Raw genomic sequence first — 121896 nt, 5'->3', positions numbered from 1 at the left:
CTACTTCTGGTCACATCCTCAGAAGCAGTGTTCCCAGAACAAAGGAGGGGACAGTCCTGTGGGCTTCAATCTGGACCACGCCCCCACCTGGAATGTTGACTTTGGGAAAGTTAGCCAGATCAAAGTGGGAACTGAAAACCATATGTGTGGTGGGAATGGAGTTAAGCCTGGAGAAGGTTCCTTCTCCCTGTCTCTGCAGAGCTGTCTGGGAACAGACTGGGAGGGGGGAGCACATGCGGTCTGTGATTCCAGGGGCCAGAGCCAGAAGAATGGGGGGGTGGGGCTGTCAAACTGAGCTTGAAGGGAAAACAAGAATAAAACCAACAAATTTTTCCAGAGACCTACTTGGTTTCCTGGGGAGTTGCCAGCAGGTGTGCAGGCAGGGGCCAGGCAGTCAGGCCCAGGCATTGATACCAGGCAGAGAGGGTTGTCTGGGGTGGTTACGAGGTCCCTGGAGATGAGAAGCTTCCTTAGAGGCCATCTAGTCCTGCCTGAATCCACTCACCTTGCTGATGGGGAAAGTCCAGTATCTGACCCCCACTCATGCCCTAAGGCGTGACCCAAAGGTGTGACCCAAAGGTGCAAACCTGCCAGCGGCCTGGCCCTGCAGCATGAGAGGAAGCGGATTAGAGCCACGAGGGGGCCTTTAAATCTCCAGGATTAACCCACGCAGAGAGGAGCTTAGCAGGTGGCCGAGAAGTGACCATCCCGCTGGGTGTCTGTGTCTGTCCCGCAGGGCCGAGGCCAGCAGCTCTGGGGGCAGCCACCATGTCCTCCACCGTGAACAACGGGGCGACCGGCATGCCGTCCCCGCCCGACGCGGCGAACGGCTTCCCGCAGCCGGGCGCCTCGTCAGGGGCCTGGCCGCGGGCCGAGGAGGAGCTGCGCGCCACGGAGCCGGGCCTGGTGAAGCGCGCGCACCGCGAGATCCTGGACCACGAGCGCAAGCGGCGGGTAGAGCTCAAGTGCATGGAGCTTCAGGAGATGATGGAGGAGCAGGGGTGAGCAGGAAGGGGGCGGGGCAAGGATGCGGGGCGGGGCAGGGGCGGGGCCAGCCCTGGGGCTCCGGAGCCTGTAAGGTCAGAATCCGCACCATTGCAAGCCCAGCCGAATTTTCATTCCCTTATTAGTTTATTCTACAAATAAGCTGTCTTGAACTCCTGCTCTATGTCAAGCTCTGACTTGGGCTCAGATTCACAGAAGCCAAGGAAACACAGTCCATGCCTTCCAGAAACATCCAGCCCATTGCAGCAGAGAGTCATGTAAACATCAGTGACAACTCAAGGCCTCAGTTTTCCCTTCTGTAAAATGGGTGCATCGAGCTGCCTCGTCTCTGCCAAGCAGGTGCTGTTTTCAGCCAGGCGAGAACACACAGTGGGCCCCTACTGTGTGTGAGGGCTGCCTGTGGTTTCAGCAAAGGAATTCCAGCCAGCTGCCATACCTGGAAGCTTAGGTTTCACCCTATCCAGTTCAGAACCAGTCACAGGGGCACACAAGTGTGCCAGGCGCTGTGCTGGGCAGCGCTGGGCCCTAGAGCCAAATCGGAGTCACTTCCTCAGCCAACTCCACCATAAAACAGATTAGAATCATGGTTATAGGACAGGAGAGGGTCAATGCTTCAGGAGCTCAGGGGAGATTCTGAGAGAAGACATTGGAATGGGACTTGAAGGATGAGTAGGAGTTCGTCAGGCTGAGAAGGAGGGTTGTGTGTCAATCAGTAAGGATTTAGGAGCCTCCCCTGAAAATTCCGTGCAGACAGGACAGCCTTCACACGTGGAGCTGGAGGCGAAGAAACAGAGAACAAAGCCGTGCCCATCCGCGCAGCTCCAAGGAAAGCTGGCATTCCCAAGTCTCCCCTCTGCATCTGCCCTGAGAACTTGGAAACTGCTAGGCTGGCTGTTGAGGGAGTCAAAGTGGGGAGCAGGGCCTGCCCATCATGCTTGCTCTGTCAGTGAGCTGAGAAGTCAGAGATGCCCAGTGTATTAGGGCCTGGAGCCACATGGGGGCAAACAGCCTGTGTAGAGCAGCCCTTCCAAACCACACCTTTGTCTGTTCATCCAGGCCTCCTGGGCTTCCCAAGAGGCAGCCAAGACAAGGCTCACTGTCCCCATGGAGCTCAGAAGACACTGAGGCTCAGACAGAGACAGTCACCGCCACCGAAGGCCCTCAGGAAGGGGGGCCAAGGCTGCCAGGCAGGGCCGCTGGTAGGAAAAGAAGGGGACACGGGGGGGGATTTCGTGTTCACCTCCAGCTGGGGACCAGGTGGGGGTGGGAAGGGTCCCTGCAGAGAGGGATGGATGGGTGGAAGGCGGCTGAAGACAGACAGAAAGGAGGCTTCCAGCTGGCAATGAAAACAGGTTTGATGAGCTGTGGTTGCTGCGGAAGAAATGAGATCCTCAGGGGCAGGGTGGAGTAGCGGGTGGGGAGTGGAGTATCCTTCCTTAATTAAATCTGCAAATCCTGCTGAATTGGGAGACTGGAAGTGTGGAGGGAGTGTGGGCGGGTGGGCGTGGCTAGGGAATAGGACAACTGAGACAGTGGATAACAAGCCTTCTGCGCTTCGTTCTAGGAAAATACCCCTTCCCCCTCACAGAGCCCCGCCCCTTCCCCCACAGAGCCCCGCCCCCTCCCTGAGCCCTTCTGCCCTCACTAAGCCCCTTTCTCTTCACCGAACATTCCCCTTCAAAAAGCCCTCCCCTTCACAGAGCCCCAACCTTTCCGGGAACCCCTAAGGCCCCTCCCTCATGGCACCCCCTCCTTCCCCAAGCCCCTTCCCATCAGTTGAATCTTCCCCTGAACTGGGAGGCTTATTATGTGACGAGGGCAGCCTCAGGTGGAGGGGGATGGCATCTGGCCATGACCTTGGTGTCTGGTCCCCTGGCATCAAGGACTCATGCCTCTCTGGGAAGCACCCACCAGGTCTCCAGATATTCCATCAGGGGCCCTTCCCCCACCCAAGCCCTCACTCTAGGTGGTCCTTAGACTGGAGTCTCCCCCAAAGCTAGCTCTTGAGTTACCATTCCCCCCACCCCATCTCTTAGCAGCTGCCTGGCTGGTAGAGGGCACAGCCACTCTGGAACCCAACAATCTTGGCTCCCTGGCCTGTGACCTTGGGCGAGTCACAACTACTGGCCGGTTAAATAGGGAGTTGTTCTGAGTGTCCCGTGGACTAAGGCACATACAGGACTCCCACACCCCCAGCCAGTCCCCAGAAAGTGCTCCACAAACACGAAACACCCTTGCTCTGTTATAAAATCCAGTCATTAATATCCATTTCTAGAAATGCTGGTTCATTCGCATTTATTTACCAGGTTCTCAGGCATTTGACAAATATTCCCACTAGTCACAGGAACACACATTCTTTGGCCCCATTAAAAAGCAATCCCTTCCTTAATACTGATGGATGGCGGCTAATTCACTGGTGATTGATGCTGCCTTTGGACTCATCTTCCTGGGCAGCCTCTACGTGCAGCCTGCGACCACTGTGGGGTGGGGACAGAGCCCCCAGCCTTTGTGATGTGATGCTCCAGCCCTGGCCCCAAACATCCCCCCACATCCTACCCATGCCCCTTCCCGTGAGGACACGCGAGGTGGACAGAGCATGGGTCTGCCCCTAGCTGGGCTTAGAGCTTTGAGCCCTGCCCTCTCCCTGTTGTGTTTCCTCATCTGTAAAATGGGAATGGTAAAGCCACCCACCTCCCTCAGAGCAGTGGTGAAGGTCAAATTAATGACCGAGGAAGTGATTATCTAGGAAATGCTGAATGTGGGCAAAGGCAGGCAGAATAAGACATTTTCCACTCTGGAGACCTCTTTTAAAATGCACTGTCCCCTCACCCCATCCCAGCCCAACAGGGCAACCCAGAAAGTCCCCAAAGCAAAAATGAATTTGGCATGTCCTTCCTGAAGAGTGGAGTGGCAATGAGGGAGCCACACTCCCAGGGGAGCAGCTGAGCCAGGAGGCTGGGGCGCTGAGACAGGCATCCTTGCCTGCCTATCCGCTCCTCTGTCCAAGTCCAAGGCCTTCTGCATGGCCTCAAGTTGAGAGGTGCTGCCGCATCCCCAGGGTACCAGCCTCCCTCTCCCCAGCCTTTGCCTCCTGGGAGAGCAGAGGGGAGAGACCCAGGTGATTCCTGACCCGGGACCATGCTGACCTGGGAGGGGTGTAAGGTAAAAAAAGGATGACTAGACCCTCCATGCCCACCACTGACAAATAATCGTCAGTCACCTCCATTTACTGAGCACCTACTACATGCCAGGCATCGCACAAAGTGCTTTGTATGTGTCATCTCCGCTAATCCTGTGACAACTTTGAAAGGCAGGTTACTCTCCCATTTCACAGATGTAGAGGCTCAGGCTAAAAGAAGTATGTGGACTTGTCCAAGGTCACAGAGCTAGAAAGTGGGGGTGCCAGGATTCAAAAACAGGACTGCCTGCTCTCCTGCCTCTCCTCGTAATGCCTGTCCCACCTGGCCCCAGCTGAAAGGTATGAGGGGAGAGAAGACTCCAAGGTGATGGTCACACTTAAGACTGCTTTGCCCAATAACCAGATGTCACCCCTGGGTCCCAGCTTCTCCCAGCAAAAACCCTGGTGCATGGAGGGGTCCTCCAGAGTCAGTTCAATCTGCACCGCCAGCCCCTCAACAGCAGGTGCTGGAGTTAGTCACTTCGCCTTCCACTTACCAGCTCTGGGATGAGCGCTGAGTCCCTGCACATGTCCTGCTCCAGGTCATCATGAAACCCCAGGCTTTGTTCCCGCCTCCCGGTCTTCACGTGCTCCACAGAGTCCCAGGCACGCAGCTTGGACCCGGACCTGCAGCCCCTCCCATACAACTGGGGATCTGGCCCAGCCTTGCTCTTGGGCCATCTCCTCCCCAAACCCGCCAGGTCCTGGGCCCCCTGCCAATGGCCCAGCCAGCTGGCATCTCCCTCCAGGGTGGGGGGGTCTATGAGTTGGGGGCTGGGCAGTGTTGAAGAGCCTGTACTGTTTGTCTCTGTGCTGGTGACAATGACAGGCTGGTCTCCTGAGGAGAACGTGAGATGGAAGCAGTTCCTCTGAGCCTCCACTGCTCAGAAAGGGACCAAAGATGTGACTCAGGGGATGGCAGGAAGGATACCCTCCTTCAGAGCCCAGTAACCGAGGGCTCTATCCTGCCCAGCAAGCAAGGCCTAGGGACCAAGATGGACACCTTGGCGGACACCAAGGCCCAGGGCTGGTGAATCTGGGTCAGTGGTGTCAGCACAGCAGGGCCTGAACCACACACACACCTGCCCCTGCAGAATGGACGGGGAGTTGGAAGAGACAGGCTCCTCCCCCTGCCAGGCTGGACTCCATCCTCCCTGCCAGGAGGGATAAATTATGAGTTGGGGATTAACATATACACACTACTGTATATAAAATAGATAACCAAGAAGGACCTATTGTATAACACAGGGAACTCTACTCAATATTTTATAATAACCTATATGGGATAAGAATATGAAAAAGAATATGTGTATGAGATATATATCTATATATATCAGTTATATATATAATCACCAGGATATATATATAACTGAATCTGATATATATATGTATATAACTGAATCACTAACACAACATTGTAAATCATCTATACTTCAATTTAAAAAGAAGAAAAAAAGGTTAAAATGGTGAAAAAAATCCTCCCTATGGTGGACCACATGGGTGCCTGAACATATAGAGGGTGACACCCCAGCTGAGGGTCAGGGGACACGTGGTTAAGAAGTAGGTGGCACTCCTCACCTAACCCCCCAACATATTCAATCGATTCCCGAGTCCCAGCCATCGTCCCTCCCAGATGGTATTTTGTCCACTTTTCCTGCATCCTCACCCCTACTCTCTAGCTCTGACCTCACCACCTCCCCCATGAACCATGAAAATCCAACCTGCAAAGTCTTCAATGCCAGGACTTCCCTGGTGGTGCAGTGGTTAAGCATCTGCCTGCCAATGCAGGGGACACAGGTTTGATCCCTGGTCCGAGAAGATCCCATATGCCTCAGAGCAACTAAGCCCACGAACCACAACAACTGAGTCCACGTGCCGCAATGACTGAAGCCTGAGCGCTCTGGAGCCTGTGCTCCTCAACAAGAGAAGCCATTGCAATGAGAAGCCCGTGCACCACAACGAAGAGTAGCCACCCCCCCAGCAGCCCCTGCTCGCCACAACTAGAGAACGCCTGCGCGCAGCAACAAAGACCCAAACATAGCCAAAAAAAAAAAGAAGTCTTCAATGCCTCTCCATCACTGGCTACCCATTTATCAAACATTTTTGGACGCCACATGTGGCAGGCAAGGTGCCAGGTGCTGGTGACACAATGGCACTTCAGACAGACAAGGTCCCTGCCCTCAGGGAACCCCCAGGCCAGTGCAGGATGCAGAGGAATCAACAGATGATGCTTAGCACATGAACCACCTGCCAGGAACCGGGAAGCTCGGGTTGCTATGGAAACACAAACTTGGCACCTAACCCGGGGGTGGGGGTGGGGGTCCATCCTGCTGTAAACATCCCATGAGTCACATCTTTGTGTTTAGCCACGGTTATTTCCACAGAGTAAACCTGGAACTTAATTTATGAGTCAAAAGCTGTATTTTTTTTTTATAAGGCTTTTGAAAAGAATTGCCAAATTACTCTCCAAAATGGTGGGGCAATCCCAAATGCTTGTTGAAGGAGAGGAGGGAAGAAGGGAGAAAAGAGATGGGGTCCCTGAGAGGGAACAACGTACCATTTTCATGAACAGGCTGAGTGGGACGGGCTGGGCCTGCTGTGGGCACAGAGAGTGGATACTCATATGACAGAGAAGACGGGACCCCAGTTCCTATTTGGCTACCATGTTTTCTGTCCACGACAATGACCTGCAGCCCAGGAAGGGGAGAGGGTGGGAGCCTGGGACCCCAAGACTCAATCAGCAGCAGCTGCTATGTGCTGCCACAGGGCCAGGAGCTGGGTGAACACAGACCCCCGGGGGGCAGTATGGACACGGGCTGCGAGTCCCCGGCATCTGTCACAGTGGTGGTGTGAGAGAGGTGGCAACTCATCCCAGGGCGTGGGAACAAGGATGCGGAGTAGATAATTCTGTGATTTGGTCCCTAGCCTCGGGGAGGGAGAGAGAACGGAGGAGAGAAGTCGGGAGCTTCCATCCAAGGCCCAGACTTCATCCACTCCCCCATCCAAAGCTGGGAAGCAATGGATCTACCCCTGGGATCCTGGGCCGCCCACTTGGCAGCCTTGACCTTGCAGAGGCAGGGATGCACTGAGGACCTCCGCAGGCTATTGTGAGGATCCGATGTCTTTGAGGCCAGGAAAGCAGAAAAGGCCACATATATGTCAAGGCCAGGGGTCTCACTTCTCCCCTAAAATGTCTCCAGAGAGTGACTGCAGCCTGGATGTGGGAGGGAGGCCTGCCCTGGGGTAGGGGAGGGCTGGGAGAAAGGGCCCAGCCTCCACTGGTGGGTCTCCCCACCTCTGGGAACAATACTTCCTTTATCTTACGTGTTTGTTTGGATGGTAGTTTGTTTAGTTGGTTGGTTGGCTGATTTGGTGCAAAATGGGTAGGCCTTGAGCTTCCCCAGCACTGAGGATCTTGTTAGTGGCATGACCTTGGACAGGTCATTGCGAGCTGGAAAGTGCCCACGTGACTGAGGGCTGGGGGGATGGTATGGTGGGGCGGGCAGGTGGGGAGGAGACCAAAGCCAAGACAGTAGTTCACACCTTCCCTGTGCCCCACAGGTACTCAGAGGAGGAGACCCGGCAGAAGGTCAGGACTTTCCGGCAGATGCTGATGGAGAAGGAGGGAATGCTCACCAGGGACGACCGGCCTGGGGGCCACATGTGAGTGCTGCCTGCATGGGGGCAGGGCGCAGGGAGGGTGCAGGCTCAGGCGGCAGCTGGGAGCCAGAGGGACCTTACCCAGGGCTCCCTCAGGTAGTCGGGGCTGGAGGTGGGGAGAAAGAGGAGGAGGAGGAGAGGTCATGGGTCTTGTCCACTGGAAGCTCTGGCTGGCCCAGGGCACTAGGCGGGAGCCACTGGGCACCTGGGCATCTCCAAGGGCCTCTCGCTGCCGCCCTGGGTTCTATCTATGGCCCAGCGGTGGCGGAGGCCTCCCAGATCTCAGCTCAGGGAATCCTGGACTGCAAATTGGGAAGTCTGAGAAATGTTCTCACCCTAATGTTGTCAGTGGCTGACAGGCTAGTCCCACTGCCCCAGCTATTACCACTATAAAGTGGTCTCCAGAGTAAGCACAGACTCTGGAAGGTAAGAACTAATGCACCAAATGTCGTTGTTGGCTTGGCCAAAGGCTTATCAGGTAAAGAGAGGATGCATTCTGTGGAGGTCACATTTCTGCAGCTGTCATAGGACAAGAGGAGCACTGGGGTGCTGTGGGCACCCCTGGGTGGTCTTGGATGAAACAGGGAAGTTACAGGGAGGCAGACGTTGTCTCGGATTACAGGCCAACTGGCAACTACTCAAAACCATATTAAATGGAGCAGCTGCTGTAGGAGGGCGGGGACTACGAGTGTCCAGGCATGGCTGGAGGCGGGCATCTTGCTGGGGCCCTTAGTCCTTGTGCACCTTTACTGGCACAAAAATAAAATGACAGCGGCACCTTCTGAGCGATTTTCTTGTTGCCATTGTCTTGAGGGCAAACAGCATTGCAGGAGTAGATGAACCTTGATGGGCAGCAGGAAAGCCCTTCCTGCAGAAATCCTAGACTGCTGGGGGCTCCCCTCCTCATCTCACTTGACCTCACCTCTCTGGCTTGCGTAGCAGCAGAAGCAGAGTCAGGGGGACGTCCCTCGTGGTCCGGTGATTGGGGCTCCGCGCTTCCACTGCAGGGGGCGCGGGTTCCATCCCTGGTCAGGGAACTAAGATCCCGCATGCTGTGCTGCGCGGCTGAAAAGTGAAAAAAAAAAAGTGGAGTCAGGGCAGCCTTGGGTTTGTGGGGGACTCATGGGTGATCTAGGTGCTCTCTCCTCCCTGGAGGTGGGAAGAAGTCATACCACCACCACCTCCTTCTCTCCAGCCTCCCAGAACCCTCAGCAACTGCTGTGTCCCCCTCAGTGACGCCCGGCAAGTTCTCCCCCCACGCCCCGCCACCCGGAGCAGGGCGAGCCCCTCCCTCCCTTCCCTTCTCAAACCTCCTGACAACCAGATCCTCCCGCTGCTGCTCGCACCACCTCCAAAACCACCGGGTCTGGCCTTTCTGACCTGTGTCCCCTCAAGTCCCCCCAGGGCTCCTCCAGAAAATCAGCCACCTTTTCTTCTTCCACCCAGTGTGAGGGCAGGAGGCCTCCTCCGGAATCTACCTTTGCCACCTTCTCTGGGCCCTTCCAGTGACAACCGCCCCTCCAGCCCAAACTTGCCTTTCTGCCCTCCCCTAGGCTCCTTCCTCTTAATCTACTTCCTGTCCTTCCTCGACTCTGCTTTCTCCTCCAGCTTCCAGCCCACATTTCTCTTCTTTTTCCACCAAATTTCTGTAGAGCATGTGGTACACGTTGTCTCCACTTCCCTAAGCCGTGGAGGTCCGGCGTCTGCCTCCATGACTCCTGTGACCTGCTTGGGCTGTGGCTGCCCGAGTCCTACTTACCGTGGCCCGGGCTCCTCTGCAGGCCTGGCCTCTCGCTGGCATCTGCCACCACTGTGCTTCTCCAGTGGAAACCTGCTTTTCCCCCTGGCTTCCAAGACAGTTCTTTGTGAGTTTCCTCTTGCCCCCCTGGTGGCTTCTGCTCCTCCCTCACTCCTGCCAACTTTCCAAATGTTGGCTCCCCCCAAGAATCTGTCCTGTCCTCAGGTCTCGTCCCCAGGTCTGCCCTCCCTCTGCTTCCTGGGAGCTCTCATCCAGCCCTGAGCTGGAACGCTCTCCTGTTAGTGGATGACTCCCGAGTCTTTTCCAGTAGTCCCGATCTTCTCTTTCCTTGAATGAATGAATGAATGAATGATGCATTTAAGAACTGGGACACATTGGGAAGGATGTCATGGAGAGGTTGCAGGGTCCATCATCAGAAGAAATGTCCTTGAGGCTCTGTGCTATATGCCTAACCCTGCACTAGTGCTATGAGGGGGCCGGGGGTGGGGGGGAGAAAAAGACACAGCCCCTCCTCTCTGGGTGGAAACACAAACCTCCAACCTGAAACAAGGAATTACTGGCAGCTACTGCTGAGAATAAACAATGTGGCCACTTGAACAATTGAGTCTCAGGCTCTGTCCCTGTTTGGTGGGGGAGGAGAGAGAGAGAGACGGGCTAGTGTGGTCGGTAAGGAAGGGTTCCTTGGAAGAGGCCGTATCTGGAAGACTTGACAGTCAAGGAGGATTCCTCTGGAAGCAGGGGAGAATATAGACTTGGCAGCGTCCTGGGATCCCACTAGAATGGTAAAGACATTGAAGACAAGTTTGTTATCAGTTTTGTTGCTGTTGTTATTTTGTTTTGTTTTTGTTTTTGTTGTGAGTTTTGTTTACTGCTGTACCCCTGGTGCCTAGAACCATGCAGCTTGCTCAGTCTCCCCCAAAGCCTTTCCTCCTTTACACAGGGAAGGGCTGGGACCAGAAGGCATCTTCTAGCTCAGGCAGCCAAAATGTGTGACAATAGCATTGCAAACAGTGACTGCAGCAGGCTAAGGAGGCTGAGGGTGGCCTGGATTACTCCCGGGCTGGAAAGAGATGTTTGTGGTGCTGAACCCAAGGCCCGAGGCAGAGAGGGGACAGAGGGCTGCCGACAGCTTGGTCATGTGCCTTCCTGTGGACCTGGCATCCGACTGGGTCTTCAATTCTTAGATCAGAGTGCAGGCTAGTGGAGGGAGACTCTGGGCTCTGGCATCAGACACCCCACCTGTCTTAACTTCTAAATTCAATGTTAACCCCCTGGGCTCTGAATCCCAGCTCCACCACACCCCAGCTGTGTGACGTGGGCAGGTCTTTGATCTCCCTGGGCTTTCAGTTCCTCACTTATAAAATGGAGATATTAGTACCATCCCCAGGATGGTAGAGGAAATTAACTGAGACAATGACTAAGCGTGAGGATTAGCGGCCCCCTCCAGTCTACTCTCCACACTGGACACCAGAGCATCATTCTGCAGCGTTCTGGGTGTGATTCCATAGATGGCAGGAGCCAGTGGAAGGCTTTTGAGAGATGTGATGTGGTCGCGTGTGTTTGGGGACTTTCTCCTTTGGCAGATGGATCAGAAGGGGGAAACTACAAGGAGAACAGGGGGGCAGCTAGCACCCTAATCTGCGAGAGAAGTGATGGAGAGTGTGGTCTCAGAGACACTGAGAGAGGACACGCTTGTATCTGGAAACTGATTCATGTGGGGAGTCCTATTTTGCCCCGGAAAACTTCTGTGGTTCCCCACCCTCCAGGCAATCAAGTCTGGACTCCCTGGCCTGGCATTCAAGGCTCTCCACACTCTAGATCCAGCCTGGCTTCCCACTCCCAGCATCCCACAGCAGCCAGCCCTACCTGCTGGCAGCTCCCAGCCATGTCGTGCACGTTCTCACTTCCACGTCTTTGCCCGTCCTGGGCCCTCAGCCAGAAACACCCTAGTCCCTTGTGCACAGGTTCGAATACACCCCATCATTCAAGGCTGCCTCTGAAAACCACTTCATTCCTGGGATAAAAGTAAAATCTTCTTCTCTTTGGGATGCATACAATGTTTTCTTTACTTCTATGTCTGTGATCAGTTTGTTCTCTTTTTCACTCTAATAGACAACCTTTAAGAATAATTGCTTTCCTCATTATATAAGGCACGTCCCATATATGGACGTGTGATTATATTGAGCCTTGGTTTGTAGTAGCTCAGAACCATTAAAGTTTACTCTGGATACTTTGAAAAAACAAAAATTGTTTTCATAGTTATGTAATATAACAAAATGTTTGGGAGAGAGAATTTCTGGAAAACAACATTCGTATGCTACTTCCTAAAACAATGAGCCAATGACTGGTTTTTTTTTCCCTATGTGTCTCATTTTACATGTAGTGCGACCTCTCCATGCCTCATATTTTCTCTATAAGATGAGAATATCAGTGATGGTACCCACATCAGAGGCTTGCTGAGTGTTAAAAGACTGCATGAGATAAACATACGTAAAGTGCTCAGAATAGCACATGGCACCTGCCTTAGTAATTAGCATCATGTGCACATGTCATGTGTTTGCCCTGTGCTGTGAGGAGCTACAGCAGAGGCCCCAGGCCTGATTTATCCCTGTTCCTGCCACCCCTGCCACCTCCCCGCCAGCCCCGGGCATGCAAGCTGAGTGAGCGGAGAGGGCAGCCCCTTTGCCTGGAATCCTTCTCTTCCTCTCTCTGGACTCATTCATCTGTCAATTGGCCATTAGGCTCCTGGCAAATGGAAAACAGAACCAGTTAATTAGCAAAACTGCTACAGGAGGAAGAGTGTGGGACAGGCCGTCTCTTCCCAGGTCGGCGCCCTGCCTGGGGCAACCCATCCAACAGGTGTCCCGTGAGGGGCTGGGTTCAACCTTGATACACCTTTGGTCCCTCTGCAGTGGACTCCGGTCCAGCCTACTTTGCTCAGCTCTGTGGAGCTCAGTTTTTTCTCTCACTGGGGAGGAACACTTCCCCTGCCTATTCCACAGCCATGGTGAGGACAAAGTTCACATTTGTTTTTTTGTTTGTTTGATTTTATTTTATTTATTTTTTTAATTTATTTTTGGCTGTGTTGGGTCTTCATTGCTGCACGAGGGCTTTCTCTAGTTGTGGCAAGCTGGGGCCACTCTTCGTTGTGGTGCATGGGTTTTTCATTGTGATGGCCTCTCTTGTTGCAGAGCACGGGCTCTAGGCGCACAGGCTTCAGTAGTTGTGGCACATGGGCTTAGTTGCTCCGCAGTATGTGGGATCTTCCTGGACCAGGGGTCGAACCCATGTCCCCTGCATTGGCAGGCAAATTCTCAACCACTGCGCCACCAGGGAAGTCCCACGTTTGTTAACTTTGTTAACAAACATGAACTTAAAAGTAGAAAATGTTAAACAAATCTAGAATTCAGTGTGCACACCCACAACTGTGTCTACAGAGCAGGGAGGGGATGGCTGAGCTAATACCCACAGCAAGGAAGCCCGGCCAGCAAAGTCCAGGGCCGTCCTGTTTACACATGAATTCTCAAAGCCAACTGCACGGGTGAACTTACGTTCTTAATCAAAGGTCCCGAAACCACAGGAAATGTTCCTTTCCCTCTCTGGGCGTCATTTCTCATCTGTGAAATGGGGGTGTGCAATTTCTCCTAATCAGGAACTGGTTCTGAGTGGGGTTGGAACTGTGGAGAGCCATTTAAACATTAGAGAACATTCTTATTAGTGGTACTATCAGCCAGGAAGGTCAGGACAGGAGAACCCAGTGTTCTAGCCCTGGGGGAGCCTGCAAAGTAGATGTAGTGGTATCAGCTGCACAAAACCAGCAAAAGAGGCCTCAGTCTAGGTCCATTTATACCCCTGGAACTGCCAGGGCAAGTCTTACCAGAAGGTTCTGAGACCTTGTATGTCTCCCTGAGCCTGTGTCTCCTCTGTGCCTTTCTTTTCTTTTTTTTTCAAAATTATTTATTTTTAGCTGCATTGGGTCTTCATTGCTGTGCTCAGGCTTTCTCTAGTTGTGGCAAGCGGAGGCTACTCTTCGTTGAGGTGCACAGGCTTCTCATTGCAGTGGCTTCTCTTGTTGTGGAGCATGGGTTCTGGGTGCGTGGGCTTCAGTAGTTGCAGCACGTGGGCTCAGTAGCTGTGGCGCATGGGCTTAGTTGCTCCACAGCATGTGGGATCTTCCCAGACCAGGGACTGAACCCATGTCCCCTGCACTGGCAGGTGGATTCTTAACCACTGTGCCACCAGGGAAGTCCCTATGCCTGTTTTTCTTCTTTTTTCTTTTTTTTTTAAATAAATTTATTTATTTATTTTGTTGGCTGTGTTGGGTCTTCGTTGCTGCACACCGGCTGTCTGTAGTTGCGGCGAGCTGGGGCTACTCTTCCTTGTGGTGCGTGGGCTTCTCATTGTGGTGGCCTCTCCTGTTGTAGAGCACGGGCTCCAGGCGCGTGGGCTTCAGTAGTTGTGGCACATGGGCTCAATAGTTGTGGTGCACGGGCTTAGTTGCTCCGCGGCATGTGGTATCTTTCTGGGGCAGGGATCGAACCCGTGTCCCCTGCATTGGCAGGCGGATTCTTACCCACTGCGCCACCTAGGAAGTCCCTATGCCTGTTTTTCAATGCTCCCAGCGGACAAGGTCCCAAGCCAGACTCCCAGAAAAGGACTGGAAAGTGAGAGAGGTCAAATGATAAGGTCCAGGGAAGGAGGAGGGGGCACAGGGGAGGGAGCTCTGGCCCCGGGACAGAGGCAGAAAGGAAAATGTCTCTAGGGGTGCAGCCAGCAGAATGAGGAGGGCCCGGTGAGGGCCTGGACTCAGTGGCTAACCCAGCTTGGATGTCAGGAGGCAAGAAAGGATTCCTGAAGGCAGGGCCCAAACTGAGCTATTTTATTTTGTAAATAGCCTTCATCATTTTTGTGTCAGGATAAACGGAAGCTCCCTCCTCCCACCGGCTCACCCACACCATGTTTGTGGTGCCCTTAAGTTTTACTAAAGACTATGTTTTATGCGTCAGGCATTTGTGTGGCTGCGGGCTATGTGGGGGTGATGAGCCCTGGGACAGGCAAGGGACAGGCAAGGAACTGGAGGTTTCAGGGACAGGAAGTAGGAGGCCACTGGCTTCAGGGAGAAGAGCAGAGGGGTTTGAATGAAGGGATGTAGGGGGTGTCTGGCTCTGTGGGGGCAGGGGGATGACATGAGCCTTCATCACCCCAGAAAAACCTCCTGTAACACCTCAGTGACTTCTAGGCTGGCTGGTGAGGGGACGGGGGGGGGGGGGGGGGCCGCCAGGATGGTGTTTTGGATCCAAATGACATTCTTGACAGGAGGCTCTAGGCTAGCCAACCTTGTCAGATTTGGGTTACATTCTTTTTTTTCCAAATATGAAAATCAGTCTTCAAAGAGCTGCTTAGTGGGTGCTCCACTGGAGATTTGTCCCTGAAAATTCTTTCACCTTGTAGCTGTGATCTGCCTTCCTTGCTCTGTCTCTCTTTCATGTGTCAAAACCGCTTTTCTCCCTGGAACAGGAGGTGTTGGTGTGTGAGCGTCTGACAGAGATTCCTCCGTCTAGCAACGGTGACCATGTGTGCTTGGGACAAAAGTCTCAGGCCAGGCCTGTGTCAGGAGCGTCATAGAATCTTACTTAATCCTCTCCTCAAAGCTGGGATATTCTTTCCTTCATTGTACAGATAAGGACCTGGAGGCTCAGTGCACGTGGTCATGCCTGAATTCAGACCTGTCTGTATGAATCCAAAGCTCATGTCACGTCCTTAATGCTCTGACGTCCAAGCCCTGGCCTCCCTCGCTCTGGGCAGGGAAAGGATGAGCCTGGTGAAACCAGGGCTGAGCCTCCATGGGGAGGGGCACTGTCTGGGCCAACAGGGAATGAAAAATGGAAGATGGGGGAGGGGTGGCAATCACCCAGGAGCTGGGCCTTTGGAGGGTTATTTCTGGGCGTGTTCAATAAAAAAGTTGCACAGCATCCAGGACCTCAGCGAATTGTCCCAACAACCCTGTAACGTAATTAGCATTCTCATCTTGGAGAAGAGGCTCAGAGAGGGGACATGACAGGCACCGGGTCATGTAGTGACTCAGGGACAGTGCACAATGAGGGCACATCTGCAGCTTCAAAGTTCCTGCTCTTGCCTTAAGCCCAGCAGCCTTTAGGAAAAAAGCGCCACTCTTCTGAGTGCCCGCAGGGAGCAAACATCTGTGGCAGAGGATGGCTGGGGGCTCCTGAGCCGGGGGCAGGGACGAGATGCGGTGGTCCCCGCTGAGTGAAGGGAAGAGCTGGGCAAGATGCATGGGGAGCATCGCAGGCCGGCAGAGTGCTGAGGCCTGCGCCCGCTGCCGCTGAGCAGTGATTGATGACAGCCCGGCACGGCAACGGGAGAAGAGCCGCCGGAGGCTGCGGAGAGGAGGACGAGGAGAGGCTATGAATGTTTCAGAGAGGCGGCGGGGGGGCTGGAGGGAGGGAGGGGCGGGATGTGGGAGGGGCGGGGTGCACTCCCGGCAGGGGAAGGGGGCTCAGGTGTAAGGAAGGACAGATATCGGAGAGGGGGGAGCTAAGACAGGGGGAAGGGGCTCGGTGAGGGAAAAGGGGGGCTGGGGAGGGGAAGGGGGCTCAGGAATAGGACACTGGGGTTAAGGGTGCAGGGCTCAGTGAAACGGGCTCAACGAGGGAAGAAGGGGCTCAGTGAGGGGGACTGGGGCACAATGAATGGGACTGAGGGACAAAGAACCTGTCGGGAGGGGCCTCGGCGAGGGGAGGGGCCTCACTAAGGAAGGGGGGCTCCCAGAGAGTGAGAACTTAGAAGGGGGAGGGCTACGTGAGGGGGAGGGCTCCGTGCTCTTCTTTCTCTTTTGCAAGATATGGCACCGTCCTGAAGGATGGGGACAAAATAGCATGGTTGAGGCTGGGGCCCTGTAAGGGAGGCTCCCGGTCCGGCTCCCCGAGAACCGCGCCTGACCCTCTAGGGGTAGGGGCCGCAGACCCTGGTGCCGGCGCATCCCGACCTTGCCGCCCGGCCAGGCCCCGGTGGGCGGCGCGGAGAAAGGGGCCGCCGGAAGGCCCGGCCGCAGCGGCGGGTGGTGAGCGTCCCTGTCGCCGGCAGCGTGGCGGAGACCCCGCGGCTGATCGAGGGCGCCGAGCCGGGCCTGGAGTACGCGCCCTTCGACGAGGACGACGGCCCGGTGGACTGCGACTGCCCGGCCGCCTGCTACCGCGGGCACCGGGGGTACAGGTCAGCGCCCGCCGAGATGGGGGGGGAGGGGGGCCACCCATCCCTCCTCACCTCTGATCTCCCTTCTCACCCAGGACCAAGCACTGGTCCAGCAGCTCGGCGTCGCCCCCTCCCAAGAAGAAGAAGAAAAAGAAAGGCGGCCACCGGAGAAGCCGGTGAGAGCGGCCACCCGGACAGAGGGGGCGGGAGGGGCGCGGTGGGGGCCCCAGGTGCCCATCCCTTGGGCGGGCAGAGCTCCGACGACGCCGCACGGTGGGCCTCGCCCCTTGGTGAACCCCTCCGCCCTTACTGAATTCCTCCCCCTCACTGCGCTGCCTCCCCCAAGTGCCTTCCCCCTCGCTGAGCCCCTCCCCGCACTGAGTAACCACCTCCCGGCGCCCCCCCCCCACCATTGGCACTCATCCGCCCCAGAACTGGACACACTGACTCAGCCCCCCACTTCAGTCCAACCGCTCTCCATCCCCCAGCATCCTCCCTCAGGGGTCCTGCATCCACCACAGCATGAATGGCCTGGGGAGGAGGGGTTTGGCTGGTCTCATCTGTGGCTACCCCGCTCTATGTGCCTTCTCCCCTGCCCTAAGTGAGACCCTGGCCAATGTCTGGGGCCCCAACTAACCCCATCCAATTGTCTGTCTTCCTTTCTTTCTCCCCCTGCCCTCAGCAAAAAGAGAAGACTAGACTCCGAGTGCAGGTCAGTAATGAAGGCAGGTCAGGGACGGATGGGCTGGGCCTGGAGAGGATGTCCCTGGGTGGGAGAGAGCCCAAGGCCATCCCCCAGAGCCTGGAGGCCTGCTGCCTCCAGGCCTGGACCCTGGACATAGCCAACATGCTAGCTTTTCCCCACAGAAGCCAGGAATCCCATCATTGGAGCCTCTAACCTTTGGGTTTGAAACAGTCCTTGCTCATACTTCCCAGGAGGCTGGAAAGGTGACGAGGGGACAACACTGGCAGCTCCACCAACTACCCTTAGGGACCTTGTGGACCCTCGGGGCCTCGGTTCACTCTGTACAATGGCAGCTGGCTTCAAGCCCTGGAATCACCTTTCCAGCTTCAAGGCGCCCAGGGCTTCCCCAGTCATTTCCACCGTCCCCCCCATCCCAGGGCCCCAGTTCACGAGAGCCCACCCCCCAATTGTGTCCGCAGCTGCGGGAGCTCCTCACCTCTGCGCAAGAAGAAAAAGAGTGTGAAGAAACACCGCCGAGACAGGTACCTTCTCTCCCCTGGGCCTCCTCTCACTTCCTCGGGGGCTCCTCCATGACAAAGGCTGTGCAGATCCTGACCCCAGGCCACCCCAGGCAGGTTCAAGAGAACCCTTTTATGACTCTACAGGTCTGATTCTGGGTCGCGGAGGAAGAGACGGCACAGGTGAGTGGCGCCCTATGTAGGTGGGACAAGAGGCTGTGGACAGGGGCCAGTGCCCTCCTGCAGGGACCGAGGAAGCCGTGATGGGGGGGAGGTTGCCAGGGTCCTGTCCTGCTCCATCTTCCCACACCAGGGACTCCTCCCCAGAGCCAGACAGGGGACTGGAGGGTGGGGGGATGAGGAAGAAGGCCAGTTGCAACCCGTGCCTGCCCCATGAATCAGCCTTGCCTTGGGGGCCCCAAGAATTTCCAGACAACACAGTATACTAAGGAGAGCGGCCATGGAGGTGCCAGTTGGGAAGGCAGAAGCCATGAGGACCCCAAATTTGCAGGGAAAGGGCATGCCAGGCGGAAGGAGTTCCTTGAGCTAGGAAAGCTCAGTGGATAGGAGACGGGGTGAACGGGCTGTGCCTACAGGTGGAGTTTCTGGGGGGCAGGTGCCAGCCCCCAACAAGCCTGACTACCTCCACTATGAAGCCTCCACTCGGGTGGGGCTGGGAGCCAGTGGGGGGCTCTGAGCAAGACAGTGACTTGTTCAGGGTGGATTGCCAAGGGCAGAGGAGGTGTAAGGCCTGAACGCGGGCAGAGGCAGGGGTGTGAAAGGAGTCGAAAACTCAGCATGGAGAAAAGGAAGATGTGGGGCAGTCTCATCCCCACTGTTGGCATTGAGACAGACCCCCTCCCAGCAGCCGTGAGGAGGGGCAAAGTCCCCTGTCCCATTCCCCAGTGGGAATTTGCCCACGGCCACTTGCAAGGTGGGGGAGGAGCCTAAACAAACACCTCCACCTGGCCCTCCAATTTCCCCAATTTCCCATCTCCCCGCTTGTACCCCTCTCCAGTCTTTCTGAGCCAGTGTGGGCCCCTACCGCCCCCCAGTGGTCACCATCCGCTTGCACCGATCCTCTGTCCCGCTCCCATCAGTCCTGGGAAGGACCTAGAGGTGAGCTAGGGACCGACAGCTCCAGATGGGGAGCCTGAGGCCCAAAGCAGGCAGCGTGGGTTCTAGAAGCCAAACCTCTGGGCTCCTGGGCCTGCCCTCCACCCCCTCTGCTCTTGTGTGAAACACATTCTGGTATTTCTCAGCATCATTTCATTTTTGGTCAGAAGGAGGCATCTGTTCAGGACTAGGGATTGAGCAGGAATCTGGTGGCATCAGGGTGAGGCTGAGATATCTACAGGAGTGAGACCTTAGAAGGCTGACTGGAAGCTTCTCAGTGCATTTGTCAAAGGCAGAAGGAGCTGGGCTGTGGGGCTGGATGAGATGGGATGGGGATCCAGAAGGGTAACCCCAAAGCAGGAAGATCAATGCCCGAGGGAAAGCATTTCTTTCCTAAACCCTGGGTGAGCTGCTCCAGGGCCAGGCCACAGTCTGAGGGGACAGAGAGGCAGGAGGCCTGGACTCTGCCCTAGAGAATCCCATCTGAGAGAGTCTGGGGCACAGGGGACACAAATGAGGTGTGGAGGGGCCACCCCCACCATGGCGACTCATCAGAGGAGTCTATCCCAAGACCAGTGTCAGAAGGTAAGGGCAAGTCATCCCTCCTGCTGGGGCCATGGCCACATCTCCTGTGGCACTCCCAGAGGGAGCAGCAGTTGGGGCCCAGGCAGGAGGTGACCCAGGCCAGGAGTACAGGACAAGGAGGGAATAAGGCCTGGCAGAGTAAAAGGGACCAAAGCAGTGGGGTGAGGTGGGCAAGTCCACACCAGCCAGGGAGTCTCAGGTGCAAGAGAGGAACACAGATCCACACCGGACACAGCCCAGCTCCAGGGCTCCAAGGCCCTGCCCTCCCCCGGCCAGCTCAGGGCTCAGGCTGTGCTGTCAGGGTGGCCTCTGCTTTCTGTAGATCTCGAAGCCCCAAGAGCAAAAGAAAAGAAAAGAACAAAGAGAGGAAGAGGTGAGTATCCTCCCCCACTCTCCAGCCCCTCAACCCACTCCCCTTCCCCCCCACTCCCACCCCCACCAGAAAATCTGGCCTTCTAGAATCACAGAATCAGGCGCTTGCAGATAGCTCATTTTGCCCCTGCAGCCCAGATGGAAAATTTCAGACCCAGAGAGGAAGCCAAGAGCCCCTGGGAGTCAGTGGCAGAGCTGGAACTGGAACCCAAACCTGTGGCCTCCCAGGCCAGGGTCCTTTCAAGTTCAGTCCTTGTGACTCCCCTGCATCCCCGCCCCCCATGCCAGTCACAAGAACACCAGCTGAGGGGTGAGTTAGGTCTTGGGGGGCTGGGACTGTCTAGAGAAAAGGATGCCTTTTTCGTAATTCTGACAAACGACCCACATGGATGAGCTCTGTGCCCGGCATGGGCAGGGTTTGGGTTATTTTTGTAGGAGACTATTTTTGTAGGAGACTGTTGAGAAGGGGGACTATGGGGGGGGGGGGCGGGAGACTATGGAGGCAGCAAGGGACGCGGGGAGAGGGGGTGGGAGATGGCAGAGGCTTCCATGAGGCCTTCACAGGGATCCCCCCCGGGAGGTGGGGCAGAACTTGAGCACAGCCCGGTTTCTCTCCCAGGCCACATGCGGAGTCCCCAGGCCGGAGGTCCCGTCGCCGCAGCAGCGGCAGCTCCCACAGTCCCTCACTGTCCTCCCGTTACAGTGATTCCAGGCCACCCAGCAGGTAGGTCTCGGGCTGCTGGGAGCGCCCAGGTGTCCTTAAGCTCCCTTTCTGTTGGAGGCAGGGGACCTACAGTTTAAACACCGTCCCACCCCCCCAGGGCTGGGGAGCAGGGCTGGTGGAGAGACAGCAACTCATCAGTGGGTAGAAATTTACCAGGGCTGCTCTGCTGTCCAAGCCAAAGGGCGCCCCAGACTCTGAATTGGAAACCGAGGCAGTGTGAGGACTGGGGCCTTGCTCTCTCCATGAAAGGGTTTCCCGGCGCCGTGAGAGGGCGCGTGTGGGAGGAGGGCTGCCCTTCCTGCGGGGCAGCGGCCGCTTGCAGACGGGGCGTCCCACGCCGGCTCCCCCCTATAGGCAGAGCCCCAAGCACCGAGACGACGGGCGCAAGACGGGCAGCCAGCGGTCCAGCGGGAGCCGGTCACCTTCCCCGTCCGGCGGCAGCGGATGGGGGTCGCCCCAGCAGAACGGCGGAAGCAGGCAGCGGAGCGGAGCGCACGGGGGCCGCCCGGGCTCGGCGCACAGCCCGCTCGATGTACGTACGCTTGGCTTTGCAGAGGGTTCCCGCGCCGCGCGGGCTGCGCCGAGCTGGGTCGGGGCGGAGCTGGGCGCAGCTGGGTGGGGCCAGGTCGCCGCCGGGGGCGCGCACCGGGGGCGGGGCCGGCCGCTCCCCCCGCCCCGGGCACCTCCCCGCACCTGAGCGGCCAGGAATGCTCGGTGGTTCGCCCAGCTGGCCCTAGTGTCAGGGTGAGGGGGGCCTGCACCCTTGACCTTGGCAAACTGAAGGCCAGAGAAGGTTGACCACAGGGGCACTCAGCCAGTTGGGTAAAGAGCTGGAAAGGAACCAAGGCCTTCTGCCTCCCTTCTCCCTGGCATACTGGGGTGGGAGGGGGCGTGGACATTGGTAGGGGTCGCAGTCGGAAAGCGATTCAGAGTCAGGACCTCCCCCGGGCATCACTTGGGCCCTGAGCCTCCCTCTCCCCACCAAGTCCTTTCCGCCTCTGGAAAGCCCTCCATCCCTCAAGCCCCTCACAGCGCCTCTCTCCCTCTCAGATCCCTCCTTCATCTCAGTCCCCTCTCTGCCACAGAGCTGCAATTCTAAAGTCCCTGCTCCCAGGAGAACCTGTCTTTTCCTGGGCGCTGCCCACACTTGGACAGGTGTCTCAAACCTGCGGGCTCCACTTCCCTTGGCCCATCCTTCTTAAGGCACCTCCCAGCTCACTCACTGCTCCCACAGAGATACCGTCCCCACCCACCCTCTAGGAGGAGCACAGACTCCTGGAGACCCACAGGCAGGTGTGGTGATGGCAGGAGCCTTTCCCCAGAGGGAAGGGCTGGGCCAGGAGCGGGGAGGCTCTCCCAGGCCCTGGGGGAGGCCCACATGTCCTTTTGTCTGTCAATCTTAGAGTCCAGGGTAGAGTCCCCTCAGGGAGACCCGGCTGCAGTGCTGGCAGGGGCGCTGGAAGGGCACAGGGGACTTGGGGTGGGGAGGCCTGCAGGTCTTCCCCCCCCCCCCCCCCCCCCCGCAGACCTCCAGGCTGCCCCAGGAGCCTCAGCAGGGAGTGGGGGGGGCTGCCCCTCCCCAGACCTCAGGTCTCAGCAGCAAACATGTACGTGTTGGTCAGTTTCATTTTGATTTTTGGCTGTTTCCTTTCACTCCCTTTCTTTTCTCAAACACCCTTACTCCCACAGCCTCAGTGAGGAAAGTCAGGGGCAGCTGACAAAAGGCTCTGAGTCTCAGGATCAATTTTTGTTTAAGGACATTACCTGTCTTGAGACTGCCCCACCTGGACAGGGTGCCAGGCTCCTGAGCTCCAAGGGGCCTCTTTGGGCCACATGGGGAGGATCATGCCCATGTCCCTGGACCTGTCTTGGGGGTGGGAGAGGGCTCACAGACATAGTTGAGGGCAGCCAGGGCAGGGACTGGTGCCACAGGCCACAGAGACGATGCCCAACCTGGGCAAACCTAGAAGAGAGCGTCCCCACCCCCAATCCCATGGGCACAAAGCTGGAACAGCTCAGAGCCCCAAACACCTTCTCGTGGGAATGTCACATCCTCTGAGAGGCACAGAAATGCAGGTTCTCTCAATCAGGGCCTTCCCTCCCCACCCCCCAACCCCCAGGTCCAAGTAATACCCTCCAAGGGCCCAGGGCCTGCGCAAACAAAATGGCCACAGCAACTCAGTGTACCCCAGGAGAGAGCAGCCAGGGAAGGTGGCCTAGCTTCCTGCCTCAGCAGCAGTCTTGTCTCCCTCCCAAAAATGGGACCAAATTCGGCATCGCCCTGGGTTTTCTAGAAGACAGCACTTTGTTACTCTTCCTACAAAGCACGCTCCCCAAATCCTCTCCCTACCCTTTGGGCCCTAAGAAGTCTGGGACTTCAGAACATCCCAGGCCTCTCACCCGCACCTGTTCCCGCCTTGGCCTGCAAATCCTTTCAGAGGAGTGAAATGAGACTAGTTCTTACTCCAGGGAGGTGAGATGGGGGCTGGGGTCACAGACTTGTACATTAACCAAAAATGTCTTTGGGAAAAAATACTGGAGGTTGGGGTGGTATTCTTGGACGCTATCTTTAAAAAAAGAAAAAGAGAGAGAGAAACAAATGGGAAAAGAAAAAGCTCACCGTTTTTTAACCCCATCTATGTTTTTGTTTGTTTTTTTTAGCCTCCCATTTGAAACGTGGTAATACTGTGATTCCATTTCTTGTTTAGCCGGCAAGGGAAGAGGGTGGGGAAGTTTGTGTAACTTTTCCTGCTATTTTGTTTTTGTTTATTTCTCTTTTTTTTTCCTTTTTTTTTCCTTTTGTAACGTACAGAAATGCAAAGTATCTCATTGTTTTTTTCTATCTTCTATGTTGTTCTAGAATTTTGCTTTTGTGTGTGTTACTGTGGGAACTTCTAATGCAGAGATGGTTTTTGAATCTCAAGTGAACATTAGTCATGTACATGTCTCTCTATATTTTTTTTTCCTTTGTAATCAGAATTTAAAAGGGAAGATAACTCTTAAAAAAAATGACTCCCACACCAATAGCTCCTGCCAAATCTGGGGCAGCAGCCAGCCCTCTCCTCAACCCCAGGGCATGAGCTGGGACTGCTTCAGCTTTTCAATTAATGAAAGTGGTGCAGAAGATCCTTGTCTCAGTCTGTGAGGAACCCTGGAGAGAAGCTGGGAGTCCCAGGGAAGAGGAGAGACTTGTCCCAGGTCACCCAGGTTGCTTCCCAGAGCCCTGAGCTTCTTCAGTTCCATCAAGAATACGATGGCTGCTCAGCCTCTTCCTGCCAGGCCTCAGATCCTTAGGAGGCCCCAGAGGAGGGAGCTGAAGGTACCTGATAGAGTTTAACTCAGGGGAGGGCTTCAAAGCCAGATACTCCCAGGGAAGAGAAAGAGTCCTTCCTGGTTTTGAGACTGAGGTCAACAGGGTGCTAGCTCCCAATACATCTCTTATTTGTCTGACCCCAGGCCAGGGCTGAGCCCCAAAGGCATTTCTGAGTTCTCCTGCTTACTGCTCTCTGCAGCTCAGAGAGGTCAAGTGACCAGCTCAAGGTCACACAGCTTTTTAGAGGTAGATCCCAAGATGTGGGAGGGTTGTCAATGGAAGACACACTCTGTGACCCCTGAGCAAGGGGAGGAGGACGTGGGAGGTGGCTGCTGGTTGTCTCAGCTCCTGTGTTCCCCCCAGGGAGCCCTCCAGATGTCAAGGGCATGCTCCCAACTCTCTCAGCTCCCCAGCATGACACAAGCCCGATTCTACATGATTGCTGCCTCAGAGACCCAGGGAGCCCTACGCCTTCACAGTTCACACACATATGGGGAAATAGTGAGGCAAAGGGAATGGCTCAAACTCACACAATGTGGGACAGAAGAGTAAGAGGACCTCACGGGACAAGTCCTTCCATCCCATCTCGTCAGCCTTCCTCCACCCCCTAGAACACAGACTGGTGCTAGATTTGCCCTCTCAACATATAGGCCAGAAAGGGTGTGCAGGGTTTGCAGCCTTAGAAGTAGGGCCACCTGCTTGGCCACACCTGCCGCTGGCATCCGAAGTGTCGAAGGAAGCCTCATTGTTTGGTGAGGATGGCAGAGGAGGTCCCTGAGCTAGGCCCCCAGGCTCTCTCTGGCCTCTGCCTCAGGTTCAAATCTCATCACCTAATGGGGAGCCTAGAGTGACCCCAAGAAAAGGTGCCTGTGGCTCTCCCTGACCTGCCTCATCCCAGTCTCCCCCCCACCCCACCCCCCACCACCAAAGAGCAGCAACCACAGCTGGAGTGGAGCAGTCAGGATAGGAAGGGACATCCTGGCATTTCTTCCAGGATGAAGCCAGAAGACAGGAGGGAGAAATTTTACTAAAATGATGCTGAAGCCAAGGGGAAAGGGGAGTTGACTTGAGGCGGAGCCAATCCTCCAAACTGAATCTCTGGTTGCCTTCCCTTTTAAATGCATGACTCCCTTTCACACCATCTGTCCACTCTGGTTGGCCTTGTTTAAACAGTGTTTCTCTCTTCTGTCTGGGTCCACCTTCCCCTCTGTCTTCCTGCCTCTCTCTTGGTTTCCTTCTGCCTTTGTCTCTCTGTCTGTCTCTCTCCCTGTGTCTCTCTGTCTCTTCCTGGCCATCTCTCTCCCCTGACTTGGGCCTCTCTCCCCCTGCTGCCAGCCCCTCCTTCACCTATGCTGTGGTTCTGTTTCCATCAGCTGCTTCCTGCATGCCCTCTGGAGGTTTTCTGTTGTTTAAAGAGTTAAGGAAAGATAGGCTCTTGGAGCCTGTGGGTTAAAAAAAAAAAAAGCAAACAGACATGGCTGGGCAGGCGCCCCCTCCCATCCCTGGGCCTAGACGGAAAGCCACAGGTGGCTCTGCCCGGTGCCGATTCAGAGGGGGAGCGCAGCTTAGAGGCACCGTCTTCCCCCATTCTGCATTCCCAATGCGGAGACCTTCTTTTCTTTTTTATTATTGCATTCCCGTCCCTGACCACTGAGAAGGTAGGTATCCCGGCTCCGCTGTGCGCCGCTCCCATCTCCAGATAAGCCCCGCCACTCTGCTTGGTTTGAATGTGGTTTTCTTTCTCTCTCAATCTCTCAATCTCGCTCTGGTTGGTGTTCTCCCCCTCCCTTTTTCTTTCTTTATTTTACTGACTACTCATTTGTAACTTGCATTTTCTCCAAATGAGCTACAAAGCTGTGTTTCCTGGTTTGTCGTTTAGTTTTCTTGACTTTTCCCGACAACTTTTCTGGTTCATTCTTCCCTACTTTCCCACCTTCCCCACCTTCCCCTTCTCCTTCTTCTTCCTCTCCATCCCCACCCCCATCCCCCAAGCCTCCCTCACACCCTCTCTTTCTCATTTTGTTGTCCGAATGCATTTCTGTGTGGTTTAGCCTTCCGAGTTTGTGTTCCTTTCCTGAACTGTATGCTGCGGTCAAGCCAATTTGATTTCTGTTGTCTGAAGTAGCTGCTAAGCCCCTCCCCCTTCACCCCTGCCAGTCCCCGGGGCCACCTTGGGCAATAAGCAATGGTGGAAGGGCCTGTGCTAGGCCTCTTGGCCTCCAGATCCTGGAAGAAGTTCTGGCTGAGGTCAGGCCTGAGGAAGGAGCTCTGTCTCACCCTCCGGGGCCTGCTGGGCTCCCATGGTCCTGCCTTGGTGGCAGGTGGAACTATAGGTGGAAGCTACAGACTCCAGGGCAACAGCTGGCGCCAGGACTGAACCTCACCACTCCATCTTTGGGGCGTAATGGTACTTGAACTTCAGGGGCGATGTGAGCTAGCCAAGCACAGGTACCGGATGTAGATGACCTACTTAGCAAAGTCTCTGTGGGGCAATTTGAGAGATGGAGGGGACCTTCAGTTCACCCACCTCCTGCCTGAACCACAACCTAACCCAGACAGGGGCTCCCTCAGTCCCCCAGCATCCTTCCATCTTCCAAATTGGAGTTAAATGTGGTCCCTCAGTGCAGGTGATCCAGAAGGGAGAGTCGGTAGGGGCCAGGGCCCCTCAAGATGTTGGGGGAGACCCAACATCTTGAGACTCGTGACTCCCGGCCAGTGCTCATGCAGCCACACTGAGGGTACAATCCAGGAGTAGGGCCTCAGGGAACCCACCTCCACATAGTTGCCCTTTAAATGGTTTCCTGTCCCACTTGGGAGCCCCTGCAGAAGTTTGACATCCCAACCCTTGCGAGGCCTCACAGGCCTCTATCTTCAGCTTTAAAACGAGGAAGCCCGGCTATTCATCCTCTCCTCCCCCGCCCCCGTGCTGGCCCAGGGGCAGGTCCTGGCAAGCTCACCCACCAGAGCATCCCTCACCCCTGGGTGGTGCTGAAGGGCAGACATGGAGATTGTTTAGGGAGGGAGACAGCGCTGCTGGTCTGATAGAGGAGACTCTGACCCAGCCTGATGGGAGAGTGGAGGCCTCACCTTCAAGAGGCACCTGATGTGACCAGGGCCCCCAAAATGGGATTTTCAGATGCTGAGTTAGAGGGAGTAGTTGTTCCAGTTGCTCACTCGTTCCTGTCTTTGAGGATACCAGGATTGGGCAAGCACCCTGTCCCTCGCTGCTCTTGTCTTTCCCCTCAAAAATGTCTTACATAAGCAAAAGATGTCAGGTAGCAGGTGGTACCAGGGAGCAGAGGGGCTCCTGCAAGCAGGGCTCAGAGGCAAGCGAGGTCCTTCATTCACTCACTCATTCATTCATTTGTGCACACACTAGGCCAGCACATGCTGGTCCTCCTCCGTGCTGGGCCCCAGCTAGGCGTCCGTGCCAGGGGAGAGGCAGGCACACCCAGGTTCACGGCCCGCACCTGCCAGGCTGGAGGACCGGTGAGGATCACTCAGAACGATGAGCAGGAAGAGCTGAACTGTGGATGGGGAGCTCCTGCTGGTCACAGTAGCCCCAGCCCTGGCACAGTCTATACTGAGGGATGGAACAAGGTCTGTGGGATCATAGAGGAGAGCACCCAACTCAGGGTGAGGATCAGGAGAGGCTTCCTGGAGGTGGTGACCTTGAGCTAGGGTAGAGGGGTGATCGGCATTGGCCAGGCTGGTGGGAGGGTGGGAGGGGGGGAAAGAGATGAGAGGGACATAAGAGCAGGCTTCTGGAGATGTCTGGAGGTCCTTGGCCACCACAGTCCCATCCAGCTATGAAGTTTCATGGTGTCTGGGCTTGGATCTCCCTCAACTGGGAAGAATGAGACCCAAGCTGGGGATGAGGCTCACCCTCTGGCAGGATCATAGTGTCTCTCTCTCCAGGGCCTTAGGAGGGATGACTGGATAAGGGTGAGACTGACTCTAGAAGTCTCCCCAGGGAGGTGCTATCTGCCACCCTTCCCAGCATAGCCTTCCTTCTGTCCTCCTCCATCCTGGCACTTGGGAAATACCTCATGGGGCCCCAGGCCTTCCTGCCCTGCTCTGACCCTATTCATCTGTTAGGGGACCGTGAGTCAGTTGTCCTCTGAAAAGAACCTCTCAATCCCTGTACAGGGCCCCCTAAGCAAAGACCCAGTTATCCCCCAGTTTACCAGTGGGGAAACTGAGGTTCCTAGAGTCGGTCACTTCCTTAAGATTTCACAGCAAACTCATAGCAGAGCTAATCCTAGGGTGTTCCACTTTGCCAGCTACCATCATCTTGGGCTCTAGCAGCCATTTGGCATGAAAGAGATGAGAGGGAAGTAGGGAAGAGCTTGGACTTCGAAACATGCTAGGCGGGAAGCATCCAGATCAGCACAGGGGGTCTGGCCCAGGGGCTTGGACCTCAGTGGTTAGGATCCTAGAGACTTCTTTCTCATTTGCCTCCTGTGGAGGGAAAAGGATGCTGGATGACAGAACCTAGTTCTGGGGGCTTGGGCACTGTGAGGCACTGGCCACCTGCTGGGGTGGAGGGGGTATGTGTTAGGGGAGATGACGGTCTCGGGTGATGTCTGCTAAGAATGGATTGCCATTTCAGAGGGTCCATGACCGAACAGCCCAGCCTCCATCTCCCCTAGCAGAGGTGAGCTGGTGATCAGGAAGGTCGGAGTGCTTGAGGGGCATTTGGTACCTGGAGATATCTACTCTGCCTGCCTATGCTTGCCCCTCCCTAAACAGAAGGCCCTCCCAGGTCTTCATGGCCCCTTTGGCTCTGGACAGCTGCTCTCCCTGCTATGGCTGGTGTTCATTGGCTGCTGCGGCCGCCACCAATCACGAGCTGGCTGTGCCCTGCCCCGGAGGGGACTGCCTTCTTGGTCTATGAATTCAAGCTTGAACAGAGAGGTCTTGACACCACCCCACCTCCTGCAGGAAGCCCCCAGGGCCATGCCAAGGAAGCCTCTCTCCTCCCAGTCCCTGGCAGCAAGGTGCCCTGAGGCGTGGCAGCTGGTTTTGCTCTCTCCTCCAAAGAGGCTGTCGGAAGAGCTTGACCCAGACCCTGCCTCTTTCCTAGTGCCCCCTGGTTTGGCCCTGGCCCTTGTAAGGGTGTTTCTTCCTTCCTCAGCAAACCACACTGAGGTCCCACTAGATGCCAAGTTCTGTGAGAAAAACTGAGGCTACAAAGCTGAAACCAAAACCAAATCGGCCCTGGAGGTGCTCAAAGTCAAGTTGGTGCTGTGATTGGGGGTGAGGAGGGATGGGGGAGGACTTACAGACAGACAAGTGCAATCAACTGTTCCTGGATGGAAGCCCAAGGGCAGGAGGAAGGGTCAGTTCTGTGGAGGGAGGGGGTTGGAGAGGGTGGTCAGGGAATCCTGGAATATCTGCTGTGGAAGGGATGTCAGGAAGCAAAACCTGACCCTCTCATTTTGTGGATGGGGAAACTAAGGCCCAGAATGGGGAAATGACTTAGCCAGTGTCACTCAGTGAGGTAGTGGCAGGCTCTCAGACCCCTGGTTCCCAGCCAGGGCCCTTTTGATGGTACCAGGTGCCCTTTCTGGTTTTCTGTAGCCCGATGCTTGTGTCCTGACTCCACTTTTGGAAAAACATTCGACATCTCTATCCAGCAGTCACCCAAGAGGTGCCTACTCAGGCCTGAGGTGCCTGGCGCTGCCAGTCCTTCCTCCAGAGGTGGCGTGGCCTCTTCTCGGCCTAGAATGGGGTGGTTGCGTTTCTCTCTCTCTCTCTCTATCTCTCTTGCGTTTTTGTGAATCTAATGATGAACTTACGCTACCACACTTTTCCCTTCTCTTACACATCTTACCTACTAAAGGAGGAAGTGCCACTTTATTGGTAAGTGGACGTTAACCAAGAGGGACTTAAAAAATCAGAATTTAAAAAAAAAAAAGAAAAGAAAAAGAAAAAGAAAGAAAAAGAAAAGAGAGAAACAGAAAGACAGTCGGGTGCTACTGACAGCTCCAGAGATCTCTGCAGGGCCGGAAAACAAAGAAAGAAAAAATGTTAACAGAAAAATGTCAGTTCCCCAGGAGTTCAGACATTGTTTTTGATTTTGGTATCTAATGACATTTGTGGATTTTGTTTTTTATTTCTGTTTTTCCTCCCTTTCTTCGGTTCAGTTTTGAGTTCAGTTGTCCCGCCCCGCCCCCAACCCCATATGTGTGCCGTGTGCCCCCTCCATCCCCTCACCCACCCCCATGCGCTGGGCGGCCTGGCCTGGTGGGCCGGCCCTGGCCGGGCCTCCCGGTGCCCGCCCTCTCTCTTCTCTCTGCCGGGATCCTCCGTCCCGTCGAGGGGGAGCCATGCCAGCCCCGGTGCCCGTCCTGGATCCCCCTCCCTGTCAGCCCCCCCCGCCCCCCACCGCTCCGTCCCTCTTGTGTTTTGCATGCCGAGAACCTTGCATGAGCTGCACTGTTGAGGCCAGAAGGTGGACACTCAGGAGAGGCAGAGGCAGGGCAGGCGCGGGGAACCGTGTGTGCGATGCTCCGGGACTGGCAGCCCCCGGCCTGGGCCCGGTGAAAGCCCCCTCTCCTCTCTCCCCCCACCCCACCCGCCCGTCTCTCCCCCTCGGCCTCTCGCTCCTTCTCTGGATCTGCCCTCTCTCTCCGCGTCTCCTCTTTTCCTCCGTCTCCGCTCCTTCTGCTTCTCCAACCTCCCCCGTCTCTTCCCTCTGGCTCTGCCTCTGCCTCTCCCCCTCTGGATTCCCCGTCTCCTCTGTCTCTCCGCCTCTGCCCGCCTCTGTCGCCCGCTCCGTCCCCTCTCCACCCCGTCCGTGCCCTCTCTGCCTCTCTCCCTGTCAGAAGCCCAGCTCGCCCTCGCCCAGGGCCCGCGACCAGGCGGAGGCCGGCGCAGCCACGCCGCCCGCGCGGGGGAAGGAGAGCCCGAGCCCGCGCTCGGCGCCGTCGTCGCAGGGCAGAGGAGGCCGCGCGGCTGGCGGGGCGGCCAGGCGGCGGCGGCGGCGGCGGCGACGACGGCGGCGGCGGCGCTCGCGGTCCTCGGCGTCCGCGCCCCGCCGCAGGGGCCGCCGGCGCGCCCGGCCCGCGCCGCCCCGGGGCTCGTCGCGCTCGCTCAGCAGGGCCCGCTCCAGCAGCGACTCGGGCGGCGGCGCCCCCGGCCCCGGGCCCGAGCCCGGCTCCGAACGAGGCCACGGCGGGCACGGCAGACGGTGAGCGGGCTCTGCCCCTGGGACCCGCGCGGGGCGCCCCTCCCTCCCCCTCTCCCCGCGCTTGTCGTTCTCCACGCGCGGAGCTCCCCCCACCCCGCGGAACACCCTCCTCCGACGGAGCGCAGCCCTCCCCCGCGGAACACCCTCCCCCCACCGACCGCCTCCCCGGCCTGGTCGTACTTCCTCCGCACGCAGTGAGCGCGCCATCGCCGACCCCTCTCCCCGCAGCAGAGCTCTCCCCCCGCCCCGCCCGCTCAGATCCAGATCCTCCTCCCTCACTTGCCCCCCACCCCAACGACCGCTCTCCCCCGACAGCACGGAACAGCCTCTTCCTCTCTGATTCCTCTCCCCCCTCCCCAGCCCCCTCCCCTCCTCCGGGAGCCTCTCCCCGACCCCCAGCACGACCACCTCCTCCTCATCACTAACCCCTTGGCCCCCCTTCCCCCTCGCGAGCCCTTTCCCCTCCACGGGGCCCACTCATCTCTCCCTAAGTGAGCCCCTCCCTGTCACCCGGGCGCCCGCTCCTCCCCCTCCTCCGCAGCCCGGGGCCCACCTTCTCCCAGCTGAGCCCCCCCTGTCGCCGTGCCCCTCCTGCAGGGCCAAGGAGCGGCCCCCGCGCGCCCGGCCCGCCAGCCCCTCCCCGTCCCCGGGCGCGCACGGCAGGCACGGCGGCCCGGAGGGGAAGAGCTCGTCGCGCAGCCCGGGCCCGCACACGCGCTCGTGGAGCTCCAGCCGCTCGCCCTCCAAATCCCGCTCGCGCTCGGCGGAGAAGAGGGCCCGCAGCCCCAGCCGCTCGCCGTCGCCCAAGAAAACCCTGGGCCGGTAAGTGCGGGCCCAGGGGTGGCGGCGGCGGGGCCGGCTGGGCCGGGCCGGGCCGCGTAGCTCACCTCGGCTCGGGCCCCGCAGGGACAAGGACGGCGAGGGCCGCGCGAGGCACGCCGAGGCCGAGGCCGCCCGCGCCCGGCGCCGCTCCCGCAGCTACTCGCCCATCCGCAAGCGGCGCCGGGACTCGCCCAGCTTCATGGAGCCGCGGCGCATCACCAGGTACCCAGGGGCCGGGGCCGGGCCGCGGGGACCTCGGGGGTCCTCGGCCAACTGAACCTGGTGCAGGGAGGGGCGGGCGCCGAAGGAGAGGAGGTAGGGCGAGAGGGCTGTAGGGGAAGAGGGCTCGCAGACTAGGACTGAGGTGCTGGGGAGGGGTTGGGGCCCGAGAGACAGAGGGGCGGGAGGCCTCCAGAAGGGAAGCATCCTGAAGGCCATGGACGGGAGGGGCCGGTACTTGGGTCTGGGTACAGCAGCAGGCAAGGAGTTCAGCTCTGGAAGATTCCAACCATCCCTCTTGGAGCCCCTCCCACTTCTTCCCTCCCCACATTCATCTCCTGGCAATGATGTCTCCTTTTCTCCTTCATCTCAAGGTCCAGCCTGCTGAGTGGCCTGTGGCCAGCCTGGGGGCCGGGTGGACCCCCTCTCCACAGGCTGCAGGGGAGATGCCCATGTGAGCTGACTGGCTCTGTTCAGCTGTCTGTCTGCCTCTCCTTTTCTCACTAACCTCTCTGCTCACTTCCCAGCCCCCTGGGGAATTTGGAGGAGGGGGCACCAGCAGTCTGGTCTCTGGGGCAGCTGTGAGAGGAACCGGTCCCTCCCACTTTGCCCACACAGTCTGCCAGGACTGGAGGGTCTGGGCCTGGGTCTCCAGGTGAGATGATGGTCTGCATTTGTGGAAATCATCCTGCAGCCCTAGATCCCTGACATGGGGTAGAGGGCCACGGGCAAAATTCTGCGCCCCGCTCTGCGCTGGCCTTGCCAGGCAGCCTGGGGAGATCGGCGTGCCTCTCTGGGCCTCAGTTTTCACATCAGAGCTAGAGGCCAGGCTGCCAGGCTTGGGACGCCACCCCCCCCCCAGATACCCCCATACACAGGGGGTCCTAGGACAGCCAGACCTCCACACCTTCCACCTGGCACCAACTTCAGCACCCCCTCCCAGGCTGCCTCCTCCTCCCCCAACTAACGTACACCTGTTTTCTTCCTCAGAATTAACCCCACGCAAGGGGGCATTGTCCCCCCTTAACTCTCTTTTCTTTTCTCCGGGTCACAGTCTCCTGGCTTCAAACTAACTCCGGGCCAGCGGGAGGTAGCTGTGTAAGGAGTGGGGGCTGGCGGGCCTGGGCCAGGGCCTCGGGCGTGGACAGCAGAGGCCAGGGGGCTCCTCCTGTTCCCTCCGAGTGATCTAAAAGCCAAACTCCTCGATTCTGTGGGGGACAAAGAAGCAGGACTGGGCCATGTTCCCAAACCCTCCCATGCCCAGAAGTCACTGCTTAGCTTGGCTGATGTTGTCCATATTTAAAAATTTCATTATTCAACAAATATTTATTGAGCATCTACTCTGGTTAAGCAGAGACTTGGTCCCCTTTCCTTGCAGACAAGTGAGGAAAAACAAAGTGATCAACACGAAATTGGCAAGTACCCACTGCCTGTCCTCCAGCCTTGCTGGGGCAGGGGTAGAGGCGGGGAGAATTCCAAGGTCAAGGCTCAGAGGAAATGGAGGCAGGGAAGCCCTGGCCACTGCTGGGGAGGGGCTCAGGGCCTGAGAGAGGGCCCAGGATTGGCAGAGCTCAGGGCCCTGGATGGCCTGTAATTGGCTTTTCCCTCCCGGCAGTGCCCGAAAGCGTCCCATCCCCTACTACCGGCCCAGCCCCTCATCCTCCTCCAGCTGCCTGAGCAGCGACTACTCAAGCCGGAGCCCCAGCCGCAGCCCCAGCCCCGGCCACAGCCACGGAAGCTACAGCAGCCGCAGTCGGACCCGCAGCCGCACGCGCAGCCCCTCCCGGACCCCCAGTCCCAGCTACCACAGCCGGAGCAGCTCAGAGAGCGGGGGCTTCTGAGCCCAGCAGACCCAGCTTCGTGCCCCCTGGCACAGGGAGAGGCAAGGGCTCAGGCCCCAGGAGCCACAGGGGGCCTGCACCCCACTACTACAAAGAGGTCCCGGGTCCAGGGAAGACCTTGAGGGTGGGTGCCTTGAAGACAAAGAGGAGCTGGATTCTGCTGCTTCTAGAGGGTCCCCACCCCCACCTCCTGCTCACCCATCGTGTCCAGGGAACAAAGCCGTTTCGAACACAGGGATCACCCTGCCCTGCTTCCTGCTTGGTGCCAGCTCACTAGGCTGGGGACCTCAGCTCAGTGGACCCAGAGACACCTGTGAAGGTGCCAGACCTGGGAGCCTCCCCTGCCACTCCGTAGGACCCTCAGCTCCTCTCTACCACGGGGCGGACACGGAGATGGGACAGCAAGCAGGAGCTAAGTTAGACAGAAGGAAGAATGGCCTAACCCTTGGTGCACCACCATCCAGGCTGGGGAACCACTTCCTTCTGAGCCAGCTGCAGGAGGACCCTGGCTGAAGGCTGGAGGCTGGCCCCACAGCCTCCCCAAACCCCTCCCCTGGCCCAGGAGTGCCCAGACTGGGTGGGCCCCTGAGGACCTCACCCTTAGTCCCACCTCTCCAGGCCAGGCTCTCCCCTCCAGCCCTCACCCCATGCCCTGGGCCAAAGCCACGCCAGCCAGGGCTTCTGCATGACAAGAGGTGGGGTGTACAGACCACAGCTGCATCTGACCCTCAGATCAAAAGGGGTTCGGGTCAGGAGGTGGAAGAGAGAAGGGGTAGATGGAGGAGGAGCCTGCGAGGGGGAAAGCAGTGCAGTCGGATGACTGAGCAGGCCCCGGAGTCCCGGTGTGCCCAGTGGCTGGGACCTGGGCTAGATGACAGCAGGCATAGGATAATGTGCCCTTTGGGACCTGCCCAAGGGAGCAGGGAGCCAAAGGGAGTACTTCCTCCTCCTCTCCTCCCAGAGAGGGGTGCTACAGCCCTTCGAAGAAAGGGTGGAATCTAGACTGAGGGCCTTGTCCTGGGGCATGGATGGGGAAGCCGTGGCCCCCAGCCCTCTTCTGCTGCTCCCAGCCCCCTCCTCCTGGGGCCCTCAGGGATCTCACGAAGTCTTCCTTGGCCCAACAGGGCAGATGCCCTGGGCTCCAGTGGGGGGAGGGGTCTGGGGTCTGGTCCGGGTTCCCCCTCTCTCAATTTCCCCCTCCTTCTCCGCAGTGCGGATAAAAATTGGACTCTAATAAAACACTTGGTGCCCGGATGGCAGGTAGTGAGACCAGGCCTCTGTGGATTTGGGTACCTGGGGAGTGTGGGAAAGGCAGGGGGTCCTGGGGTCCTGTCCTCTGAGAAATGAGAGGGACTTAGACTCCTCGGGACCCAGGAGAAGAGCTGGCACCAAGGAACCAGGGCCCCGCATGTCTACCTCACACCTCCATGCACGAGTCTGCAGAGCCTGCAGCTCGGTGGGGAGAAAAACAGGGACCCTAAAAGACCTTCTTCCTAGCCCGGAGGACCTGTGGGCTTGGAATCTCCCCATCCTCCCAGCCCCCACACACCCAGCCTCGCTTCAGCAGTGAATGGGGGATGGGACGGGCCCACATGCAGGAGCCTCCTTACAGGTGGAGGGTGCAGAACAGCTGGGACACAGCACAGAGCAACACTGGCTGTGAATCTGGGCTCCACGCGGGGCTGGGAGGAGGCCGAAAGGGGATATTGTCCTGAGAGTGCTGGGCACAGGCAGAGGGCCTGCCATAGAGGGAGTCACCCATAAGTGGCCACTTGAAGAAAATACCGTGTGTCCAGCCCTGGATAGGTGCTAGGATGGGGACTGGAAAGGGAGAGCTGGTGTGGCTTTTTTTTTTAAATACCTATTCACATTGTATTTCTTTTATATAGATCTAAACAAATATACACATTCCCCTCTTCCTCTTCCTCCTTATCTTCCTTCTTCCCCTTTTCTCTTCGAGTGGTAGATTTTAACCTTGCTTTGAATCAGCTGCTCTTTGGGAATCTGATGAACGTTGGACCTTTTCCTCAAAAGAATGTGCACACGCCCACCTGCAGGCAACTTCACATCTCACAGACACTCTGTAATTCTTCAGGGCCCCACAGGTCAAGAACCCCGGCCCACCTCTACTGAGAGGTCAGCGGGCGTGGCCACGGCTCTAGTCTGCGTGAGCCGTGACACAAGAGATATCCTTGGTCTGATCTGGGCTGCAGAGCGGGGGGCTGTGTTCCGAAGCCTAGGGCTGTGTCAGCACATAACCGCTCTCTAGTTTCTTCTCCCTCAGACTGGAAGGGGCACCTGAGGAGGCCTTTGGCCAGTGACTCTGTTTCTGATCTGAGGAAGCTGGTCAAAGAAGCATCAGTGATCTCTTTAACACTTTACACACGTTCAGCAAAACTAGGCCTCAGACTGGGACTTCCCTGGCAGTCCAGTAAAGACTCCGCGCTTCCGACGCAGGGGGCACAGGTTCAATCCCTGGTAGAGGAACTAAAATCCCGCATGCTAGGCAGTGCGGCCAAAAAAAAAAAAAAAAAAAAAAAACACTAGGCCTCAGGTAAGGGTTAGGGCTACAGGGAAAGCAGATTTGGCCCTGCTCTGGAGATGCCCCCTGTTGGAGGGGGTAGAGGCATGAAACACACCCAAAGGCAGGCATGAAAGTTCAGCCTGTCTCACATGAGCCCAAAGCTGCCCCTTCCCCGTCCCCCTTCTATTACCTCACTGCCAGCCTGACCGCCTTTCTCATCTGCATCCCACAACCAGGCTGCAACCAGGCGACCAGGCAGTGCCACTTCCTTTTCTGCCCCACCCCAGCTCCTGGCCCCTCACCACAACCCCACCCAGGCCCGCCTCTTTACTAGCTGGGCTGCCTGGATCTTGCCCCCTCCAGTCCATGCCACCATATCTAAAATGCAAATCTGACCATTCATTCCCCCACTCTTTCCATACATGCTTACTGAACACCTACTATGTGCCACGCCCACTTCCTGGCTCTGAGTACACAGTCCTGAATTAAGGCCTTTCGAATGGCTCCACCTGGAACTGCCATCCTCTTGCCCACCACCCTCCAACCTCCGCTCCCCTCACTGTCCTTGACTCCAGCAGACCCTCCTCCCTGGGCACCCCTCAGCCCCCGTGCATGCCCTCTCCACCTCCGCAGGTTCCCCAGAGCTCATGGTTCCAGGCCCAGCTCAGCTGCCTCCTACTCCAAGGAGCCTTCCTGATCCCCAGCTGCAGTGGCCACTCCTGCCTCTGGGTACCTCCAGCCCTGGGTCTGTTCCTGCCTTTAGGGCATCAAGCTCTTGATCCAGTTTATTTGTTGGCATGTCTTTCTCTCCCTAAATCTGTGAGCTTCTGGAGCCCAGGCCATGCCTTCTTATCTCTGCATCCCTTAAATAGGCACCCTTGAGATGTTTGTTGAATGAGTAAAGGAGCCAACGAAGGAACTACAGGGTGTGGGGTTCCAGCAACTGTCGGGGAGGGTGGAGACCAAAGGCATAGTGGCAATAGGAAGACCCTAGAGGGCGACAGAGAGAGAGGAAAAAAACTGCTGGTTGGCTGTGCACCAGAAGGGATATAAAATTGGCCTGCTGGAAGTGGAGAGATCCCTGGGGGAGGGTCCATATCAGCCTGAAACTCAAAGCTCCTGTCCTCAGCACCTCCCTGGCTACTTGGTGCCCGTTTTGCTGAAAAGGACAGGGAGGGTACCAGGCCCCTGATCCTCCTACAAACGGAGGGTCCAGCCTGAACTCTTCTGCTCTTACCTTGGGTAAAGGGAAAAACACTGGAAGGCAGGCAGGAAAACAGGAAACTCCACTTCCATCTGGTAGCAAGGAGGGGGAGATGGGAGAAGAGGTGGGGGACCCTTAGCAAGATGTGGCATTTGGGGTGTAGTAGTCCTCTCCCCACCTCTCTCTCTGCATTTGGGGCCTCAGGGACCCCTCCATCCTTCCCCTCCCAACACACACAGCAGCCAGGAGACTGGATGAGGCTTTCCTGTGTCCTGGCAAATTCGCCCCTTTTTATTAATCCATTTCCTACAGCCCCAGACCCCAGGTAGCAAGTCACAAGTGCACGTGCCCAATTTGGGAGTCCCAGCTGACTGCCCCCCTTCCCCTGCCTCTCTGAGATGCTCCTGGAAGCCCCCTGGCCTCCCCCCACCCTACCAGCCTCTCTCAGCTGAGGGCGTATTCAGCAAACTGGCCTTATCACCAGGCACCAGCCCTTTCTTTGCCAAGACCCCCTCCACCTGAGAAAGGCTCTCAGGACACCCAGCACATGAGGGTGCTCCAGCCACAGGGCCTCCCACCTGCACAACCACCACAGGGGATGCCACATCTCCATGTCCTCCCTCACCCTCTGCATCCACTCACCATATACATATCCCTGGGGTGTCGGGGGTGGGGTGGGGTGGGGGAGAAGCTGGGGGACGGGCGAGAGTGGAGGAGAAACTGTTGATTCACCAGTGCTGGAAGGAGTCTTCGAGAACATCCAGTCCAATGGTCTCATTGTACAGATGAAGAAAATGAGTCACGGAAGCCGGCCACTGGCCAAGGTCACAGCGTCAGAGACGTGTCCATCCCCAGACTCCCAAGCTAGACAGATTCTTTCTGCTGGACCGCGGGGCGGGGGGTGTAGGAGGAGAGATCCCCAGCCCTCCCACCTGGCCCCTCCTTGGCCCCCCTTCAGTGGTGATGGAGGTGAGGTGACCCCAAGGCCAGCCAGAGGCCAAAGGCCTGGGAGATGGGTTTTTGGAAATGGATTCCAGGAGGGGCAGTATCTAGATACTTCCAGAAAGACCCAGTACCCCCCACCCCCATGCGCTCTAATTACGGCTGCCCACATTCTTAGTTCCCAGCAGGCCCGGCAACTGGCAATTCATCAGCTGTCAGGCCTCTCTAGGGAGCTCGGGCAGCTGCCTGAACACTCTCGCGCTTTCTCTAAGGCTGAGCCAGGGAGGGAGGGGCTGGCACAGTCACAGTTGGCAAAGGCCTACCAAGGGAGTGGCTAGTGTGGCCAAGTCCTTGGGCGCAGGGCCAGGCCAGGAGGCTAGGAGGCTGGTCTCAGGGCTGCAGCAGAGTACCCCAGACTTTGGGGCTAGGGATGAGGGGAGGGCCCCTCTGATTAAGAAATCCCTGCAGTGTCCCCCTGCTCCCCAACCCCTTGGCTTCTGGGAACTCCCTGGGGGTGGAGTCGTCCTCTTAATCCCAGAAAAACTACCCCTGGCAGCTCAGTACCCTGGAGGAAGCGTGCATGGTCAGGGCTGGAAGTGAACCCAGAGAGGTTGACCCAAGCCTCCCTGTCCCACAGGTAACTCTGGGCTGTACAGCTCGCCCTGGCCTGCAAGCCACAGCCGCAGCCCTCCCTGGACTGCCTGGGCAGTCTCCCCTGCCAGAGAGAGAGGCAGGAGGCCCGGGTGCCAATCCCTCCACCCTTAACCAGCTTTGTGACCTTGGGGCAGTTGTGACTCTCAGTTTTCTCATCTCCAAGGTGGGACTCACAAGATACTTGAACGTGCTATTAAGGCACACAAAGCCAGGTAATTCTCATTAATCTAAGTCTCAGTATCCAAAATTAAAGGCCCTCTTTCCTTAATAACAATGAACACTTCTGAGCACCAGGCACTTCACAGGAGTTACCACGTTATAAATTCACCACGGCCCCGCAAGATGGGTGTGTTATTAGCCACGTCTTGCAGGTGGGGATGTGCCGGCTCAGAGAGGTCACCAGGCCAGTGAACAGCAGCAGATTCAAACCCAGCCTTGTCTGACCCCTAAACCCAGCTTATCTCCTACCCCCACCCCCTCTTACCACCTCCCAGAGCCACCCAGGTCGCCTCCCTTGTGATTGGCAGCTCTGATCTAAGAGTCCCTTGAGAAGTGCCCCATTGAAGATGGATGTAGGGGATTCCCTGGTGGTCCAGTGGTTAGGATTCCACACTTTCAATGCTGAGGGCCCAATTCAATCCCTAGTCAGGGAACTAAGATCCCACAAGCCCCATGGCGTGATGGAAAAAAAAAAAAAAGATGGATGTGAAATCTCGGTTCTGCTGCCCCCACCTCCATGGGCTGAGTGCTGGGGGTGGTGCCCTGGGTTGCACAACTTCCCCTGGCCAGGGCCGTAGGGATGGATCCGCCCCACCCTGGTTTCAGGCAAAATGAAGGGAGCTATGAAGGGAGCTTCTGTCTACAAGGTGCTGGCGGCCAGGCAGGCAGCCCCCACCCAGAGTGTGGTTGGGCCACACTTGAAAGCACCTATGATTATAGGTGACAGCTCCCACTAGGGTGTGGCACCTGGGCTCTAGTCTGGGCCAAGGTGGGCAGGCAGGGGCGGATGAGGGCCCTCCCTGGCTCCCAACCTCACCCTGACTTTAAGAGCTGGGGAGGGGTGGGGCTGGGAGTGCCAGAGAGCCAAGGCCTGGGGCTTTCTGAGGCAGGACCCTTGAGTGGCGGCGAGTAGCTCCCGATGGAGACCCTCTGGGCTCCTGACACAATCCAACAAGGGGGCTGGGGCAGAGGAGAGGCATCCTGTCTGTCTCCTCTTCTCCACCCATGAGAGCTCCAGGTGCTTAGACGCCCTTCCAGAGGTGACCTCAGATTTGCGGCCCAACCCCAGCTCTTTCCTAATGGGGAGCAAGTGGGTGAAAAAGAAAAACATCTAGAAGTGCTCCCTCGAAGAGGAAACTGAGGCTCAAAGAGGGCATGAGACTTGTGGCTAGCCTAGCTCATCCAGGCAAGTGGACGGGAGTCCAGCCCCTCAGGTGTCCTGGGCAGGGCAGGGCCAAGTCCAGTCCCCGCGTGGAACTGGCAGGAATACAGCCTCAGCCCAGCGCCGGGAGAGGGGCAGCAAGCAGAGTGGGTCTCAGAGGAGAGGAAGTAGGGGACCCCAAGGTGGGGGCCCCACGAGGGTAAGAGCCCTGAGCACTAGAGAGGGAAGAGCCTTACTCTGCTCGTGTCTTACAGGAGACCGTGGGCCAGTCACCTGAAAAGGAGGGGTAACAGGACATACGTCAGGAGAAGGAAGGCTGGACTGGGGTGATGCCGATGAAGGCAGGAGAGACGGAGGACATTAGGATTATGGCAGGACCCTGGGACAGCATCCTCTCCCCGAGGTGGGAGTGGGGGCGTGGATCCCCCAGGTGGTCAGACAGGAGACAGGTGCGGGCCTCAGGCTCCAAGCAAGTCTGAAGGGCTGCCTTGGAGCCTCCTCTCCATGTGTGCTGTGGGAATATTAAACAAAAGGCGCTCTGAGATCATAATCTGCAAAGAGGAAAAGGAGGGGTCTTGGACCAGATCTCACAATAAATCAGCGGCAAAGCCCAGATGAGATTCAAGGTTGCTGCACTTCAAGTGCCCGGTCCAGGGCTCCTCAAGAAAAATAGCTCTAATGGGGAGATTTGACAATAACCTTTCCCCTGACCTCCCTCAGCAACGGGCCTCAGGATTTCTGACCTGGGCCCGCCCCACAGGGAGTCAGGGGGAGACCAGCGAAACCTACACATGCCACTGCCTCTGCAACAGGGAGACATATACGCTCTTCTTCTTCCCCCATATTTCAACTCCAGGAATCAAATAATATCAAATAATTCATTACCATGTGCCAGGCCCTGGACTAAAATGTTTACTTGCATTAAGTGGCTGAATCCTCACACCAACTCAGTGATGGAAGCATCATCATCATCTTCATCCCCATTTTCCTGATGGGGAAACTGAGGCACAAAGACTCTCTTGCACAAGTTCATCCAGTGAGCAGCAGGACCTGTGGAGCCCTATACAAGAATCACAATTTGGAGTTAATTCATGGCCTAGCAACTCAGATCTGGAGTTAGCTCGACACCCCTCGCCCCAAACCTTTGTTTCCTAACTTAGCCTATGTTTCCTGACTTAGGATAGCTGATAATACAACCCCATATTAGGGAAGGTATTCAACATATAGGGTCCTGGCCTATCACCTAACCATACCCTTTGCCTTATGGCGCACTGACCAATTGATTAATGCCATTTTCCTAGCAGGAATTTTCTTTGTCTTAGGGTTAGAAAAGTTGGCTGCGAGCCCACTAAGGGGTCAGCTCTCCCTGGTCTCCCAGGAAGTCGTCCTGCTGTCTTTACACTGTCCCTTCTCTCTAATAAACTCTATCTTCCTCACATTCTGCCTTGTGTCTGGAAATTCTTTTGCAACCTGTGCTCAGACCTTGACAGGACCTGGATGTGAACTCCGGTGGTCTAGCTCCTGAGTCCACACTCGTAACCACGCTCCTTCTTAAGACATTAATTCACAGACACCCTACAGCACAAATTCCGGCTCTGCCAATTCCTAGCTGTGTGGCCTGAGACAAGCAGCCCGACTTCTCTCTGGGCTCTGTCCTCCTGGACTGTCCACAGATCACCGCCCAGCGCATTAGCTCCCAGGCCTGTGAGAGTCCGGCAGTGGGCACTGCATCAGCGACAGGACTGCAGTCATTTGTTTTCTCCAACAAGAGAAAGTTCCAGATGTGGGCAGGGCCGTCCTCGCCCCGCCCCGCGCCCCGGTATGCAGTGGGGGGAATGCAGGGGGAGGGGCGGCCCCCGGCCTGTCATTGCCATTAATAGAGACCTGAAACACAGCTTGCTAAAAATACCCGGCTGGAGGCCCATAAAAGCGCTGCTGGGTCCGGCGCCCGACACTTCTCCCACTTCTCCCAGCCTCAGCCAGACGCGCCCAGACCAGCCAGCATGGCCGAGCGCCGAGTGCCCTTCTCGCTCCTGCGAGGCCCCAGCTGGGACCCTTTCCGCGACTGGTACCCGGCCCACAGCCGCCTCTTCGACCAGGCCTTCGGGATGCCCCGGCTGCCCGAGGAGTGGTCGCAGTGGCTGAGCCACAGCGGATGGCCCGGCTACGTGCGCCCGCTGCCCGCCGCCGCGATCGAGGGCCCCGCCTACAGCCGCGCGCTCAGCCGGCAGCTCAGCAGCGGCGTCTCGGAGATCCAGCAGACACCCGACCGCTGGCGCGTGTCCCTGGACGTCAACCACTTCGCCCCCGAGGAGCTGACGGTCAAGACCAAGGACGGCGTGGTGGAGATCACTGGTGAGCCCCCCGGGGACTGGGGACGCCAACCCCGGCCTCTCGCGTCCTGGGGAGGAGCCCTGGCCCGCGACCTGGGTTGAAACGTGGGCGGGGGGGGGGGGCTGGAAAGTGAAAACTTAGAGGAGGACGGGGGGTGGGGGGCTGGGGGCAGAGCCCGGCCTCCTCGCCCTGCCCCAGGCCTTTATTCACTTCTCTGGAGTTGCGGGGTGCTGGGATCTTATAGCCCCAAAAAGTCTCCACTAAGGGAAGAAACGCCCCCTTCCAGCAGTGACCCCCCCTCAGCCCCAGCCCCAGCCCCATCCCCCAAGGGACCAGGTCTCCCCGCACCCACCGGCCTACCCACCCCCGCCTCCAGTTGGTATGAAAAGGGCGTCGCCCCATCCCCCCCCCCCCGCCGCGTCGCCGTCCCTGCCTCTTGCCGGGTCCGCGGAGGGGGCGTGTGCGCGTGCCCGGTGCTGCGGCCCCACTCCCCACCCCCAAAGCCCCTGAACCGAACTTTCCAGAAGCTTCTGAGGTCCGGGGACCGTCTGGGACACCCAGATCCCTTAGTCAATCTTGCCTGCCATGAGTCCTGGCCACCAGGTGGGGCGCGTTTGGATGTGAGCCAGCTGGAGAGGCCGCCCCTCCCCGCCTCCTCTGACCGCCTTCCCCCTCCACTCCCCTCCCTCTCAGGCAAGCACGAAGAGCGGCAGGACGAGCACGGCTACATTTCCCGATGCTTCACTCGAAAATACACGTGAGTCCTGGCTCCAGGTCTGGGGGGCGGGAGGGGGGTGCAGGGACGCACTGGTTCTTAACGCTTGTCCTCCCTTTCTGCGTGTCCAGGCTGCCCCCGGGTGTGGACCCCACCCTGGTCTCCTCCTCCCTGTCCCCTGAGGGCACGCTCACCGTGGAGGCCCCGTTGCCCAAGCCAGCCACCCAGTCGGCAGAGATCACCATCCCTGTCACCTTCGAGGCTCGTGCCCAGCTTGGGGGCCCAGAAGCTGGGAAGCCGGAACAGCCTGGAAACAAGTAAAGGCCTAAGCCCAGCTGTCCACCCCACGGTAGCCATCACTGACCAGCCCCACCCGCCAAACTTCTATGCTCTTTTGATACATTTGCCTTCTATTTTTCTCAAATAAAGTTTGAAGCAACTGCCGGCTGCTGCCTCAGACGCTGGTGTGTTTGTGGAGGTGTAGGGGTTGGTACTGGTTCACATGCTCATCAGGTTTGCAGAGGGCCCGCAGTATGCCATGCACCTCGCCGGGCCCTGTGGGTACAGTGGTGTCCATCACAGGGCACAGCCCTGCCCTCCAGTCCCTTGTTTATGAAGAGAAGCAGTGATTGTTTTCAGCAACTAAAACCCCCAGGGCTAGGGGTGGGGCAGGGGAAACCTGGAGAGGCGCTCAGGAACACCTGGGGGGGGGGCAGGTGAGGGGTATCAGGGCAAGGTCTTGGGAGGGGAGTTTCCTGACCTCATCAAAACTTCATTATCCTCGTGGAGAGGGGCAGGGCCAGGTAGACGCTGTGGGAGGTGTGGCCACCCCAGGTGGCTTTCTGAGACTGGCCTTCCCCCCAACCCGGGCAGGCAGCACGGGGCCTGGGCCCTCAGGCTCAAGGGTACCCTGCGGAGCGTGAGAGGTGTGGCCTAGGTTTTGGTGGAAGAGAGGCAGAGAGGTGCCAGGGGAAGCAGTGGCTGCAGGAGGGCCTGCCTTGACCAGCCCCCCCCCCCCCCCCCCGGCAGGAACAGCCACACCTACTTCAGCCCTCTTCTTTGTCTGCCTTATCCTATCCACCACCCTCTCCTCCACCCAAGGAAGTTTTGGGGAGACCTAGGGCAGGGAGAGAGCAGATGCAGGCTTGGGAGCCCAGTCTGAAGTGCTCAAGATCTTGAGACCCCACACTGTCTCTATCAACAAGGTCCCATACGGGGATATGTGTATAAAAACAGATGATTGAATTTGGTGTACCCCCCCAAAAATAAAAAAATAAAAATAAAAACAAGGTCCCAGAGCCGGGTGCTGTGGCCAGGGTCCCTGAGAGGAGCACCACCCGCAGGAAAGGGCCTGGGGCATCCACACACACCCGCATCCCACCCCCCACCCCCATGCTGCCCAGCTGCTCAGTTTCTACTCCCTGGTGTGGGCTCCCTGTTGGGGCACTACAGTGTGGAGCAGGCGTAAAGCCAAAGCAGGGCCCCGCCAAACCTGGAGGGAGGCCAACAGAGAAATAAACACCTAGAACAAAGATGGTGCTGGCCCAGCTGGCAGCATGGGTCTGGGCCTGCCGGCTAGGGCGCTGCCCAGGCCACTCACCCTCCCACTGCTCGCTTCCTGAGCTCCCATCTCCTAAATCTTCCGCCCTCCTCCCTGACCGCACACCCCCACGTCTCAGGTGTCTCCTGGACGCCTCCACATTCCCGTGGCCACAACCCAAGAGTCAGCCGTCTGGTTCTCACCCTCACTCTACCGGCCAGCGCCCTTGTGGCTGGCAACAGGTTGGCCCTGACCTCCATGGGTGTGGCTGGGTGCTCCTATCTGGTCAGAGAGAGTGATAGCAAGGCTGCCAGGCAGCCAGCTCCTCCACCAGTGCCCTAGAAGTGCGGGAGAGCTAGTGCCAAGCCTTTGACAAGGTAATCCTCACATCAGCCCTGAGAAGAGGTGCAGTTACACCTGCTTGACAGCTGTGCAGCGAGCCTCAAAGAAGTGAAGAGACTTGCCCAGGTTCGCACAGCTAGACCTGGAGGGGACGGAGGGCCATCTGTGTGGCCACAAGTTGGGGAGACTGATTAGCTCAAACACAAGGCTGGCGTGGGGGAGGGGACCTCCACAGCTTGAAGTGCTGCTGAATGAGGCTCTGTGGGGCCTTAAGAGAAGGGCAGGGATGCAGCTGAGCCTGGGGGCCAGGGCTACTCAAGGGTGCGAGGCTGCAAAATGGCCCGGACAGAGCTGCCAGGTCTCAGGCCCAGAGTCCAGGGCCATGGGGTCAGCGCCTGGGTGCTGTGGGTGTTATAGGAATGGACTATAGGTCTGGGGGCTCAAGCCATGATCTGGGACACAGCTGGGGCACGAGGGAGGTAGGAGGTGAAGAATTCAGTCCCTGCAAAGGAAACAGGCCACAGTCTCCGCGGGAAACCAAAGCAGGAGGTGAGGAAGTTGAGGTAGATGCCCTGTAGGTGGCCTGGGCCACACTGTGGAGGGCCAGGCGGAGGCAGGATGGGAGTCTGAGGCTGGGCTCGCCCTATGCCCAGAGCTCAGCTCAGAAGATGTGGGATCTGGGTGACACCTCTGGGCAGAGTGGTAGATGGGGCAGCCTGGCTCAAGTCACAGGGTCTCCACTGGGAGAGGCTGGCTCTAGGTATTGAGAGACCTGGTGAGTCCCTGCCCTACTGCTGTTCCCTGCCTCTCCAGGCCTTTCCCTGATTTTCAGTGGGTCCCTCTCTAAAGGCCTCTGATGACCTTCAGGTCTGCAGACTCAGACACTGGCCTTGGTTCAACGAATACTAGTATCTGGGCCCCTCTGTTCAGCCGAAGGGTGTCTGAAGGGCAACGCGTCTACTCCAGGCAGATGACAAAGGCTCCCCCAAGGATCTCAAATCCCTGTGGCTGCACTCACCTCTCACCAGTTCCAGCTCCCCTAGGGATCCGTGGAGTGTACAAGCCACTCTCGGTTCCAGGCTGATCCCTAGGTCTCTCCTTTCTCTCTCCCTCCCAGTTGTGAAATCTGCCCTCCCCGTTGGCACCTTCTCTGGGCCCAGCACCCAGCCTGTCAGTCCGTCAAGTCTCTGCTGGAGCTCAAGGGGGTGAGAGGAGGACACACAGCCCAGTGACGAGCAGTATTATGCCGTTAGAGAGGGGCCAGGACAGCCTGCGGGGTCTCAGTGGAGTGGGAAAGAGGAATTTCCAGAAGTGACCCTTGTGTGACAGGCAAGGGGGAACTGTGTGGGCGAGGAAGGAAGGCGGGCGAGGTCCGGCTGGAGGAGGGGCTGCAAGCGGGAGGGCGAGGGAGGGAGGTGAGTGGGGCCCATCTTGGAGGGCATCGAAGGCCAAGCCAAGTGCAGGCTAATCAAAGGATTTAAGCATCCCTGCTTTATCTATTTTTTATAATCTAACATTCTTCTTTATTTTTGGCTGTGTCAGGTCTTAGCTGCAGCACATGGGATCTTTGTTGCAGGTTCTCTAGTTGCAGCATGCAGGCTTCTGTCTAGTTGTGGCGTGCGGGTTTTCTCTCTTTAGTTGTGGGTTCCAGAGCACGTGGGGTCTGAGTCTGCGGCATGCAGACTCTCTAGTTGAGGCGTGCGAGCTCAGTAGCTGCAGCACTTGGGCTTAGTTCCCTGTGACATGTGGGATCTTAGTTCCCCAACCAGGGATCGAAGGCACATCCCCTGAATTGGAAGGCAGGTTCTTTACCACTGGACCACCAGGGAAGTCCCTAAGCATCCCTGCTTTAGAAACAGGGTTCCAGATCTTAGAGGAGAATGGTTGGGAGGGGCCAGCCAAGAGCCAGGGGCAATGTGCTGCTGGGATGTAGTGGGCTTGGGTCCTGCCAGGGGGAGGGGGAGAGGGGGCCACGTGCCAGGATGTGGCAGCAGTAGGATCTGCGGTGTGGGGTGACGGACCAGATGTGGGTGTCCTGGGGGGCAGGGGAAGAAGGGGAGCGCTAAAGGTCTGAACTCCCTGCCTGAGGCTTGCTGACCTCACAGTCTCTGTAAGGTCAAGCAGCCCCGAGACCTTGGCTGCCGGGTGAGTGAATTGTTTCCAGCTGCCCTCATCTTCCCTCTGCTACTGTCTCAAACCTGGGTTTGCCAGGGACAGACTGCTCCGTGGAGAGGGTGGGGAATAAAAGCTGCCCGGAGAATGGCTGCAGAGGACACCAGGGCTGGGTCCAAAGGGCATGGCCAGAACACCTTTGTGATGGGGGAGGGGTAACAAATGAAGAAAGGAAAGGAGGGTGGGGTTGCACTGGAGCCCCCGCCTAGGGTCGGCCAGGAGGTTGACAGAGCCCAGGGCAGGGCAGAGATCAGACTGGAGGGGGTCCTATCTGCTGGCCTTACCCTGGACCCCCTGCACCTCTACTGCACCCAACCCCCACATGCACACAGTGGCACCCAGAGGTTTGGGACAGCCCTGCAGCCAGGGCTTGGCTCTGAGTTCAGACTTGCACAGCAGCGACTGGGCTGCCAGCTCAGGACCAAAGCAGCGACAGAGGATGCAGCATGGGTGAGGGCAGCTGGGCGAGCCTGGGCTGGTCTTAGCCAGAGTCTGGCCCTGGGCCCTGTCGCTCAGACCCTGATGAAATGGGGGCTAAGCCTTGCCCTCATGCTGCTCTCCTAGGGAAGTGGCCCCTGGGAATGCGCACCCCACCCCACCCCAAAGTGTGCACTGTGTGTCCATCTCCCACGGCCCCTGTGTTCCAGCCCTGCAGAGCACAGGAGACTGTGGGCGGGAATCACTCCATCCCTGGCAAAGATCCTCTCAGGCAAGCACTCTGGGTCCTCCCCTCCCTCCTCCTCCATCTGCCCAGGTGACTTTGACGTCACTGTACGCATCTAACTCTGCCTCCTAAGGACGAACCATATTCTCATGGGCCTCTTATGAGACAGCTCTGCCAACAGCTCATTGTGCTGGGAGAGCTGGAAGCATGAAAAATACCAGGCATCCCAGGCTTGGCGAAGAAGGGACAGTTCCAGATCAATAACAGAATCTCTGGATGGCCTCGGGTAGGAGTGTGGAGGTGGAAGAGCCTCACTGGCCAGTAGGCCACCTCCATCTCTTCTGAGGGGCAGACTGAGGGCAACGGAAAGTCAAGTGCTCAGACAGGGCTCCCAACTCCCAGCCCAGAGAGAAAAGGTCATGTCTAGGGACCCTGGGAAAAACTGACGGCCCTAGGAGAGGTCCCTGCAGTTTAATAGCCCCTCCCACCCTTCCTTCCAGCCTTGCATGCCTACCAGCCTGGGACACCTCCCCCCGCCCAGTCTAAGTGGCAATGTTGGGTCAAGATGCAGCACTGGTGGTCCACGGGCTGCCTCAGTAGAGGGAAATCTACATCCCCCCTCCCCCGCCCCACCTCACCTCAGGGCTGAACAGGGAAGAGCCTGCCAGGAAGGTTTAGGTAAAGAATGGGTAGAGATAGCAGGAGCAGCTCTGTGTGGGAAAAAGCCCTGGGCTGAGGCCAGCTCTGGGTTTGGGCCAGCTCTGTCCCTGTTGGAGGCATGGCCTGGGGTCCAGCTCTGCTCTGGGCTCAGTTTCCATTCTGAGGGTTCTGGGTGGCCCCTGAGGCCTATCCTGCCTTGATTGTTGGTGTTGTCAGCTCTGTGCAGACGGGGAATCAAGGGGGAATGACCGTGATTGGCAGCTACCCAGGGTCCTCTAACAATGGTAGGAAGGCCAAAGTCCCAGGATGCCCAAGGGTATAAGGACGGCGTTCTACAGGACCAATGAGGACCTGGCATGAGGAAGGCCTTCAGTCTTGGCCTTGACCCCAGGACAGGTGTGGACAACCCTTTTCTTCCCACGTCATTCCTCCCTCATCAAGAAGGGTTCATGAAAGTCCTTTTGAAAGTCCCTTAGGGATGGCTGTTTTCAGGCTGGGGAGAGAACGGGACAGGGGTGGGACAGGGGATTGAGAACTTAGATGAATGGATGACCAGAGCAGCCCTGAGCCCTCTCCTCCCCAACCCTCCTCCCCTCCCCGAGCCTCTTCTGAGCTTCCATCTTCCTTGCTGGGTCTCCGTGTCCCTCTCTGATCTGGCATCTCCCTTACTTCACCCCACCCCCTCACAGCACCCCTCCCAACACCAAGCCCCTTCTCCCACATGGAAAGCCCTCCTTTCTGGGAGTTCTATCTTCTCTGAAGACCCACATCCATCACTGCACCTTCTCACTTCACCAAGCCCCCTCCCTTTTTGGAGCGCCCTCCCCCAGCTCTCTCTGGGCCCTGGTGGCTGAGCTATTCTTGCACAATCCCCTCGGTAGCCCTGTTGAAGATCTCAAAAAAAAAACCATTCTCTAGGTGTGACCAGCCTGAAAGCCTTGAGCCCTGGGAGTGGTCCCACGGGCCAATCCCTCAACAGGTGTCCTGGAGCCCCAAGGCTCTGGGTGGGAGGAAAGTGGTTCTGGAGGAGTAACCTATCTCTACCAAGCCGCAGCAGGCCCTGCCAGCTCGGGCCTCACTCTCTCACTGACTCCAGAAAGGATGTCTTAGCCCTATCTGTGAGGAGAAAGGAGCTGGGCCAAGGCAGGCTCTGGGACGCCCCCTGCAGGACACCCTGGGGTTCAGCCTCCCCATCCTCCCTCCCCCCAGGCCCAGATAGGATAGTAAGTGACTGCCCCCTGGTGCTCTCCCGGAGACACCCAGATACCTGACACTACCCACTCCAGAAACTTTGGGAATCTCTGCCCAGGTTCTGGGTCTTGCCAGGCCCAGAGCAGAAATGGAGGCAGAAACCGAAGTCTTGGAAAACACTGACACCCCCTAGCCCTGCACCTACCATACCTTTGGTCATGTTCTCTGCTCTGGGCCTATGTGGCTGAAAGCCCTCAAGCCTCCTGAAAGTTCCCTCCTGGAGGACTCAGCTCACTTTCTCAGTCTGCCTTTGCTGGGTCTCGTAGCCAAGGCCTGGCGCCCCAGAGCCAAGGGAGGCCTACCCCACCCTCTGTGCCTTTGCTGCCTAGGTGTTCTGTTACTAATTACACTAGCGTGTACTGGGCACCTGCTAGCTACCAATCACGCCTTAGCTTATTAAATCTTCATGGCAACCCCGTGCCACTGAGAGGCAGCAGAGGATTACAGCTGCGCTAGTGGCCACGAGTCAAACTACCTGGGGTTCAAATCCCCACTGGGGCACTTACTAGCTGTGGGACCACGGGCAAGTTAGTAAGTCCATTCCTCCCTCTGCAAAATGAATCAATACATGTGACGCCTTTATTTATTTATTTTTTGAGTAAGAAGGAAACATAGGCATTAATCATGGGACGATAACTGTAATCTTAAGACATTAATATGCAGATCACCCTTATTACAGAGTGAAATCACTGATGATCTTTGTAAGTCAAAGGTTGAGGGAGGAATTCCCTAGTGGTCCAGTGGTTTAGGACTCCACACTTCCACTGCAGGGGGCACAGCTTCGATCCCTGGTCGGGGAACTAAGATCCTGCATGCCCTGCTGAGCAGCCACAATTAAAAAAAAAAAAAAAAAAGTTGAGGGAAATATGAGGAAATGGTAACTGTCCTTTCAGTTTTGTTACAAAATGGAAGGAAATGGGACTTGAACTTTAGAACAGACTGTTAGGGAACTGCGCTTCCACTGCAGGGGGCATGGGTTCAATTCCTGGTTGGGGAACTAAGAGCCCTTTAGCCACGCAGCATCCCCCCCTCCCCTCACCACCCCCCCCCAAAAAAAAAAGACCGTTGAAAATTTGAAGGAAGGAAGCAAGAAAGGAAAGAAAATGGAGTTAGGGTAGATGTGACCAGTATTAAGGAGAAGAAAAGTGTTAAAAAGCGAACTTCAGGGACTTCCCTGGTGGCACAGTGGTTAAGAATCTGCCTGCCAATGCAGGGGATACAGGTTCCATCCCTGGTCCAGAAGATCCCACAAGCCACGGAGTAACTGAGCCCATGCGCCACAGCTGCTGAGCCTGCGCTCTAGAGCCAGTGAGCCACAACTTCTGAAGCCCCCGTGCCTAGAGCGCATGCTCCACAAGAGAAGCCACTGCACTGAGAAGCCAGCACAACACAAGGAAGGGTAGCCCCCGCCCCCCTCGCTCACCACAACTAGAGAAAGCCCACGCACAGCAACAAAGACCCAACACAGTCAAAAAATTATAATAAAATAAAGTAAAATGGTTTAAAAAAATTCAGCTGAGTAAATCTGAAGCTCTAGTTGGTTTTCGTCAATTATTCATGAATTGGGCAGCCTCCCGTCTAGGAAGGAGCTCCCACAAGTGAAGCCCTGGAGCAGTGTCTGGGGCACCCAGGAAGTACCCAGTCATTGCTAGGCATTTTTATGAGATAGTCTATAAGAGTCCCATTTTACAGGTATGGAAACTGACCTCCGAAGGACTAAGGAACTTGAGAAGTTAAGCCTTACAACTAGGACAGGATGGAATGAGAACTTAACTCCTAAGCTCTTACGTTTCTACCACTGAGAGACAGAGACGCTGCTGAGTGGCAGAAATCTCACCTTTCTAAACAGTCAGTAACCACACCAAAGTTGACCTTCAATTCCTAAATCCAGGTTTGTGCCTTGAGCAACCCATCTCCCCATCCTGGCCTCAGATCATACAGCTCTATGTTGGGAAATGAGAAGGGCAGAGATCGGGGTTTCTGCGCTTCCTATCATTTCTGACATCTGATTCTGGGGGAGAGCCCTGGCCGGCCACCACTCAACTCACAGAGGCCTCTATCCAGGGAGTGGGGGGTAAGGAGGGCGTTCAGCGGGAAGGGAAGATGGGGTGACACGAGGGCAAGGCAGCGCGCGAGGTTGCAGGGGGGCTGGGGCCTGGCCGTGGAGGGCCTTGAGTGTCGGCGGCAGAGTCTGGCCTCAGTGTCCTCTGGACCGTGGCGCCCATGTGTGAGGTGATGGAGCCTGACAGACCCCAGTCGCCACCCCCCTCTGAGCCCCTCCAACTGCTGTGTGGCCGGGCGAGCTGCAGAGAGCCCCGGCTTCTTCTGCAACATGGGAATAACGTAGTCCTCCAGGGGCTGGTTCCAGAAAAAGCTATACAGAGGTAAGAAAGCCTGGCGAACCCGCACTGGGCTTGAGAGGTTGCGCCTGCTGTTCCGACGGGGACCCTGAGGGGCAAGCACGCGGTCAAGAGCCCCGCAGGAGCCTGAGCTCCGCCCTCCCAAACCAGCTCCTTCCACCGACCGCGGCAACAGACAAGGCCCACAGATGTCGCTAACGCCCTATAAGGCGTAGCAGTACCCTACAGAGCCCAGGCCAGGTTACTCCGGGTGACAAAGGCCCAAGCAGACAGCAGAGAACGAGGAGAGAGGGGAAGGTGGAGAACAGGGGAAGGGCGGGGCGGGGGGCAAGGTTATGAAGGCCCGCGGTGGGAGGGGGGCCGCAGGGGAGCGAACGGGGCCGCGCAGCCGCCGGGCTGATCCCGGCTCGGAGCCCTAGCAACAGGCCGACCATTGGAGGAGCGGGGTAGGCTGGCTGTGATTGGCTCTCGCCGCTGCCCGCGATTGGAAGGCGGCCGCGTCCCCGCCCTGCTCACATCCGGGTGTCTGGCCTGGGCTGGCACCTTCGCGATTCCGGGTGGTTGGATCCCCTTGGCCTGCAGGGCAGCGCCGGAGATGTGGCTGGCAGACGCTGAGAGCCACCAGGGTGGACGCGCGCGCGCGGGCGCGCGCAAACCGAGGCGCCGGGCACACGCAGACAGCGAGATGGTGTTCCTGGGGCCCACGTGTTTGCGGATAGGTGACCGGAGAGAAGCCCGAGGATGGAGCTCCCGGAGGAGTTGGAGCTGGGGGCGGGCCGAGCTTGACGGCCCTGCTGCGGTCCCGGGGTCTGGCCCCAACCCGGGTAACGCGAAGGCTTGCAGGAAGCCGAACCCGGTCGACACCCCGGGGCCCGGGGCGGGCGGGCCAGCCGCAGAGCCGGGCGGCGCCCAGCGGAGGGCAGCAGAGGACGGCGCCTCTGAGGACGCCCCCTAGTTGGGGCCCCGCCCGATCCCGGGTGGATGCTGAACCCTCCCAGCTCCAGGGCCCTGCAGACCATTTGGTAACCCAAGTAATGGGGCAGGGGCGGCCAGACCAGTCACTGGTGCATTCTTGGGTGCTGAAGCCCTGAGGGATGGACCAAGGCTGTTTTATTATCTAGGTTCGTTTTGGTCCTGTCTCTACTGGGCTAAATAAATTTTAAATCCTTGACATTTAGGATATTAGGGGAGTATCGCTCCTTTCACTTTTACCCAGCAGTGTAAGGAAGGGTCTGATCTTGGGGATCTGGACAGCATTAGTCCATCGTGGTGGGGCTAACCAGGTAACACCAAGACGGTGTTAAAACAAGTCTAGATTCATTCTCCCAAGGTAGACCCAATATGAAGGCAGCCTCTCAGACGTGATTGGGGGTTCCTGAAAACTCTGGGAACGTGGTGGGCTGCAGTATTTCACCACCTCCGCCAGGCATAGGGGCAGATCAGCTGCAGACCACCAGGACTCACCAGGCCAGGTGATTAAATGTGTGAGATGGCTTGCTGAGTCAAAGCACATACTGAGTGGACACCTAGTAGGAGAGGATTGTGAGGAGGCAAAACACCCTAACCTAAAAGACTCTAGTCAGAAAACAAGACGGTTCCCTTGGGTACAACTGGTACAGGCAGACAGCTTTGTCCTCCTGGGCTCAGGTCATAGGCCCTGGTGCTGACTGCAGCTTAAGACCACCTGATTCTGGGGGAAGAGCCCTGGGCCGGCCACCATTCAATTCAAATTGAGTTCCACTGAACCAATGAAAAGGCTGGATGGAGGAACAAAGGAAAATGTTTATGCAAGACCAAAAAAGTGCCCCCAAAGGGATGAGAATAAATCAAATGACACAGGAGGAAACAAATGAGACAAACCCAGGACGTGGGACTTTCTATAAGACCACCAAGTAGCCTGGTCTCTGGAAAAACCAATGTTTAAAAAAAAAAAGGTGGAAGGAGTAGAGGCTAAAGAAACCTAATAATGAAATCCAATTAATCGATTTCATTAGGTCAGAGGAGAGGGGGTTAGAAAGTGCTAGCAAAGGCATTCTGGGTGCAATTTGGGGAGGTCCGAATATGGGCTATTAGGGAATTATTGTGATTTCCTTAGGTGTGATGACAATGTGGTTGTCGTAAGAGAATGTCTGTTTTTAGGAGAAATATGAACACAGTGAGATGTCATTACTTTCAGGGTTCCACAAGACAAAGAGAAATATAAAATGTCACAAAGCAATGTGGATATTTCGTTATCCCTGTTTCATTCTTTTCAACTTTTGTGTTTGAAATTTTTCAGAATAAAAGGTTGGGGGTAAAATGCTCCGATACCACCTAGCTATCCTTTAAACAGGGTTAAATCTAACGCAGGAGGCAATTACTGGGACACCAGGTTCAAATATTCTCCAGCGGTCCAGTGGTTAGGACTCCACACTTTCACTGCCAAAGTCCCGGGTTCAATCCTTGGTTGGGGAACTAAGATCCCCAAAGCTGCACAGCACAGCCGAAGGAAAAACAAAAAAACAAGGCAAAACCTTATATGACCCACAGGTCACTTAATGCTCAAAAGCAGCAAAAATCCTTCCGTCTCAAACTGAGCCAGATTAGCAAGCAGAGGAGAGTGAAATGGATGGCTGGGAAACAGCCTGGGAGACTTACTGTTACCGGATGTCACCAAACTACTGTCCAGATAGTAAATATTTTGAGTTTCACAGGCAACATACTGTCTCTTTGCACTTTTTTTTTTCCCCTTTACAACCCTTTAAAAATATAAAGCCAGGTATGGATTAAGTATTAAGATTAAATACCAAAAATCCTATGAGATAATACTGAGGACTCAGTCAGTGTGACCCAGCCACTCTTGACCCAACTCTTCACCGACCACACGTATCTGGTTAATTAGAGGTAGGGCTTGTGGCCATTCAGATCCAACCACATTTACCCATCCCCAAATCGGAAAGTTCAGTCGAGCAGGCTAATTAATTAGTAAGCTGGTACATGACATTTTAATGTTGATTAGGCTGGAGACCACTTGATGTCAGCTCCCAGAAATACGGACGTATTACCTGGCTTGATTCTCCAAGTTTGCTTCAGGAACTGTGCACAGGAGGAGGTAGCTGCCATTCTTAGCTACTCAAATCAGTGAGTCAACGTGCAGGTTCCGCTGACCAGCACAGGGGCCAATGCATGTGGTCATCACATATAGAGTGGAGGGAAACTGCACTTACTCCACCAGGCAACTTATTTGCTATGCTAAATAGTTCCCTGCCACTAAGTCCTATTTGATGTCCCCTCCACTCCACCTGCAATATTCTGGGAATGGAGAACCCTGCTCTGTGGATGCCCAAACCCAAGTGGATCATTCACTCCTTTACAATCCTCCTCCTGCTCATCACCTTTATTTAATCCCTTCCACTATCAGTTATTTTAAGTTCTAGAGTGCACTGAAGAAGAGGACCTCTATCATTGGTGCCTAACCCAGGGTATCATTCAGTTCCTGAATTAGGAGAGCTTTCTTAACTTCAACTCTTTTTCCAACTATTTATCACTGTGATACAAGATCCCCACGCCCCCTCCCCAAATACTTTGCATATTTAATATATCACAAGAGATTGTAGAAGCAGCTATGAGAGTCCAGGTGACTTCTAAGAGATCTGAGAAATTGTAAAATACGCCACTCCCCTATTTTTTGTTTTGGGAAACAGTTACTTTTCATGAAACTGTTATGTATCTTAATATGTCATAGGTTTCCATTACTTTTAAACAAATGAGTATTTTCAGTTTCTATTTTTTGATACATACCTAAGAGTTATGTGCAGGGGTCCTGAGATGAAAAAGTTAAGAAACACTCATTAAGGAGCTGTTAAAACTGGGTAGAAATGCAGAAACAGACCAGGCAAATTCCACTCTTATTCCTCTGTCAACTTCCAAGCACTCAGAGTGAGACATTACACCAAAGGAACAAAGGTGTACACCTTCCAGGAGCTGCCTTTCTTTCTGAAGAGTCTTGGTGAGCCTGTGCTGACCCTGCCCACACCTCTACTCTCCTGCTGGCAAGAGGTGTGTGAATCGCCTCTACCCTAGTGACTCCCACACTACGAGCTCTTGCTGTCAGCGCACTGGCTGTTGGCTGCTGCTCAGTTTAATCTCCTCGTTGAGCGGAAGCAGCCCAGGATTAGGAGGTGAAGCTCAGGAGGGTTGAAGAAGGGGGCTCCAACATGGGTCCTCAGTGAGCTGTGGGACCTTAGGCACATCGGTCACCTCTGAGTCCACACCTGTCTTGGCAGTGGCATTCTCAGGGCGCTTCTGAGGGACAATGAGCCATAAATAGGTGAATTCATTCAGTAACATGGCAAAAGCCTAGTCACACATAGCGTTATTCCTAAAATGTGAATTAAAATTTCTCACAAAGTTGAAAAGCCGTCCTCTCCTGCAAGAACCAATGCAGCCCCCTCCCTGCCTTGCTGGAGCACACCCAAGCTGGTGAAGGAGGAAGAGCCTTTGCCCTGGCGTCCCTTCCTTGTAGATAAACCCCTTCTCACAGCTGGTCAGGGCAGAACACCCCACACATTCAGGGACGTGATTCGAGCTGTGGGCACATCCTGACAGCTGCCACCAGCAACAGCAGGCTGCTGACCACCTCAGAAAGACTAAAAACCCAAGACGATGTGTTTATGAACATTTTAAAGGGCAAAAACCCACCTCATCTAAAACAATGAGATCTCCAACGGGCACCTGAGAAATACCAAACCAGGCACGTGACCCAGTCTTCGTTTAGACCTATATCCCCCACCCCCAGGGCTCAGAAGTTTAGTTATGTGCCTGAGAAGCAAAAGGAGCCATGATTCAAACCTAAGGTTCATTTCAGAAGAGAAACAATGGAGACCCGAAAGGTGCGATCATTTTTTAAAGTCAGTAAACCCGGGTCTGAGTCCCAGATATAGGCACTTTCCAATATACATCATTTTGCCCCTTCACCCCCCAAATCCAACCTCATTCTTTGAGTGGAGGAGAAAACCCATGTCCAATCAAACCTTCAAAGCAAAGGAAAATTTCAACCCATTAAATAAAACTAAGTAGCACTGACATCAGATCTGTAAGTTTATTTGCTCAATGTACGACAGCTACATAATGACTCACATTCATGATATTCCATCACTGAGGAAAACTGCTAAGAATGGTCCGTGTGTGAAATAATTCCTTAGAGAAACACGGAGTTGGAAAAATAATCACTGATTAGACCTTAAAAATAGTTCACTGCATAACATGACAAAAAAGCACAAAGGCTCATTCAGAGAACATATTCACTGTTCTCCTACACTGTAATAGTTATAATTTCACCATGACAAACACCAGACATTAAGATTAAGCTAACACTGGTGTTTCTTTTGCTCCCCCCCCCTTAAAAACAAAATATATAACTGCATGTCACTATAGCAACATCCAAAACAGATCAATTTGTTACGATCACTATTTGGTAGAGCAAACTTTACCCCCAAAAGGAAAAATTAAATTAAAAAAACTTTAAAAAATTTGAAGACTTAATTTTTTTTGTCATAGGAATACATAACACCTACAGTATAAGTTAATAAACTTCAAGCTACTGTATAGAAATACAACACTAGCATGCACAACATTGTATCAATAGAGTAATGGAGGAGTAATCATTTCACTGGAGAGGCAGTATCATAGGCAAGTGCATTTCTTTAAAAATAAAGAAAAGAAAAGAAACCATTCAAGCTGCTTAAATATCAAGTCTCCCATTCCCTCTTCATTTTTTAGCCCTCAGATATGGTTTTATCTTGCATTATTCTAAAAAGCAGCCAGAGCCAAAGCTGAAATTTAAAAGAAAAATAGGTTTTGTAATTCCAGTAAATCATTTCCAAATGCTACAAGGAAGGACACAACACTGCTCACTGGACATGAAGATAAGTTAAGGAAAGCCCCACCTGCCCCCACCAAATCTGTTCCCACCCACGGCATCTACCTTAGGCCCCTGTTAGGTCACAGAAGCTTTGAAACTCTCTTCTGTTCTCCTGGTAGGTTTGGTTAGTTGGGACTTCCACTCTAGCGTATGGAGGGGGCCTTCTAAGGAAAGTCATGCTGGGTAAACTGTGCCACGTTACAGGGCATCGTCACATGCTTCTATCTTCACTGTCACCTGGATCCTGGTCAACATGTGCATTTCACAACTGGAAACTCCATTTTGGTTTTAGCAAAAGCAACTGTCAGGTTTTCCTCAGTTATTACTCATTCCTCTCCCTGCCTAAAAAAACAAAGAAAACAAGTCTGGTGTCGTTACCTATCTCGGCAGTTCACGCTGTTACTGATCTCATAAAAAAGGCTGAATGCACATGCAACAGGTCGTGTTTTCAGAAAGACTTAACCAAAGTGAGAACGAAGGACCTAAGGCTAACTAAAACAAACTTGTGGAAACAGCATCATAGTTTCCTTCAATTCTAAAACGTGCACAGATGGCACAAATCAATGTCCAACTTCTGTGCTTTCATTAAAAAGAGAAAAAAAATACATAGAAAAGGTTTTGGTCAAATAGGAGTTAAGTATTTATTATCTCATAATGATTTTGGTTTATTTCCCTACAATGAGTATTTGCAGAAGGAGTGTTTTCAGGGAGGAAAAACTGACACACTTACAAGGCTCCCAAAACTGGACAGAATGTTTATGAATCGAGCTCTTCCTTTAGGATTCTTCTACCAGTAAGCTCCCAGCACCTGCACTATCACACTGCACCATGAACTTTCTCAAAACGACCGCCAGCTTCTACAACCCAGCAGAGTGCGTGCCGTGGGCGCAAGGTGCAGTGGAGACTCCAGTGAGGAGCGAAACGGCAGTGCAGTCCCTGAGGAAGCAGCTGTGGCAGCGGGAAAAAAAAATCAGGATTTCTCTGGAAATATCAGCACAATAAATGACATACAGACCTGAATTTTCTCTATTTTTGTGGTGTTTAACATTTCTATTAAAGTGATTAATCATTTTTGTGGTGGATTTAAGAAGAAAGAAGATCAAAAATCCCACAGCCACCTGCCAAGCACCTATTAACCAAAACCTAAAGTAGCTTTGATTCTCCTCAAGCAAGCCTTTGGCCTAGGAGACAGAGAACAGCAAAACCAACCTGGATAAGGCTGAATAAGGATGTAAAAGCCAAAATAAAGAAAAACACACAATCAATGGCTTGATGTTACATATGGCTGTAATGTAGAAATACTGTAAACTGCAATTTAGTGTTAATACTGTCAACTAATCAGAAACTTCTGAAAACTGGCAAGGCCTAAACCATAAGGATAAATATACCTTATGTTCTAAATCTATCAGCTTGGGATTTTAACTACTCCATGTCTGGGAGAGTACACCCTGAAAAACAAAATGCACAGCGAAAACAGATGAGTGAGGAAGTACCCCAAACTTAAAAGACAAGAGCATATGTACATAAAAATCCTTACTGGAACCACAGAACTTACTGAATGAGGGCCATTCCGTTTAAGTTTTCTTTTCATCTTAAAACCCTATTTTCTAGCAATAAGTTAAATTAAAGACAGCTCCACTTGCATTAATCTACAGAACAGTCCATATGCCAGTGTGAGGCTGCTATTCCAATACCAGCACAGCTAGCCTGACTTTCCACTAGTGGTATTTTGGCAAAAATGTCAAAGAGGCGATCAAAGACAGGACAGGTCGTGGGTTTCTCCCTAGGAAGGTCATCCCTCCCTTTCCCTCCCCCACCCGACCCCCAACTCATGGGAAAAAAATAAAGACTGCAGTAGTAGCATCAGCGTGCGCTGCCAGTCCACCTGGGGGCCTTAATTGTTGCCTTCTCCGCCGTCGTCATCTTGCTGATCGCTTGTCCAGAGCGTGAGGTTGTCGCGGAGGAGCTGCATGATGAGCGTGGAGTCCTTGTAGGAGTCCTCGTTGAGAGTGTCGAGCTCGGCGATGGCGTCATCAAAAGCGGTCTTGGCCAAGTGGCAGGCTTGCTCCGGGGCGTTCTGGATCTCGTAGTAGAAAACCGAGTAGTTAAGGGCCAGGCCTAATCTAATGGGGTGAGTGGGCTGCATGTGCTCCTTGCTGATCTCATGGGCTTCGCTGTAGGCCTTCTCAGATGACTCCACGACGGTCGCCCTCTTCTCTCCAGTGGCGACTTCGGCCAGGTAGCGGTAATAGTCCCCTTTCATCTTCAGGTAAAACACTTTGCTCTCATACTGGGTCTCACTGCAATTCTTGATCAGGTAGTTATCCAGCAGGCTCAGCACATCCTGACATACGGCCTCCAACTCCTTCTCTATTTTTTCACGGTAAGCACGGACCATCTCTATCTTCTTCTCATTACCATCTGCAGATGTCTTCTGCTCAATGCTACTAATGACCCTCCAGGAAGAACGGCGTGCCCCAACTACATTCTTGTAGGCCACGGAGAGAAGGTTTCTTTCTTCATTGGACAGTGGCTCATTCAGCTCTGTCACCTATTAAGGAGGAAAGAATAAAGAGTTGTTATGGTACAGATGATGTCAGCTGAGTTAATCATATCTTTATGCCACTAAAACACAAAGAGATCTATCAGTTGATTAAAGTCATCAACAAACAGAGAAGTTGGGCTGTGTGGGTACATAGAAGAGGGATGGAGAGGGAATGCAGCTGGCTCAATGGTGCCTGAACCCCTGCTTCCTCCCTAGAGGACACATAGGCTTATCACACAGCTGTTCCAGGAAAGACTGATCACGTCTCAGATGTAAAGTCAAATTTTGATCTAAATTACAAAAGGGCAACAGTTCTCTCATGCAACGTTACATACATACCAATCCTAGGGATTTTAAGTATAGATGGCTTATACCACCTCATCGGTTTTCTAAAGAAAACAGAATGACACTTTCTTCCTAACCTTGCCCTGTCGACCTGTCAGTCCCATCCCTTTTGGGTGAGAATCTCTTGCCTACCGGTTGAAAAGATATTCAGTCAACTTCAAGTTGACTTTTGAGAAACAAAGAAACTTTTCTTATCTTACTGTTAAAATAAACACAAGTTAGTGTTTAAATCCAATTAGCAGAAAGATGGAGAGGTGAGCAAAGCACTTCTGAGCTGAGGTGGCCAATAGGAACTAATGCTTCTCTCAATTGTGCGTTTCTAAAGGGTCTTCATCATCCCAAATACTAAGAGCCTTGAGGACACTAAAGCAACAGCACACTAGTGCGTATTTTTATGACTACCAAACAACTGCATATAATAAAGAAATTAAATCAAGTGACTAAAACTATTTAATTTATATTATGTGATTTCTGTGATATCAGAGCCATACACCTCTAAGTGTCTGACAACCATATGCAATAGAAAATTTTACAAGAAAGATTGAGCTCTTACTTTTTTCCTATTCTGAGGTCACATTTTTATTTGTCTGGTTAACTATCCTATCTAAACTGGTACATACTAAGTCAATGTCAATATCAGAAACCCCCAGATCATTAGCTCTTTTCTAGGACTTACAACAGACTAGATGCTTCCCTCGCCTCATCCTCTCACGTACCTACGCTCCAGTGGTAACGTGTTAATTGCAAACACCTTTATACTTCTGCCCTGTATTCTTCTGCCTCTGCTTAGAATACTTAGATGACTGTCAAGAACCTAGTTATACTCATGTCTTCTATGAAATCTTGCCTAGCTCTACTCCTCCCACCCCACTTAAACTGGCTACTCTCTGTTCCCTGTGTAGGTCAGCCACAGCATCCCTGTAACATTACATTACTCACAGATGGGAAAGGTACTGGGATATGATCCAGAGAGATATGCTAAAGTATCTGGGGGAAGAAGGGCTGAGATTCCAAGAGACTTATCTGACTATGAATCATTTACATTTGGTATGTATTCCTCTTTCATAAAGGAAGAGGTTGGGGTGGGAGAGGACTATACTTAAGGAAACTGGCTGTGTAATTAAAATAGTTCCTCTCAGATACAATCAAATCAGAATGTACACCATACTTGAGTTTTTCTTATGCTGACCTTTTACTAGGCATTACTGATTCTCCACTCTAATGCTAGACAGCAACAGTAGCTCTACCAGAGGTGGCCTAGGGGAGACAGATGCAGAGTAGGGGGACAAGGCTTTGGTACTACTGGACTTCAGAGCAGAAAGAAACTAGCACAGAGGTGCTTTCTACTCTGAGCGCCCCCCACCCCCACCCCATACCCCTTTCCCTGAGCAGGTGGCTTATCACCTCACACCGAATTCTCCATATATTCTGGACTCGGGAGAAACTATTCCCAGCCCTCAGCCACTGTCACTCCTGTCAATTTCTGATGTACATGCAAATAACCTAGAAGACTGGGGCTTTCCAGTCCCACCATTTACTAAGTGACCTTGGGGACAAGCCATTTCATCTATCTGGGTCTTGGTCTGCATTATCTCTAAGACAGATTTCTGCCTCTTTCATAAGATTATAAGGGGTGTATCAGATGAATGACAAAGTGCTCCCAACACAGTAAAGTGCTACAGAGATGTGAGGAATTACTTTTTTTTTGGCCAAGGTGTGTGCCTTTGGGATCTTAGTTCCCTGAGCAGGGACTGAACCTGCGCCCTCAGCAGTGAAAGCTCAGAGTCCGAATCACTGGACCACCAGGGAATTCCCTTGAGCAATTACTTTTTAAAAAAAAATTATTATTTTATTTATTTTTGGCTGCATTGGGTCTTCATTGCTGCATGCGGGCTTTCTCTAGTTGCGGCGAATGGGGGTTACTCTTCACTGTGGTGCAAGGGCTTCTCACTGCAGTGGCTTCCCTTGTTGCATAGCACAGGCATGCAGGCTTCAGTAGTTGCTGCACACACGCTCAGTAGTTGTGGCACACAGGCTTAGCTGCTCTGTGGCATGTGGGATCTTTCCGGCCCAGGGATTGAACCTGCATCCTCTGCATTGGCAGTGGGTTCTTAACCACTGCACCACTAGGGAAGTCCCAAGCAATTACTTTTGAGAACACCTTGAATAATGTAACGTCCCTTCACGTTAATTCCCGCCATAGGAGCCCTCTACATTTCTTACATCATCTAGCTTATCTTCCTGTATCAAGTATCTCTTCTCCATTTCTTGCTTTTCTCTCTAATCCTTAGCTACCTTACATCACTTCCTTTCCATAAACTTTAGTATTATACAGGCTGCAATAACTCCCCAGACTGGCTTTCAAATAGGCTGAGGCCTCTGTAGGCCTGAGGCCTGCATACCACAGGACACCAGCCCATACTCACTGAAGACTAGCCACTGCCTCTAGTGTAACCTGGTAACCGCAAGAAGCCTAGGTGCCTAAAGCCATTGAGATCCGGTTCTGGCCTTTCCCCTAAATCATGCCGTCTTTATTTCCCCTAAATCATGCTGTCCTTATTTCAAGAGCCAGCAACTATTTGAAGTTCAAATCACCTCACCAGTACTCTATACCATTAGGTCTCCTCCTGCTGCCAAAGTTGGGCTAAAGAGCACAAACGCTGCCATTTGCGCTGATGTAAAGTTTGTCCAGTTGCCTCATACAAACTGGAACATGGAGATTATGAAATGCCAACATCACCTTTAGATACAGTAACTCAACCACATTTGGAACATACCCAGATGTTCTCTGCCACTGTCAAACTAAGTTAGAGGGGAAAACCATTAACTCTTAAAAAAAAATAGTCTGCTCAAAGGAACTAAAATTTCTCTAAAACCTTAAATCAGAATGTTTCTAAAAATCCTTAAGATCAAAATGACTTGTATGAGAGATAATCTGTGATTTTTACATTAAAATAAAAGAGACCCAACCATACTAGTTTCAAAAGTCAAAAGATAATTTTTTTAAAAGGCCAGAAAAATTATCTGAGTGTCCAAAAAGGTGTAACCAAGACAGAATGACTATTCAGTGTGGGAAGATGTGAGATATGTATCATTTTGGGAAGGAAGGTAATGTTTTTCAAAACAGACACTGAACTGTTTCTAAGTATGCAACACTTGTATATGTGGTCCCCAAAATTTACTATCACGGCTATAGGAAAATGTGGACCGTTTGCAAAATTTCTAGCTTTATGGTCTGCTTAAAAATAAAATTAAGGTTTCTCTTCTCAATTCCTATGATACTAGCTCAAGTTCAAATTTCTTTTAGTGAGCCAGAGAGAGAGCTATTAGCAAAAAGGTTAGCAAAATCTGTTATTCTCACCAACAGTTTAAGAAATAGAACTCCCTAAATCCCTGCTGCTAAGGCACCAGATATTAATTAGTATCAATTGTCCTCCCCTAAGAGTTCATGAGGTGAGAAATCTTCTCTACCTAAGATTAGCAACCCTTTAGATTCTTGAAAAGCTATTTAGATGACTTTCTGACCCTATGGTCTTGGAGCACCAAGTCATTCACAACTCTTCAACTTACCTACCAAGAACCCTAAACTGTAATGAATACAATTTCAAATGTTTAAACTCTGTAAATAAAACTTGAATTAAGCTTACTTTACTTAAAATGTATTTCTATCAAGCAGAATCTTGCACAGAAGTTGCAAAGTAACTTATGATGGTGAAGAAGACATGTTGATTTAAAGAAAACTGAAAATCTCCACAAAGAACAAACTTCCATTCTGTTCACAACCAAAAAATAGGAGGGATGAAGGATTAAAAAAAGGACTCTTAAGGCAGTGAAACTATTCTGTAAGATACTCTAATGGTGGACACATGCCATTACACACTTGCAAACATGCACACAATGTACAACACCAAGGCTAAACCCCAATGTAAACTATGGGTTTGAACAGTAATGATGAGTCAGTGCAGGCCCACTGACCGTGTAACAAGTGTACTACTCTGGGATGTTGCAGTGGGGGAGGCTGTGTGTGGGGGGGAGGGGCAGGGGGCATATGGGACCTCTGTGCTTTCCTCTGGGAACCTAAAACTGCTCTAAAAGTCTATTTTTTAAAAAAGTTAGCAGACACCAGTATAACATTTGGCCCCATCAAACATTTTTGGTCGTTTGGAGTGCTACTGCCTAAAAGGGCCAAGTGGCCGTGAAAAGGGTAAATGCAGTGACTGCTACATATGAACACCCTACACCAAAAAGGAAAACATGGCAAGGTGCACAAAACAAGCGCTGGTGTCCATGTAATGGACAGTTATCTACATACTGTGCAGGCAGCAGAATAACCTGCAAGTAAATGTGACACTGTTCTGCTTGCATGTCATGAATCATGTATTCTAGAGATGACCTGCTAAATGCCAAATTAAAATTTCTGAAAATAATCTGAAGTCACGTCTTGCATACCTGGGCAAAATGTCTTAAACTTGAAGTACAGTCTGTGCAAAAAGAGTTAACACAACAGGCTTGACACTGCTATCTTTAGAAAGGCCTGCTTGCAAAGTTCACCCTTGGCTAGCATCTGAGAACTAGGATTTTGGAAGGGTTCCCACCATCCCCGCCTAAGAATTGCTCACTGTCCCTAAAATGTCTGTCCAAACAATGTGGTTTATGCTAAAACACCTGTTTTCCTTCTAGGAGTCTTGAATTTGGTATGTGCTAGGCAGAAAGTGCCTCTGAGAGCATCCCTCAATAAGACCCCTTGGGCACTGAGTCTCTAATGAGATTCCCAGTAGACATTTCACACATGCCGGTCTGTGTGAGTCCCCTGGGAGACTCGTGCCCAGTTTACTCTGATCTTTGCCCCAAGTACCTTTTCCCTCTGCTGACTGAGTTCTGCATCCTTTCAGTGTAATAAATCACAGCCAAGAGTACAACTATATGTTGAGCCCTGGCAAATCACTGAACATGGGGCTAGTCTTGGGGACCCTCAACACATTCATTCTCGGAAACTTGATAACACATCACATAGGGTCTGATGAGGAGAAAAATAAAGGCCACAGCTTATCAGATAACCCAGCAAGCATTCACTGAGCTTCTAGCATGTGTCACATTACACCACACTTGTGCCAAAGACAGAAAATTTGTGAGACATCCTCAAGGTGCTAGTTCATGAAGAGGAAACACAAAATTATTCACATTAGATTACCAGTCACAGAGGTATTCTCAAGGTAGCAAAATTCTGCCTGGAAAGCTCATTAGCTGGGCTTTTAAAAGCCAGCAACAATAACCCTGGATAAAAACTGTGCTGAAGGGAAACACTCCAGGAAGAGAAACATCCTAGAATAATCATGAAACTTCCATGGCATATTCATGGCCAACCTCAAGGTCTCAGCACTGAGAAGAGAGCGTCCTGAGAACCTGGGCTTTTCTGACAGCCACGAAATCCTATGTTCTTTTCACAACTACCCTAAAAAGGTGAACATTATACTTTACAGGTGTGATACAGAGAAATGAATAGACTTTTTTCCAAAAATCACACCGCTAGCACACAGCAGAGCAGGGTCACAAAGTCAGGTCCTGTTTTCAAATCCTGTGCTCTTTCTCCCATCCTGAGTCTCTGATGATGTAAACATTGCAACGTATGACAGAGAAAGAGCTAGTTTCTCCAAAGGAGGCAATACCTTGTTTAATTGCGCTTCATAGATACTGTAGTTTTTACAGACTAAAGGTGGCAACCCTGTGTTGTCAGACTCATGGCTAGCAATTTTTAGCAATAAAGTACTTTTTAATTAAGATATGTACTTAAACAAGGACTTAACGTATAGAACATATAACTATACTCAGTATCTTGTAATAACCTATAATGGAAAGGAATCTGAATAAATGTATATGTAGAACTGAAGCACTCTGCTGTACACTTGAAACTAACACAACACTGTAAATTAACTATACTCCAATAAAAAGAAGAGGTACTTTAAGACCTGCTTTTGCAGGGAATTCCCTGGCAGTCCAGTGGTCAGAACACCACGCTTTCACTGCCAAGGGTCCAGGTTCATCCCTGGTCGAGGAACTAAGATCCCACAAGCAGCACAGCACTTGGCCAAAACAAACAAACCAAAAAACAACAAAAAACCCCACCCTCCTAAGAGGAATTCAAGACCAATCAGTAACAGAAAAGTGATCAAAAGGAATGGACAATGCGGGGCATGCGCCAAGGAAGATATAAGGAGAGTACCCAAACTCATTTATTTTATGAATGTTAATTTTTCTCCAATCAGACTGGCAAAACAAACTTTGATGACTCACTGTGAAGGCTGACTGTGGATCAACAGGCACCCTCATCCATTGCTGGAAATCATAAATTAGTACAAACTTTATGGGGTGCAATTGGGAACAACTATCAAAATTACAAATACTAAAACACCTTCTCACTCTGCCTTTCCATTTATAGAAACTGATTCACTGCATCATCTGTAGCAGCTCAAGTCTGGAAGCACCTGAACGGTCCTTGATGGAAGTCTGGCTAGATTATGATACACCCCATACAATGGAATTCCAGGTAGCCATTAAAAAAGTACTTGTATATTCTCACTGTATTTCTAGAAGGGTCTGAATACAGAGTGGCTGGGAGGCAGTCAAGGTTGAGGAGAGGTTGGGACATCCCTGGTGGCGCAGTGGTTAAGAATCCGCCTGCCAATCCCCTGCAGGGAACTCGGATTAAATCCCGGGAAGATCCCACATGCCCAGGAGCAACTAAGCCCATGCGCCACAACTACTGAGCCTGTGCTCTAAAGCCTGCGAGCCACAACTGAGCCCAGGTGCTGCAACTACTGAAGCCCGAGCACCTAGAGCCTGGGCTCCACAACAAGAGAAGCCACCACACTGAGAGCCTGTGCACCGCAAGGAAGAGGAGTCCCTGCTCTCCACAATTAGAGAAAGCTGACGCACAGCAAGGAAAACTCACGGCAACCAAAAAATAGATAAAATAACCTTTAAAAAAATAATAAAATAAGGAGAGGAACCATATTTGTTTAAAGAAAAAAGGTTAAGAAGGTTGAATTCTGACCTGTTACCAGTAATACCTATTCAAACAAACCCTCTCCATAATTTACCCAGATAATCACATCCACAATTGAAGTTTAAAGTCAATTTTGAAAACTGAGTTTTCAAAAAAAGCTCAAAGCCAGCAGTTTCACAGACAAATTTACTGATGTAAAAAACCTCAAACCCACATCTACTATTTTATATTACCACCTCACTTCTACCAAGAGTACCTTTAAAAAAAACTTAGTTGCATATTTTGAATTTAAGGAATACTTCCAGTGTTTCATTCTCAAATATCAACTCTTCGTTTATAAGATACTTCTACCGTGTTAAGAAGTATTCATCTATTCCATATTTTTCTAAATAACTTCTGTAGTATCAGAAATGAGTTCTTCACCAAAATTATAATTCCTCTTTGGCCCTCCAGATAACTCTTTATGATTCAGTATTATTTCCATTTTAAAGTTTAGAAAAGGCTCAGAGCCAAAGAATGGAACCCAAATCTCATGGCTCAAAAATCCCATATGCTTCCCATTATATGACTGGTTCTTAACCCATCACCAATGACCACACAGTACACAACTCCCATCATATGACATGTCCCAAGCAGGCAAATCTATAAAAACAGAGAATAGATTAGTGGTTGCTTACGACTCTTTTTTTGGGGGGGGGGGGGGGGGCGCGGGGGCAGTGACTGCTTGCTGATGAATACAGGGTTTCTTTTGGGGAGATGACAATGTTCTGGAATTGAGATAGAAGTGATGGTCACACAACTCTGAATGTAACTAAAAACCAGTGAACTGTACACTTCAAATGGGTGAACTGTACGGTATGTGAACCGTACCTCAATAAAGCTGTACAGGTAAAACTGCTCCCTACGCCACAGTCTATACAGCACTTTCACACGTCATCAGTAAATATTAGCTTATTTGTTTGACAAGTTCAGAATTTCAAATACTTCATGCTTCATAACATGGGCTCTTACAAAGAAAACTTACTACAAGAGAGCATGAACTTCCACCTCATTTAATCCTCCTCTTGTGCCTTTAAATAAACTATATAGTTTGACCTAGGTTAATATTTCTCAATATCCTCTCCAAATATAAGAATGAGAGCATTATTTATCTTTATTGCTCAGAGTTAAGCAAATTTGAAAAGGGTTAAGAATTTTACATTCTCTACCGTGGGTATTTTTCATTATGAAGCATTCAATTCTGCCACTATGGGGAAAAAAGTCAGGAGAGAAATATAGTAAAATAACAATCTCTCAAATTAGAGACAATCCACACACAAACACATAACCAAACCAGTGCTCCCTCTCTCTTACAGATCCTGCTGGGTGAAGTTCTTCCAACCCTCTACGACACCTGTGAATTCAGCCTAAATCCACCTTCAGAGAGTAACTTCAGAAGTACTTGACTTCTGGGACTTCCCTAGTGGTGCAGTGGTTAAGAATCCGCCTGCCAATGCAGGCGACACAAGTTCCAGCCCTGGTCTGGGAAGATCCCATACGCCCCAGAGCAACTAAGCCCACGGGCCTAGAGCCTGTGCTCCACAAGACAAGCCGCTGCTACGAGAAGGCTGCGCACCGCAACGGAAAGTAGCCCCTGCTCACCTCAACTTGAGAAAGCCCGCACAGCAACAAAGACCCAACACAGCCAATAAACAAACAAACAAATAAAAACTTCAAAAAAAAAAAAAAAAAAAAAAGTACTTGACTTCAAGCTAAAGCTAAATTTATCTCCCCTAAAACTGCCAGTCGCTAGCCTTAAGAATTTGATTTCTTGGGGCCAGAATCACTTCTTCAGACAGACAGTCCTCATACCCCTAGGTTTTCTCTACCCAACTGTTTCTGTGATCTGGATACAACTCGCCTCACCATCCTGACTCTTTTCCCCCCAAATCTGCTTGTTTGTCAGTGCCCTTCAGTCTGCTATTCAGACAACACTTCACACTTCAGCAGGACTATTTTCTGAATTCAGCACAAATGAATTAACATTTATAACTGCTAGTTTTACCACAGCTCTGTTTTCTTGGGGGGAGGGGAGCAGGTAAACAAGCTGATGTATTTGAAAGTGCTATATAACCTATGGTACAGTGCATTTTAAAACCAGCTTTTTTTAGATATTATTTACTAGGCAGAGGCCAGGCATGCTGGTGAACATCCTACAATGCACAGGTCAGCCCCATACAAGAGCAAGCAATAATTTGGTACAAATGTCAATGGTGCCGAGGTAGAAAAACCCCACTCCAAGTCCCAGGTCTCACAATACCCAGACCCAGGTCTCACAGCCTTCCTCATACTACGCACCCCTCTGCTCTCATGCTTTTCCAACCACCTAAAACACACTTCCAGAACTCATGAAGAAAAATTCTCTGTGTCATCTTTTAAGCCCTAATTCAACGACTACAGTTACTTTCTGAAGCCTGAAAACTTCTCAGGCAGAACTGCTGCTTACTGTCTGTTATTAGTAACTTTCACCCTGAGCTTTTTACACTGCTTATTTCTAATGCCTTGCAGTATAACTGTATACCTTTCTCTTCCCCCAAAAGACTAAAGTCCTTAAGGGCAGGTAGCACACTTCACTCAGCAATGAATCACCATAGTACCTAAACAGTCACTTCTGAATGTTTAAGTGACATGAATTTACACAGGATGCATCCAGCCCCGACTGTTTGTATAAATGGCCCTAATAACTCCTTCCAACCCTCTGTATATCTCCTTCCTTTTAAATGATTTTGCAGCTCCTTCTGTCAAGAACTGGAATATATTTCTCCAATTCTATAATCTGAAACTTGACCACGCGACTTGCTTTGGCTAGTGAGCATTAGCAAGTATGAGGCAAGCAAAGGCCTGAAAAGTGCCTGTGAATCAGGGCTCGCTGCTAGGAACCCTCCCCAGCCAAAGAAGCCTGGGTTAGCCTGGAGATGAGAGACTAGGTGAAGAGGCCTTGGCCTCTTCGTATTCATCCAGCCCCATGGAAGGAAGTCTAGACCTGAACTACCTGGCCAGTCCACAGAACTGTGATAAATAAGAAGTACTTGTTTTGGTAGTTTGATACAAACACAAACTTAATATTAAGATGGCTATTGTTAAGTGCCACCTGCACCAAATGTAATGAACAGTTGAATTTCAGAGTCAAGGTACAGTACTTGAAGCAAAAACAAGGCCACTGCATTAGCCCAGATGCCACCCATTGCTCCAGTATGATCTCACTTCTCAACAATGGGGACAAATGCCAATGCTCTGCAGCTCGCCATTTAACCTCACAAATCAGGAAGTAGATATACTATGCTCTAACACTCCCTTGGCTAGCAGTCAAATAACCCTATCCTAAACATTAGTTAAATTAGTCACACAGGTTCTTTCACAAGCCCATACTAACTCCCTTACAATCATCACCTCTTTCACGCCTTTTCTCTGCTTCTAAATTTTCTCCTGGAATCAATGTCACGGTTCACTTTCTTTGGGATTGTTTACCTGTGTCCAGGCCTCTGGCCCCACTTCCTTATCCAAGGCTATCCCCTCAAATTAATTATAAACAACAGTGATCTCATTAATTTTGACAACTTATCTGCAAACCACACCTTTGACCTCATTCACCATTCATTTTAAAAATCTTTATTTTATATTATAATATAGTTAAACTGGGCTGGTCAAAAAGTTCGTTCAGGTTTTACCGTAACATCTTAAGGAATAAGGAACGTTTCGGCCAACCCAAGACAATGTTGCATTAGTTTCCGGTGTATAGCAAAGTGATTCAGTTATACGTATACATACGTCCATTCTTTGCACATTCTTTTCCCATATAAGTCATTACAGAATATTGAGTTCCCTATGCTATACAGTAGGTCCTTATTGATTATTTTATATATTTGTGTAGATGTTAATCCCAACCTCCTAATTTATCCACCCAACCTCCCCTTTCACTTTTAACATCAAGCTCCTGGAAGTCCCCTGGCAGTCCAGTGGGTAAGACTCCGCACTTTCACTGCCATGTGCCCAGGTTCAATCTCTGGTCAGGGAACTAAGATCCTGCAGGCCACGCAGCACAGCCAAAACAAATAAATTTTCAAAAATAAAGCAAAAAGAAACATGCAAAATTAAAAAATAAAAATTGAAAAAAAAAAAAAAAAAAAAGGAGTTTCCAGGTGGCCTCGTGGTTAGGACTCAGTGCTTTCACTGCCATGGCCTGGGTTCAATCTCTGGTGAGGGAACTGAGATCCTGCAAGCTGTGTGGTGCAGCCAAAAAAATAAATAAAGAATAAAATTAAAAGTTAAAATAAAACTCCTATCCATCTTTCAATATTACCACTCCTCACTCCCACCTACTGGGCTTGCTCTTGAACCCTCTTTTTCTCAGCCCCTCCCTTTAGGTTTTATTTCCTCCTTGTAAATAAGGTACATCAACAGCCATCAAATTCCATTATTTTTGTACTCATATCAACTTTCCTATGCCTTGTCCTTCCGCTACACCATCTCTCAAACACCCAAATGCTCAAATCAATACAACCACCCAGCCTGCTTTCTACCCTTATACCCAAAATCCAGGAGAGGGGAGGGAGAGACCGACAGAAAAAAACTAGATCGTAGTCACTACAAATTAGGCTTTTTAAACTCAGCCAGGCCTATACTCACTGCCTGGCAACCCTTGCTCACTACTGCCTCTTCAAAGGAAAGTGACAAGGCCTTTATCTAACAGACAACTGTCCCTACCATTGCCTCCTCCCTGAATGCAAACAAGATGCTTCTTCCCTCTCAAGATATTCCCATGAGTCATTCTCTTTCCTGTACTTTCCTATTAACATGTAAGTCCAAGCTGAGGTCTAAAACAAATAAATGAAATAATGCATTTTAATCACATCTCTTATTTCCTCCAAAATCAAGTTTCTGAAAATTAGTCTACACTTATCATTTCTTCACCTTTCATTCACTCCTCACCCCGTTACCACTGTCAACTGTCCTCCCACCTTACATATTCCATGTTCTCTTACGTCATCTTAAATCTTTATTTGTAAGGAATCTAACACTGTGGACCAATCCCCCTTTCTTGACACTCGTCCCTTTGTTAGCTTTCTTTCTTGGTTTCCTATCACCACCTACTTAAGTCTTTTCTTCCTCATTCCAGTCACTACTGAAGTGTGATTCCCCAGGGTTCATTTTGACTTTGACTCTCAATTTTGCCTATATGACCTTCTTATGCTTGGTTTTCACTATCGCGGATTCATAGGAGAACTCCCAGTAGAACATCAATTCTATAAGGGCAGGGGATATTATATCCATCAGGTCTGAGACTAAAGCCTGGTCATCAGTGGTTCCTAAATAAATATTTGTTTACTTAATGAATGAATAGCAAGTAACACTGATCACTTAACCTGTGCCAGGTGCTATTCCAAAGACTTTTCACGAATTAACTTGTAGCCATGATGTCTCTATTTACCACCACTTAACTGTTTCCTCAAACACAGCAGTGCCAGCAACTGACTTCATCTTCTCCATCATTTCTCCTTCCTCCTCCTATCTCCAGCCATCAAATTCTCTCTCTCAAATCTCCCCTCACTGTCCATGTCCTGGTCCTCATCCCTTCTGAGACCCTGCAATACTAATCAGTCTTGTCCCTCTGCCCCACTGTCCTCCTATTCAATTCTCACTCTGCTGCCAAGGCTCTCTCCAAACCAAAAACCGGACAATGATCCTCTCCTGCCTAAAATCCTCGATGACTCTCCACTGCCTAATGAAAAAAACCCGAACTCCACAAGGCCCTTCATGGACAGGCCCCTATTTACCTCTCTGGGCTCATTTCCTAATGTTCTGTCAGGGCAACCAAAAATGACAGAATGAATCATGCAACAGTCTCTGCTCCCTGTACATTCTGAAACTAAACAATGCTAATCCCTCTGCCTGGACACTCCTTCCTGCAGCCTAACCACACCCCCCCCAACTGCTCTCCTATCATTTCTCTAGGAAATCTCTCCTGATGCTCAGGGTGACCTCAATGTCCTCTGATTCCATAGCACTTTCTGTGTGTGGAATATTCCCACAGACGTTCAGTAATCCCCCTCACAACCCTATCTTCCCTGTGTGATTTCTGGATCAGTACCATTCACTTCTTCCACTGCCTAGAACACCTACAAAACATTCAAGTTAACATTCTTTTCAACCTCTGATCTTCACTTAAATCCCCTCAAAATGTTTGCACATTCCAGTTTGTGAATTCCACATATTATTTTTGATGTACAAAAAAGTCACTGCTTCCTCCCATTTCTTTCAAGTGAGGTATACTCTTCCATTCAGTTCGAGTGGCATCCTTTCACTTCCTGGCAATACCTGTAAGACTCCAATGGCAAAACCATGGTACTTACCTCCTTATGCTAAAAACTGCAAGTTCTCCTTTGTTAAATGATATTTAAAACACACCACAATCATGGAACCAAATATTTTCTGAAAGAATCCAGATTACACTCATACTGAGTAAATTTATCTTACGGCTGTCCTAAAGAAGACTGTTCTGTATTAAAAACTTAGACTACATAACAACCCTCTCAAAGACAACTAAATGGAAAAATATTCAATATACAGCAGTTTCAAGGAATTTCAAACCTTCTGTAAACAATGGAACATTGACCAAAATTAATGAAAACAGATCACTGAGACAACAGCTAAAGGATTACCAGTATCCATGTATACACTTTACCTATGACTTTTTTTCAAAAACTAAAAAATCTTTTAAAAGAGGCTGAGATTTAGGAAAAACAAAAAATCTTTTAAGTCATGCCTCAAGCAAATTACTTAAACCTTTCCACCTGTAAAATGGGACCATCACTATGAAACTGCTGTGAAATTAAATGGGAAAATTATAGAAAGATGCTTCCCAAGTGACAGTAAATGTCCAACTATATCGCAATACTTTTATCTAAGAGTAACTTAAAATCGTCTGTCTTCCCAAAAAGATTAGTCAGTGCAGAAATCTATGGAACAGATGTGAAAAAAGTCATACCAAAAGGTACACTAGATTTTCCACTGTGGTCCAGATGCTTAGTTTAACTCATCAACATTTCAGGGTAATGCTATGCCCTAACAGCTCAGTAAATTATAGTATTGATGTGATTTTCACAACAGATATAAACACTTGCTAAAAAGCTAGTCTTGATCATCCTTTATTAAAAAATATGTGTATATACAGCAGCCAGATTATGAGAAAAACATAATCAAAATGCAAGAGTACCATAAATCCCAAATAAGAACTAGTTACAACTCAGCGTTTTTGAGAATCTATATGCTATAGTTCTAAATAAGTGATGTCAATAGAAAAATATTTTATGCAAGTTTTGAAGTTTAATTCATTACTAGAGCTGCTTGAAGCTTACCGTACTGTTTTCTCTTCCTTAATAAACGGTTCCAAAGATCTAGCCTTTTTCTGAAGGACCTTCAAATGGTAAAAAAATAAAACGGCAGTATACTCACCTAAATTATTGATATTAAGCCGGTCAACTCCATACTTCTGATAATGGATTCAAACCCAGGTGTCTGGGCCCTGACAGCTAGTATATGTACTTACTACCTACCTACCTACCTATTCATACATACAACCAGTGGTATGCTGACTTTAAAGCAAAAATGATTTTTTAAAAACGCTTGGCAAACAACAAAACTGAACAAAAGCAAAACTTTTTGAGGACCAAACTGTCCTCAAAAAAAAAAAATCAACTGGGTTTTTTAGCACTTCTGTCGAATTGGTGATAAATACCAGAACTGACAGAAAGATATCAGCCTTCATTGTCCCTTTCCCAAAAAAGGCTGTAAAAAAAAGAACAATCCTGTAATGACAGAACCCTTCTCTAAACCTACACAGCATCATCTTTCCTCTCCCCACTCATGACCTCCAGCCTTTCCTTCTCATGAGCAAAGGCTGATGGGAAGCAGCTTGGATGTCAACCCAAGAGAAACACTCCTCTTTAAATCAAGGAAAAAATTAAATTCTCTTCCATCTGGATTAAATGCTTCAAGCAAGAAATTATGCTTCGAGGTCACCAAATCTTAATGTAAGGAGATCTTGCTGGTAATTGGAACATCTGTGGGAAATAAGGGGTAATTTTAGGTCAATAAAAAGCCATCTTGCAAGATGGTAAATACCAAGGGGACCAGAAGAGTACTAAGCATACAGATAGAACACTGGCCAATATGCTGACAAATGGTGAAACTGGTTATACGGGGTTATATCATGCTACTATCTTTATTTTGCATATACTTGAAAGTTGCCATATTATTATTATTATTTTTTAATTGTTTAAAAAGGCATTCATTCCAACCACAAGAAAGCAGCAAAACGGAGGCTTGCCACAAATAAGTTAGCAGTTAAGCTTTCCCCTGTTTCAACCTCATTTTTTCTTTTTGGAGCAGAAAGTGCAATAGGATATCCTTGAACTTTGAATCATGTGTATGTAACATCTACCCAAACAATTACATCTTCCAAAACTTGAGATAAATACCAGTACTAGTGATGGTTTCAAGTTCCTTAAACATTCTTAGCTATTCTTTCAACAATTCCACTTTTGGGTCTCTGTCCTAATATACAATGTGTTGAAAGCTTTAGCCACAACGATATTCATGGCAATCTTATTTATAAATTTGAAAACGGCCTAAATGCTAAATAAAAAATAATTAAATTATGACACACCCACAGGATTTTTCAGCCACTGCAAATACTAATAACAGAAGAAAATATCCTTGAAATATCAAGGGGAAAAGACAAGGTACAAAACCCTGTAGAAAAAGCCATGATAGAGGCACCCCTGCACGAGGGGGATTATTATGCTGATACCCGTCATTCCCCCCCCAAATCTTCTAGCGGCCTAAAGGCCAAACATTTTTGTTATCAGTCGTCAGTCCCACTGATGGCAGCCTTTCAAAAACCAGATTCCCTTAGAAAACAGCATCCCAAAGTTGAAGATATTCTAGAATTTTTCTTCCCTATTCACTTGTCCCCACCAGCTTTCCTTGTCTCAGAATGCTATTCTGCTGTTCTTATCCTATCTTAATTCTCCTTATCCTTGTGGATTGGGTCATTTTCAATATACTAGAAAAAAACCTAGTGTCTAAACTTTAAAGTCTCTTATCTTTATTACACAGATGTAGTTAGAAAGACCAGGTGAGTCATGTGTGAAGAGTGGAGTATGATTTGGAAATAACATCTATCCAGCAGCCTAGCCATGCCAGGCAGGCCCACGTGTGAGAACGTCCTGGTGAGAGTATGGGATTGTCGTCTGCACGGCAACTATCCATGCTGGGCCTCTGCTGCAAAGACATGCTCATTCACTATTTCATGTTAGACCCATACAAAAGGAGCATTGTGTTGAACTGAATGGTGCTGAAGTGAAACAATTCAGTCAAAAAAATTTTATTCTACATCCTTAAAGTACTGGCACCACAGGCAACTTTGTTTCCTAGATTTTGGTTATTTGAATATGGTAGCTTAAGTGTCATAACTCCTTTCAGAAAGCTGAAGTTTTAAATGATCTCTCTCTTCAAAACAAACCTGCATTTTTCAAAGCCTTCCTCTTGTTACCTCTTAGCCTTCTCTCACTTCTCACACCACCACAGCTGCTCTTCACACTCGAGTGTGGGGGAGGGCAGATGAGGGATTCCTCTCGCGCTACCATCATTACATGTTCAGCTGCCCACTGCTGTCACTGTCATATTCCCAGCTCTGGCACCCCTGTTCTGGTAACAGAATTATTAAGAGGGAAAAGCTGACACTACACCTGGGTCCTACTCACCAAGTCCGGCTTTACACCTCTCCAAAAATATCACCCCGAAGATTAAAAGGATAAGACCAATGAGTTTATTTGGAATTTTCTGAAATGTCATATTAAAAATCTATATGTAAGAACACTCATTTCTAACCACTTATTCACAACTCAGCTAACACTATGCACACCACAGTAAGTATTCAACTTAGGTAAAGAAAAATCTACCTCTGTGGGACATACTTACACGTGATATATTGGCAAAAATTTGGTTTAGACTTCACCAATTCTTTTAAAAGGAAAACCAAAAAAAACAAAAAAACAGAAAAAAACTCATGCAAAGTGTTAAAATATTTACCAATTTTTATTGTTTCTGCAAAATCATGGAACCAAACCAACTTAACCATTTATCTTAAAATTAAAGCTTCCTTTTGGGAATTTGTGTTGATCACTTTTCATATAGCTATTTTTTGACTCAAATTCATAAATTAGTAAAATCAAAATTTCAAGGATCTCTGCAACCTAATGTAAGATAATATGGTTTGGTACTAAACCAAAATGATAGGTAATACCTAAAATGGAATTTGGAGAAGACAACAGAAAAATGATTATGAGAGGAAAGGCCATAAGGCAGCTCATGTTGGTAGCCTTTATAATCTAGAAAAACAACAGATATACGTTCCCCATAATTATAGTCTCATATATCTGGTCAAGCTCTAACAAACAGAGCTTAGAAAATAAGACAAAAGACAATGGTTTATACGTGACTTTTTTCCCTTTGACTATTAAGCATAAAGTGGTCTTTGCTTCTTTTCTTCCACATCTCATGGAATCTAGAAGGAATACAGAAATAATCAGATGCCCTGCCAGATAAAAGTGTTAGGGCTGGTGATATGGAAGGCAAGAAGTTGTTCCTGGCAGCCTCAGAAACACCAAAACAATGTATTTAACATCTTATTTACGGGAAGCCCATGCTTGAATAGCTCACCACTATCAGCACTGCAGGAATCGCTGCCACACAGCAGGGCAAGCGTGTGTAACAAAGTCAGTCTTGGGGTGGAAAATGAGTGATAATAAGAACACCAGCAAAATTCCTATAATCTCCAAACAGTTAATAGTTTGCTCCGATTTCATGTAAATTGTTCTTATTAATTTGGGTGAGCATCATATAGTTTTTTAAGCTCTGTAACTTTTTAAATGGAAATACAAATCTAACCAAAATAAGTCCCTTTTTCAATTTACGCTGAAAGGGTTCAGATGTTAGAAAACAAAGACAAAGGGATACTAATTACCACTGGCTGTGAACACTTCATTGACACATTCCTTAAACAGTAATCATGTGCTGAAATCCAGCCAGCTATAGCCAGACCATCATCACTTTTTGAAAATATCATTTTCCTTTTCTTTTCTAGAGGTGATGGCTGCACATCATTGTGAATGTACTGAATGCTACTGAACTGCACACCTGAAAATGGTTAGTTTATGTTCTGTGACTTTTACCTCAACAAAAACAAAATCATTTCCTTCACTCTTTTTAATAATTTAGAGTTTGGTTTAATAAATAAATAAGGCTTCCTCCAAGTACTAGGAGATGAAATCCTCCCCAGGATCTGCAGTTAATCTAAAAAACTGTAATCAGGATGCACATTCAGCAATATCTTTTGTCTCAATATAATTCAAAAGATACACATGAAATCGTTTAAATAGTTAGAAAAGGCACTTCATAATTATTTCAGTTATTAGGAAGATTAACATAAAATGCAAAGTGTTATCTGTATTCTTTCAGCCCTAAAGAGGAGAACAATTGAAACCACATGACTTCGATTATAATAATGGCTGGCAGAACTCCACCTCGGAATAGTCTACAGAGGTGTCATTACTCCATTAGTGATAATGGCTATTGATCTAGCCTCCTGGAGGAGCTAGTTAAAAAAAAACAGAATATTTAACACAGTAAAAAAAATTTTAAGTATATTGATTCCACTAGGAAGACTTTTTTATGTAAGATAGCCTTTTGCCACTAATGCCCCCAACACACCTGAGTTAAACTGCTTAACCCAGTAACTTCAACAAAATTAGTAGCCCAGAACCTTTTCTGCGCACCCCCACCCCTCCACAAGTACCAGTAGCCTACTTAGAATATTAACTTCTCAAGAGTTAAGTCAAAGAACAAGTACTGTCTAACAAGTAGGAAACATCTAGGTGTTCGCTCTTTTTAGATACAAGCCTATACGTTTGTCTTAAAAGACTAAACTTCCTTCTTTCCTCCTTTTCAAAATACTCCATATTATTTCTATCCTGGTCACCTGCCTGCAATTATCACAGGTCCTGTTTATTACTAGGGTAACTTCATTAGATGCAAATAAACTTAATCACTCTAGCATCTGGATGATTTCAGCCTTAGAAGAGAACTCACTTCAGTGGAAGAACTCTTTCTTTGTATCTTCCTGTATTTTCCAAATTCTGTGATGAGATGGCTTTTATAAACAAAGTAAGAAACAAAGTTTTATAAAAAGTTACCTTTTTAAAGCACCTACTACATTATTTAATCCTCACAACTTTTTCAAGTGGGTGTTGACCCATTTTACAGATGAGGAAAATGAAGGTCAGAGGAAAGTCTAATTCCTAAAAATCACAGTAAACAGATTTGGGAAAGGTCTGTTTTATTTTATAAATTGTTCTTTCCTCCATGCTCAGTTAAGCAGCAGAAGCACAAACATAGCAAAAGAAAACTTCTCCAAATCCCAAGCTAAGGCGTCCTGTAATGGATTCTCCTTCCCTAACATTTACTGAAAATACCCCATTAGGAAGCCATAATTTTTTAAAGGTTTTTATTAAAACCTGCTAATTTAATAACTGGCAATAAACCCACGTATACTGCTTACCCCCTGCACTATAAGCATAAAACAAATACTTGTTTAAAATCTCTAACTTTATTCCTTCATTGCCCAATTTTAATAGAGACAAATGTTTAAAAACAATTGTACCTTATAAACTTTTGAGAAAACTAGAAATAGGAAGGTGAACAGGCATATCTAGAGGTCCCTGATTTGCATGTCTAAGGATAAATGAAATTCTTATTTTGGGGACCAATTCGTATCTGGTAGAAGATAAAGTGCTCAATTCCACCTGGCTATCTGCTAATTTCTGCATTACCTTGGACAAATGCCATTTGCATACTCCCTACCAGCCCTTAGGTGCATTGCAGCCTCTGTGTCATTGTGTGTGACATCACTGGGTTGCTATGGATGTAGGTGCGAGGTCACCCGCTTCCCTGTGAAACTAGAAATATGGAAAAATTAGAAGACTTTAAATAAGCTAAAGATATTGATACCTACTAAAGTGCAACATATCATTTGGGCTTTAAACACAGCAACTGGGGCAATACATTAATACATCAGTATTCCTAATTCCAGAACCAATTCTCTTCCTTCATGGGATAAAAAAATCTTTTTTGTTAACGCAGGTGGCTTAAAATACACAGGCATCAGCATTGTCGTCTTCTGTAAACCAGTACAGTTATTCAAGAATTAATCTGTAATACCTACACTGCTTCATTACAAAGGTTTAACAAGCAAGGTACACTCCTGCATCCGCTGCACCCTGGAGATGCATTTTAAAGCCTTTGTTACATAAGGCAGGAAGTTAGATATTAAAATAGTGGGAGACCGAAATCATTAGATAACCCTACATGTTTCATTTAATAACACTCAATACTTCCCCTCTCCTCTAATATCAAACTGGTGACCACCCATTAGATAAATGTAGTGTTACTAACAAAATGGTGCAATACAGGCAGGAATCTGCAAAATGCGACAGCTGGAGATCAGTATTCTCTTTTCATCAGCATTGAGGATGCACTAGCCTTTTTTTTTTTTTTTTAAGCTTCAGATGTATCTTACAAAACAAATCTAAAAAACAAAAAAAGACTTTTTCTCTTTTAAAATAACTCCTCCCAGCCTCCACCCAGTCTAGGCTCTCTGCAATATGACAAATGCAGAATCTTCTGGAATGACTTGATACTGCCTCCCACCACCGCTTTGTTTGCAATATCAGATCAGAGAGAATATTTTTTCAACTTATAGGAATTTCAACAGATGTGTGCCTGTATTTAAAAAAGAAACAGCATTATGTCACAAATTGAACCAGTCAGCTAAATCCACAACCTTTATTTTAAAGACAATACCTACCCTTTTCAATACGAAAACAGTAGGAAAAAAATGGAGATGACATATTGAGAACAATCAATGAAAACGCTAGCGAGAAGAACGGTCCCCCTTCCTAAGCAAGAAGGCTTGCTTTGGGGAATGGAGAAAGGGGAGCCTTTTGTTAAGAAAAACGTGAGCAAGGAGGTTTCGATTTTGCACCACTGAGCCCAGGTTTTCGGGAAAGTCTACATTTTTCCCGACGAGCTTCTAAAGGATCTGTCTGGAGAGGCAGTGGGAAGATCTTGGGGGGGGGGGGGGAGTATTAGAAAACCAGGAGACCTGCTGAGTGAATGGGAAAGGCGCCGCCCAGACACCAGGGAGAAAAGAGGAACCGCATCCATGCGGTCCCCCGCCCCCACACGCCCAGGCTGGGAGGAGGGGAAGTGGGGCACAAAGGATGCGCACGGCCTCCGTTCAGGTCCCCAGCAGACGCGGAGGCGCGGCGGCCAGAGACCCCTGCTCCGGAGCCCAGCCCCACAAGACCCCGCCCCAGCCCCGGCGCGTGGGGAGGGCTGAGGCGGCAGCTCCGCGAGCCCTGGGGGAAGCTCGGGGAGAGACCGCGTCACACCCAGTCCTCGCCGCTCTTGGGACCCTCCCTCGCCCCCTCAGGGGCGGCCAGCCTGCAGTAGCGGCGGGCGGCTAGTCCCCAGGTGGATCCCGCGAAAGCCCGCGTCTGCGAAGGGGCTGGGGCGAGGCGGGGGGAGGGGAGGAGAAACTCACGTTCTTCATGGCCGCGGCCATGTCGTCGTACCGCTCCGCCTGCTCCGCCAGTCGGGCTTTCTGCACCAGTTGCTCGCGGTCCACCATCTTCACGGGCTGGGTCGGGTCGGGCCGGGCGAGGAGACCGGGGCGGCCTGAAGGGCTCGGAGGGCGGCTGCGACGCGGCTGGAGCCCGTGTGCCGGAGGGACCGACCCACGAAGCGAGCGGCTGAGGCGACGGCGCGGAGGCTGCGGCTCGAGCTGCGATCGCGGGACCGGGCGCGAGGCGGCTGCGGCGGCTGTGCGTGCCGCGGGCGGACAACCCCCTGCGGCCCCGCCCACTCCGCGTGACGCAGACGGCCCCGCCCACCGGTCCGCGCACCCCGCCCCGGCCCCTCCCCAGCCCTTCCGCTTCTCGGGTTTCCTCTTCCCAGCTCAGCTCGTCGCCGCCTTCTGAGTGGTCCCTTCTTCCTCGCTGCCCCTCATCAAGGCCCGTTCGTCGCTTCACCCGGGTTGCCGCGCCCTAGCTTTTCCAGAAGACCCCTACCCCTCGTCCTGCAGACCCCCGCCCTGCCAGGCCTCCGGCGCCTGGGCTCCTGGGAGTTGTAGTTCATCCTCGGGTGGGGTGATATGTTGGGGAGATCAAGGACAAAGGGGCGGTCAAGACTACATCTCCCAGTGGTCATAGCGCGCAGATGGAGGATGGGGGGGCTCTAATTCCGCGGCCGCTGGGGACCCCTGGCGGGGATGTAGGCTGCCAGAGTCCAAGCGAGTGCTGATTCACGGCCCCGCCCCATATTCTCCGGGAAATTACTGGGGGAGGGGGCCAGGGCCTCGGCCCTGGACCGTGTTTCCGAGATGAAATAGCAGGCCGTGGGGGGATTGGGGAGATGGGGCGCGTCCACTATTGATGCAAACTGTCTAGGTGATACCCACCTCAGGGATGGTTGAACCAAAGGGCCAAACCTTGGGGGACTGTCACCCTCCCCCACAAGGTTCCAGCTCCCCATCCCCACCTTGAGGTTCTTGGACCTGACAGGTGGAATTCTGGTTGATATACAGAAAGGATGCAGCTGTTTGCAGGCTGACCCCTGGGGCGCCCCTTCTTCCTCTCCAGGGTGGAGCGTTAAAGATTCAATTCAGTTACCGGAGCCAATGGGTGCTCACCACTGAGTTGTGTCTGGGGGTTGACCAGCCCTTCTCTCCCCGCCTAGGATATACACGCTGAGGTCAGGCTGACTAATTCTTGCTCATATGCTTCCCTTTTTGACATTCCATATAGTTCACACACCCCATAGTTTTGACTGCACATTTTATTTATTTCATTTATTCCACACACTTATCTATTGAGCACCTATGTTCCAAGCACTGTTCTAAGCAATGGGGTACAGCAATGAACAAAACAAAACAAAACCCCTACCCAAGAAAATAGGCAAGATAAAGATAATGTGTAGAGTATGTTAGAAAATTATAACCAAAAAAAAAAAAAATAGTGGACATGAAGTGTTGTTGTACGAGAACCGAGAATGAGGGAGTTTCTGTGAAGGAACATTCCAGGCTCTATGCTAGGCACTGGAGGAGAAGGGCATGGAACCCTGCCCTCAAGGAATTCAGAATGTGTTAAGTGCTGTTGTTTTGTTTTGTTTTTTAATTCTTTCACACTAGATAGGAAAAGGTGGTGGTGGTGGTGGTGTTGTTTGGCCTCTCCTGGTGGCTTTCCAACCAGGGATTGAACCGTGCCCTGGGCAGTGAGGGCACAGAGTCCTACCCATTGGACTGCCAGGGAATTCCCAGGAAGAGGTTCTGAAAAGCTGGCAACATTTCCAACCCAGGGTTTGATTTTTTAATTAATTAATTAATTAATTAAATGAAAAAAAATTAATTTAATTAAATGAAAAACAAAAAATTTTGTTGCACACCATACACATGCAGGACGAGTGAAATGAAGAAATGAATGAAAGCATGCATGCACTTAGGCAGAGTGCTCTGGCAGGAGTGCAAGTCTAGAAATAGCTCTCTTCTCCCCTCCTCCAGCATGCGATTTGGTCCCTCTTCTCCTACTACACCACCCAAGAAAATGCAATCCTGCTGGTGAATAAACCCTCCCACTTCCTTCTGTCTCTTACATGAGTGTCCGCCAAGTCCTTCCTCTTCCTTTCACTTCCTCCCTGCAGGCCAGGCCTCAACCATTCTGGCCTGGGTATCCCAGGTCCGTGGAAGGAACCCTTACAGCCAGCCTTGGTTGTCCACATGTGGATTAAGTGTGTCAATGATTCAGGCTCCAGAAGCTAAATCTCCGGAACTTCCTGGCACACTTCAGGGTGCCTCTCTGACCTCTGCACCTCAGTTCTTTCCCCGACCAGTCCAATGTGAAATTTAAAAAAAAGTAAAATAAAATAAAAAATAAAAAAAGTTCCAGGCCAAATCTGTTTGGGGAAAAATTAAAGCAGATGCAAAGAAAAGGATGTTCTAAAGCCAAGCAGGAATAACATCTGCAGTCTCCACATCAAGGCCTCCCTCCGATGGTGCAGGGGAGAGCTGGCCCTGCCCTCCTTTCCCTTTTGATTCTTTTTAAGACTCTATGCTTAAAGCTGCAGCTGCCCAGCGGCCCCCGGCTGTTTAGAGGGCTGCTTCAGAGGCATGGCAACAGGACATACAGCAAATAGCTTAATATTCTGGCTTCCTCCTGCACACCGTGTTACTGCTGAGAGAAACCTGGAGCAGGGAGGTGGAGGACTAGGATTCTGGCTTCTGCCTGCCCCCAGCTCTGTATGCAAGGCCCGTGTCCTCTCTGGGTCTTAATTTGCCAACCTTTGAAGTGAAAAATTAAACTCAATGAGCGCTAAGTGCTCTGCCCAGCTGTGACCAGTCATAGTTTAGATTCAGCCTGTTCCTCTTCTGAAATGGAAGGCTATTGGCATTCTTTAGCAGTGGAAACAGGGAATCTGTACCTGCAGACCTGGGAGATGGTTCAGTCCCAGAATTGAGCAGCTCAGAGTCATCTCTTTTTTAAACTTGGAAGCTGAGACACAGAGATCTCATCTATCTGTCCAGCCAAAGTTCACACACCATTGACCCATAGGGCCCGAATTCAAACCCAGGCAGATCTTCTCGACTCCAAGTGGTAAGGGCACCCTTTCCTGTCCTGGCTATGAGAATCTACCCCTTGGCATCTGCTCAGAAAAGGAGGGGCCTTACGTTTTGGTGACTGGCCTGACACAGGGGCACTTGGCAGGCACCCTGTGTGGCTAACCCTTTGCCCCACCTCCAGGGCTAGAGGATATGACCTTTAGATGCATCCTCTCTGGGCTGAGTTGGCGGACAAACAGGCCAGCCAGAGACGTTAGTGTCCTGCTGTTTCTGTGCAGTCATAAATCACTGCAGCCCCATCCCCTGGCTCCTGGCTTCCTCTTGTGGCTAGAAATCTCCCTGATTGGTGCGGAGGCAGCAGCAGCAGCAGCATCTTCTGAAGCAGACCGGCAATGCTCCCCACCCTGTCCTCTGGGAACACTTCCCAGTCACTGCCCTAACAGGCTGGTCTGCAGTAGGGGCAGAGCACATGGCATGACAGATTCAGAGGCAAAGGACAACAGGGAGATTTCAGTGGGCTGCCTCTCCTCCTGAGGATACTGGAGCAGTGGAGGAAGCCTGTGCTGGGAGGCAGGACCCACAGGTTGAAGCCTTGACTTTGCTATTGATCTTGCTGGGTGACCTTAAACAAGTCGCTTTACCTCTCTGGGCTTCAGACTATACATTTGCAAAATAACAGAATTGGATGGATGCTTCTTAAGGTCTTCCAGCCTGTAGCAATAGCCTGTCAACTGCCCTACCTTACTGTCTTCCCAGCCTCTGCAGTACAAGATCTGAAAGATCTTTCCATATGTGCATCCCATCGTCTTCCCTTGCCTTGGCTCTGCCATGCATGCTATTCCCACTGCATATGGGCCAAAGTCCCTGCTCCTTAGCCTGGAGTTCAAGGGCTTTTCCAGAGGCTCCTGCCTACCTCTCTAGCTGCATCTCACAAAGGACACTTGACTGACATTTCCTGACCATGCAGTGCCCTCTTCCGAGGCTGGGCCTTTTCAAAAGCTGTTCCTTTTGCTGGGAATTCCTTCTACTCCTACCCCCCATTCAATCCTACCTCTTCATCTTTTAGACTCAGACACTGTGTGTTGAACTGGCCACACCCCCTTGGTGCTCTGGCACGCTCCCAGCATCGGTTCTGCACTTGTATGTGTGTAACTCTGTCTTCCCCTGTGGTCTTACAAATGGATTCCTGAAAGACAGATCCTTCTGAGTCACCTCTTTGCTCCAAACCTGGCATAGGGCAGGTGCTCAGAGAAGTTTTGTTCAATGAAAAAGACTCTGCTTCAAGAATGAATTGCCTGGGACTTCCCTGGTGGTCCAGTGAGTAAGACTCCGAGCTCCCAATGCAGAGGGCCCAGGTTTGATCCCTGGTCAGGGAACTAGATCCTGCATGCATGCCACAACTAACAGTTCTCATGCCACAACTAAGAAGTCCACATGCTGCAACTAAAGATCCCACATGCCACAATGAAGATCCCATGTGCTGCAACTGAGACCTGGTGTAGCCTAAATAAATAAATAAATATTTTTTTAAAAAAAGAAGAAGAAAAACGAATGAATCGCCTGGTGATGGTCTTACCTTTTGAGGAGGACTTGAAAGGTTTTGCCCCAAAACAAATGGCCATGGTTAAGTTGTGGACAAAATTCAGGAAGGCAGAACTGTAAACAATCCCAGGAACAAATGGAGCCACAGCCAGAAAGGATGGTCTTGAAGAAGAGCCAGACAGAGGATTTCAAAGAAGGCCTGTTGACGTGGGGCTGACAACCCGCAGAAATTCTCTGTTTCTAGTGTCTGACCACTCCTCTCCAAGCCAGCTTCCCTAAATCTAGGGCCTCTCAGATCCCCTAAAACTGACTGGGCTGGAAAGAGGGAAAGATTGAAAAGTCTCAAACATCTTTACATTTTAAGTTTTGCTTTCCCCTAAAAAGAGCCCACTTCAAAACTTACCACACCAAGGGAATGTCCCTCACCATAAAAATTAGGCCATTGTCCCAAACAAGGAGATAAACTGTCCCCACTTTCAAGAGATGGACATGCCAGGGCAGAGAAGCCTGAATGGAAGCTCCTCCTGAAACTCAGCTGTGTGAACTTGGACCAGGTGCTTCACCAATATGAACCTCAGGTTCCCTACTGAATCTGAAAAAGAACTCTCCACCATGCCCTCTGAATTGGACTATGAAATAAATGTGTTCATGACTTGGTCTGAAGTGAGGATTTTGATGCTTGACTCCAACAAAGGACAAAGGACTCATGGGAGAGCCACAGTGATGGGGATGGTGGCAGCCTGCCTACCATAGGGAATGAGGCAGGTGCTTTTTGTTTTTAGAAGACTCCCAGCTGCAGAGAGCCCATCAGTTTCAGTTCCTTTCTAGGAGGCAATTTCTCCATCAGCTGGAGCTGTCCAGTGATGGCATGAGCTGAGTCTGGATAGGGTGAGACAGGAGTCAGGGGTGAAGGATCAGCAGATAAGCAGGGCCAGAAGACTGGCCACTCAGAGGTGACGCTAATCAGTGGTTCTCAACCTGGCTGTTCATCACAGTTGCCCAGTATCTGAGAGGAACTCGTCTAGAATCCAGAGTCCTAGGTCCAACAGACTGGATCAGAATCTCTAACAGTAGGGCCTGGGAACCTGTGTGTTTGTAAAGCTCTCTGGGGGATTCTTTCAGCATCAGCGGTCTGCCAGAGTAACCTCAAAAGACCCTGAAAACCCTGAAGAAGGTTAGGCTGGGTTGGTCAAAGAGGAAGTAGAGTGGCCATGAGGCCTTCTGAGAGCTGGCTGGAAGAGGTAGGGAACTGGCATTTTCTTGTGTTGGCCATTCTGCCGAGTCAGCCCAGCACTGATGCTTCCAGAGTGCAAATCCCACTTGATCATGTAATAGGAACGCTGGTGCTGACACAGCAGGCAGACGGGAGCCCAGGCTGTACCAGGGGACAGGAGGCAGGCACAGACACTCAGCACCAACTCCTTGCTCTGAGCCTGGGGACAGATAGGGGCAAAAGGCACTTCCTCCACACCAAACCTTGAGCGACTTGAGATGACTCAGGAGCATGGGGCCTGCACTGTCTTCTAGGTTTCAGAGCCAGCCAGATTTCCTCCTTGTCTTCTTGGAGTTGGAGCTGGTAAACCGGAGGGGACAGCAGAAGGACCCTTGTTCATCCAATAGCGAAATCCCTTATGTAGCACCCACGTCCTGAGTGTCAGCCCTTGCGAGCACACCTCCGGCCACAGGCAGTCTGCTATTTCCTGAAGTCCCCCTTTCTCTGTTGGACAGCACTCAGGTTCCCAGATCTTTTTTCCCATTGTTCCTCATTCTAACTTCTGGTGTTACCAGAAAAAGGAGAACCCTTCTTCTCCCCAGAAACTTTTACACTTAAGGCCAGGACATGTGAAGCCCTTTTGTCTCCACGTTGGACAAGTTTCCCCAGGAACAGAGAGTGTATTTTAGCACGTTCTTGTTTTTCCTCCATCTATAATGCCTGGTGCATGATGGGAATGGAGAGATGGCCAAAGAGTTGGGTGGCCAGAACACGTGGCACTGAGCTCCTGACCCCCTGACTTGAGAAGCGTGTGCCCAGAGGGTTATACAAGGCCTAAGAGCACTTCATGACAAGTGGAGGTTGGGCCTCCAACCTCAGGACAGCCACCCCAACCTAGGCTGAGCCAGATGCCTACATCAGAGGCTGCTTCGAGGTCTATAATCAGTGCTCTGTGATCCTCCCCATAAGTCCTTACCTCGTTTCTAACACTCAGATGGCAAGGAAAGGCCAATAAGTGAGAAAAAAACAGGAGAGCATATGCATCTGTCCCCATGGCCCCATATACAGGCGAGAAGCCACACTATATGTGAGGACTCCAAGGCACAGAGAGGTTAAGTAACCTGTCTAGGTCACACAGCTAGTAAATGGAGTGGCTGGGTCATGAAGGAGGTTCATGTCTCTCTTGTTCCTCATCGGAGGGAATTTCTTCTTTGTTGGCCTCTTTTCAGAACCAGTGAAGGCAGGCCTGACTCCCTATACACAGCTGGGTTTACCGTCTAACCTCTCCCGTGGGAGGATGCAGATAAAGCTGGGTAGGAGAAGGAGCCTGAGAGAGGAAGCGAATGACCTGTTCAGTCATGGGAATGGGAAGGAGCATGTCCTCCAGTGGGGTGAGTCAAAGCCAAGGCCCTCCTGGAGAAGTTGGAGGGACAGCAGTTTCCAGGTGTACTGCCCAAGGCTGGGGCTGTCCACACTGGATTCAGGGGGCTGGGGCAGCAAACAGAACACTGGAGACCTGGCCGCACCAATGATGCGCTCAATAACCTTAAACAAGTCACTTCACTTCTCTGGATCTGTCTCTCCTTTGCCAAATGAGGAACCAAGGACCCATCGGCTCAGAACAAGCCACTTGGGTTAATACTAAAACCTGTACATGTTCTGGCCTTCGCCAAAATGATCTGAACTCCAGTTAGCCTGTGCAAATCAGAAACGCTCAGTGAAACCATGGGGATTTCCTGGGTTCTGGGAGTGGGGAGGGGAGAATAAATAAAACTAGTCCTGAGAAGCCCTAAGGCTGGGAATCTCAAAATGGACCAGATTCTGCCCTTTGGATTCTTCAGCCAGGAAAGATTTCAAGCAAGGGAGAGATGGAGTCAGATTTGCATTTTGTTAAGGTCCTTTTTTTTTTTTCCCCACCACCCCACACAGCTTGTGGGATTTTAGCTCCCCGACCAGGGATTGCACCTGGACCCTCAGCAGTGAGAGCGCAGAGTTCTAACCACTGGCCTGCCAGGGAACTCCTAGATTTGCATTTTAGAATGGCCGCTCTGGCAGCTGGAGTAGAGGGTGGATTGGATGGGGAGACCAGAGGAAGGGAGAGCATTTGGGGGGGGCGGTTTCTATAATAGCCCCTGTGCGAGGTGGTAGGGGTGGGGTTAGGGCAGCAGTGGTGGCTGTGGGAGGAGGGAGATGCCCAGCATGACTCCTAGAAAAGGGGGTGGACAGGACAGTCCCATCCTCCTAGATAGAGCAGGGTTACGGGAAAGATGATGGCTTCAGTTTGGGAGGTGAAATGCTCAGGTTGGGTCTAGACAGAAATTTGAGTTTGCAGTGGGTAGTGGACCCGTGGGTCTTTAAAGAGTATAAATGAGCAGGGGGTGAGGAATGGGGGGAGCCGGTAAAGGCAGGCTCAGCAGGAGACCTGGGGGGATCACCAGGAAAACCAGGAGTCCATGTGACTCAGGGAGCACAGGAATGTGACCATCCATTCCTCACAGTGCTCCACGGTGCCAAGTGCCTCCAGAAAACTGTAAGGACAGAAACGCAGGCCTTTCCATGAGTTAGGGCACCTCTGTCAACCTCGGCAAACTACAGTGGTTCAGGATGGCAGAGGGTAGAGAGGCAGAGAATAAAGATTTGGAAACGACTATTTTCTTTTTTTTTATTTAGTTTTTATTTTACCTTAGAGTATAGTTGATTTACAATGTTGTATTAGGGAAATGACTATTTTCCTCAGTAATTTAATTGTCAGATGAAGGAGGGAGAAGCTGATATTGCTGGTGGCTCAGGGCAGGAGGGTTTCCTTTGTCTGCAAGAGGCTGGGGATTGTTTAAATGCTCAGGGGAAAGAAAGGCTGGAAGGATGGGGGCAGGGTGGAAGGAACAGGTGGATATATTGACATGGAGGAGGTCAGCAGCCCTGGAGGAGGCGTCAGCCGGGATGGAAGGCGGGTGGGGTGCACTTCTGAGTGGAGAGCAGGGAGGTTCCTGGGAACCTTCTTCTCTGAGAAGGAGAAGCTGAAGTCATCTGCTGAGTCATGGGAGGAGGAGGGGAGGAGGCTGGTGAACAGGCTGAAGGTTTGAGGGATCCTCTGGGGAGGGTGGGGGAGTGAGCTGGGAAGAGGACCAGCTGGGCCTGGAGGCCTGGAGCAAAGGGCCCCCATCTGCCTGGCTCTGTGGTTTTCTCCAGCAGCCCTCAGCAGTGTGGGTCAGGAGCGGAGAAGGTCGAGGTCAGACCACCCAAGGCAGGCAGTGCTCAGCTGTGGCCAAGGGACGGGGGGCCAGGGGACTCAATATATCAAAGGAGGACTGGCCAAGGACTGGCCAAGGACTGGGCAAGGTGGGGAAAATAAAGGCAGGAGGGGGTCAGAGGCCGGAGGGCTCAGGGACAAGGAAGAACAGGTAGAGGGGAGCAGTGAATTGGGGGTGCCAGAGGCTCAGGAGAGTGGGAAGCCCCCCAAGAACAGCAGAAAATCCTGGGGAGTAGACAGTGGCTGGGGCTGAGGCCCAGGTTTGAGCTGGTTCCCTTCAGAGGCTCTGGTGGAAGATGCTTTGTCCTGCGGATGCTGGAAGCCCCCAGAATGAGGCAGGGCCTGGGGAAGGAGGACGATGACAACCAGGGACCAGAGGGCTCAGAAAGGCCACCCAAGACCAGGCTGTGGGGCACAGGGATGGTTCACAGAGCTGTGATCTCTGAGCCCCAAGGAAGGGGTTTGCCCAAGGCATTTGGAAGAAGCAGCGCGGCAGGCAGGGCAGCTAGAGGTTGAAACTCCACACCTTTCCATTCTGCCTGGCACAGGGCCCTGCCCCCCTCACATCTTGCTCCCATAACTCTGATCTCTGGGCCAGCACTTCAACCTCGGAAAGGTGGGGACGACTTGGGCCTCCTGAGCTTCACAACCAGGGAAGGGGAAGCCAAGGGCTTGAACAAAGAGGAGCGTGACAATGGTATTCCCCTGCTTTGTACTTTTTTATCCACTGAGTCATGCAGGTGGCTGAGGAGAGGCACCAGGCAGAGTAGGGGCAGCCGTGATTCCTTAGGTGCTGAGTGCCCTGGGGTTACTCCTGGGACAGGGAAGGGCCAGGGAGGAGGCCCTGAGGCAGGCAGGGATAAAAAAAAAAAAGCAGAGAAAAGAGAAATAACAGAGAAATAAAGACAGAGAGAGAGAGACAAGGATCCAACAGAGGGAAGGTGCTGAGCTCGTTGGCCAGGTGCCCACGGCTCATCCCAGAAGCTGCTGGGCTGGACCCGATCAGTGCAAGACGGATAGCTGCTCTGGGAGGGCAGAGGCCACCAGGCCAGGCAGCCAGAGCATCCCTTCCATCTGCACCACCTGCTGCAGGAAGCCCAGCCAGGTGACCCTGTGTTGCAGACTGAGGAATGCCCCTGAGGGCTTCCTCAAGGGCAGCAGGAGGTTGGAGAAGGGGGCTGCTTTGGAGACAGGGCTGCCTCCCCTGCCGCACCCCCCCCCCCCCCCCCCCCCCCCGCCGCCCTACTTCTGACTAGCTGTGACGACTGGCAGCCACTGAGCTCCCTGTAGTCTTCATTCCCATCTGTAAAATGGAAACAACCACCCAGTCCTCAGTGATTGTGACATCTTCACCTATCCCACAGAGGACCTGAGTAACCTGGGGTATTAAGGGTGTCCTTTAGGTCCAACAAGAACTTGGAAACAACAGATACCTTCTGTTCCTGGCACCCTTTGGGGAGAGTTCCAAAAATCTGGCCAAGTAGTTTGGGGAGTCAGGAGAGTACATTGTGACTTCAGTTCCCATGGCAGCATCATTGATAAAGATCCCACCAATTAAAGGCTCCTACCCACCTCCCCTCACCCCAAACTCCAGCACTTATGCTGGGTGCCAAGCCCCACTAACACAGGAAGGAAAGGATATGTTTCACTGCTCTGCCCCACCTGCCCAAGAGCTCTGCCCCAGATGGCAGTCCTCCACAACTAGGCTGGAAGAGACCCACCTGCAAACTGGCCTCATCCTGCCTCTCCACCATGTACTTGCCCCTCCATTGATTCAAATGTTGAGTGATTATTAGGTACATAGTATCTGGCAGGTGAGACAAGTAATGACGTGATGAGAGGGTGAGCCCAGGGTGCTGGGAGAGGACATAGAGGGGGCCCTAGTCCCACCTATCCAAATCCATGACCTCCAACTCCGGCTTAAGTGCTTCCTCTTCCAGAAGGCTTCCCAGAACTTCTACTAGGAGTGCCTTCTTCTGCTTCTGAGCCCACAACATTTCTTCAAAGCCCCACACCCTGGGGTCTTACACAAGGGCTAGGAATGTATCTGTACTCTATCCCTGCAGATTGTCTCCTCTTTGGGGGCACAGCCCAGATCCCATTCGTCTTTGCATTCTATGGAACCCAGCATGGTTGCAGGCGATCAGAGTTCAATGGATACATGTCAGTTGTATGTTTTTGATTTGTGTCTTTAAGCCTTAGTCTCTTCCCTTGTTAAGTGGGGATAATAATTTTCACTTCCCAGCGAGGCCAGATGGATCAAATGAGATATTGCATGTGAAGTCCCTTGGCAAGCAGGAGGCCGTACAGCTCTGCGCAGTCGTGGGTTGTTGCTAATAATATAGCAATCTCAGGGCTGGAGCTGGACGCGGAGAGGGAGGGAGCAGGCGCCCCTCTGTCTGCAGCTTCTCCTCCTGCCTGACAGTGGTGGAGAGGCTCTCTGAGCCCAAAACAACCCAAATGTGGGCAGCCAGACTGCAGTGGGAAGAGAAGCCAGTGGGAGCCCGATACCCAGGTTCCAAGTTTGCCTCTAGCTCAGGGTGGTGACCTTGGGCAGGTCAGTCCCTTCCCTGAGCATCAGTTTCTCCATCTGCCAAGTAGGAACTGAAATTTCTGGCTGGCTGTCAGCAGAGATGAGGCAAGGCTCTGGTGAGAGTTGGAATGCATAGGAAACCTACATCAATGTCCAAATACTGTACAGCTGTGGGGTCCCAGTGAGGTCTGCACCAACCCCTCGCAGACATCACCCCTTCCCTTCCACCCTGACTGGGTCAGTCGGCAGCCTCTCTCCCTGGGAAACTGGGCATGATTTCTGGCCAGAGCAGTGCTCAAATATTTGTTGAATAAGAGAATAAATGAACAAATAAATAAAGGGGGCTCTACAGAGGAAGTGCCACCCTAAGGCTCCTGAAGCATTATAGCCCCCCTTGGACAGGTCAGCAATTCATCCTCTGCTCATGTATCACTTCTACCAGAGCCCAAACCATCATCTCTCCCCTGCATTAATGCTGCTGGTTTTCCTGCTTCCATCTTATTCCCCTACTAATCTACCCCTTCTCCACAGGATGCCCAGAGTGATCTTTTCAAAATTCAAATCTTATTATGTCTCTCCTCTGCTTAAAACCCTCCAGTTAGCTTTCTAGCACCCTCAGGATAATCTCTCTAATCTTCAATGAGCCTACAAAAGCTCTCCTCCCATCTCAATCCACCGTCTCCCTTGAACCTCTGTTCCAGCAGTCTGCTTCTCCTTCCATTCATCCAAGAAGGCCAGTCTCCCTTTCCTTTGGTTAAAAGCTATTTTCTTCCAAAAGCTTTCCCTCGCCCCTCCCCCACTCAGTTACAAGCCCCTGCAAACTGCCCCTGACTTAGCACTCTGTTCTTCCCCCATCCAACTCTCACCAAGCTTTGATGCAACCATCGGTCTGACTCCTGCCTAGACTGTAAACTCTACAAGAGCAGAGACCTGGTTGGCCCTGTGATGGGCCGCTGGCCCCAGCCTGACACAAGGAAGGGCTCAAATATTTGCTGAGTAGCTGAGTGAGGTGAAGAGGAAGAAAACGGCTAGCAGTCTTTGAAAGTAAAATAAGCTCAAGCTAACCAAGACACCTCAAGGGCAGAGGCCAGGGAGGTGGGTGGAGAGAGGCGCAAGGTCAGCGGGGGAGACAGGGAATTTGAATAGCAAACTGCTGAGATCCAGCGACCACCCTCCCCGCCTGTCGGCGTCTCAAAGGCCCTCAGGGCCAACTCTGGAGACCACGCGGGCCACATCCTCAGTGTGACCCTGCACACCCAGGTTTTTGTCGGGGTGCCTCTAAGGGCCGGGGGCGGTTTAAACTCCAAGTCTAGGGCGCATGTCTGCAAGTGCCTGCGCCCGCCCCTTTCAAATGCCAATTTTAACGAAAACTGGCCGTATAATTTCAACAGGCATCTGTAGGTTAATCTTCCCCATAAACAAGAATAAAGATCCCAGCCCGTCCCGATTGACGGTGGGTGTGGTGTCAAACTCTCTTTGTAAAATGAGAATGGCCGCACAGACTACAAAAGGTCGCCTTCACCCCTGGCTCTTGGGGACTCTTCCATATCCTTTCTTCCCGACCCCGCGAAGGTAGCGCCAGCCGTCGGCGTAGCGTCCCTCTACCCCCGCCCTCCAGTGGCGGAGCCCAAGATGCTGCCCAACGCCCCGAGGGGAGCGCCCGGAAGGGGCAGATTCTAGGATAGGAGGGGCTGTCTCCCTTGCCTTCGGCTCCGCCCCACCCACGCCGCAGCTTGCTGTGATTGGCTGTGTCAGTCCAAGGCTCTCCAATCAGGAGGCTACCGCGGCGACAGAGGCGGGGCTTCAGTTCCCACGCAGGGAGGGCTACTACTCGCTCTCTGTGCGCGTGCTCGCTGGGCGCGCCCTGCCCGGCCCCTCGGGCATGACTCAGCAGGAAGACGCGACCCTACTGGGCACGAAGGCGGAGCGGAGCCACCCCATCTAGGTCCACGCCACTGAGCGGGTGGGGCTGGGAAGAAGATTTTGGGGCGGAGGTGGAAGTCCCTAGACTTGGTCCCTGATCTTTTTTTTTGTTACCTAGAAAAACTCGTGATCCTTCTCTGGCCTGAGTTTCCGCTCTGTACAGCAGAGTTAAAGATAAGCAGGTCCAGGGGTAGTCACGAGACAAGATGGTACTAGTTAGTAGGAAGAGCGTGGGACTTTTTGGAGTTTGACAGCTCAGGGTGGGAATCCCACCCCGTAATTAGCTAGCCGTGTGATCCTGGCCAATCCCTAAATCCTCTTGTGTAAAATCAGAGAAAGATTTTACCTCTGTCTTTCAGGTTGTGACAATGAAATGAGACAATGTATACAAATGGGGAGAAGAAACAAAACCGCTTCGTTTCATAGGTGGCTGCAGAATTCCAATTGGGGGAACCAGCTTTGATTAGCAAAACGAAAAGAGCAAGTTTGGAAAGCTAGTCCTGGAGGCTAGGCAGCAGACAAGATAGACAGTTCTGCATAAGAAATGAGCAGGAATCCAAATGAAAAATGGGCAAAGGACTTGACAGACATTTTTGCAAAGAAGATATACATATAGCCAATAAGAGCAAACGGAAAAAGACCCTTAACATAACTAGTCATTAGGGAAATACAAACCCAAACCAGGACCTAACACTTCACAGCCAGTAGGATGGCTAGGATTTGTTTTTAAGGGGGTAGGAGATAACAAAAGTTAGCAGAGATGTGGACAATTGGAATCCCTGTGCAATGCAAGTGGGAATGTAAAATGACTTCATCAGGGTGGAAAACAGTTTGGTGGTCCCTCAAAATGTTAAACATAGAATCACCATATTGTAACAGGGAAGAGCCAAATCCAACTACATGTTGGATCTATTTCGTTTACTTGAACTTTTGCTTCCCATTGCTTTTGTTCACTAAAGGATACTGCCTATACCTAACGGCCTGCTTCGGGGACCCCTGCCCCTCTGCCTGAATGTTAAGCCAAAGTGCCTTTGTTCAGGGAAACATCTGGACCCTGTCCACCTGTGGATGGCTGGAAGAAAGAAGACATTAACACATCCCCTCTCAGAGGCTGGCTTCCAGGGGACGTTTGCAAAACTTATGGCCTTTTTACTTTACTTCCTCATCTCCTCCCCCTCTCTGTGCTATAAAAGAAACTGGCATCCCGACCCTGATAAGATGGTTATTTAGAGACACTAGGCAGCCATCTTCTCAGTCTGCTGGCTTTCTGAATAAAGTATTCCTTGCCTTAACACCTTGTCTCCGATTTATTGGCCTATCGGGCGGCAAGCAGAGCGAGCTTGGACTTGGTAACAATATGATCCAGCAATTCCACTCCTGTGTATATACCCAAGAGAATTGGAAACAGGTTCCCAAACAGATTCTTGTACAGGAATGTTCATAGCAGCATTATTTACAATAGCCAAAAGGTAAAAATAGCCCATGTGTCCATCAACAGATGAATGGATAAACACAATTTGATAAGTCCAAACAAAGGAATATTATTGCACCATAAAAAGGATGTACTGATACAGCTACAATGCAAATGAACCTTGAAAACACTATGCCAAGTGAGAGAAGCCAGTCACGAATGGCTACGTGTTGCCTGATGCTATGTCCACAAAATATCTAGAATCCATAGAGACAGAAAGTAAATTAGCAGTTGCCAGGGGCCCCAGGGTGGGGAAAATGGGGAGTAACTGCTAATGGGTATGAGGTTTTTTTGGTGGGGTGATGAAATGTTCTGGAATTAGTGGTGATGATTGCACAACCCTGCAAATAGCTAACAACCACTGAATTGTACACTTTAAAAGGGAGAATTTTATGGTATGTGCATTATATTGTAATAAAGCTGTTATTTAAGAAAAAGCAATGAGCGTAAATGTGGGAGTCAGAGGCCTTGCAAACTCAGAAGAAGGTGGTAGGAGATGGGGTGGGGGAGTTGTCTCAGCATTCAGGGTAGGCCATTAGGGCTAGAGTAGAGAAAATCAGTAAAAATTATGTGGGAATGTGTACGTGTGTGCACTGGGGGTAACTGCAGCAGTGTGTGTGTAGGTGAATATACAACGGATTTTTAAAAACAGGGTATCTAATTATCAGCTGTTTCTTAAATGCTTGCTCCAAAGCATCAGCCAAGTGTGCACCAAGCACAGTCTGGAATTGGTGGAACTTTGGGAGTGAAGGGCTTAGTCAGTGAGCAGGTAAAAGGAGAGTTACAAAGGAGGCAAAAGCAGAGGGGAGATTCGGAAATCAGCAGAAGTCAAGGGTACTTAGCAGAATCTAAGCTCCCTAAGAATTCCTGAGGTTTTTGGTAGGGATCATGGGTATCCTACTTTAATGGGTCCTTTTAATTAAATCTTAGAGGCATGGTGCACTCAGTTGAAAGATGTGGGAAGTGTTTGAGAGGCTGACATCTGGGCCACCTGCATTCTTCATTTTCCAGTGGGTTCTCATTGCCCTGCGAATACAGCTCTCCCTGTGGCCTACAAAGCCCTGAGTGGTCTGGCCCTTACCAGCTTTCCTGACTCACCTCTTAGCACGTTTCTCTTAGCTCTAATCACAATGCCCTTCTTGCTGGTCCTTCTGCCAGGCCAGGCTAGATCCCCAGTAAAGGACATGGAATGGCCCACCTCAAACCTTTTCATGGTCCACAAAAGGCTCATGACTGGTTCCCCCTCACCACTCAGGCCCAGCTCGCGTCTCACCTCCTCAGAGGCCTTCCCTGACCACCCAGTGCCTCCAATCACTCCCTGCTTGATGTTCTTTGTAGCGCAACTCACTAGCTCAAACTCTCTTGGCTATTGATTTGTTCAGTGGCTTACCATGGGTCTTCTCTTGAAGGTAATCTCTGGGCCATGCCGACAGTAACTGGCCTAGATCACTTTCTGCTCTGCAGCCCCAGAGTCTAGCACGATGCTCAGACTAGCACACAGGTGCTCCAGAAATATCTGCTCATGTCCTCCGTTCACTGGACAAATATTATTTGAGCACCTACCGTGTATAAGGTCCTGTGCACAAAATCAGTCACAACAGACCCAACCCCGGCCCTCCCAGACCCCCTGGGCTGGTGGAGGACACAGCCAAGTCAGCACTCTGCTGAGATGCAGGGGTGAGTGCTATCACTGGGGAGTATAGGGTGTGATGGGGGCTCCTAGTCCAGACCGTGGGTGGGGGAGGGGTATTCATGAAGGCCTTCTGGAGAAAATGAAAGCCGAGACATGAGGCTAAATAAGAGTTGACTAAGGGGAAGGAGGGGAGAGGGTGACGTGATTCCAGGCAGAGAGAACAGCATGTGCAGAGGCCTGGTGGGAAGAAAGCCCAGACATCAGAGGAATTGAAAGTAGTTCAGCCTGGCAAGATCCTGGCAGCAAGTGGGAAGGGATGATGTCGAAAACATGAGCAGAGCCAGGCTGTGGAAGACCTTGTAGACTGAGCTAAGGAGTTGAGGAAAGCACTGGGGAGCCATGGAAGGGGTATGAGCAGGGGAGGGGCACCATCAGATCTGTCGACATTCCTTACTGTTCTCCTGGTGTGGGGAATAGACTGGAGATAGCGAGACAGTGAAGAGGCCATGAAAGAAATGTAAGAGAAGAAATGGTAAGAGGGACTTCCCTGGTGGTCCAGTGGTTAAGACTCCACGCTCTCAATGCAAGGGGCCCAGGTACCATCCCTGGTCAGAGAACTAGATCCCACATGCATGCTGCAACTAAGGAGCCCACCTGCTGCCACTAAGACCTGGTGCAACCAAATAAATAAATAAAATGGTAAAATAAATAAATAAATAAATAAATAATAAGAGAAACAGATTCCAGCAGTGTTTGGGAGGTAGAATCAGTAGGTTTGAGTGACTGATTAGTTTTTCAGGGGTGGGGATTGTTTGGGATAATACCCAGATTTCTAATTTAAGCTAGTGCTTCGTAGAGCTACTTACTAAACAGGGAAACCCAGGTTTACGTGTAGGTGACAAAGTTCTGAGTGGCACAGTTTGAGTTTCAGAAGAGCACAGGGCACTCAAGTCAATATTTGGATTATTCTGTGAGTTTCTCAAGGGCAAAAGCCCTGACTTATTTATCTGGGTGCTTCCAAACCCAGTAGGCCTTGGCCTACAAAACACCAAAGTGTACACAAAACCATAGAAAACAGCGAGCAGAACAGCCTTGACAACTGGCTGGAAAACAAGCTTCAGGTAGACCCCACAGGACAGAGAAAAATTTAGGCGCCTGAGTGTCTCACTCGGGATGAGCTAGGTTATGCTGCTCTGATAAACCAGCCCCAAACTCACTAGTTTACAACAACAAAGATTTCTTTCTCACTGTCTCACTGTACCTGTCCATCTTTTTTTTTTTTTCCAATATTTATTTATTTGGTTGCATTGGGTCTTAATTGCTACAGGCAGGCTCCTTAGTTACAGTTCGCCAGCTCCTTAGTTACGGCTCACCGGCTCCTTAGTTGTGGCATGCAAAGTCTTAGTTGCAGCATGCATGTGGGATCTAGTTCCCTTACCAGGGAGGGAACCCAGGCCCCCTGCATTGGGAGTGCGGAGTTTTATCCACTGCGCCACCAGGGAAGTCCCTACCTGTCCAACTTGAGTCAATGGAAGCTTTTCTCCAGGTGGCCCTGACTCAGGGACCCAGATTGATGCAGCTTCCACCACCTGGAATGTCACTGATCACCTTGAAGGAAGGGAACTTGGCAGATTGTGCTTGGGTCCTTGAAGGCTTCTGCTTGGGGGGATATTTCCACTCACATTTCATTGACCAAAGCGTGTCAAAGTGCCATGCCTCACTTCAAGAGCACAGGGAAGTACAAAGCTACCACATGCCAGGAAGGGGAAGAACTGGACATGTGGGTGCCCAGTATCAGTGGGCATTGAGAAACTTAGCTTCTAGTCCTGGGTCTCCCGTGCAAACCTGGATAAGTCATTTCTCCTCTCTGAGCCTCAGTTTTCCCTGTCTGTAAAAAGGGATGCTAATGCTTCCCTTTAGCTGAGCACTGATGGAAGCACTTAGTTTAGATGAGGAAGGGGAGTCCAGGGGTGAGAAGCTGTGATACATCTCAAGACAACAAAGAGGCACACTTGAACATGGGTGTGGCTGGACTGGCAATGACCACAGGCTAAGCAGAATCTGAGTATGCTGCACTCAGGTCTAGGGGCTGTGGGTGGCTGTAGCATCCCTGTTCCTCTGCCCCTTTTCCTGAATTCTTAAGCATTTTCATTCCTCTCACTCCTCCAGCCCTCATCCCTCCAATGACACAGTGGGTTGCAGAGAGCTCCCTGACAAATGGAGACAAAACCAATACTGCCAAGAGCTGATGGAGTTTGGAGCTTAAGTGCCTGCTTCGCTCCTTGGCTGGCAGCCAGGACTTGGGTTTGGAGCCTGTGGGAGGCAGAATAATGCCCCCTGCCCCCAAAGATGTCCATGCCCTAATCCCTGGAGCTGGTATAAATGCTACTTTATGTGGCTAAAAAGATTTTGCAGCCATGGTTAAATTAAAGACCTTGAGATGGGGAGATTATCCTGGATTATCCAGGTGGGCCTAATATAATCACAAAGTGCCTTTGAGGATGGAAGAGGGAGGTGGAAGAGTCAGAAAAAGAGATGCAATGATGGAAGCTGGGGTCAGAGTGATGCAATTGCTGGGTGGAAGGAAGTCATGAGCAGGTATGGACTACAGGCAGCCTGTAGAAGCTGGAAAAGGTAAGGAAACAGATTCTCCCCTGGATCCTACGGAAAGAGTATTGCTCTGCCAACACCTTGAATTTAGCTCAGGGAAACCCATTTCAGACTTGTGACCTTGTGAATTGTAAGATAATAAATTTATGTTGTGTTAAGCCACTAAATTTATGGTAATCTGTTACGGCTGTAATAGGAAACTCATACAGAGCCTGCAGGCTGATGTGGAGGGCGGGTTTTGACATCAGACAATTGCTACTGGTAAGTCACCCACCGTGGGGCTGAGAGAGGCTCTGGCAGGATCCCCTGCCTCCCTCTGGCCCTGGGGTTCCAGGTGAGGTACCCCAAGATCGGCCCCGGGGGAAGTCCCAATGCTACTTTACTCTCCTCCATCATCCTTTCTGCCTCCTCTCCAATTTTTTCTCTTCCAGTGACTCCACCACCTTGCTGTGTGACCTTGAGCAGACCCCTTCCTTCTGCAGACCTAGGATTCTGTGTACATAAAAGGGAAGTGGGGATGGGCTAGGGGACCCTCTAGGGGCCTTCCTGGCCTTACACAGTGAGTCAGCATTCCCAGGATGTGATGGGCCTGCGGAAAGCTCTCTGATGATGCTCTTGAACCGCCCTCCATCCCCAAGCAGGTTTCCTCCAGAGTCCTAACCAGAGTCTTCCCTGATGCCACAAACACTGCACTTATGCCCAGACACTGACTTTGGTTAAAAGACAGGGGGGACAATGCTTTATTGACTTGGCACCTATGAATGGGTGGCTACAGGCCCCCAGGATTTTCTGCTTCTGCAAAGTGGAGGCTCTGTGGTGGGGGCAGCATAAATCAGAGTTGCTGGTTCCAGCTGCAGGGAGGGGCCACTGTCCCTGCTTTGGCCCCTCCAGTCCCCTTGTCCAGCCAAGCACCATCTGAGTCCGGGCCCTCAAGGAGCAGGCCAGGGCAATGACCCCGGTCCTTCTGCAGCCCCAGGCAGTCTAAGGTAAGAACTGTAGGCCTCTCTTGCCTTCCTTCTTCTTGGGGATCCCAAGATGGGTGAGGGGAGCCCCTGAACCTCCTGGACCAGGGTCCAGGAAGGCTGGGTCAGGGGTGCTGTAGCAGGAGCCCCACCAAAGAGGAAACTTAGGAGTTATTCCCTTCCCACCATTTTCTGTTTTAGTGGAGCAGAAAATGGAAACTTTCATTAAACTGGGCCCACAATACATGATGACAGATGAGGTCACACACTAAGTTGATGGGACAGAGCCAGGCTGCCCGAGGCAGGACCACACCATCTGGGCAGGCTCTCTCCCAGGCCAAGGGAGGGAAGGGGCAGAGTGAAGGAGGACTTCCTGGAGGAAGAGGGGCAGGCCACAGTAGACTCCCAGAAGAGGTGGTCTGCAGAGTGGGCTCAGTCATGACGGCCGGCACAGGACACTGGCATCCTCGCTGTGGTCACAGTTGTGGGCATCCCAGCGGATGTGAGAGCAGAGCAGCAGGGCACTCTCATCCCCACGGCACTTGACATTGTCCAGGAGTATAGGGCCTCGGCCTGGGCCAAAGTGGGCTTCACCAGGGGCTGCCAGGGCCTGGCCACAGCCCAGTTGGCCACACAGGACTCTGGCTGCCCGCAGGTCCCAAGCATCATCACAAACAGTGCCCCATCGCTGCCCTAGGAAGAGCTCTACACGGCCCTCGCATCGGTGGGCTCCGTTGGCCAAACGTAGGTGCCCTGTACGGGGACAAGGTCTGGGGCTGAAAGGGGCTGACCTGGGCCAGGCCACTCCCAAGCTAGGCCAGGGAAGGGGTAGTTATAGGAGGCAAAGAGCCGTGGTTTGGGACACAGCACTGCCCTGGGAGCCACTAGACAAAGGCAGACAAATGAGATTAAAATAAGATGGGCATCAGTCCAGACTGCATCTCAAAGGCTGTGTACAAGCCTTTGTGGGGCACACTGTACACGCCCGGAGCTTCATGTCTGCTCTCTCCTTAGCTCTCTGTTCACAATCTCAATACCTCAGCCCCAGGGCTGCTCTCTGTCAACTGTGATTGTGTCCCCCGAAGGTCATCATCTCCCCTCCTCCCTGGGGCTTCTCAGGCTAATGCCTGAATTCTTTCATTGCTCTCCTCAGGACAGGAGCCCCATCCCCTTATTTTGGTCCCAACTCTAGAAATCTCTAGATTGCTCTGGCTTAAAACCCACCTCCCTGTTTCTGGACATCATGCCAGAAAGTCTCATGCCTATTAATGAGGCTTGAGACTAGCACAAAAGGACGAAGATTCCAGGAACTGGTGCAAATCTGCTGTGTAACCCTGGGCTGTGACTTCCCTCCAAATCTGGTCCTTCCTATCCCGATGCCTCCACTTCACTCTTAGGGACTGTACACCTACCGTCCCTAGGCCGAGGAGTGGGTACCCGGGTGGTCTCAGCACCATCCTGCTGGACTAGCTCCTCTGGGCCTGGCTCAGCAAGGACAAAGAAACAGGTGGCTGTCACATTGGGAACAAGTCCCTTGAGGCCAGGTCACCCCTTACCCTCCAAGGGAAGCCTGATCTAGGGTCAGAAAGGGCTTCGTAGGTCCCCGCTCCTTGGAACAGTAACGAGGGCTGCGTTTCTTTCACCTTGAGGCCCAAAGCAGAACCCTTTGTGGCCAAGACTACCAGGGCACCAAACAAAGGCGAAAATATCAATTTCCACATCAATCAATAAAGAGACGCATTTTCAAATGTGTCAGACTCTGCAAACACCCCTTTGCCATTGACTCCTCCCAAGGGTCAAACGCTTGCTCCCCGAAAGCTGATCAACTCTTCCCGCTAACTAGAGCTTTTCGAGTTCTTGACGCAGCAGAGTAAAAGAACCTCGGCCACGCCCTTTACAGGCTCCTCCACACTTTCCCCCCCGGACTTCGGCCTCTCTGTTCGGACCCCGCCCCTACTGCCGCAGAGGTCGTTCCCTTCCCGGCCCCGCCCGTGTTGCGCAGCCGCAGAGCGCGTCGATGGTGGGCCCCGCCTCTCTCTGCGGAGCGCGAGTCCTCTCCCGCCACGCTCACGCCGCAGTGCCGAGGTGAGCTCTCACGCGCGGCCCCGCCCATTTCCCAACAGGCCCCGCCCCTCCCGCGCCGCAGAGCGTGCCTACGCGAGGCCCCGCCCATTCCTCAGAGCCCGCCTCGTCCTACCCGCGCCGCAGTACGCGCCTGTGCGTGGTCCCGCCCACTCTTCAGATGGCGTCCTGCCCCGCCAGTGCCGCGGAGCGCACGTGGTCCTGTCGCGGCCTCACCTGAGCAGAGCGCTCCTGCATCCTCATGGTGGCCGCAGTTGTGCTGGCCCCAGCCCAGGTGGAAGCAGTCGCTCAGGCGGGCTTCCGTGCCGGCGCAACCCACGTTGTCCAGCAGCACGGGGCCGCGGCCGTAGCCGAAGTGGCCGAGGCCCGTGGCGCCCAGCGCCGGCCCGCAGCCCGCCTCGCGGCAGGCCACTCGCGCGTCCGCGAAGTCCCAGTCATCGTCGCACACGGTACCCCAGCGCCCGGCGTACAGCACCTCCACGCGGCCGCGGCACGAGCCCGGACCGCCCACCAGCCGCAGCCGCCCGCCTGCGGGGCACACAGGCCCGAGGCCAGAGGGGCTGGGCTGGCGCCGCTGGCTCCAGGCAGAGCCCCGGCCCCACCCTCTCCCACCCCCTGCGAAACCTAGGCCCTGCCACTTACTTTTGTTCCCCGCCGCCCAGGCCGCTGTGGTGAGCAGTGCCGGCTCCCTGGAAGGCAGGGCACCAACTCCTGTAGCTGCAGAGACAGGGTATCTAGAGCATTTGAAGGGGACAAAGAGGCCTTCTGGCCTGCAGCAGGGCACAGGGCGCGTCTACTGAGATGCCCCAACTCTTACCACACCTGCCCCCCACTCAGCCTCAATCCTAGAGTCATCATGTTGTATGGTGTGGTGGGGTCCTCAGGAAGCTTGAAGGGAATGAGCCAAATCCTACTTCCAGGCATTATCCTAATTTCAGTCCCAATGATGGTTCCAGCCCTAATTCCAAATGTACTCTATCCTTCATTCAACTTCTCAATTCTCACAAGGCCTCTCAATTTCCAACTTCAGCACCAACCCAAATTTTATTTCAGAACTTTGAAGAAGTACATCCTCCCACCCTGCTGAACTTTCCAGAACTCTGGATTTCTCCTTGCTCCATCTGCTCATCTGTTCTCTCACCCACCTCTTTACCATCTGGCCAAAAGCCCTGGCCTGCTAGCCCAGGCTCCATCCCTGTGGATCCAGAACAGTCTTCCCAATTCCCAGCCCTACCCACCTTGCCCTACCATTCCACCCCGGAGGGCTGGGCTCCTTACCCTCTGGCTCTGTATTCCAGGCCCAGTCTGCTCTTGTCCCCAACGGTGGCAGTGCTGTGAGAGTTGGGTGGCCCAGGACTAGAGTAGGAGAGAAGGGAGTAGCATCAGAGGCCAAGGTGCTGGTATCTGGTCAGACTTGGGCTGTTGGAGAGGATAGGAGGGGCCCCCCGGAGAAGACAACAGATTTTACTTTCAGAGCTGGGAGCTCAGCCCCAACTGGGGTCCAAGGAAGTCTGCTCCACTTTGCTAGTTCTTGTAATTTATTTGTGCTGCCTATGTGTACATTTCAGTTTATACAGGGCTTGCACAGACTTGCTATCATTTCTCTCCAGTGTTCTCAGAAGCCCAGTGTGTGTCCAAGATGGGGAGATATAAAGAAAAACTTGCCAGGGACCTCCCTGGTGGTCTAGTAGTTAAGAATCTGCCTTCCAGTGCAGGGGACACAGGTTCCATCCCTGGCCAGGGAACTAAGATCCCACATGCCATGGGACAACTAAGCCCCTGCGCTGCAACTCTGGAGCCCACGTGTAGTAACTAGAGAGCCTGCCGTGCTAGGAAGAAAGATCCCGCATGCCACAGCTAAGACCCGACCCAGCCAAATAAATAAATATTTAAAAAAAAGAGAGAGAGAAGGCCTTGCCCACCAGGGAGGGCCATGCACAGTCCTGAGGGGCTTGCAGAGCAAAACCTACTACCCCCATTTACAGATAATCCCCATATACCGATAAAATACGACTGGAAAGGGCAAGGGGCATGTCCAAGATCATGCAGCAAGGTTAGCTGAGGTTTTGCCAGGGCTCACTCTGCCTCATTGGGCCTCAGCTTTCCCATCTGTAAATCAGGAATGATGGCCACCTGGTTTGTTGTGAGGCATGGACAAGCACTTTATATCTGGTAGAGTGGAGTCCATTTGTGAAGTGCCATTAATAGACCTATTATTCCTATTCTTTCAGGAAAACCTCTCAATGTGGGAGGGGGATCAGGCGAGGGAAATACTATTATAAGAGAATCAGGATTATAGAGGACTAGGGAATTCTGGGGACATAACTGGGTTTCAGTGAGAGAATTCTGGAGTATCTCTGGAGCGATTCTAGAGTACTATTACTTTACTCTGAAGTAGTCCATAAAGAGTACTTAGTGCTAGAAAATCCCGGAGGCATTTTTGGAGTACTGTTAGACAACTCTGGAGTACTGGTGGGGTAATACTGCCGTATTACATAGCTGTGGAGTCTACCGGGATTTTCTGAGGCACTTCTAGAGCAGTACTGAGAAATTAAAGCTAACTTGGGGGCCTTCTTGAAAGAGCTCAGGGATACGTCAAGACAATCAACTTTCCGGTCCCTTCCCAGGCCCCACTCCACCTCCTCCTGCTTCAGGACTCCGCCCCGCCCCGCCCCGCCCCCCAAGACCTCACCTGCGCAGAGCGCGCCGGCGTCCTCGTGGTGGCCGCAGTTGTGCACGCCCCAGCCCAGGCTCAGACAGGCTGCTAGACGTGGCTCGCCTCCTTCACAGTGCACGTTGTCCAGCAGGATGTGTCCCGTGCCGAAGCCGAAGAAGGCGTTGGTGGTGGCTGCCAGGGCCGCCCCGCAGCCCAGCTGGCGGCAGACCACGGTGGCGTCCGGCAGCCCCCAGTCATCATCACACACGGTGCCCCACAGGCCACCGTGCAGGATCTCCACTCGGCCCTGACACGGGCCCGCGCCGCCCACCAGGCGCACGCTGCCCTCACCTGGTGATTGGGTGGGGGGACAAGGAGCATCTCCCACAGGGCTTTGCTGCCCGTTCCAACCCAACGTTCTTCCTTACTGCCCCAGGCCCTCCGCATACCCACAGTGCATGGTGTCCCAGGACCTAACACCCAGGAGGAGCTGCTCACCCACTTACCCCCAAGGCACTGTCTCCTCCCAGTCTAGATTGGGGGTGCTTTTTGGGATCTGAAGGCAGAACCCTATGACTGTCATTTCCTGCCTAAAAGCAACCCTCCCTGCCCTTGCCCACGCTCTCCTAACCATCTAGGATGTGCTGATTCCTCATTTATAATACTGCAGTGGAAGCAGTATTATTACTTCTCATCTTTCCAGGTACAACAACTCTTCCTTCAGGGAGCCCTCCCTGATCTCTGACTAATGGGATCCTCTTCCTCCTCTGGACTTCTTTGCCTTTTTATCTGTCTTTCTAAGGGAACTTTTCATTTTCTTGTTCTCCATCATTATCAGCATTCCTGTGTATATCTGACTCTCCCATTAGATTAAGCTTCAGCCCCCACCTCTCTTATTTTCTCCAATTTGAGCTGGCTATTTTTAGCATCCCACTAGAATGAATCTTCTTTCCCTATCCAGACGGTGAGTGGCTTGAGGTGGTGCAGGGGCAGGGTGGGGTGAGAGAATGACCAAACTCACCCATCAGTAATCCCTCTCTTCCCACTGCCGAGATTAGGGTGATTCCCTAGGCAGTGGGAGATTACTCCCTGGATCCTTCTCCTAAGACCCAGATGGTCTCCCAGGTTGCCTTTACTTACCTTTTCCATCCTGGGGAGTTGTAGGGGGTGCTCTACTGGTTAACACTTTCCTTGTTGGGGGCTGCGTGGGCAAGAATTCTGGGAAAGAAGCAGGGTGGAAGGGAGGAGGATATGGATTTTTCTCTTCTACATCCTCACAAACACAGATATGTGAGCAGCAGGGCATGGACCCCTAAGGTACCTGCCCTTAGGGCCTCTGGCCACACAAAGGGTCAAAACTGGGAACTCTGGGATATGAGAGGAGAAAGGGCCTGAGTCCTGAAAGCAGTAGCTTTAGAAGAGTTTGCTTTAGAGGATTTCGTTGAGTTCTCAGTTCTTTTAGTTCTTAAAGCAGCATCACAACCCTTGAGAACTTGTTAACAATGCAAATTCTCAGCTCCACCCCAGACCTGCAGAATCAGAAACTCTGTGACGGGGCCACCATCTGTGTTTTAATAAGCTCGCCAGCTGATTTTCTTGAAAACCAGAACTACTGCTCTCAAGGTCAAAGCCTCTCAGAGATTTGTTGCAGCTCTGCACCAAAGTGGGCCTTACCACCAGTGTTGACCCCAATTGTCTGGTTTTAAAAATGGGAAGGGGGCTCTGCTGAGATAATCAAGGCCCTCTGTGGAAGCAGTAGTGCTGGTTTTCAGCAGAGGTCATGCAATAGGCCAGAGCACCCCCAGGGCCCAGGCTCCTGACAGCCAAGCTGGGGCCCTTCCCCAGCGCTCTGCACTGCAGCTGCTGGTTTCTTCACTGGAACGGTCTTACCACTGGGAAGTCCCTTCATGTATCTAGCCTACAGCCCTGCTGCCTGCCAGTCTGTCTGCCCTTCCAGATCACAGACTGCGCTGCTCACCATCACACAGGACAGCCACGTCCTCGTAGTGGAAGCAGTTGTGGACACCCCAGCCTCGGCTGCCGCACTCGCTCAGCGCAGATTCCTGGCCGCGGCACTCCACGTTGTCCAGCAGGATGGGGCCTTGGCCCTGGCCAAAGGCGAGGGGCCGCGGCACGGGCAGCGCCAGGCCGCAGCCCAGCTGACGACACACCACATTGGCGTCCACCACATCCCAGTCGTCATCGCAGACGCTGCCCCAGGAGCCGCCGTGCAGGACCTCCAGGCGTCCCTGGCAGCGGCTCGGGCCCCCCACCAGCCTCAGCTCTGTGGAGAGGGTTAAGCTGGCACGGGGGGGTCACTGCGCCCAACCTAGAGGATGCCCCCACTTTGCGCCAAAGCTGTGGGAGCCTTGGGATCAGTCCCTCCTGGGACTTATTTCCCCCTTTCTGGAAAAGGGGGAGACAAGAGCAGTCTCTTTGGGGGCCTCTAGAGTAATGGAGGGCTGGTTAGTCATTATTCCTTGAGGTCTTCTGTCTGAGTATCTGAGTACCTCGGGAGTGGGGGGAGGGTGGCGGGAGAGGGGGAGGGGCACCTACCTGGAAAGGGCAGTGAGGTGGGCTGTAGGGCACTGGCTGGAACAGAGTAAGGAAGAGCATTGGCCCCTCAGCCCTCTCCCTTGGCTGCCTGGCCCCGGAAACACAGCCTTCCCTCCTCCGGCCATGGTCCTCACCGTCATTCCCCTCCCTTTCCCTACCCCTGCTTTTCCAAAGCCCCTGACTGCCCCAGTTGGTTTCCTCTGAGCCTTGTACTAGTGAGCCATTTTACAGATGAGGAAACTGAGTCAGTTTCTTCATCCCTCGCCCATTGGCTCCAGAGAGGTCTGCCTGAGACACAGATCAGTTATCCCACTCCATTGCTGAATTCCTCAAAGACTCCCTTTTCCTGCAGGAGTCCCAGACCCCAAGCTTTCTCTACAAAGTCTCTCTAGGATCTTCTGACCAGCTTCTCCTTAATTCTTAATCTCCTGTCAGTCTTGTCTCAGGTCTTTAACCCTGCAATCTCCTCTGCCAGCCCTGCTCGTTACAGCCCTGCAGACCAAGCCCTCTCCTGTGGGAAGCCCGCCTGGAGCTCTCAGCTAGAAGTGCTCTCTTTTTCCTCTGCATCCCTGGGTACCATATACCTACCCTTTTCCAGGCCTTCTGCCCCATGATGTGGCCATGTCTATCTCATCTTGGGCTCCCCCAGAGCCTGTTACTTCCCAGATGCTCAGTAGCTCTGCCTTAAGTTTATAAATTAACTTTGGGATTCATCCTGATTTCCCCCCAAAGATTTACCTATGTAAGTCCTTCTGCTTCAGCTCTCATGTATGTGTACGTCAGGTACTGTGCTCATTGCTCTATGTGGCCTGGCTCACTTACTCATTAGAATAACTTAGGAGGCAGCTTGGATTTTGCAGAAGGGCAAACTTTAGGTTTAGTGAGGTTGGTAACTTGCTCAAGGCCACACAGCAAATAAAAGGTAAAGCTGTGATTCTAACCCAGGCAGCCACACTCTTCTTCACCATACAATTCTGAGCACATGGCCTGTGAGGGAAACTGGCCTACAGTTTCCTAGCAAAACTGGGAAACTGAATACCTCATAATAGCCCCTCATTTGTGCAGAGTTCTCAGACACATCCACATACCTTACCTCATAGAATCCTTACAACCTCTGAGGCATGTGCTAGTGTACCCACTTTACAGATGAAGAAACAGAGTCAGTTTCTTCTTTCCTAAGTTAGGATGGTCCCTAGGTTGTTTGATTCCACCTGTTCCACCAGCTGGCTTTCCAATAGCCATTGATGAGCCCACGCCCTTTTCCTCCATCCCTATTTCCAATATCCTAACTGCACATACTTTGTGTACACTGAGCCCTCACCTTCAGCACTGAGCCTTCCACTCCCCTCAGCTCAAACCTTAGCTTTCATCAAACCTGCACAAGTGTCAGAGCTGGAAAGAATGGTGGAAACACCTCATCTACAGGCCATCTCCTCCCATAATTTTACAACTGGGAAAACTCAGAGCCAGAAAAGGGAAGGGGGGGAGCACTCACCCAGCGGCAAGAGGAGGAGGAAGGACAGGGCAGGGGGGAGGGAGGGAGGGGCAGCACTCTTGTCTCCGGGCCTCCAGCCCCTGCTCTTCTCATCAGGCTGGGGACCAATTTGCATCTCTGCTTCCTTGTGAGTCCAGCCAGTGGATGGCCTTTCCAATGGTCCCATCAAGGGGTGGTGGAGAAGTCACAGCTGGAACATCTGGAATTAAAGGTTCCATGTCACTTCTTCCAGCTGGAAGGGCCCAGGGAGAGCTTCGGCGGGGTTGGTGGGGAGGGAAGTGATATTTCCACTTGGGTTTGGTGTTCTGAGTGGAGGCAGCAGCTGGAGGATGAGAAGGACGGAAACACAGATGGAAACTCCTCATGAGGAGTCACATCTGGTTGAAGCAAAAGATGTATGAAAGCAAGGGGTGGGAGATGAGGTTGGAGGGTTGTCTGATCCCAAACCGAGACAGATCTGCATGGCTGTGCCAAGGGCTCAGGGTTTTTCCTTTTGGGGTGGGAAGTCCTTGGAGATTATTTTTTTTAATTTTGGATTGAGGTTTACAAACCAAAAAGCACATAAATCATAAGTGTAGAGCTCACTAAACATTCACACCAGGGGCTTCCTAGGTGGCGCAGTGGTTAAGAATCCGCCTGCCAATGCAGAGGTCACGGGTTCAATCCCAGCTCCAGGAAGATCCCACATGCCACGGAGCAACTAAGCCCGTGTGCCAAAAAAAAAAAACATTCACACCATGTAACCAGCATCCTGGCGTGTGGACGATGATTGGATGGTTGCGGGGCTGGTTTAGAAGACGGTTCTGTTTGAGATATACTGAGACCCAGGTGCCTGGCGACTTGGGTGCCTCTGTCAGCAGGAACAAACCCCTCTGGCTTTGCCTCCATCCTGGCATACAAACAGTCTGGTAGGAAAGAGGATGAAAACCTACCTGGATGTGGACACAGGGTTTTCAATACTCCATTCATGGTGCCCAGTAGAGCCCCCAGTGGAATAATCAGCTTTTGTCCTCCTGAGGACAGCTGGGAGATGGGAGTCAAGAGCTGCGAGGAGGGGGGAGCCGTGGTCCAGTCTTTCCTGAGGGGAATCCATAGTGTCCTGGGTCTGCCTCTGCTCCCAAGCCTTGGGCCACCCACTTCTCAGGCTGTTGGGACACTGGCCCCCCAGGTCAGGGAAGCCCCCGCTCTGTGAGTATGGGGACGCACAGCTTCCAAGAAGCCTGGCTGGGAATCCTGAAGTCACCCCACTCTATCCCCTGCCACCCTGGCCCAGGAGTGAGGGAGGAGGACCCCTGATCCTGACCCCCACTGACCTCAAGTCCCAGCCGACCCAAGAGCTCTTGGTTGGCTTTATCTCCAGCTCCGAGCTTGGCCCCCAAGCCTGCTGCTGCCTTCCAATCTGGGACTCTCAGTCAAAATGAGGCTTAACCATTCCCTGCCCTTGTGGATTGTGGCTCCCTCCCTACCCTGCAGCAGTGCACCTGTTGCCCTGAACTGTCTCTTTACAGTGCGGGCAAGCAGCATACACAGTGGTTACAAGCATTGGTTCCACCATCTGCTAGCTGTGTGAGCTCATCTCGCTGAGCCTCACTGTCCTCATCTGTAAAATGGGGCGAGTAATACCCTTACCTCTTACAGTTCTTCCTAGGATACATGAGCTAAAGTTTGCAAAAAGTTGAGCCCGAAGCCTGGCCTGCCGTAAGTGCGGTAGCTGTTATAGCTGTTATTATGATGACTGTCTCCCCGTTTAGGCTGCAACCCTCGAGAGCAGGGATCAGGGCTTATCCAACGGTAGCACCTGCCACAGGGTGGGTACTAAGGAAACGTTGAATGACTGAACGAAGGGTAGGGCTGCAGAATCACAGCACTGAAGCAGTCAGAAGGGGCACGGGAAATCATTAAGGACAACTCCACCTCTGACCAGTGGAAAACTTGTCACACACATTCACTCACACACGCCAGCAAAAGTGAAGAATTCATACCTGGGGGAAGGTTCTAGGCTCTTCCGGTTCCTTCTTCTATAGTCAATTCGAGGTCACATCACTTTTTCTGCCTCCGGAAGTTTTGGACGGAGGAGGATTCCCCAAATGCAAATCAACACAGACCTTTCTTCTTTTCTTTCCAAAGCTGGGAGGTGAGCAGAGGCAAAGTCCCCATCCATGGAGCTGGCTGGTGGCCCAGCCTGACCCTACCCAACCTTAGGGGCAGAGGGAGACAAAGGGAGAGTGAAGGTGGCTTGCAGGGTCTGGAGCGCCCCGAGAAGGGGCACCAGGCAGAGGAGGAGCTCTGGGGTTTGTAGGGGTAGACTTGGACGCTCAGGGCCAGGCAGCCCCTCCTCCTCCTTCCATGACTCCAGGGTTCAGGTTTCAGAAGGGCCTGGATAGCTCTCCACCCCTTTGCAGGGCAGCCAAAAGCATCCCGGTCTCTCCTGGACAACCCTGATTCAACCCTTAGTTCTGTTGCCTGGCGCTTCCCCCCCTTTTTTTAAATTTATTTATTTTATTTATTTATATTTATTGGCTGTATTGGGTCTTCATTACTGCACGTGGGCTTTCTGTAGTTGTGGAGAGTGGGGGCCACTCTTCCTTGCGATATGCGGGCTTCTCATTGCCATGGCTTCTCTTGTTGCGGAGCACGGGCTCTAGGTGCGCGGGCTTCAGTAGTTGCAGCGCGTGGGCTCATTAGTTGTGGCTGGCGGGCTCTAGAGCGCAGGTTCAGTAGTTGTCGCGCGCAGGCTTAGTTGCTCCGCGGCATGTGGTATCTTCGCAGATCAGGGCTCAAACCTGTGTCGCCTAGTGTCCCCTGCATTAGCAGGCAGATTCGTGACCACTGCACCACCAGGGAAGCCCCTGGGACTCCCCTTGATCATGTCGCAACCCACGTTCCACCTGGGGGTTTGGAAACGTGGTAGCAGGAGCCAGAGTGCATGGGGTGAGTTTCCCATCAGTAGGCCAGGCCTCTGATTTTGCTGCTGATTTTTTGCTTTATTGTGGTTCCTCTTGAGTTCTGGTACCTTTGGGACTTTGGGGCTTTTGTAGTTATGTGTGACAGGTGGTTTACTCTGTAGTTTATAGCTTCAGTCAAATGCTGTGCCAGAATTCTACACCTTCCAGCTGGAACCACAAACTCTCAGAGCTGGAGGGGTCCTTAGAGCCCCTGCACGGTGATTCTCAAACTTAGGTGTGCCTTCACATCACCCCTGGGCGCACTTAAAGATATAAACAGTTTCCTGCCCCCACCACTTTTACCCAGAGATTCCAATCCAGCAGTTGAGGGATGGTGTCCCCCCAAAAATGTATTTTTGAAAATCTACTGAGGATCGTACAAGTTTGGGGACCAGAGGTCTAACCCAAGCTGTTTATCATGCAGGTGGGAAAACTGAGGCCAAGAGAGGAAAACTGAGACACAGCCTTTACAGCCTCAAAGGACTTAATTTCCTGACACTGGAGCCTGATCTTGTTTCCCACTTCTAAGAAAAAGAAAATTCTCTGATGGGAGGTCTGCCATCACCTCGCTCCCAAACCTACAATCCCTCGCATGTCCACACTCAGCCCTCCTCTCCTCCCGCCTCTGTCCTCCTCCCCAGGCCTGAGGAGCTGCTCCCCCGCAGTCCAAACCCCATCTCTTTCTGCCTTTTTGGGGACCTCCCTCTCTCCATCTGTCCGTCTTCTCTCTTCCATGTTCAGCAGCTCCTTCCCAACTGGATTCTTCCCATGGGGCTTCTAAGCAAACTCTGATCTCTGTCATTTAAACTAAACAACAAAAACTCCTCAGGGTAGAAATGCCAGGCCCTAGAATCCCTACCATGCTTTTTTTTTTTTTTTTTAGCCACTTACAGCACGTGGGATCTTAGTTCCCTGACCAGGGATCAAACCCATGCCCCCTGCAGTGGAAGCATGGATTCTTAACAGCTGGGCCACCAGGGAAGTCCCTCCCTACAGTGCTTTGTCACTGGCTGGGGATGCCCGGGAAGAGTGTGCCCTTGGATTAAAGGCTGCAGTAGATCCAGAAGGTGCTACAAATGGAGGCTGTCAGCTGACTGCATTCCTCACAGCTCATCAGCTCCTCTCTTGGAGGGAGATCTGAACAGAGCATCTGCATGGCTGCCGCTGGTCTCCACACCTCCCTCCAGCTGCTGTCCCACCCCTCTCCTCCCCATCACAGCCAAACTTCCCCAAAGAGCTGTCTGCTCACCCTTACCTTTATCTTCATTCCTTTCACTCATTACTCAGATGGTTCCAATCTGCTTTTGGTCCTTAATGTACCACTGAGGCAACTGTTCCATAGGTCAACAGTGACCTTGCACATCATGAGATTCAAGGGACAATTTTCATTCCTTGTTTTAGTTATAACACTAGGTCTGAAACTGTATTCATCAGTTTTTGCTGTGATAGCGTGCATAACAAACAACCCCCCCAACTGAAATGTCTTACAACAAACATTTACTTTTCTCCCATGGTTCTGCAGGTTGGCTGTGATGACTCCATTTCAGGCAGTGGGTCAGGTTCAGGTCTGCTCTGTGTGTCCCTCATTCCAGGACCCAAGCTAAAGGATCAGTGGTTACCTGGAGCATGCTCTTCCTGGGGACAAAGGCAGAAACCCCAAAGACCAAGCAAACACATTTAAAGCTTCTGCTGGGTCATGACACACATCCCATCTGCTCATGTTTCATTGTCTACATTAAGTCATATGGCCATAAGCCTGTTATCTATCAATGAGGCAGGGGAACAATGCCTCTCCCAAAAATGGGGAGAAGGAGAGAGTAAACATATGCTGAACAGTAGTATAACCTATCAGAAAGTAACAGAGGCTTAAACAACACCCAAATTTATTTTTCTCTTTCACCTATAAGTGCTGGCAGGAGATCTAGAGCTCAGGACTGTGAAGGATCCAGATTCTTCTGTCTTCTTCCTCTGCCACCCTCAACACAGGGCTTCCTTCTCATGGTTCAAGATGGCTGCTCCATCCTCTGCCATCATGCTTTTATTTCAGCCAATGTATCAGTCAGCTCAGGCCACTGTAGCCACAGACTGTGTGGCTCAAACAACAGAAATTTATTTTCTCACAATTCTGGAGGCTGGAAAGTCCAAGATCAAGGTTCCAGCAAGGTTTGGTTCCTGGTGAGATATCTCTTTCTGGCTTGCAGACAGCTGCCTTCTCACTGTGTCCTCACACGGGTCTCAACTCTCTGATATCTCTTCTTATAAGGACACTAATCCTATCAGATGAGGGCCCCACTCTTATGACCTCATTTAATCTTAATTAACTCCTAAAGGCCCTATTTCCATATATAGTCACATTGAGGGGGTTTGAGCTCCAACATGAATTTTTGGAGGGACAAATTCAGTCCACGATAGCCAATGAAAAGAGAAAGGACACACAGAAGGCATACTCCTTCCCTTAAGGAGCACAACCACATCCCTTCTGCTCTCTCATGGCTAAAACATCTTCTCATGGGCATAGCCTAGCTAAGGATTCTATTACTGTGTAAGAAGGGAGAGAAAATGCTGAGGAACAATGACAGTTACTGCCATAGTCCTTGCTTTACTTGATGTCTCAGAAATGTTTTTTTTTTTAATTGAAGTATTGTTGATTTACAATGTTGTGTTAGTTTCAGGTGTACAACAAAGTGATTCAAATATATATATGAGTATATATATATTTTCAGATTCTTTCCCCGTGTAGGTTGTTACAAAATATTGAGTATACTTCCCTCAAAAGTGTTTGATACTCTGTTAAAATGTTTTTGGCTGCAAGTAACGGAAACTGCAAATCAAAGTCACTCAAAAAGAGGCGTTTTTATCTCACTTAATAAGAAGTGCAGAGGTAAGGCCATTTCAGGACTAGTTAAATCAGTGGAGTGCCATCATCAGGGACCCAGGTCTACCCTGCCAGCATCAGCAAGTTAGCTCTTCCCTTTGTCTGGTTTCCCTCATGACTCCAGATGGTGGCCTCAATTCCCATGCATATGACAATGTGCAGGGCCAGAAAAGAGGAAACATTCCCGCCTTGTGTCCTGTTTTAAAAGCTAAGATGACTTGCCCAGAAAACCCCTAAGAGAAATCCCCTCACGTCTCATTGGCTAGATCCAGTAACTTGCCCATTGATTGGCAAGTGGATGAGAGCCAATAGCCTCAGTCCTAGCTTTTTTCTCCATCCATACTCCCTCCCTAGGAGACTTGGAATAAGCTCCAGGTATACAGTTTGTTGGTTTTGAGTATATTCACAGAGTTGTACATCCGTCACCATTATCTAATTCCAGAACATATTCACCACCCCCAATGAAACCCTGTACCATTACCGGTCAATCCCTTTTCCCCCTCCCTCCAGCCCTTGGCAACCACTAATCTACTTTTTGTCCCTACGGATTTGCCCATTCTGGACATTTCCTATAAGTGGAATCCTACAATATGTGGCCCTTTATGTCCTGCTCCTTTCACTTAGAATAGTTTTCAAAGTTCACTTTATTCCTTTTTATAGCTCAGTAATATTCCATTGTATGGATATACTACCTATATGAATAGATATATTCCTATCTAGAATATGTAACGAACTCTCAAAACTCAACATTAAAAAAACCCAACATTCCAATTAGACGATGGGCAAGCCTCGAAGAGACATTTCACCAGAAGGGATATACGGATGGCAACAAGCACATGAAAAGATGTCCGAAATTACTAGCCATCAGGGAGATGCAAGTTAAGCCCAGGACGCGCTATCACCACACACCTATCAGAACGGCTAAAACAAAAATAGTGACAGTACCTAAGGCTAGCAGGGATGTGGAGAAACTGGACCCCTCATACATTGCTGGTGGGAATATAAAATGGTCCAGCCACTCTGGAAAATAGCTTAGCAGTTTCTTTAAAAGCTAAACAGGGAATTCCCTCCACACTTTCACTGCTGGGGCCCGGATTTGATCCCTGGTAAGGGAAATAAGATCCTGCAAGCCCTGCGGGCACAGCAAAACAACAACAACCCCCAACAAAACACCGGCTTCCTAGGTGGCGCAGTGGTTAGGAATCCGCCTGCCAATGCAGGGGACGTGGGTTTGATCCCTGCTCCAGGAAGACCCCACATGCCGCAGAGCAACTAAACCCATGCACCACAACCTGTGCTTTAGAGCCCGTGAGCCACAACTATTGAGCCCATGCGCTGCAACTACTGAAGCCCACGCGCCTAGAGCCGATGCTCTGCAACAAGAGAAGCCACAGCAGTGAGGAGCCCGTGCACCACAATGAAGAGTAGCCCCCGCTCACCGCAGCTAAAGAAAGCCTGCACACAGCGAAAAAGACTCAACACAGCCAATAAAATAAATAAATAAATAAATAAATACATTTATATATTAAAAAAACCCAACAAAACAAAACCCTAAACATACACTTACCATACAACCCAGCAATTATATTCCCAGGCATTTATTTCAGAGAAATGAAAACCTATGTCTGCACAAAAACCTACACAAGAATGTTCACAGCAGCTTTATTTGTAATAGCTTGAAATTGGAAACAATCAAAATGTCTTACACTAGGTAAAGGACTAAACAAACCATAGTACGGCCATGCCGTGGAAACTTCTCTGCAATAAAAAGGAGCAAACTATCGATACATGCAACAATGTCAGTGAATTTCAAGGGCATTATACTATGTGGAAAAAAGCTAATCTCAAAAGATCACACACTCTATGATTCCATTTATATAACATCCTTGAAATGACAAAATTATAGAGCTGGAAAACAGATTAGTGAAGGCCAGAGTTTAGGGATTGTGGAGGGGAGAAGGGCAGGTGTGAAGGAATAGCTCGAGAGGATCTTTGTGATGATAGAAGCGTTCTGTATCTTGATTGCCCCGATGGCTAAAGACATCTACATATGTGATAAAATGACAGAACTATATTTGTTACCGTTTAAATGTCACATTCATGGCTTTGATATTGTACTAACAGTTAGGTAAGATGTAATTATCAGGGGAAACTGAGTGAAGGGTACACAGGACCTCCCTACACATTTCTTTGCAACTTCCTGTGAATCTATCATTAGTATTTCAAAATTAAACATTTTTTAAGTCTTAGCTGACCTACAAGAACAAAGACTAATATTGCAAAATAAAAGCAGAAGAAAAATTTAGCTCTTCTCGCAATCATCACCTTGAGGTGTGAAAGTGGATTCTGACAGGTGGTTTCCCTAGTGTGAGAAACTGCAGGTGCCCAGGGGGTGATTCACTGCTTTATCTTTTCCAAGATCCTTTGGAAGCATTCAGGCTTGGCTGGATAGGAGGAAAATCTGGTGTGACTCCTTTTAGGTTAGTTATGAAAAGACATCCTAATGCACTTCTTCTTTTTTTTCGGCCGTACTGTGCGGCTTTCAGGATCTTAGTTCCCTGGGCCCATGGCAGTGAAAGCACAGAATCTTAACCACTGGACCGCCAGGGAATTCCCCTAGCGCATTTCTAACAGTCCCACCTAGTCACAGGAAATCTGTTGCATTAAATCTGACAAGTGCCAACATCACCTTTCTTTCTTGGTGTGTGTGGTTTTGTTTTTCTTTTTCCTTTCTTTTATTTTTTAAAAATTTTTATTGGAGTATAGTAGATTTACGATGTTGTGTTAGTTTCAGGTGTACAGCAAAGTGAATCAGTTATACATATACATATATCCACTCTTTTTTAGGTTCTTTTCCCCATAGGCCATCACAGAGTATTGGATAGAGTTCCCTGTGCTATACAGTAGGTCCTTATTAGTTCTCTATTTCATATATAGTAGCATGTAATATAGTAGTGTGTCTATGTCAATCCCAATCTTCCAATTTATCCCTCTCCTCCACCCCCTAGGAACCATGAGTTTGTTTTCTACATCTGTGACTCTACTTCTGTTTTATAAATAAGTTCATTTGTACACTTTTTAGATTCCACATATAAGCAACATCCTATGGTATTTGTCTTTCTCTGTCTGACTTACTTCACTCAGTATGACAATCTCTAGGTCCATCCATGTTGCTGCAAATGGCATTATTTCATTCTTTTCTTATGGCTGAGTAGTATTCCATTGTGTATATACACCACATCTTTTTTTTTAAGATTATTTATTTATTTATTTATTTTGGCTGCGTTGGGTCTTTGTTCCTGTGCGCAGGCTTTCTTTAGTTGCAGGAAGTGAGGGCTACTCTTCATTGTGGTGCATGGGCTTCTCATTGCGGTGGCTTCCCTTGTTGTGGAGCACGGGCTCTAGGCATGAGGGCTTCGGTAGTTGCAGCACGCAGGCTCAGTAGTTGTGGTACATGGGCTTAGTTGCTCCACAGTATGTGGGATCTTCCTGGACCAGGGATCGAACATGTGTCCCCTGCATTGGCAGGAGAGTTCTGCGCCACCAGGGAAACCCCCACCACATCCTCTTTATTGATTCCTCTGCTGATGGACATTTAGGCTGCTTTTGGTGTGATTATCTAGACAAGACAGCTGAAG

The 121896-nt window shown here is 51.6% G+C and overlaps 4 protein-coding genes across 4 annotated transcripts; 2 read left to right on the top strand and 2 right to left on the bottom strand.

Annotated features, from left to right (window-relative positions):
- The first annotated feature begins 768 nt into the window (after positions 1-768).
- Positions 769-34331, top strand: SRRM3 (serine/arginine repetitive matrix 3). The gene is made up of 14 exons (XM_057748593.1): positions 769-1001; positions 7745-7846; positions 16707-16835; positions 16910-16990; positions 17497-17526; positions 17979-18041; positions 18165-18200; positions 20041-20091; positions 20710-20814; positions 21169-21346; positions 30958-31322; positions 31920-32144; positions 32229-32366; positions 33979-34331. Exons 1-14 carry the CDS (start codon positions 769-771, stop codon positions 34202-34204), a joined length of 1962 nt encoding a protein of 653 aa, XP_057604576.1. The 3' UTR covers positions 34205-34331.
- Positions 34332-42774: 8443 nt separating this feature from the next.
- Positions 42775-44402, top strand: HSPB1 (heat shock protein family B (small) member 1). The gene is made up of 3 exons (XM_057748594.1): positions 42775-43264; positions 43937-44000; positions 44090-44402. Exons 1-3 carry the CDS (start codon positions 42913-42915, stop codon positions 44277-44279), a joined length of 606 nt encoding a protein of 201 aa, XP_057604577.1. The 5' UTR covers positions 42775-42912; the 3' UTR covers positions 44280-44402.
- A 13611-nt stretch (positions 44403-58013) lies between these two features.
- Positions 58014-83744, bottom strand: YWHAG (tyrosine 3-monooxygenase/tryptophan 5-monooxygenase activation protein gamma). Its single transcript, XM_057749706.1, has 2 exons — positions 83444-83744; positions 58014-61400 (listed from the first exon to the last, which is right to left on the bottom strand). The coding sequence occupies exons 1-2, from the start codon at positions 83528-83530 to the stop codon at positions 60744-60746; spliced, it is 744 nt and encodes a 247-aa protein (XP_057605689.1). The 5' UTR covers positions 83531-83744; the 3' UTR covers positions 58014-60743.
- A 20220-nt stretch (positions 83745-103964) lies between these two features.
- SSC4D (scavenger receptor cysteine rich family member with 4 domains) lies at positions 103965-112604 on the bottom strand. The gene is made up of 10 exons (XM_057695391.1): positions 112439-112604; positions 110944-110979; positions 110366-110671; positions 109528-109605; positions 108424-108738; positions 107010-107087; positions 106374-106448; positions 105948-106259; positions 105062-105130; positions 103965-104402 (listed from the first exon to the last, which is right to left on the bottom strand). The coding sequence occupies exons 1-10, from the start codon at positions 112602-112604 to the stop codon at positions 104086-104088; spliced, it is 1752 nt and encodes a 583-aa protein (XP_057551374.1). The 3' UTR covers positions 103965-104085.
- Positions 112605-121896: the final 9292 nt, after the last annotated feature.

The sequence above is a fragment of the Hippopotamus amphibius genome, chromosome 9, assembly GCF_030028045.1.
Source record: "Hippopotamus amphibius kiboko isolate mHipAmp2 chromosome 9, mHipAmp2.hap2, whole genome shotgun sequence".
In the NCBI taxonomy this organism is placed as follows: Eukaryota; Metazoa; Chordata; class Mammalia; order Artiodactyla; family Hippopotamidae; genus Hippopotamus; species Hippopotamus amphibius.
This window is presented reverse-complemented; position numbering and strand designations above follow the sequence as displayed.

What these genes read in the sequence shown, in the direction of transcription:
- SRRM3 (XM_057748593.1), top strand. Translation starts at nt 769, where the DNA reads ATGTCCTCCACCGTGAACAACGGGGCGACCGGCATGCCGTCCCCGCCC. An exon ending in GACCGGCCTGGGGGCCACAT is followed by an intron (nt 7,847 to 16,706) that starts GTGAGTGCTGCC and finishes TGTCGCCGGCAG; the next exon opens with CGTGGCGGAGACCCCGCGGC. An exon ending in CACGGCGGGCACGGCAGACG is followed by an intron (nt 31,323 to 31,919) that starts GTGAGCGGGCTC and finishes CCCCTCCTGCAG; the next exon opens with GGCCAAGGAGCGGCCCCCGC.
- HSPB1 (XM_057748594.1), top strand. Translation starts at nt 42,913, where the DNA reads ATGGCCGAGCGCCGAGTGCCCTTCTCGCTCCTGCGAGGCCCCAGCTGG. An exon ending in CGGCGTGGTGGAGATCACTG is followed by an intron (nt 43,265 to 43,936) that starts GTGAGCCCCCCG and finishes CCTCCCTCTCAG; the next exon opens with GCAAGCACGAAGAGCGGCAG. An exon ending in TGCTTCACTCGAAAATACAC is followed by an intron (nt 44,001 to 44,089) that starts GTGAGTCCTGGC and finishes CTGCGTGTCCAG; the next exon opens with GCTGCCCCCGGGTGTGGACC.
- YWHAG (XM_057749706.1), bottom strand. Translation starts at nt 83,530, where the DNA reads ATGGTGGACCGCGAGCAACTGGTGCAGAAAGCCCGACTGGCGGAGCAG. An exon ending in TGGCCGCGGCCATGAAGAAC is followed by an intron (nt 61,401 to 83,443) that starts GTGAGTTTCTCC and finishes CCTCCTTAATAG; the next exon opens with GTGACAGAGCTGAATGAGCC.
- SSC4D (XM_057695391.1), bottom strand. Translation starts at nt 112,604, where the DNA reads ATGGGACCATTGGAAAGGCCATCCACTGGCTGGACTCACAAGGAAGCA. An exon ending in CACCTCACTGCCCTTTCCAG is followed by an intron (nt 110,672 to 110,943) that starts GTAGGTGCCCCT and finishes CCCTCTCCACAG; the next exon opens with AGCTGAGGCTGGTGGGGGGC. An exon ending in TGCAGGAGCGCTCTGCTCAG is followed by an intron (nt 105,131 to 105,947) that starts GTGAGGCCGCGA and finishes TTGCTGAGCCAG; the next exon opens with GCCCAGAGGAGCTAGTCCAG.